This window comes from Labrus mixtus, chromosome 2, assembly GCF_963584025.1.
Source record: "Labrus mixtus chromosome 2, fLabMix1.1, whole genome shotgun sequence".
NCBI lineage: Eukaryota > Metazoa > Chordata > Actinopteri > Labriformes > Labridae > Labrus > Labrus mixtus.
Genome location: NC_083613.1, coordinates 21,462,576 through 21,606,754, shown reverse-complemented (window position 1 = coordinate 21,606,754; position 144,179 = coordinate 21,462,576). Strand labels below are relative to the sequence as shown.

Genomic DNA, 144,179 nt, shown 5'->3' with positions numbered 1-144,179 from the left:
GGAAGTAAATACATGTGCAGTAGACAGACGATGAATATGACCATACTTTTCTCCAGATATTTATTTTTAGAGATTAAAAAAAGAAATGTTCACAAAAAGAAAACCTGCCTCTTTAGCTCTCCACACAGACTGTTTTCATTCATACAGTGATTGGCTGCTAAAAAAAAGTGGAAGACACTTCGCAGACAACAAATGTGAACCAGAACTCTTCTGACTCCAAATATCCAGTTTCTTGCTTACAGACTCAATATCCACATGCAGAAACTGTTTAAAAATACGAGTCAATAATGAAAATCCAATAGTATACTGACTTACTTTAATATGACTGCAACTCTTCATATAGCCGAAGATAAAACATGAATGCAGGAATTGATTTGTAATGATGAATTGGTGAAATTTTGTTTAGAGATCTAAACAATTCTTGCATCACTCAAGGTGAAATGTGCTGCAATTTGTTTGGTGCTTTAACATAACTGTATGTTCAATATCCGTGTCTGAGGATGGGGTGCTGGTTTGATAGAGCAGGCGCTCCAAAGTCCTCGACCCATTGCTCCCAACCTTTGCCCTTAAATGAATGTTTACCCCAACCCTTTCCTTTCCACATTTTCGTTCTCTCTTTAGCTGTCCTATGTTGAAAGATCAGAAAGAGTTATGCAATTGTTGAATTTGTTTTTACCATATATGTTCTTTTTCTTTTATCGTCATTTAATTATTTTATCATTTAATTCATATGTCATATAGTCATAACTACTTTTTTGTTGCTTTTACATCATCACCTGTCAATCATGCACACATCCGCAGCGCCTATGCACCTGTGAGGTCAGGATAAGTGTGCCATACTTTGAGCAAAACCACAGACAAGCTCGTGGGTGTATAGCGTTTCTGCAAATCTGCCTGGTTCACAGTCTTCAAGCTTAAACCACACATGAACTTGGTATCACCTGTGGATGTATCACGTTTCTGCGAATCTGCATTGTTGAGGTTTTACTGAATCTTGGGGGAAAAAAGAGACAGTTTGGCTATAAAAATGCTGTGGAAAAGCTGATTAGGGCTCTTTTTTACTTTTTCTAAAGGGCTCCATGTCACTCTGACTGTTAAATCCCCGTTTTGGGACTTAGTCTCTGAGACCGAGATCTTTTAAAACCTCAAGTGTCTACTCGCTCGGGTTTAAACTTTTGAATTTGTATTTTACTTTTTACATTTTTATATTTTTACTTTTACTGTTTTGTATTTAAATTTTGAATATCTTTTGACGTTTTTTCAATAAATTTTCTGAAACTTTTTGGAACCATATTTCTGTCATTCACACCACAAAGACCTGAGCCTCTCTTAAGGACGCCGCGTGAACCTCGGGAGGTAAGCATGAGCAGTCACACCACGGCACACTTCTACTGACTTTTACTTCACACCTCATACACACCTAGCATCCGAGTGAGGAGAGTTGCAGTTAATCCCTCTCCGGGGGTGAGAGCCTCCGGGGGCTAATCTAGGGTCCTGAATCAAGGATTATACTTGAATCTAATTATTCTAGAAATTAATGTTAGGCAGATAATCCTAGGCCTATGCGGTTATATAAGTCTTCTTTTCTCGACAGGGTGTTAGCGGAGTAATTTTACATAGCTCCAGGTACTAGGAAAGAGTAGACTAGCGGCTGGTAGGGAGCAAGGCCTCACATCAACCCGGTATCATGCCAAAGCGTGTAATAGACACGTTGGTCCACTAGAGGATGCGTGTCAGTATCACGCATTGCCTGTCCTCAGCGTCAAATATACACGCCTGTGATCTGTGCCATACCAGCAGGGGGCGATAATTTACTCAATGCCAACATCCATCGCGGACAAAAGAGAAGCGTTTCAGTGTATTCCAAACCTTTTGAGGCATTTGCATGGACAACTTTCATGTTCATCAGCTGCGGTTACGGCGAAGAGCACGGCCGCATTAGGCTGTAAGCCATCAGATGACACGGTCACTGGTCAAACCGTAACACCGCCAGTTAACACGATCACTGTTTACACAGAAACAGGTCCAAATACTGATCTATCTAGTACTGGGGGGTATACTGCTTCAACCTTAGCTAGATATAATATTAGCCCAAGTTTATCAGGTTTAATTTGAGAAAACTTTAATGTAGAGATAGTCTTTAAACTAACTGGGCAGCTAAATGCTATTGCTAAATGCATTTGCATTACGTTACTACTTCAATTTCCTCTCATGTTAATAACCTTGGCTCTCTACCACCAAACGACATGTATTTAGCATGAAAAACAGTCATAAGCAACCTCAAATATTTCAAACTTAGGTTAATAATAAGTTAATAATAAATATTAATCCCGTGTAATTACTCTTACCTGACAGGAAGGAGGTTTGGAATACACTGAAACGCTTCTCTTTTGTCCGCGATGGATGTTGGCATTGAGTAAATTATCGCCCCCTGCTGGTATGGCACAGATCACAGGCGTGTACATTTGACGCTGAAGACAGGCAATGCGTGATACTGACACGCATCCTCTAGTGGACCAACGTGTCTATTACACGCTTTGGCATGATACCGGGTTGCTCGCATAGTTCTAGGAAAGAGTAGACTAGTTAACTAATGGGTGGTGAGCTTCCGTTAGCTATAGTAAAGTTATTCACCCCTTTATGCATGTCCAGGACATGTAACACTTATCAATACATATAAATAGGCTGAAAATATATTCTTTAAAAAAAAAAGGGCTGAGTATGCAAAATGTATTTCAGTTTGAACTGACTATAAAGCTGTGTTGTATTGGTTGCTCATCTTATCCTAGGATGCTGCTTTGTTGTTTATAGTACCAGGTGTGTTTTTTAAATGAACTGAGTTAGTGACACTACTTAGAGCTGATTAAAGAACTAGAGCTAACACACATTTTTTACTGTTAAACTCAAAGCCTTGTTGTTGTCCAGTAAGGTAAGGTATAATAATGGCTAAAGTCCCTGACAGTTCATACCATTGAAAACCGAAGGCGACTTATGATTGTACAGTCGCTGTTAACTCATCCTCTCCATCCCAGGCAGCAGTGCGTGCTTTTTACTGTAGCTCCTGATTCCTGCCCTTGTCCCCTCTGGTTCATGTTGCACTTCACACTGTGACAGTTGTAACGACCACTTATCCTACCCAATGTCAGAGTTGCCATGAGTCAGCAGACCAATGACACTGTGGAGTAGCTGGTGACTGAAAACAAGAGTATGCTAGCTGGTTCTTTTTTTGTTTTTTTTAAGCATGATGGTCTCTGCAAGGGCACGCTGCAGGGCCACTAAACTGTAAGGTAAGCATGTCAATATTTGTCTCATGTGCATGGCCGTGTTTGGTCCTGCTGACATTGACTGTTTTGCGTCCTTCGTTTTTTTTACCTGGCCATCCAAGGACATCAGTGTCAGTAGAATTGAACGTGATTCAAATATGTCACAATCTTTTTTTGCATTTGTCCCACATTATTTGCAATAATTCTTGGGAACAAAGAAAAAATGGGAACAATTTCCAACAAGACCCTCTCAGAATCTCAGCTCCTTTTTCTGTATGTATTCCATGGAACATAAAGCAGCACGATTTATCACATAAATGAATAATTTGCTCTCATTTCCTAGCTGTGTTTCAGAGTCACTTGTGCCAAATAAACTGGCTAATGTATTCAAACAAATTCTAGGCACAAGATATCTCGTTGCTCCAGGGTTCTGGCACAGGACTTGGTATGGATCTACTACTGACAGGATGCACTTGTGTTTAAGTGTGTGTGTGTGTTTGGTTGTGTGTGTGTGTGTGTGTGTGTGTGTGTGTGTGTGTGTGTGTGTGTGTGTGTGTGTGTGTGTGTGTGTGTGTGTGTGTGGGCATGCATGTGCATATAATGGGCCAGAGTGAAACACTGAACAGATAAAAACTTGGCTTTCATTTTGTACCCTGGTGTGTGGGACTCAGAGGTCTTTGAAGAGCTTTTATCTCGACAGATCAAAGAGAGATGAAGCTATAGTTTCCCCCACTGTCAAGGACACTTGTAAATACCATTTGCACCAATTGCATACTTAGCTTCACGTGGATAAAGATATAACTGCAAAAGTAGTATTTCCTTGAGACAATAAACAGCAGCGATTTTGAGGAAGAACTTAAGGTAAAGTGTGAGGAACAGAGCCCGGCACAGGTTCCCCAGTGAGGAAAAACTCAGGATAGGGTTCTCACAATACCAGACCTTTAAACTTCGACAGAGTTCTAGAAAAAAAACAAATGATATTGATACAGTACCTGTGTCGATACCAAGGAAACAAATGTTTTGCAACCAATATTGGGTAATTCCATACTTTTAATTACCCAATATTGGGAGGAACCTTTTTGCACAATGTCTAAATTAGTGAAATTTACACAGAACTCTCTCTTCTGCTTGTGGCAGCTTTTCGTTAAACATCTGACTGAAAATCAGATTTTTTTTTTTTTTTTTAAAGCTTTGGTACTTTTTGACACCATCAAACATTCAAATAACAGAGATTGTATCATTTTAATTCATGTTCTTTCCAAATTATCAAAGTAACAAACATTTTGACAACCTTAGATAGCAATATGTAGAGTAAGTCTGTAAACACCTTCTTTAGAATGTAAGTTTTCCAAATACACTGCAGTATGAAGTTAATGTGAAGTGAATTAATACGAAAAAGTACAACTTTCAACCACTATTTGTATCTAAAATTTAAAAAGTCAATCAACATTTCTCTGAACCGCAACGCTGACTATCAGAAACACAGCTGGCACCTGATGCAAAAAAAATATGAAACTTATTTTCCAAAACTCTGGTTACAGACAAACATATGCAAATGCTTTATTTCCTTCTTGTGTGTACCCAATCTGTTGTGTTTTATAAATATCAATCATTGTCAAACTGGGCAAAAATGCACAAGCTTCATTTCCATTCTCTCAGTCTTCACTGAAAAGGATGTATACATGCTTGTAATCGCTGCTTTGCAGTGTTTGTTTCTGCCTTTCCACTAATTACCTACTCCAACAACTGCAAAGAAGATGTATACTGAAAGTGTTTCATGGGAGAGGGTCTCCATCAAACAGGGAACATTGGCTGTCATTATGTGTGGTTGTGGCTATTGACAGCATCTGATGTATTGATATAATTTACCTCAAACATATAGAGACTCAAAACAGCCTAATGACATTTGAATAGATGGGTTATACTCCATGGGGGGAAATGGCATTGGTCTAGCAGCAATTCATTTCAAATCACAAGATAAGCAGATCATTCATACAACACTGAAGAGTCACATATACATAAAGAATTTTAATCATAGATCTAATAACAGATTTACAAAAACTACTATAGTCTTAATGCTTTATGTAGCAGCTAAATAAGGAGGTAATTTAATGTATTTCAACTAAAGGAGACTTTTCAACACTGAACTTAAATGAAATAACAGAATAATGCATGAAAAATATAATGCATGTAAAAAGTCGCTTTTGTTAATTCACACATCACAGATACAACCTTGGACAGTAAAGCTGGCTCAGTAATCCATATTCATGCATCATGTTGTGCAGGGTGCACATGTTCAACAGTGTGATAAAAATAGTGCTATGATTCTTTCAAGCAGTCTAGTAGGACTCTGAAATGAAGTCCTCTATTTTGTATGTGGCCCAGCTCTGAAACACACACAATGATTCAGACACTTTTCAAAAGGATGTAGAAGAAAAGTGGATCTCTGCAGGTGACCCAAGATACAGTGGATCTAGCATTTAAAGCAATACTTTATCTAAAATGTATGCTTTTAGCTCCTTAGGCCTGAAGGTTTAAAGTTGGTAGTTCTTCACTTCACATAGAGCAGCTGCTACAGTGAGCCTGAATTTATGTCGGACCCAAAGCTAACAAGTTTTTACAGCAAAAAGAAAGAGGCTGAAAAATGGTCAAAGAAACTTGTCAGACCATACCTGCAGCAAATTCCATCTCATAGCTGCCCTTATAGACGCCTTGTGTGGGCTCAACATGCACTTTCACACATACATATTCATGAATGTAAAACGTCTCTGTTCCTAAAGCAGAACCGTCTGGTGCTAGGGTTGGGAATGGCAGGCAAAGTGATAAAATACGATACAATATTTTACGATACGATATGGTACAATATGATTAAATAAATGATATCCTTCATTCGTGTAGTCTCAGGTTTGTAGGTATTTGAAATAATTGGCTGCAGGAATATTATTCACAGCTTTGTGCAAATGAGGCAACTTTTATTTATTTATATTTTTTTTACAGAGGAATCCTTCTGTCGCTAACCATGAAGGCCATGAGTCTGTGAATGACGAGGGGCCACCATGCTTTCCACCATGCACGAATAGATGGTGAGCAGCCCTATAATAGATTTTAAATTTTTTTAAAGTAAAACCCCCTGGTCTGGTGGCCCCCTCCCCTCTCACAAGTCCCCTCCTGAGGGTCTGGGTTCTGCTGTTGCAGGTCCCGACCAAAGAAAAACAATAGCATCACCCTCTCCCTCCATCCTATACTCAAATCAACAGCAGTGGACCTTCAACCCCCAAAACCCAGACTGCAGTCCATTACCCCATAACATAAACATTAGACAGTCTCTCACCTTTCACACCACAACATTAACACACACATCAGCATATTTAACACATACCATACTTCCTTCTTAATTCTCTCACTGGGGTCAATTTGACCCCATTCAATGGTTAATGTCTCTAAATAAATGACTGACATCATTTTTGAATTTTCCAAATTTAATGGGGACAACTGGGTAAACAACAAAATCAGCATGATGATATGTTTTCAATGTCCTGTACACATGTTGTACACATCTGTGTTCTTTAGGGTCAATTTGACCCCAGGCTGTTTTAGCTGTATAACCGCTATGTGGTGTTCGGTCTAGGTTTTTTGTAAATAAAGAACTGTTATGTGTTCCTTATTGATGTTCTGATGATGATGATGTTCTGTTTTAACATCAAACATCAAAATCCTTCTAAATCTTTGAAATTGTGATCTTTTTTCCCGGGGTCAAATTGACCCTGAACATAATACATGTTATTATTCTTGATAACAGAAATTATGGGGGGTTGTTATATCTAAAAGGGTATTTAGGTAGACAACAAACATGACACATAAACTTGGGTAACACTTTAAATTAAATTTAAATTAATTTCCTGAGCGTTTTAATTGCTGGGGTCAACCCCAACAAAACCTTAGGAAAATACCTTCAAATTCAAATAAACAGTTACAAAAAATACTGGGTCATTTACTTCTACTGGAGAAGTGTTTCTCCTGTTTTTCGCTGCATGTTTCTTGATGATACCACAGCTCTGTCTGAGTCAAACTTCGATGTAAGAGACCAGACAGAATACTTTTACACGATAAACAGTGGATCTGTTGGAAGCGGACAAGTTGGAGTAGTCTGCAGAAACCATAAAACAGACACCCATATATTCAAAAAACTCTTGGCATCGCCTTTCATATGATAGATGTTTCCCAGGCTGTTTTTGTCCAGAGGTGTGGAGAGATTTTAATCGTAGAGGAAGATTTAACAGCAGAGGCCGTGCAGGTGCATGGCTAGATGTCAAGCGTGAAGTCGTTTCTGTGAAGCTGCAAAACTTAAGTCAAGCCATCTAAAAAAAAACAACATCATTCAGGCATTATGGTTAGATATGACCTAACACTTTTGAAGATTACACATTAATTCCAGTTACAAAATGCCCAAAACACATGTCTCATTCCTAATAGTCATACTACTGATTGACAGTTGTGGTGGTAAAAATGTCACTCTCAACACACACACACACACACACACACACACACACACACACACACACACATGATGCACATCCACCACAGACACATAAAAATCCTGACACCTAATTCGATCTTTGATGTATGTAACACTAAAAGCAGAGTAGTAATACATTGACACTCTCATAACTCTTAATAATTAGTCAGGGAACAGATATCAGAGCAAGTACAGGTCTCAGGTGCTGAATTAAAGGAGACCGAGGAGGTGACTGTCAGTACCACGGGGTGATTTTCAGATGAACAGGTGTTCATTTACATTTGAAAAATTAGAGCTTATAGAGGCAGAATGAAAGGAGGCATGTGTCAGGTTAAAGGACAAAGAGGCTCACAGAATACATACAGTCTTGTTTATTGCACTGTGATGTGCATACAACTATTTAATTATTGCCCTTACATATTCATGAAAAACAACTGATTAAGGTGTTTACGCATACATTAGAATGACCATGTTGTATACATGTTCGATATGTAAGTGCTTTTCAACATTATTTTCTAAATTGCTGCTTTGTATGTTTTAGACACTTAGAAGATGATTTGTTTTGGTGTCTTTAGCTCATTTGTTTATTGGTAAAAAAAAAAAACAGCTACCAGGGATTCATTTTTTCAGAACACATCTGTTTTGATTATATCAAGGCTGGCAGTTGTGCATAAATTTTCATAATTTTGGGCCACGCTATGCTGAGTGACAGGTGGTCCCCTTGTAGCCGTTTGCCAGGAGGTGTAAGGTCCGCCTCAGCTTCCTGAGAGTTCAGGGAGTGACCACCAATTGTTCAGCTTTCAAACAATGTGCAGGTGACGTCACTGGGACTACATCCGTGTTGTATGCAGTATGGTGAAAACTCTCTGAAAGAAAAAACTACCCTATCCTTTAGGCTGCAACAGCATTAAAAAAAATAAATATCCTCATTTGTCTACATCATTACCGCCCCTGTAGGTAACACCACGTACAACACAGACATATCAGAGCATGACCATTCTAACCATATGTTGTGTGTTTTATCAGCCCACTATCCTGAAGGCAACATATTTGTGATGATTCAGCAGCACACAACTAATGACTAATGCCAATACTCAGTGCCAGTGCAGGAAGTATCTTTATGCAGTGAGGTGGAAAGTGAGGGCATTGAGGTCCGGGCAGCAGAATGTCCAAATGTCTGGTAAACTCACATCACACCGAGAGTTCTTTGCTGATTTTGTGTGATATCCTGTCTCACATCATTTTGTATTTGTTCTGTCATCTTAGAGAACTTTGGAGTTGTTCTTATCTTTGTTTAGTCCAGATTTGCAAAGGGACTGCAGAGGAAAATGGCCTTTAGCTATCTTTTGTTTGTAATCGTGGACCCTCAATATTATTTCATGTTGCACTTGTTCAATAATGCATAGTTCTGCTACAGTAAACATAGCAATTACACACTGTTCCTTTACTTGCATTGGCTTCAGTTTTCAGCCTGTAAACCAGACAAAATGTTAGGCAGTGTCTGGAAGCAGAAGCATTTTCCCTTAAAAAAAAAAAAAACCCTCCCAACAAGATTCAGGTCAGGCCCATCACTGACTAAGTGCTGTTGGGGCATTTTCAGGCTACAACAAAGATGACTGCCACTGATCTTAGAAGGACATCAATATAGCCTACTCATCTTACTCTTTACAATTATTCTTATTTCCAAAAACCATGAATGATCCCTTTTACCAAACTGTAGTCTACATGTGTTTTATTATATTGCAGAAACAAACAATTAGGAAAACACTAGCTCAAAAATATTCAAGCATGTTGTCATTACACATTTTTAATTCATCTGAACAGCCTTCTGTCTGGTGAGCGGGTTGGTAAGTCTTGTGCAGAACACCACATATTTCAGAACTGGTTATGTAATGGTACCAGCACAACTTACTGGGGCTTTCCATTAGCGAATATAGTGAATATACTTTTCTTGCTGAAGACTGTTTTTTTTTGTTGCCCTGTTGTTCTTATGTTGTGCATCAAAGTAGAGAAAAGTTTCATCTTCGATGCTTAACAAAGAGTGAGTGAAATTACTTGTGCACCTGTGTTGAAGACTGAAACAGATTATTGCCTCACTGCCAGTTTGACAGCAATGTCAATTATCAGTGTGTTTAAACGAAGCAACATTAATAATCACTAGAACACGTTTTATCATTGGATTGGGTCTATTCTGATAATAGATGTGGTTATTCTGTAGATAATTGTGTTTTCCTGCTTCAACCAACTCCATCATCTCTTTGTACGTAGAAAACTGCAATTACCGACTATAATCAGAGTTCATATTCACAGCCTCATAAGCTCTACGATGTAATTTCATCAATTGAATGATAATATAATAACAAGGCTGATTAAAGCTTACTGCTCTGCCTCTGCACAATTCTCACTATATTCTTCCAATCACGCGCTCACAATACATGGACCGGGTAGATTATTTAAAAGCGTTGGTCCATGCCGTCTGCTGCTCTAAAATGTGCTTCTTTGTGACTGCATGATATGAGAGTGCCAACACCTCGGATGTGACCCGCTTGGTTCTGCTGTTTAGTACTGCTGCAGTATTATCATACATCTCCTCATGTGCCATGATCATACCTTTGCATACAGAAAGTAAAGCATATCAATTTACAGATTTTATCAAAGTCAATTGTAAATTGATTTAAATTAGCATACATGGTCTGAAAGGTTGTAAACCCAAAAGAAGAAGTGTTTAGCTATTTGTGAAACCTCTAAGATCCTCATCCTCATTTTCATACGAGCACCTGCTGCTCTTCTGATACACTGTAAGACTAAAATAACAACTTTATTCTCGTAATTGTATTACTTTAATCTCAAAATCTCAGATTCCCCCCATCATCTTGACATGGTGCACTCAGCCTCAGTGCTTAAAAGGCCAGTGCTGGGTTCAGCAGAGGCGAGGCCTTTGGAGTTGGGACTGCTGTGTCTCTCTGTCAGGGATTGTGTGTTGTCGTGTTTAGTTACATTACTTTTTGTGTTGATCTTTGTTTAATCATTTAGTTTGTTAAATATAATAAATCCCTTGTTTTTTTCTTTGGTAATGTGTACAATGTGTTTTATTGGGTGAATTTGTGGATTGTTGTTATTCCCATAGGGCCGCCCTCATGCAGGGACATAACATGTATTAAATAGAACGTGCTTTTCTGTTTTCTGAGTGTTTTTTAACTTTAGAGTAGTGGTCGAGGCAGACGTATAATTGACTGGGAAATCGCTAGGAATGTCCCTTACACCAACAAGCGTGTAGACTTCTGTTTCTGATCTCACACACACAAATGAAGTGAATTGCAGTGAATAAAGCAGACACTGCCTAACATAAATGTTCTTTCTAATGAAATTACTGTTCTCTTTGAAACAGCAAATTACTAAAGCAGAGCATCATTTGATTTTCAGCAGTATAATTTGGTGGGACAAGAGGAAAAGTTTAATTCAATAAACTATGACCTCTGAGAAAATTGTGGTACGGCAACCAACTACATCTGAATATGACGTGTTTAAACCACAGCCAAAGAATATTGGTTTTATATTTCCTTTATGTGTTGCCATGCAGACGGACGTTAACTGATTAACCCTGTAATCCAATTTAATGAATCCAATGATTTCAAATATTCTGAGATATAAATAATGCTTTTACTGCTTGTAAATGTTTAAATGTTTTGTTTGGACCTGTCTTATGAGTTTTGAGTTTTACTGAAAAGTAATAAAACCTAAGACAATAGTATAACTGCATGAAAAGAATGACTTCTGGAATAAGATAGCAAAACACACATTCATTTTGTGGGAAAACATTGTTTTACTTTGAATTTTTGAAAGCCGTAGCCCTCTGTGTGGAATGTTATAGAAGCCCTAAGCAGACATGAATCCATACATTTATTTATTTAAATTTTCCAGTCATAACGGGTTCATTTATAGTTGTTTTCAGTTGTCAAGATCTCGACTTATCCTGTTGTCTTAAGGTAACAATGCGGCATTGCCATTTTAACTGATTAATTTATCTCATTTTTGAAGATAACAAAGCTTGTTTTGTTGCGACAAGGAATAATTTTTCAGCAATCTTACAAAAAAAAACTAAAGGCTTGTCATTGTGAAAGACCAGACCATAACATGTCCTGAAGCAATTGCCTTAAGATATTTTTTTCTGTTTATTTTGTGCTTTTAGAACTCTGGGCATATAAGATATAGGCTTACAAGTTGAGATCTTAAGAAAAAAACAGTAAATGACTCATACTCGCAAGAAAACTAAGGGAATTAAATGTATGGATGCATGTCCACTTAGGGCCTCTGTGGATTGCTGTCGTAATGAATTGTATTGTGTCTTACATTCTTTGCACATCAATAATGTAAGGACATGCCTCCCTGTTTCTGGGCCTGTCATTTTGAAACTCTTTGATAACTCTACATGGACTTAAAGTAAAGGTTTTAAAATGACACAAGAAGATAAACATTGAGAGTTCATAACGTTCAGCAGTAGATCAGATCTCATCATGAAAGGAGCCAAAAACATGTAATGCCCCGCAAAGGCTTTCTCACAGCTTGATTTAATTACCAACAGGTAAGCGCATTAGAGCATCCTGAATGTGTAAAATGCAAATGACAGGTGTGAAAATGTGTCCCTGATGCCCCCTATGGTGTTTGAGGCGACACAGAGTTTACTGCTTTACACACAGGAGCATGAAAGTGGTGCCAGTTTTCATCAGGATCAAATGAGGGGGGGAAATGGAGTACAAAATAATGTGGTGTTTGTTGATGTTTCTTTGTCCAGATATGACTATCCTCATGCTGTGTAAGCTCCAAAAAAATGCAGAATTTTTCCAAAAATGTTATTATAAAAATGTTATTTGAAAGCAGCTGGACACTCTGTTGGAATGGTAAGACGGTAGATCAAAGTGCTATTGTAGGAGCCATGGCTTGGTGATGATGACGCCAAGCAGCGCTGGTCTGATTAAAATATTTGACAATCAGAAGAACTAAAATGTGACATTGCTCGTGCTCCATGTTAAAGATCTTAGCGCTGACAAGTGGTTGTCTGAAAAAATATATAGTTCATTGTCCATGTGAATACCATGACGTATGAGGTCATCGTTTCGTCTTCTACATGTGAGCCTTGGGGTCTGAACACTAATGCTTCTGGTTGAATTCCAGCTGTCTAAACATGATGTCACATGTCTCTGCTCTACACTGAGGCACCGTCCCCAAACGGATACCTCCCCACCAACCATTATAATTAGTATTTCTCTGTTTTAAGTGAAACTTGCAAGCATGCAGCAAAGCATTCAGGTTTGAAATGGAAACGGAGCCACTGCTGTGTATTCTCTGCCTCATAGTTGGTGCTTTATGAGCTGTAACAGCTTGCTGGATATAATTTATGAATCTGATAAAGGGGGGGAAAGAGAGACACCTGATCAAACAAAACATGCATGGCAGGATTGAAATAAGGGGTGTTTTTAATTAAACCTATTCTTTTTTTACTTCTTCATTACTTGGGGATTGTATTCATTGTGTGACTTGAGTGACATGAAAATAATTCATAGATTTTTTTGGAACAGTGAGGGAGATGAGAATTTTTTTGGATTCTTTATTAATAAGAACTTTTAAACAAAGTGAAGATCACTCCACATTCATGCTGCAATTATGAATCTGAACAAGGACAGAATTGATGAGAGTGCACCCAACATGACTGAAGATAGGCAGAGCCTGGATGGGTGGTGGGTGTAGCTCTTACATATAAGTCACACTGGTGACTGAGGGCTCATATAAGCCACACGGCTGGAACAGGACTATCACTTAAAGAAGCCAGGATTTCCCATAACCTCCCTTGATGTAATACAGCTCAGATTGTTATGTTGTAATGTTTCAAACTGTGAAGCATCTTTCTTGACTCTGACCTGGTTGTTTTTTTTAAACCTCTGCATGGTTGTCTCTTTTGGATTAAGAAGCTCAAGTTGCCACCTATAGGTCATAGTTCTGTTAGATTAAGGGATACAGTTGTTGTGATTTATTGATTGATTGATTTCATTTTCGACAAATCCCACAACATACAAAATTGGAAGTGCATCTCTCAATCTCTCTCTCATTCCCTTTGAAAATGTAAAAGTCCTTAAAATAAGTCACTATTGTGCTACAGCTACAGGGCCTTAAAGACTGTCACGTTCAAGCTCAAAAATCTGATTTCATCCTGAGCCATAGGCGCCGATTCCGTGCGGTGCTTGAGGGTCCCCACGGAGCACCCACGGAACGAGCCGAGCATATTAATCACTCATTGGCTCTCCCTCACCATAAGTATGCGGTTGTGATGCCAGGTTTACGGCCAAAAGGGCTTGATGGCAAGTGGGAATCTCGTTAACCTTTACATTGTCTTAGAAATACAGAAATCAGATTGGATAAAATTGTGATTAAAAAAACAAAATCATCGAGCAGTGTTACAGTTTCCTCCAGTGCAAATGCTTCCAATGAGTCAGCTAACACAAGTGAGGAAAACTGCAGCGGCAACAGCGAAGATTGACATAGAAGAAGGGAGCGGACGTTTCAAGCTATCTGGAAAGTAAAATTCCCATGGATAACCTTAAATGTTTATGCATCATGCGTGGTTGAGTGTATTGGAACATCGGGGGGAAAGTATTTTAAGAGATGCACAGCAGATTTAGCTCTACAGTTTGCAGTGACAATAAAGGAATTATATAGTATTCTATATTATTCACAGTTTTTATTCTTTTATATTCTGCTGTATTTTTTATAGCAAAACCCACATTGTAAACCGCAAGAAATTGACCCCGTTATCATGAGAAAATAAGCTTTGTCATCTCAAAATCATGAAGGAAAAAAAAGTAGGAATCTCAAGAAAACAACCAGAAATGATTCAGTATCATGGGAATATGGAGTGAATGAAATGTATGGATGCATGTTTGATTAGGGCTTTTCTTAATCATAGCTGGTTTGGGACAGCTCTAATTATGACAAACATTAATGTATGGGTGAATAATGAGACCTGAAATTGGACTGAGCAGCAGAAAGTCAATTACAGTATAGAAGTCTACTGCGGTCTCTCAAACAAACACACACAGGATTGGTCTAATTGTGTTTCCTCCCCGAGCACCTGTTAACAGCGGGAACAGCGTGTGTGCCAAACAAAAAAGTTTCATATTCATGTGTTGTGCAAGCTAGGAGGAGCGTGACATATGCAGATGTTATGATTTCCGTTGCAGAGACACAGAGTGAGTGGAATCGGTAATACGCTCATTAGAAAACGGGTGGCAGAAATCTCATTAGTTTTGACCATTTCATAATTAGACAGGGGATTTATTATTAATCTGACCATTAAGCATGGGAAGGCTCAGTCTTGTCCCGTGCCCCCTTCCCACTCTCCATCCCCCAGCCCCTGTTCGCATGGGCTTGATTGACATTGCAAGGGGTGTGACTGTATGAAAATGAGACCTCAGCTGCTCGACCTTGGCATAGGCGGAATACTAAAAGGACAAAATGCGTGCGTGGAAAATCTAGCGTACCTTCCAATGACAAAGGAAGGATTTGCTTACAGTCACTAAATGAAGTCTACCTGGAGGTTATACCTGCTTGTTGTAGCGTCAGCAAGCTGTCATCTCAATCATCTTTGACATACTTTTAACACTCGTTCAAGGACACATAAGCCAGCAGCTTTTCAGCATGCTGCCATCTTTACTCTGCTTTTGGTCTTTACCCAGAAGCCCATGCTGTTATCCAGTTACACCACATTATGAATTAATCCTCCTCAGCTGTCTGACCCAGAAACTTCCCCGCGCTCTTCCAATGTGCACACTGCTTCCTGACCGCTGTCATTTGTTTTATCAGTGACCCTCATTAGCCTCCAGTGGCCTTATAAGTACAGGGCTGTGAGAAAACTCACTCATTTAAAAAAAATAAAATAAACATCCGTCAACTGTAAATGTGCCACACTCCCGCACCTAGTATATGTACTCATGTTAGCACATACAATTACAAATATTCTTTCACCGTTTAACCTTCTCTTCCCCTTCAAAACAAAGTCTTTATTTTTACTTTAATTATATTTAAAAGAAAAACAGAAAATATATTTAGCAAGGTTTTTAGAGAGATGTCTAAAAGAACATTCTTCTGCCCTGTGAGCTCTCACTGTGACGTTTCTGCTGTTTTGCTTCCAGCTTTTCTCAGCTTGAGTTATTCCTGTGACTTTTGCTAATTCCAGTTGATATGTTTGATTTTTTATTCAGTTTCATTTTTGTCTTACTGTTGTTGTTTTTGCAGTTTTCTTTCCTCCTTTTCTTTTCTTCCTTTTGCTTGTTTTAACAAAAAACGTTTTTAAATGCTCTTGTAATGTTTTTTTTTCCCATTGTCATTATATTTCGATGTCTTGTATGAAGTACATTGACATGCATGAATTGACGGTTGGAAAAGAACAAAAACATTGTTCAGGTAAAATGCAAACTTCTTTATGGGTTTTCTTTCTCTGAGGATGTACAGCATGTACAACTTGAAAGCTCCTTCCTGATTTGTCAGTAATCCGATGCGTCTTCAGATTCATTCATAAGATAATGTCTCATTGAAAATGTATTGGAAACGTGTAAGTGTGTTGGGACAAAATGGACGTGTGCCTTTACAGTGAATTAATCTTTGTTTAGTATTTATTATCTGGTATGAGACAGTTACAGAATAAATGATCTTTCTTTTATTCTACTATGTTATACTTTAGTTTAACACAATATAAACAGTCACTGTGTAGTGTATGTTTTTAGAGGCAAGAATTTGCACTTATCAGCCATTCATTAAGGGATCTTTATTTTCAGAACAAGAAATCCCAAACAAATCTGAAATCTGAACCGTCTGTCTTCTATGATTGAAAATGTTTCACTTGTAGTAGCTGGTGAAAATGTAGTAGAAAATCAGATATACAAAAGACGCTTCATAAAAACTGTATTTTGTAAGTCCTATCTGCAGCCTTACAGTACACACTTTCAGGATTAATCAACATGTCATTTGCATTTCCTTTCTCCATTTATTTCATTTCCCTGTTGGATATAATATCCAGAAGCATTTCCTGAACTCTGCTCATCACAACAGGATATTGTTTCCTGTAGAAACTTTTAGAACCAGCATGTTGTAAGGAGAACACAGCAGTTTGTTGAGGGGGGGGGGGGGGGGGGGGGGGGGGTTAAGCCCAGATGAATATTATTTTAGAATCATCTGCAGATCTGAGAAAGATGTTGACGTTTTTGGTAAAAGTTGTTAGTTTTGAATCAAATTTTACAAGTCTTCACCTGTTTCTTCAGTGAGATCTGTATTAGCTACCTGTTTGATCAATATACTGTACGCCCACTGCTCAAACATATTAATGGAACATTTACATCACACCTCAGAATCAACGAATAATTCAAGTTGAAAATCTTTACATTGTGTAATTTATTGACAACAAAATGATATCACAGTGGTGAATGGAAACCAAAATCATCAAGCCATTGATGATTCACTCTGAAAATCTGATTTAAAAATTGTCATCACAGGCTGATCTAACTTTTTTTTTTTTTTATCAAAGCAACTCATAATATATTAGGCAGTAGTGTGTGTGGCCCGCTCATGCTTGTATGCCCTCCGGACAACTTCTAGGCATGCTGATGAGGCTGCGGATGGTGTCCTAGTGGGTTCTCCCAGACCTTGATCAGGGCATCATTGAGCTCCTGGACAGTCTGTGTTGGTACATGGCAGCGTCGAATGCAATGATACATAATGTCCCATAAAGGTGCTCCATTGGATTAAGGTTGACGCAACGAGAGGGCCAATCAATGGCGTCAATACTTTCGTCACCACTTCCTACACACTCTGGGAACATGAGGCTGGGCATTGTCCTGCAATAGAAGGAACCTAGTGCCCACTGCACCAGCCTAAGGTCTCACAATAGCTGTGAAGATTTAATCCTAGTAACAACAGTCAGGGTTTAGCGTTGGCTATAAACAATTGAAGGTTATTGCTACCCAGACTATAACTGACCGACCGCCAAACAGGTCATGCTAGTTGATGTTACATAACAGCATTACTTTCAACAAAGTATCTCAAGACTCTTCACCCCTGTCACATGTTCTGAGTGTGAACCTACTCGCATCTGTGAAGAGAACGGGGCTCCAGTGGTGGACCTTCCAATTCTGGTGTTCTCTAGCGAATGCAAAACATGCTGCATGGTACTGGGCTCGAGCACAGGTCCCACTAGAGAATGCAAGACCCTCATGCCACCCTTATGGGGTTTGTTTCTGACAGTTTGGTCGGTAACATGCTCACCAGTAGCCTGCTAGAGGTAATTTTGTAGGACTGTGGAAGTGCTCCTCCTGTTCCCCCTTGCACAAAGCAAGGAGCAGATACTAACCCTGCTTCTGCAGTGCTCCAGGTTTCATCGTGTAACTACTAGTCTCCCAGTGTCTCCTCCACGCTCTTTAGACTGTGCCATGAGACAGCAGCAAACCATCATGCAACCGCCCGTATGGATGTACCATTCTGGAAGAGCTGGACTAGAATGGACTTGAGTGGACTGGGCTTAATAAGCTCATCAACCTTTATTGTTACAAATACCTCCCCTTGTGTATTTTTGTCACTTGTATTTTGAGGTATACCTTTTGATCGTTGTGTTTTTGTACATCTCAATCCTGGGACAGTATATGTGTTTTTTTTATTTGATCTCCTGACATCATTTGTAATTTTCAAGGTAACAAAACATTTTTGTTAGCACCAGTCCTTAAGTTATCTGACTTTTGCTTTTTGTTCAGTCATGTTCTCTCCACACTTGGGCTCACTTCATGAATTGCAAAGTAACTTTTTTAATTTGTTTAGTTAAGCGAGGGTGACATTTGCTTCTCATTACAGGAAGAGCTCATGTTCATGGATTTCTACATAAGGGAAATTTGGAATCCTGAAATTAGGTATAACTAAATAAGATGAAGAGGAATAAATGGTTGAGCCCACTCATCACTTGATTGAGTAAACATAATCAAGGTTAGCATTCCATGGGCCATCTTCCTCCTACACACACGCACTCACACACTTGTATAATAGACCACACACCCCCCCACTACCCTGAGCTGTCTGACGAGGATTAGTGATTGAAAGGCCGAGGCGTGGGAACCACTTTTTCTGTCGGTGTCTTCATGCTGAAATCAGGTCTCCTGAGGGAAATGACATCAGTGCAGTTCAAAGAATGATTGGTTTTTAAACAATGGAGGTGCAGCTCAGGGATCTGCAGCAGGCCGTTCTCTAAGCTAGCGCGGGCTGGAGGTGCACAGGTCTTAGCTGATGAGTGCAATGAGACCTATAGAGTTTCAAATGTGTGTGTCCTTGTGTGCATTTGTAAGACTTCTGATCAATGACAAAGTTTTTTAAACAATCTGACTGAGCAGTTGAAGCCAGTTCAAGTCCAAGTTAGTCTGGAGATTTTTAAGGAAGATGAGGAAAAGTTCAAAACATTAAATAGAATTGTCTAGGGGAAAAAAATCAATGACCTTTAAATGTGTGCAGATACATAAGGAAAACAACAAACAGAATCCTGAACCATGAAAATGCAATAATGATAAATAAATTGAACAAGACTTAGCAGTCATGCTAGAAACTCTGAGTTACTCAATACAATTGTATTGCTAGATGCTAACGTAAGTTTGATGTCTTTCTTACTAATTACTAAATTTGTCTAAATGGGAAATGGTCTATGAAGCAAGATTGAAGTGTAATTTTTCCAACAAATTTTCCTCGTCTTGCTATGCTCTGTAAGCATGGCAACATTTGCGGTATCGACATACATTACATGTTAACATCACTCAAGATATTTTGATTAATTGAGGAAAAACCAACAGAATACGGTAATTTTTCGGTGCCAAATAATGATTTTTGAATTGAATTTGTTTTTAACTTCTCTTTTAAACCTAACCCTAGCATGCTTGCACGCTCATTTAAGATGAGTGTACTTGGACATTAAAGCTGGATAATTTCAACATATCAGCATTGTTTCTAAATACATGTTAACATGCTGATACTGAGAGAACAGTGTTTTGTAAAAAAAAAAAAAAATACCAAAAACAATTAAATTCTTCATTATACGTCTAGTATTAGCTGTCCTTCTGCGGCTGCTGACTATCTAACCTCCACTGGCTTACTTCTAGACTCCATCCATAGACCATTTCTGGAGGTAGGGGTCTGAAATATTTTGTAAATGTTGGAAACAGGGCCTTCAAAACACAGTTGAGAGTTATATGCGCTATTTGAAATCACAGCATCATCACTTTATGTTAAATGCTGTCACATTCAGGGGAAAAACAAGGAACTGGACCCACATGCAGAATTAACCAAATATATTTAATAAACAAAAAGGCCAAAGGCAAACAAAAACTTACTTCAAAAGCCAAAAACTACAGGAAAAATACTTGAAACACTGGCATAGGACATGGGAAACGACATGCAACACTGACAAACGACATACAATGAACTGACACAGAAGGGAAGAAACACAGAGGCCCTTTTTCAAACCAACCCCTACACCCCCCCAACCCCTACACCCCCCTCCTCCCTCTGTTAGAAGTCACACTCGCAGCTGAATGAAGTCCCCTTCATCAAGGTGTAGGGTAGAAATACAGCGGCAGGCTTTGGGAAAAACTTCCCTCTCTCAGGCGGAAACAGGAACTGTATGTTACCATGGTTACTCAGTGGTATCTTGTGGGAAACAGCTTTTTTTTGTAGCTAATGCATTCTGTAAAAAATATTTATGTAGCCTAGATTATTCTTATTCTTCTTTCGTAAGTTATATTAGTGTAGACTTAAAACAAAACTATTAGATTGAGCCTACATTGTTTATTGTAATTTATAATTTATTGTAATTTCATAGAACAGGGTGTCCTAAATTAATGCAAAGACAAGGATAATCAGAGCAGCGAAAAGTTGTCTGCAACATGATTTAATATTCTTTTGTTTTTGCAACAGTCCCTGTAAACATAAAACACTTAAAATAAATAAACATATATTTGATCCTCTGTACAATACACATTTGAAGTTGTTAATGTCTGTATCAGTGTTGCCAGATCCTGAACGGATCCTGGAAAAGGACAAACTATCGCGACTGTGTTTCGCTGTATTGTGGAGACTTGGGAGTGAATCAGTAAGGGTTCATACAGGGAGCAAAGCAAGCCCAAACAAGCAACTGCAGTTTAGAAAACAAGCCCAAATACCTGCAACCCGCGACTGACGATCTTTGCAAGCGACTTTACAGAAAAACAAGCCCAAAGTTGCTTATAAACAAGCGGACCTGGCAACACTGGTCTGTATGACGATATTAAATGTCTATCTTAGTTGGAGCAGTGTTTGTTCAGGCACTTGCACGGAACTCACAGGTTGCTTCATCCATGACGACCGGATACAATAGGCGTTGCACGTGACCCGAAAGTCAGCATCGGTGCACACTCGCTGGTGGAGGGTTTTACAACCCACTACCACTCCCCGCTAATTGGTTTGGGATGGATTGAATATGGTGGATCCTCCACGAGGACGTGCAAACGGAGGGGTAGGGATAGGGTGTAGTGGCTGGTTTGAAAAAGACCTAGAGACTAAATAGACACAGGGGGTAATCAAACACAGGTGAGACTAATAACACAGGTGAAGACAATGAGGGCAATCAACATGGAGGGAAACACACAGAGGCAGGAATACAATACAAGAAACACAGAGGACAACTACAAACTAAATCATGAAACACTAAAGACACACAGAACTCAAGATTCTAACAAAACACACTGGAACACAGAGATACACAAGGATAATAAATGACAAAATAAAATAGAAAACACTGAAGACAAAACTAGGAAACCATCAATACTAGGAAACATTAACACACAAGAGAAACAAGCAACACTGGGATAAAACGGGAAACTCAAATACAAAATACAAAACCAAATCATGACAAATGCTACTGACCCACGTGGGGAAAAAACTCCCAGATTACAATGTGGATATTTTGAGTCACTCTTGCAGACACCCCAAGGAAGTTTTAACCATTTTATAACAGAACTAAGATCACAATTACATTGCAACGCACTGAAAAGACTTTGCCCAGGTGAAAGTTGTCGAACAGGAAGTATCCCAGCAATGGTTGCTATGACAGAGGGTTCTTTGACCAGTCAGAGAGCCAACAAAGGGTAAAATAGAAGCAATCATGAAAGACTCTTTGTGTTTAAGGGCACTTCCATTATGGAGCTATTTCTTGGAAGAACAACTGTTGTGCAGAGCATAAAAAAGCAGGTTACCAAGTTTGTCGTAACTCTACAATCAAAAATGCTCTATCTATTCTGTGACATATTGCTTAACAATGGGGCATGTCCTGCATCTATGTCAGTACTGAATGGGTGCACAGAGAGGTAAATGATATTGACCCTAAACAAGAGTGAGGCGCTGTTGACCAACAAGTGTTTTTCTCAAACTGCCAGAATTTTCCTGGAAGCTTGCAATCGAAGCACAAAGTTCCAAGAAGCTGAGAGAAACAGTCAAATTAAACTAATCTATGACCCCTCTGGTCTCTTTCACCTCCTCATCAGTTACCAAACAAACCTGCCATTCTCAAAGCCAATCCTCTGCTTTGAAACACGAGAAAATGATTATTATATAGATCCCTCCTTGTCACACTTTACTGGTTTCTCTTTCTCCTGAGGATTCTGTGACCTACTTTAAGACTGAGTTGTCCAGGCTGCTTTGAACATCTTGTCTCTGCTAAAAACCACTTACTAGCTTCTCTTTTAACCCGCCTGACTCTGTCTTAACGCGCCATTCAGTCGCCATGATAAAAAACCTTTTTGCTAATTTTTCCCAGCATGGTTTCTGTGCGCTCCTCAGATGCTTGTGAATCTCCCACTGTTCCCCTCGTGCTGCCAAACGCAGCAATCCAACATGGCAAGCACAAACTGTTATACATCTTCCCACACAGTGTCAGCAAGAAAACACATTAAAAACAATATTCCTCAAGTCCTTTCCAAATGTACTGTTTAATATTTTTTGTGGGTTATGTTACAATCTGCCACTATTTGTCCAAATCTATCTTCAGGTCACCCCAGCTTTGATAAATTTTGGTGTTTTTTTTTTTTTTCTCGAAATAATGTGTTTCAGATACCCTAATTAAAGACCGTTTTTTAGCATGTACACTCATGATGTCAAAATTTCCTGGAGGGACTGGTTGTTATCAAGCAGCAACATCCTATCTTGATAAATAATGCCAATGAGGAAGTGCAGTTCCTCAAGTGTCCACTGGAGGCTGGCTCCAAAAGCCAAGGCAACAACGTTAGGTCTCACATTAAAATACAAAATTTGACAGCCAAACTAAATGTCTACAGCCTGGTTTAAAAAGACGTTTAATGTTTGTTGTCACTAGCAGGTGAATAATTGTTATTTGCCAGGAGGTTAAAGGGCGGCCACAGCTCCGTCTCTTTGCCTGTTGCTAAGTTCAGAACTAATGGGTGGTGTCACTGTGAACACGTCCATGTTTTATACAGCCAATGGTTGCTACTGTCTCGCTCACCAAATAACTTAAGCTTAGTGGAGCAGTTTATGTTGTAGCAGTAAAGGATTGAGTTTGCTGGTTAGGGTCAGGGTGGCCCTGAGTCTGAATCCACAACTTAATTTGATGAACCAAGTAAGTGGAGAAGTGGCGCTCAGGCGTAGAAGAAGAGAATATTGGAGATGATAATGTGATATATGAATGTGACCATTTATGGAATCTGAAAGTTGTCATTTCTCATGTTTTATCATGTTTTTAACAGACTAAACTGAAGAACTGTTGGCTTATCGCTAATTTCAAAAACTTTATAGAAGTTACTTTTCCAGCTGTCTAAGAATTGTACCTTATTTTAGCGACTGCAGCCATCTCTCCTTTCTTTCTCATCACGCGTAAAAGGATAAAAAGACAACTTTTTAATCAAGCTGGCAAAGAGCACACAATTTCAAAACAGCACTGCTGCAAATTGTAAATACGAGACGCATAAGCTGCTTGGACCCACAAACAGTTCAGTGATGTCATCAATGAACAAGCCAATGACGCAGCTCTAATCACAGACTGGGATTGAGGAGGACTAACTGTAATCATATCAAACTGCAGAAAGGATCCCCTTTGATTGATGTTGATCTGTTTACTGTGGGACAATGAGAAAGAGGACCAAAACAGCAAAGAAAAGATGTTGATAGACGCAAAAGCTGTGAGCTATGACAGAGAAATCTATAAAGCTGAAGATGGCACTGGCAGTACATATAATTGATCATTGTAATGGGATATGGTGGTGTTTAAAAAAAAAATGATGAATGAGAAAAAAAATTAAACTGCCTCTGACAATGACAAGAAAGAATATAGTAATTCATGTGCAGCACTGATTCGTGTGGACCTATGGACGTAGCTGTAACTGTAAATTCCAATAGACTATTTGTTTACCAGAGGATATCTAAAACTTTTAAATCAATAACAATATTTCCAAGTCAATATTTAGTGTGAAAATTATTGATTTCTGAAGTAATAACCATTTACTAAGCTGGATAATGTACAGTGAGCGGGTTGGAACCCCTTCAGGGTGAGACAAGATCCCTTTCTGGGGCCGCTCCTGCTGACCCTGTTAGGGTTCCATTCCACTTTTAATAACTCGCTTACTCCATTATGCCTTAAATATGTATCTACTGCACTAGGACCATTTTCCTGTTCAATTGTCACGACTGCCATCGAGGCATCATTTAATTTGTCTTTAATAGTCATGTTTTATTTTGTAGGTCACATAGAAACAAGGATATTAATTTGAGTCTGTTTGTGTTTATTAGGTTATAAGCATTGTGAATGATTTGATTCTTGCTCTTAAGAGGGTTTTGGTGCCACATATGAAATCTTGTTTTGAATCCTAAACCAGCACTGCTGATCTCAGACAAGTAATATCCTTAATCAATAGCAACCACCAATGCAGTTCTCTGGTCTGGTCTCCCTCTTCTCCTGCATTGAGATCGATGATGATGGTGCTGTCTTTCAATAACTCACACTGGCTCTTATTTGCTTCTGAAAAGTTATTCAAATAAAGAAAAAACAGAGCAGCTTCAAGATAATGCTCATAAGCTCCGTTCAATCTTGGCTTGTCACCAAGAAACAAGCTAAAGAAGGAAGTGCGAGGAAAAAAAAACAGGCAGGAGGAAGGAAAGTGGAAACTGGTACAGGGACACAAGAGAAGACGGATCAAGACAGATATGCCACTAAAAAGATAAATCTGTTAGTGCCAGCAGAGGATATTTGTCTGTTTTGAGTCAATCTGCCAGTGGGATGCAGACAGCAAGAAAACAGGGAAAGCCTCTTGAAAGTGTAACCTATTGATTCTGCTCTTGGTGCGTCCTGGGGAGGAGCTTAGATGACCAGTTTAGGCAGAGAGGAGGAGCATTTATGAATGACAGACAAAGGGTCAGTCGGGAAGAGGTGAAAAATGGCGATGACTTGCAGTTACATTGATAATCAACCAGAGGAGTCCGGAGCTTTAAAGCATTTGCAGAGGCTGAGTGTGTGTCCTCTGGTCCACAGGCAGACATTTACAGGATGTACTGGCAGACAGAAAGGTGTGAATCTGTGCTCCTATAGTGATAAATGTATATATTTTAGATGTATTGATTGCCTTAATCTTGATAGCAAAAGTTAACATGTTTCATCTTCATAGCACTGAATGCTTATTGTCTGGGAGTAGCACAAATGTGTTAGTGATGGATGTGGCCCTTAAAACAATGATAACTGATGATTTATATCTGCAATCTCCAACTACATTCATTAGAAAATACATTTAAATACTGATAGTAGGATTCATTTGTGTTTTGTATAATCACAGTAAATGAATTAGAAGTGAAATAGAAGTTAAAAAGATGTCAGTCTGTGGCTGTTTAACCTGGGGCCTATGGGTCGGCACTGGACACCATCTAATAATAATTTTGACAACACAATATCCTCAAATTCATGATACAATACATACAAATTACTGAGAATCACAAACACAGCTTATTAACTCCCATCCCAGCGCTTTTCATAAGACTGTTAAGTAGCCTATTACCAGTTGTTATTTCTATCATTACAATCCTGGAATGCTAGGGAAAATCTATCCATATAAATATAGTATCATTAGCAGTTTCATTACGTTACACCGGTTGCGAGAAAAGGAGAAAAAATACCAGGTTAGATCAGGGCAAAAAAATCATCTGTTTGTGTTCACTGATCCAATTCCCCCCCCCCCCCCCCCCGATCGAAATCGAAAGAATTATTCATTCAAACTTTGTGTAATCAATGATTTTTAGATCACTGCCTGCAGATAATCATCAGATAATTGCAGGTCAAACCAAAAACACATCTTTATCTTCTTCCAATAATAGCTTTATTATTGGTGGTTCATCTGCAGGTCTAATATGGAAGCTACAAACTGGTGGGAAATTTAGATCATGGCAAAATTGTGTGTATTATGTGTGTTAAGAGCATGCAGTTATCTATATAGATTTAAAATCTGGGGTTGCAAAATTACCTTTTGTGTTCGGATAATTTTGAGCTCTTTGTTTGGTATCAATATATGCCATATATGTGAGAATATTCATTCATCTGTATTAATATATTTAGTTGAAACATAATTTAAGATGTGTCAAAATACACACTTTAGTCCAAAGACTCTGATATATTGTCCTGAGGTTGGAATAAAACGTAATCATATCCAGCCAAAGAACACCTAATCCACTACATGTGTTTATTGATATTACTGTTTGTATTTTACAGCATCTCCTATGAGACATCATTCATGTGTTCAAGGTTTCAAAGCACTGGAAACAATTCTATGGAACCAGTTCCTCAGCACTATCATGTGAAGCTGTATGTAATAACCCATGAAATGTGAACATGAACATCTTGAGTACATCTTATGATCCATCACATCGCTGTGTTGTCCGCTGTACAAGTGAAAAGGTAAAGAGATGAGTGGGTGGAAGTTGAGCTTAAGGGCCAGTGTATTACCCTCTTAATAACCTGTGTAGACTCTGCTGTCATGTCATTATCCTCTTTTACTGACTCATATAGAAACCCAATGAATGTAACCTGTTTGCATTTGACATCCCGTTAGTGTGAAATGTAGATTGTGTTTGCAATTGTGGAGTCATCCCACAACCAGGGGAGGAAGAGTAAGAGGAGATCACATGACCTACTCCCTGTTTCCCAAAAGCGTCTTTAGCCTAAGACGATCTAAGACTAAAAGGCAAAGATCTTCTGAGCCAGAAGAAGCTTTGGGAGGGAAGGGTGGTCTGCGCATGAAAGGGTGTCAGAGTAAGACAAGGTGACTGATAGGGCTGATCCAGACTATAAAGGCTAAGCAGAGCATAACCATCCACTTCGAAACCCAAATCCACAATAGCCTTCTTACAACCGACAGTAAAAAAGGATAGATGACATGACAGCTCCTCAAAAGTTAAGCCCAAACATCTGGAGCACCCCCTTGTAAATGGCTGCAGCAGAGGTGATTAATATGTGTGTCATTCATCCTTTAATACTCAATTGAGAATCCAAAATTCAGAAATTAAAAAATAAATAAAAAAATTGTATGTTGTTATCTGTTATTATTTGGATACAAAAAAAATTAATGTTTTTTTTTAAATTTTTTTTAGTATTTTCTATCTTTAGATTGGATGAAAAAAAGGACAAACAGGCCATGGGCCCCAATTATACCACCTACCCAAGCTTTCTTCTTCATCTACATAAAACTTATTTTCTTTTATCCGTCCTCTTAATTTTCATTTCCCACTTGAGATGAGACTTGTAGGCCGTAATTGGTGGGAGGCGCAGCTTAACCTGTCGTCTCTCTCCACCTACAACTGACTTTGAAGCCTCTAATGATTACTTCCATTGCCATTGTAAAAGCTAGTGGGGAAATAGTTCATGTTTAACAATCACACCTGGCATTCTAAAGAAGACAAACGCACTCCACATTAGAATGTGTGGTAGTGAACCAAATGCATTTTCTAGATTTAAAAATACCACATGTAAATCCCTTTTCTCTATCTTTGCCACCTGAATCCGGTGCTGGATCATACAAGTGTATGCACCCTGCAAAACCTGGGATTCCTGCTTTCTGCACTGTAGTAAGCTATTATTTTCCAAGTAGTTTGCCAACATCTGTCCAAAATCAGACCTTCTACATTCAGGAGGGATATAGTCTGAAAGTGACATAAAGTTAAAGACTCTTTCTCCATGGGCATAACGATTCCCACGGCTCTACAACAAGCTCTTGGTACAACTTGCCTATCCTACACTATTCTTAATAATAGTAACTATTCTTTATAATCTGAATAGAAACATGCCTTAAGGACGTTAGGACCTGGATGACCAGAAATTTTTTGCTACTTAACTCAGACAAGACTGAAGTTATTGTGCTAGGCCCTAAGAACCTCAGAGAGACTTTTTCTAGTGATGTGACTGTCCTTAATGACATCAGCCTGGCATCTAGCACCACTGTTAGGAATCTAGGAGTTATTTTTGATCAAGATATGTCTTTTAGCTCTCACATCAGTCAAGTTTCAAGAACAGCCTACTTTCACCTTCGTAATATATCCAAGATCAGGAATATCCTGTCGCAAAGTGATGCAGAAAAACTAGTTCATGCATTTGTTACCTCCAGACTGGATTATTGTAACTCTCTTTTGTCAGGGTGCTCTGGCAAATCTCTAAAGACTCTTCAACGGGTCCAGAATGCTGCAGCTCGTGTACTGACCAGAACCAGGAAATGGGACCACATTACTCCTGTCCTGGCTTCTCTGCACTGGCTCCCTATACAGTCTAGAATAGAATTCAAGATCCTTCTTCTCACCTACAAAGCTCTAAATGGCCAGGCACCATCTTATCTTAAGGAGCTACTAGTGCCGTACTGTCCCTTGAGAGCGTTGCGGTCCCGGAGTGCAGGCCTGCTGGTGGTACCTACAGTCCCCAAGTGTACTATGGGGGGTAAAGCCTTCAGTTATCGGGCTCCTCTCCTCTGGAACCGCCTTCCAGCCGGGGTCCGGGAGGCAGACACAGTCTGTATTTTTAAGATTAGACTTAAAACTTTCCTTTTTGATAAATCTTATAGTTAGGGCTGGTGCTGGTGTAGACCAGCTCTTAGTTATGCTGCTATAGGCTTAGACTACCGGGGGAACTGGCACCTTGAGCTCCTCTCTCTCTCTCTCTCTCTCTCTCTCTCTGCATATACAGTACATCATATTACTGCATGTATCTATCTATAAATCTCAGTCACTAACCACCTACTTTCCTGGGAGCTCTTGAGCTCCCCTAGGCTCCTCAAGATCGTCGGTTGACGGCTTGCCAGAACAACCCCCACCCCACCACTACCCCCTCCCCACCGGATCGTGGGTTGGCGGCCTGCCAGAACAACCCCCCACACCCCCTCCCCTCCCCACCGGATTGCTGATGGACGGTCTACCTCCCCCCACCCCCTTGCTCTCTATCCCTCTTCCTGCATCTTATCCCATCTCTCCCCCTATCCCTTTCCAAGCCCGGCGCAGTCTAGGCCTGTGAAGACTGTTTCGTCATGAGCCGGGGATCCGGCCGAAGATTTCTGCCTTTTAATAAGGCAGTTTTTTCTTACCACTGTAACTTTTGCTGCTTTGCTAAAGTGCTCATGATGGATAGGCCGGATCTTTGTAACATAGCAATAAGTAAGGTCCTTTACCTGCTTTTTGTAACATAACAATGAGTAAGGTCTTTTTACCTGCTCTTTTGTAATGTTAACAGACAATGAGTAAGGTATTTTACCTGCTTCTTGTAAAGTGTCTCGAGATAACATTTGTTATGAGTTGACGCTATACAAATAAAAGTTGATTGATTGATTGATTGATAATAACCTCCAAACAAATCTAAGTATATCTGGAGCACTTTTTTGTAGGGAACTCTATTTAGCCCTGGGGCCCAAGAACCCTCTGCTAGCCTTACTACCGCCTAAACATCCTTCCACCTTGTTAGCCTAATATCCATTGCAAACTCTAACTCTCCTAGTGGTGGTAAATCAGGAGGAAGGCCTTTTCTCAATTATTGCCTGGAACTGAATTTATTTTTTTTTCTACCTCTCACTTTGATACTTTGAGTTATCCTCATTTTTCTTGGCTAAACATTCCTTTCACAAACTTAAATCCCTGTTAACTGTCTCCCATTCTTTCCTTTCATTTGCAGTAGGCCATTTAGCTCTGGCTTTTTGCTCACAGTTTCTGTCTAGCTAACAGACTGGACTCAGTATCATCTACATCCCTTTCTACCATGCTATCCCCCTCCTCCTCAGTGACAGGGTTACTGGTATTTAGCAAACTGGGGTTTTCTACCTGTCACTGGACTTCAGCTGGTAACTCTACATTCCTTTCACTAAACACTTCATCTTTCCTTAATGCGTTCTAAGGCCGTTGATCGATGTTACTTTCTGCCAGCTACAAGGACAAACCTGTAGCTTCCTGTCCTCTGTCATTCTACCCCCATTCTCCACTATTGCATTCACCCTACTCATAGTGCTGTTCTCAATCCTTCTATCCCTGGAAGATAGGTCTGTGCCCCTGTCATCCACTCAATCGCTCAACCAGAGCATATTCATGTCCGATCCATTGTCTGTTATACCTGCCACCCCTGCTCTCGGATTCTCTGGGGGTAATTTCCCTGTTTTGGTATTGGATTATCAGTCGCCATGACTGACATAGGGTTAGGGGGACCTTCACCAGTGTTTCATCCAATTAAGAAACAGCTGAATTCACGCAACCGACGAAGAAGGTAATTAAAAGTGGCTAATTCTAACAAAACACAAGAAGTAATTCACCAAAAGTAGGCTGGTGAAGGTAAGACTGAACTCACGTCCGCTTTCGCTGATTTACAGATTGGTGCTAGCACAGTAGCACGGGTTGTCTTTCTTCAGATGCAATGGAGCGGGACATGACAAGGTGCAAATGGTTTTCAATTTGGTGTGACAAGTGTGATGGACTCAAGTGATTCTGTCCAGTTGGATATTTGTTTTGATGGAGTTTGATGACTTTGCCACCAATGAAGAGTTTTTGATTAAAAAAAAATAAAGTTCAATTATTATTATTCAATTATTATTATTCATGAACTAAAACTATCGAAGAAAGACATGGCTGACAGCAGGGAGATGCAGCCAAGACGCAGCCAACACACACCCGTGTCAATACCATGACTGTCTGAGCCAGAACCGTCACCAATGCAGCTGTCATACAGCCAACACACAGCCAGTCAGAAGTGATCCTTAAGCTTAATAACAGTTTCAACAGACTTGTTACACAATTACCTACATCCTCATTTGTTATAAATCGTGTATGTCTAAGCTACTCCGAACTGTGGGCCAAGGTTGAACCAAAAATTATTTAAACAGTGATTTGGGTTGGGTTGAGCTAGAAAAAAAAAATTAAAAGCTATGTATGAGATCATTAATTACTTACTAGCCCACTGTTGAGTGGATTTGCCACTGCCATTTGAGTTTATTTTTTGTACAATTTTCTTCCAATAGTTCCATGACCTAATCCCTTCATGTGAAGGAAAATCTACTCTCAAGGACATTTTTGGGGCTTATGGCACTATGTGAAGCCTATGTCGTACTATATGTCTCTTAAACTTGATGATTTGAAAATGTTTCTAAAGTTCCTCAAATTAAAGAGATTAAAACAAAATAATATCCACACACACTTCAGTGTCAGATTATTTGGAAGCCAATACGTAATTTGTTCGGTAAGCGCTGGAGAACTGGAGGACCAATCAGTTGTGTTGCTAATTTTAGGCTCTTGAAAGTATCACTTCATCAAAGCTCACAGATCAAAGCAACCAGCTGTCCAATTCACCTTTTGGAATACACTGCTTCTACATGAACACATCTGTTTGCTCAGTTTGGCTTTAGTTCAGTCTGTAAAACTTTGTATTAATGTTGTGGTGTGTTCTCAGTATGGTAGGAATGGTTGACCTTGAGGCACTCTGACTGACTGACTGACTGACTGTGGAGATGTGTATCATATATGGATTTCTATGAGGCCCTGCAGTGTTATTGGACTGAGATCATCCTTGCTTAAGAGCGTCTGCCTCTTCATAACTCTAGGCTTGAGTTCTCATGCGGCAAATCAGATATGAGATCATGGATCCAACCCTGAAGTGATCAATGTGAAGTCACGTGACAACAGCCTGTGTCTCACGTCTTCTGGATACTGCTCAAAAAACCAACACATGTACACATGATTACACACTCTCAACCCAAATTAAAATGAAGGATTGTACTCGTCCACTTTAACATGTAACAGAGAGTAAGGTATTTTAACTACTCGTTTGTAAAATGTCTTGAGATAACATTTGTTATGAATTGGCTCTATACAAATAAAGATCAACTGATAGATTTTTTTATGCTCTGTGTCAAGGTCGTCTTTCACTGAAAATCAATAGCAGCTCTGGGAAATTTTTATTGTGGGAGCAATCTAGGGGCTGTGTTATTTAAAACAAGTGTTTGTGATTTTTGACAAAACTATAAATAACAAATATTCCGCAAACATAAAAACACAATCCGTGGATTCCTAAAAAACTGACCAAAAAACATTATAACAACAATACTTAGTACTTGCTAGTGTACATGAGTCTAATACTTAACTCCTGCTAGCTAGTTAGCAACTCTCTGCTAGTTCTAGCTAACATTACTACAAGATACAAGTTGACAGAAGTAGCCTAAGGATACTTATCACTCTTAAACATAATATAGGCTATATACTATATAAAACTCCTTTTTATCTTCTTTTACACTCTTACAGAAAATCACAACTATGGCGTGTATAGTGTGTGCAATGGGTTCATTTCTTTTGCTAACACATTTATGCAATACTGTCTTATGATAAGCAGAGGTCAGGTAATAAGGTATTAAGAATATGGATATAATCTGCTCTTCTCTAATTTACACATAACCAGAGATGATACTGAAGAACTGAAACTGTTTCAGTACAATGTGTCAAAGCTTGTATCAAAGGAAGAATGTCCCATGAGTGGTGATATCCGAAGCTTTAATCACAATGGTGCTATTATAGAAAGTGCGTCAATTTGACACTTTGGAAAGTTTTACAGCTAAACTGTGTGATTGGAATATTTATGTGATAAGAGTTAGGCTTAACTAATGACTTAAATCTCATCCAAAAGGTTTTTAAACAAAAGCATACTAATTGCTTTATTGCTCACACATGAAATAAACTATTCATGTCAAAATGGTATTGTTCATTTTCAGGCTTGAAGGGCTGCTATAAGTTTATCAAACCACCAGATGTCACTGTGTTTGAGTTTAAAGCCTGCAGCTATGTCTTTGAGAAGAGGAACAAAGTCCTTAGAAAGCTTTATAAGGGCCTCATCTGCCCACCACTTCACATCAAACAACATCACTTTCAGCACATTTTCTTTTTGCTATAACTTCCCTTTGTTATTGTCACATAATTCCCTTACAGTAGTTTTGCTTGTGTTGGCCATGTGTTACAGTTCATACAAAAACACTAGTCATTTGAAGGAAACACAGCCACAGGTATGGAAGGTTCAGTTAACTTAAATCGCAGTTTTAAACAACACAATTGTGTGTTAATCTGTTCAAGCTTACCTTGTTGTGTGTTTCTGGGTATAGACCAGGGGTGGGCAAACTTTTTGACTCGCGGGCCACAATGGGTTCTAAAATTTGACAGAGGGGCCGGGCCAGGAACAGATGGATGGAGTGTTTGTGTGAACTAATATAAATGACATGTAAAAGCCATTACACGAAAGGATTTGGCCTTTAACAGCTAGCAAAGCATGAATATGCAAGGCTCATTGTACAAATTGATTTCCAAATGCATTCATTTAATTAAATTAAATTTTAATAAACACAGTAGACAAACTCACGTTCCGTTTCAGTGGGAACAGTGTTGTTGATCTCCCTTTTTTGCCAGTGCATTAAAGTCTGCAGTTAGTTTTGTAGTGGCAATTCTCAGGATAGATCCGAGGTGTTGGTCAGTTAACTTGGATCTGTGAGGGGCTTTGTTGATGTTCATGACGCTGAATGTCTGCTCACATACGTAGGTCGAGCCAAACAAAGTCAGCATCTTCTGTGCCGTCCTCCGGAGGTTTGGAAACGTGTTTTCGTTAAGTGAAGTATAAAAGTCATTCAGTTTAAGAGAGTTGAACTTCTCCTTTAAGACGGAGTCAGACTGAAGATCGATCAGTTCCAATTGCAGCTCCTGTGGTGCTGTTTCAGGGTCTTCTGACAGGGGACAGGACACCAGCTGAAGTGACTTTTCAATGTTTTCAAAATCAGAAAACCGACGGCAGAATTCTCCGTGCAGGTCGTCAAGGGATTTGCTGTATTTCTTTGCGTTTCACGTCGCCTCTTTCTGCATGGCAAGTGTGGGGAAATGAGCGAAAGATTTGTTTGCAATTTGTCTGGAGAATAAAGTTAGCTTGGATTTGAAGGCTCTAACATTTTTGTACATGTCATGCACAAACTGATCTTTCCCCTGTAGTTTCACATTCAGCTCATTCATGTGTGAAAATATGTCCACAGCAAATGCAAAGTCACAAAGCCAGTTCTTGTCGCTTAGCTCAGGAAATTCGTCAGATTTCCCCATTAACTCCAAAAATGCGCTGATCTCCTCTTTCAGCTCCCACACTCGTTGAAACACTTTGCCCAAACTTAACCAGCGGACACGAGAGTGGTACAGTAAATCCTGATGATCCGCATCAGTTTCCTCCAGGAACGTAATAAACTGACGATGCTGAAGTCCCCTTGCTCGTATAAAGTTAACAAGTTTTACAACTGGATTCACAACATGGTTAAGCTGCAATACAGACTTACACAGAGATTCCTGATGGATGATGCAGTGAAGGAAAATAACATCCTGGTCAAGGTTTTTCTCTTTCACTTTATCCTGGATTCTTTTCAGCAGCCCAACATGTTTTCCAGTTAAATTTGGCGATCCATCCGTTGTGACATTGGCAAGTTTACTCCAAGGTAGCTTCATTCTCTCGATGACAGCAGACACCTGGTTATACAAGTCCTCTCCTCGTGTTTTTCCTTTCAGGGACTCCATGGTCAAAAACTTCTCTGTTATCTCAAAACTGTCATTAATCCCTCAGATAAAAATTAGGAGCTGAGCAGTGTCTTTTACGTCATTACTTTCATCCAGCGCTAGTGAATATAACTTAAAGGACTCAGCCTTTTTGTTTAATTCGCTGGCTATATCTTCGTCAATCAGTTCCACTCGGCGAGTCACAGTCCTGCGTGATAAACTGATTTTTTCAAACTGGCCTTGGCTCTCCGGACACAAGAGACCTGCTGTCTCTACCATGCATTCTTTTAAAAACTCGCCTTCGGAGAAAGGCTTGCTAGCCTTTGCTAATTTGAATGCCAGCAAAAAACTTGCCTTGGTAGTTGACTCTTGAATTGCAGTTTGTTGGTGAAAAAAATGTTGCTCAGTCTGTAAATTAGCCTTCAACCTCTGAGCCGTAGCCACGCCATCTATTGGGGAAACGCGGGCATTACAGGGGAAAACGAATGAGGTTTAATTATAATAAAATGTAATTTAATAATAATATAATTTGGACAAGTTCGGCGGTCTGGATTAAAAAGCCCAACGGGCCGTAGTTTGCCCATGCCTGGTATAGACCCATCGAGGCCTTCTGCTAGGGGAAGGAGCCGGTGCAGAATTTCCTGATTTTAAAGTTCTAAATGATGCCATTGATGACATCACTGGGTTATTCCAAAAATCAGGTGTTTTTATTTTCTGTACAGTGTTTCTTTTTGCTTGTTTCATGCATCTTGAAGAAATTTGTTAAAATGGTTTACCTTTTTTTTTTTAGCCCTTTCATAAAGTAAAGGAACTTGTCAGGATATAAGTATATCATTTGATTCCCTTGTATAAATGATAATGTAGAATTCAACCTTTTGGGTTATGGTACAGGCTGCAGGAAATTGAGTTGTTAATTGAACTGAATTGAATTGTAAAGACAGACAGGTAGCTCACACTCCAGCATAGTAGGTGGCGGTAATGCAGTTGCCACCCGTCATTAAACAAAAAGAAGACAGACAGGTAAGGACATGCAATTTATGTTCCATTTGAGTGAATTATTTTCAGATAAGCCAAGGCATTTTTATGGACTTAGTTAATTGTGTTGTTCTGTTTTTTGTATTCTGATGTAAAGTGTCCTTGCGTTTGAATTTTTCTTGTGAAGCGAAGTTACACAAAGTTCACTGTAAGTACTCACCAGTCAGAAAAACAGGAGCCTACCACATACCTTGTTACGGTTAGTACAAATTCTGGACCCAAAAGCACGACTCAGATAGGCAGGATCAAGTGATAACAAAAAGGTTTATTCCAAAAAGTGACTCAAAAGGTGCAAGGAGGAGGGGTAGTGCGAGGTTCCCAGTGGCAGTGTCCGTGATCCCAGAGTGGTGTCCAAAAAAGCACAGGTGAGGTGAAGCAAAAAACACGAACAGCGATCTGGCGCAAGGCAGAGAAGAAAAATGGGGTTAGCTACACAAGCTATCACAATGAGCACTAGAATCCAGAGAAGCCAAGAGAGTACAATTCCACACGAGCAGGTGAAACAATCTGGCACCGAGGTGAAGCAGAAGGAAGTCTTTGTAGTCGAGATCCTGATGACCAACTACTATAACTGCACCTGGTGCCGCCTGAGAACATGTGCCCCCCCCCCACCAAACTCACACAGACAGGGGAGAGACACATGAGGATTAAACAGACAGGGAATGACAAACAACACAACAAAAGGGGAAGGAAGGGCTGCCATGATGTGAATCATGGCAGCCCTTGACACTTGAGCGAGACTTTTGGACATGGACAAACAAACAAAGGGCTTGGACTGAACCACTTTTCAAGTTTTCACTCAAACTGTATATTTGTGAAACCAAGATTACTTAATACACGTTTCATAAGAATCTTAACCAATTCAACTTACTCATCTCAAACCATTATCTTTTTTTACACATTTTTTTTTTCTGAAAACTAATGAAAATAGATCTACCTTGTTTCCTGTCTTGTTAAACATTAGCTATTTGTGAGTTCTGTCTTCTGATTCCTGAAAAATAGAGGTTATTAACAAGTAAAAACTGAGACCACCAACAGCAACTTTTTTTTAAACTAAATTGCTTTAATGCTGGAATAACATTCAATGGCTTCAAATTGCACGGTATTACTGTCCTGAAACTGTTTTGGAAACGTTATCATGTGCTTAAATACTGTCAGGGGTACTGTGATTAAAGTACACTGATAATATGTTGAAGGTTTAACAATCTTGGGTGAGTTTGGGTATGTATTTGATCCACTGAATCAAAGACAAGTCCTTTGATGTGCATTTGTGTAGTGCGAATAGTACCAGCTGTGAGAGCATGATTTTCAGCTGTGAGGAGTAATCTGAGTGTGTACGTAAGTCTCCCCTGATGTTCGATTGGTGTCATGTTGAAACGTGCAAGCTTCCTGTGAGATCACAAGCTCTCTGACGTCAGAGGAGTCAGCAGGATAATCTGCGTTATTATGTTTGATGTAACATCTTTGCCTACTCTGCTGCTGTGAGCACAGTCTATGATTCAGCCAGGTGTGTGCGTATGCATGTGTGTTTGCATTTGATACATTCTGTGAAATTCAAAATTCAACCCACCTGCACATTCACGTCCTCAACTCCTCTGCAGTTGTTTTCTGATTCAAACATATATGCAATCAAAATTGTAATGTATACATAAAGAGACATCCAACAAAACGACAGCTGTTAAGCTTCTGCAACACCAGAACCCCGTTTAAAAGCAAACTTTGGGACAGCAATATAAAAATGCAGCTTGGTTGAGCTTCAATGTAAAAAACAATGATGAGCCCAGCTCTATATGCATGCTATGATATTATGACATCTATCATACTGTATCAGTTCTTGGTCTCAAGCCTTACAAACAACTTTAAAGCCGATCATATCTCTATATAACCAGACAATAACAATAATGGACAAAATACCTATAAGATGGCACCATTGCCACGTATTAGAGAAACACAATAGCTTTGAAAAGCTTCATTGGCTACTGCTATCTCAAATTAATGTTAAAATGTCTGCATGGTCTGGCACCTTCTCTGCGTGATGAATTTGTAACAAGACGTCAGGATTCTAGTCGAGTCAACACACTCGCTTCAGTAAGCGGTAACTGTTGCATTCCAATGCGCAAAACCTCATTTGAACAATCAGCCTTCTCTGTTGTAGGAGCTTATCTCTGGAATGGTCGACCTGCTGAACTGAAAATGCAACCCACTTTGAATGTTTTTAACAAATTCTATACCCTGGATTATTAGGTCTCATTTAAGTGTAATGTTTGACGCTTTAAATATCTTAAGCACCAGCTTTAAAACAACCCAGCCCCTCTTTGACTCCCCAAATCACACTTCTGTGTCACTGATGCTGTGTCATATCCTTAAAAAACTAAGAAAAATTACAACTGTTCAAATGCTCTCGAGGATTTAGATTTAATGTGAATATGATTATTAGGGTCAACAATTTTTCTACATTAATGATATTTTGTAAAGACAAAAGTAATGTGTAATATCATGGGAAGGTTGTTGTGTAGAAACAAAATGAGTAACACAAATCAATAAAATCTGATTAAGGAAAACCAGAGGCTTAATCTAAGAATGATGAAAAGTGTGTCTCTAATTGAGGAGAATAAAGAGATCATGTAATTAAATCAACAGAATAGTTTGTTTTTTTTACATAAAAGAGGCAATATGAGGTCAATATGGGGCCATATGGTGGTGATAAACAGTAAGGCAGAATAAGTTACTATATTTGCAGTGAATTTTTTACCTGAAAAGGAAGATAGCAGGCAGCTTGCTAGACGTGAGGGAGGAATGTTTACTACATGGGCCACAAATGCCCTTGGCAGCAAATTGCAGGATTGATTTCAAACTGCCTGGATTGTTTGCTGCAACCTTTCCTGTCACTATTTGCTATCAATTCCAAATAAAGGCATTAATGGCCCAAAATATAACATCGGCCCTGACAACCCTCTTTAATTTGACCTTATCCCTATAGGTCTTTTTCTTTGTCCTTTACACACTCTTGCTATTTTGTGATGTTTCTTCTCTGCTGTAAATGTTTCAGTCATGAGTAGCATGAGGGGTTTGAATTAATTCAATACAAGCTCTAGTTTATGGATGGCCACATCAAACTGAGCACAGCTTTAGAGCTAGGAAGAGGCAGGGAAAGGGGGAAGTTACAGGACAAGGCCTTGTTCTTCTTCATGGTGGCTAGCTGACTGGGGAATATAATTGCTCTGTTGAACTTAAAAGCATGTCTTAAAGGAAAATTGAGGAAAAAAAGTGCTTATTGTTTTATGTACACTATTTAATTTACAGTGGTTGCCAAATAGGTAACAGCAGCTATGAAGTTTTAAAACTGTATTTATACATAAAAAAAAATTAAAAAAACTTTGCTTTTATGTGCAGACCAACTCTTTGTTTTTGTTGACAATCACTGCACTGATCAGTGACATTTTAAGTTGGAGAAGTGAATTGTGGACATAAATTACTCAGTCAGTCTCAAACATGATGCATATATGATTACATTGCTTTATATATGTTGTGTTTAGAGGCATGTAAAACCTATTGGCTAACAAGTTTGCAAGGTCAACTTCAAAGATGACAGTATGTGTCTGCGTTTTGTTTTGCGACTGAATTGGTCATAAAACCATTTAACACTTGTTTTTGAAAGAGTATGAGAAAAAAAAAGGTGCCTTTTGGACATTGTTAAATTACATTTTGTGGCTTTTAAAGAGTCATTTGTGAGTCCACACATGGTGTCCCAGCACTAAAGTCAACATACTGGATTACTGTCTACATAACTGTATTTTATCACAGAAAATTTGTGACTCAATATACATTTTCCATTAGCCATTTATCACTGAGGTGGCTTTTGGCTCCACTGTTCTACATGTTGATCTGTTCCTGAAGGAGGCACTGCATGCTCCTGATTCACAGCCCAGGGGTATGGATGCACGGGAGACTAAAACTGTAAAGCAATTATGTCCTTAAGATGAAGAACCATTCATGAATGTGTGTGTAAATGCAAGAACAGTTATCAATAACAAGGTCTGAGAGCAAAGCTGTGAGCAGTTTACCAAGTTCATCAATGAAATCTTTTATTTCATTAAAACCTTTTAATAATACTGAATCACACTTTGTTCTTGACACTGTGGTAATTAAGGCAGTTTGACATTTCAGAAAATATTCTTCTCCTCCTTTCATTGCATAAAGTTTGACTAGAAGTTAGATTATACGCTCTCTAATGTTGGTTTTGGGCAAATAATAGTTTTCTAAAATATCCAAATATCTCCTCAATGTGTAACTTACTGATATTATTTTTTCTTATAATATCTTAAAAGGACGGCGAAAGCTTATTTCCACCTTGTCTTTTCCCTTTTATGGGAAGCTGATTGGGGCTTTGGCGAGCCTGACCAAGAAATGAAGATAGGCATGAGGTCAGAACAGGGTAATTGAAGTTTTAAATTTATTTAACTAGTGTATTGTTGCATGTGAAGATGTGCGGACAAAGAATTTTTCATCATCTTATCCCCGATAGAGGTATTTGCATTTGAGTAATATGAAATGGCACAAAAATATTACAGCTTGAGTCAAGCGGCATTAGTTGAGGTCACTCTGATTTTGTCCAAATAAGGTGAGGATGTGGAGAGCATAACAAACATTCATTAGTCTGCTTCAGTCCAAATAAACAGGGCACATTTGCTTTCCCTTCATGCACTGTTAGTATCTGGGTACAGATAGCAGCCCGAGGAAATATTCCATGACAGTTTATGTTGTCCGGGCATTCGTTAAATTCAAACCTGGCAAAACATTGTTTCCCAATCTTACCCTAAAGGTGGCACCAAAAGTCTCATTGGTGGGGGGTACGAGGCTTTGTCTGCAAACCGAATTAGGCTATTAACGGAAATCATGATTACACACTTACTGGTTGTCTTATGAGAAGTGTTGGGATTTTTTTTCCATGAAAACGATTAAAATTGTTGTTCATTTTTAACAGCAATGTTCCTTTTTTAATGTGGGCCAAAATTTTTCTCAGATGCCAGTAGGTGGGGCTCCAATGAAAAAGGTTGGGAATCACTGTTGTAATCTTTCCTTACCTATATTATTTCAAATAGAGTGACACAGAATGGATACAGTGAATTAGTTACATCGCAAAAAGCACAGAACAAGGTCCACCACAACCCAAAACCCAAAATGAACTACCTCAGACGTTAAACTCAATCCTTGTTATTTACGTATATAGAGCCAAATCCCAAAAGTTTTCTCATGACACATTTCATAAAAAGCAGGTTGAGACCGTATAGGTCTACTCGTTATTCTATATCTACTCCTGAGGAACTGCATGTGGCTCTTTTGCACCTCTCCTCTCCCCTGTGGCTTTGCCAAAAAAAAAGAGGGACAATCTTCTTTTTTTTTTTTTTTTTTTTTACTTTTTAACTGAACTTTTATTTATAATTGTTGTTTCAAAGTGTTTTACATTCACTAACTGTATAAAGTGTGCAGCCTTTTAAGTCATTAAGCTGCTGATCATTTTAAATATTTTGTCAATGTAAATTTGCAACTTATCCTGCCTCAGTGGTGTTGTGCGAATCTGCACCTTTTTAGTCTTACTGGTATTGCTCACAATAACAACAACATTATACCTTACTTGTATACCCAACATTCACCAAAGGGCAAGCACTTGGCAGCAGTGTTGAGAAAAATCTTCCTTCCAACAGGAAGAAACTTTGAACAGAACCACACTGATTGGTGAACATTCATATGACATGACTGGATGGGACAAAAATAAGGATAGAGGGAGAGACAGATAAAGACAAAGAGAGAGACAGAGAAACATGGAGACAGGAAGAAAGACAGACAGACAGGTAGGGAGATAGACAGACAGACAGTCAGACAGACAGACTAACAACTGGAAGACAACAGACAGGGAGGTAGAAAGACGGCTGAGAGGCAAACAGACGAAAGGAAAGGAAAGCTGATAGACAGTGAGAAAGACACAGAGGCAGGGAGACTGACAAACAACCAGATAGACAAACAGACATAGAGATTAAAATATGGACAGGCATAGACAGTGAGACAGAAAGATAGGCATACAGACAGACTGAATGATTGACAGACAAAGAGACAGGAAGACAGACACACAGCAACAAAAAGTAACACTATAGTCTCTTTTTTTAGACAAAATAACTATAATAGTAAGTATGACTTATAAAAGCAGTAGCAGTTTGAGTCAAGCAAGTCTTACATCAGAATTAACAGCCAGATGATGAGCTAAACATGGCTCATAATAATAAAAATAATAATAATAATTGTAGCAGTTTGACTCAAGCAGATCCCCCCGGCAACCAGACAGCGCCGATCCAAAGGAGCCTGCAAACTAGTGAGTTAAGAAAGCAGGAAGATATATAATATAAAGTTGGTGACATGCGTTAAAAGGACATGGATACAGAGACAGAAAAAATCATGCTTGAGGTGAAGGAGTCTAATTCTCGTCATTGTAATTCATAATTTGTGATTTAAAAAAACTAAAACAAAAAAAATTCCTAGGCAAAAGAAATCAAAGTTTTAATATCCATTTTTGGGGGACTTTACAGCTTTGGGACATGAGTGTGTCGAAGAGATCAGAAGTGTTATTTTCTCAGTGATTCCAGAACATTCACTTAAAAGGCCCTCACCATACAGTGTATGGAGCTGGAGATGTGAAGGATTCAGTCCTGCTTTGACCTTGATGAGGCTTCAACCTTGGCCCTCTTGTGCGTGTCAGGCCCAGCTAATCATTATGCCACTTTGCTTCTCTTCACACACTCCTCTGCTCTCAAATGGTAATCATATACTGCTCTCTCTCCAGTTCTGGACACTTTTGGATGCTATCCATTCAGCATGCCGTCCATCTGTTTTTTTTTTTTCACTCCTCCTTTGTCCCCCGGTGGGAACCCCGGGGGGCATGTGGAGGAGCCGGTCATGGTGAGCGTGATAAGGTACAGACTCTGAGAAGCTTGTAAAACCCCTCACTTTCTTTCTGCTCGTCCTTTTCTCTCTTTCACTACAGAAGGGAAAACTTGCAGAGAGGTCACTTATCAGAAGTGCCTCTGCCTTTGTCCTTTTCTGTATTCAACCTGAATGAATACATTCACATTCACAAATGTAGCACATTTGAAGCATCGCCAATAAAATATGGTCTGAATCTTAGAGCTACAACTATTAATAAAGCATTACATCTATTATCATTAATGTTAATATTCAAGTGAGTCTTAGAGCTGCTTAACTTCAACCTCTATAATTAACACAATCAGTCAGCCCTGTTTCATCAACTTCACAGCCACTAATGTTAATATTAGACAAGTCAGTCTATTATTGTACTTAGCTGTTACTGCTAATACTACACTACTCTTACCATTATTACTGACATTGTGTGTATACATCTATCTTAATCATTGTTGTTGTTGATGCTCTTATTGTCTCTAGCCTTCTCCTTCTTCTTGCATCTCCCTCTATCCTACTCCCCAAGCCAGACATAGTGACAGCAGATCGATGTTCAACATGAGCCTGGTTCTGTTCGAGGTTTCTGTCTGTTAAAAGGACGTTTTTTTCTTGCCACTGTAACTTTGCTAAATGTTGCTTAACTGTTCTCATGATGGATTAATGTTGGGTCTTTGTAAATAATAAAACAAAGTGTAAGGTCTTTCACCTGATATACGTAGGTATGTCTTTTGAGATTTTGCTTAGTGTCCATTCTAAAAAAATATTCTGTATACATAGGCCTACAAGCTTTGTATCCTTGTTATCGTCTTTGTTATCTTTTAATCAGCCAGAGAGGGAAATTAGTTTCCTGATATGAAGTAGTGTTTTTCTTTTAACACTGAGCTCCAAGAACATCCCTGTGTGTAAATACTTTATCAATAAACCTGATGGAGGTACATGTTAAATTTAAAGCAAATTTTTGGACCTAGCTTGTTCCAGCTTGTCTCACAAGCTAGCTGGAAACATTACGAAGTAAGCCCCGGACTGAGTTTTCAGCCAATTAGGCAGATAATGTCCACTGGACTCCACACAGTGTTTTTTAAATAGCAGTGTTAGCTTTAGCTAATAAAATCATGAATGTATTAATAAGATTTAGATACCGTGACATAACGTTAAGCTTACTACTAGCCCATTAAGAATGGTTTGCATGTTTTTTGAAAGTTCTCACTTCAGTCTTTACATTTTAATGTCTTGGTGGATTAAAAATGAGATTTATCAGCTTGACAACAGTTTTGCAAATAAAAGCCCTGTATGTTATAATTATTTTAAACTGTTTGTTAACCTTCCGTCAAAGATCCTTGAACTGCAGACATCTCTTATGAAATATTCATATTTGATACGTAATTATTTGCTGCAATACCACGAGTGGCCACTGGAAAAATCTGAAGAAAGGCGGAGCAACAACTTAATTATCCTAACATTGCACACATCCTTATATTATAACATTGAACATTACAGCTCTGCAAGCAGCAGTTGGGATTGAAGTGTAAGGTGACCCTTAATTCAGGAACAAGAAACACAATAAATGAATTCCAAGTGCCTATAAAATGGTTAGAAAATGTAGTCAGTGTCCATAAAACTCCAGATTTTCTTAAAAATCCCACTGTGACATCATAATAGGTAATCTGATAAATATTTGAGTGTTTTTGAAGGATGAGGAAGAGAAAGTAAAAAGCCAGTTACTTAAAATTCATTGTACAAAGTCTCTCCGTCTCTCTTTGGACTTCTCATCAGTTGCTTCATCAAATTGTTTTGACCCCAATCCAACACCTTTGTTTACCCGCAGCTGCTTCTAATTGAATCTTAATACAAAGCATGTCCAGAAACTCTTCTGATTAATGAGGACTGAATATGGAGGGATTCTTTTGGAGTCAAGGTACTAGAGGGACTAAGCACTTATATATTGAGCTGTGGCTGCTTTTTAAGTTATACCCCAATATAGTCAAATTGGAGCCATGACCTATATTTCAAACAATTTAGCTGTGAGATTAAGTATTGGTGTACTTCAAAGGAAGTGAAGCGCATGCGTTGCCTTGGTGCCTTGAGCAACGCACACCTCAAAGTTGGTGCCTAACAGGCGCACATGTTTCTGAATGAACAGTAAAGATAGAGTGTGGATGGGTTTATTTGAACACAAGAATCCCTCCACTGCTAAGGCTGATAGTTGTGGTAGAAAGATTATTTGGTTTGTTTGATCATTTGTTCTCCTGGGTCTACTTTCAATTTGTACTTCCTTTAGGGTTCAGCCCAAGAACTTTCACTTGGACACATGTTTTAGGCCCTGTCTACACCTTGTGGTAAATTGTGTTCTGAATGATCACATAGACAGAGTTAAGTACAGTTGTAAACCCACAATTGACACTTTAAGTTCTGATCACTTAAGCCCCGCTTCCACCAAGCGGTCTGGTTCTGTTCGGTATGGTACCCATTTATTGGCGTTTCCACCGTCAAAAGTTGGGAATGGTACTTTTTTGGTAGCCTTCTTTTGGGGTGCCATGGGTACCGATCTGACCCTAAAGGGTCCCTTGTTTACTGTGTCCCTGTTCTTCCTGAACGTTGAACTTAATTACTACGCTGTGTTGGGCTGCTATGATGTCACACTATTACGTAGCTGACGCGGCTATCTCCACCTGGCTTACACTCCATTTACCAAATAAGGGTACGGTTGGCTGTGGAAACGCAAGCAAGTTTGGGGTTTATCTTTCCAAACTGAACCAAATTGTATTGAACCAAACTGGACTGCTTGGTGTAAACGGGGCTTAAGGGTCACATTTGGCAGAGGGGGGATTATTGTCAAGTAGTGTGTATGTTTGAGGGAGCGTCACTTAATCCTACAACAAACTTATTTATCATTTAGTTAAATATTTGGTTGTTGTTTAATTAATTAGGGCTTTTAACTAATGATTGGATCCACTTCTGCTGATTAATGCATGTGATTTATTAAGTCTGTGTAGGTTCTCAGTTATCAAGGTCATGGTAAATCTAAGCTGATTCAAAGGCAGTGCTGCCACTGTCACCTGGCAACCTCCGTGGTTGCACCAGAACTAGCTAACATAACCAACATCACATACATTTACCTATTACTTCAAAGATAATTTGAAGTTTCAAGGACCCCTTTCTTTTTTGAACATTAGCATTGGTAGCTATTTGACTGAGTTATAACCAATTATTTTTAAAGTGTGATACTCTGCAGCTTGAGAGGACGCCAGCTCATTTGAATGGGCATGCCTTGAATCTTTGGATTTGTGAGGAGGAAAGGATGAAGCATTTTACTGTGAATTTAAAGAAGCCTTCAAAATAGGACAGCCTTCAACCCGTCACTGTGACCTGATCAATCTTCAAATGCTCCCTCTGAAGGATGCAACCCCTAAATTGGGACATATCATTTGTTTTTCTCTGAGGTCAACCTCCTGGTTGAGGATGGAGCTCTCTTGAACTTGCGCACATGAATTCCTCATGCTTCACCAGGTGTAGTCAATCTTGTATACTAAGTTGGACTCTGGGATATGGGGGATTATAAATGTTGTTTTTTCGGTTTTGTTTGGAACCAGCACAAGAATCTGGTTGGATTATTACTTAAAGAGTAAACGCCCAAAATCAGTTGATCACCAGAGCAGGGAGATGTTGGAAGTGGTAGAGAGGGAGTGGCTAAGTTGAATGAAGAAAATTGAATGAATGTGTGAGAGAATATAACCTGTCTTCCTGCTTGAACTTAAACTGAGCTCCATGTGTAAGCAATTACATTTTGGGCTGCCCATTGGTTTATAGATCACAAGGACGCATGTTTACAACTGGTGTGAACCACCATATTTTGATCTATCCATTAGTGATCTATCCATTAGTGATCTATCCATTAGTGATCTCTCACACATGTCATCAGATGTGTATACAGATTTCTTCTTGCTTCCCTCTCAGCCACTTCCTGTTCACCTCTGCTTTCTGTCTTTCTTCTACAGTCTCCATACCTCCTCCCACATTGATCAATCCTGATCTGACTTAAAAGGGCATTCACTTGATGTTAAAGTAGACAAAATTGAGGCTGACAGACAGGAGAGGGTCTGGAAATGAGTGGGTGGTTTAACAGTAAGTGCATCTTTATTGTGTGTGTGTGTGTGTGTGTGTGTGTGTGTGTGTGTGTGTGTGTGTGTGTGTGTGTGTGTGTGTGCGCGCGTGTGCATGTGCGTGTGTGTGAGTGTGTGTGTGTGTGTGTGTGTGAGTGTGTGTGTGTGTGTGTGTGTGTGTGTGTGTGTGTGTGTGTGTGCATGTTTTTGAATGCATACATGTGTATGTGAAAGTGACTATATGCATTCAGTAGAGATAGCGGCATGTCATGACGCTCCACCTCGGTACTCGTTCAAATCCAGGGATGCTGTCACATCGTATCCTCTTCAACACTGCTCTGTGCGCTCTGTGGGTCGGTCAGGTCTACACGACATCACAGAGATGTAGATATAAATACTACACCACTCATGGCTACACCTTTTCCTCATGTCCCAAGGCTAAAGCAGCCTCAGGCTTCTCACATTGATATAAATGTGCCATTTAAAGAGGTTTCTACTATAGTATAGTACTAAGTGAACAACATCACTGATAATAAGGTTCAATGGCTGACATTGATGATGTTGTAATCTCATGGTAAAATACAAAACTCTTAAACATAATTATAAAAGAGAATTTCTCCAAATAATTCAGCAGTTCTTTTCTTGTAGAAGACAAGCTTTCCCTGAGATAAATTGTTTTAATCTAATTTTGCATTTGTCATTTCAAGAGCTTGAATTCGTCATTAAATGTCAAACTGACTATTTTGGTTTCTTTTAATGTAATGTGTTCACAATGAAAATCGACTAGTCACAAGACTTATGCATTTTTTTTGTCGGATGTGCAAAACTTGAAAACATTAAGTAGTAAGCCCCTGCAAACCCTTCAAAGAGCCTGAACTCTCATCACTGAAGAGCACTCCAGGAATTTAGAGAAAGTGACTCCATGTCTGCGGCGTCAAGAGGACGTGAGTTTTTGAGACAAGCAGACATTTGTAAACGAGAGGCACGATGTGATTTTTGTGTAATTTTAACTATCAACTGGATATTACATGTTTCTCCTTGCATGTTTCTTCTGTTAACTGGCCTTTTTTCAGAGGAATATTCCATGTTCATCATGTTTAATTTAAGTTACAGAACGCCGAAAATGTTCTTCTCACAGGCTGAAGAGTGTACACAGGCTAAATACAGTTGTCACTCACATCAGCATGAAGCTGCCGGGCATAAAGATTCTGCTGTGTGTGCTTCCATCCCCCTCACCCTCACCTACACACACACACACACACACACACACACACACACACACACACACACACACATACACACACACACACACACACACACACACACACACACACACACACACACACACACACACACACACACACACACACAGCTTACTCATATTAGTCACACATTTAGAACAGAATACACTGCTGCCTCTCTCTGGTCATCACTGAGTACTACACCTGATTTAAAAGCAGTTTGATGATGGTTATTTTACAGCTACTTACTTTCTAATATGTCAATACCTGATAGTGTGCTTACAACAAGTTGGGTTTTTTTTCTCTGCAGAGCCACAATAATTGTATTATCCTTTTAAACTTAATTTCAATATTAAGAGTTTATTTGTATTGTCATTTCGTGCTTTAGTCTGATTTCATTCAATTTCATCACAGAGTCCTGAGGGCGTGTGTGTGCCGTGCTGTCTCAGTGAAGCATTACTCGTTGTTTGTGTTGTGATTTCATAGCGTCTCATGTGTGTCTGCTGGAATGTGTGAATGGAGTGCAAAACAATATTGCCTACATTTCAGCACAAGAAAAGCAACAGTGTTTGGCATTGTGCTAGGTGGGTTACATCTTGATAATCATTTCACTTCAAAATTGTTGTAGCAACTTTTGTTGAAGCTCCCTCTTTTGTAACAGTTCTAACCATTTTTGCCTAATAATTGATAAACATTGAGCATTGCAAAACACAATTGCCAAGGCCCCAGTATTTTCCCTTGCAAAGTTGTTAACTTGGTTTTCTTACATTTAAGAGGTCTAAACATCAGGAAATGCACCAACAGGTCCAACAAATGAGTAAAGATGAGTTTAACTGCCAAAGCTGAAAACAGTTTTCAAAATCACCTTTTACACATCATGAGGAGAAAAGGGGAAATTAAAAGTGTTTTGTTTTGTTTCATGAGCTCTTGACTACTTTTCACTTAGAAACACAAAATACTTAGTTTTGACAATTTTCTTTTTTAAAATCTGATTTGTAAGTGTACAACCTTGCTCCAGAAACATTCTGTCAACTGGTAAACGAACAGAACAGTGAAATCAGAACAAGGGCTACATCAGGTGGAAACTGTACCAGTACTGTACTGAGTGCCAAAGTGCAGAAGTACATTTGGTCAGTCATCCTTCTCAGTAAGAGGAACACAACTGTGGAACACATTGCCACCTGAACTTTAAAACAGTTGATGAAATCTATCTCAGTGGAAACACAAAGCAGAGATTACATCAACATCTTTGAAATAAACATTTTACAGCCATATGCTTGTTTTTCTTTTCTCTTTTTTCTCTTAATCATCTTGTGAACCCTCAGACCCCTTGAAGGGTCCTGAACCCCAGGTTGGGACGGCTGCTTTAGGAGTTAATTTCTGTATTTTTGAATCTAAGACTGCAATAAGACTTGAACTGCAGCTATTGTTAGGCCTAAATGTGCTCCAATAAGAAACTGGAAATAATCTATAAATCAGCTATTTATATGATAAGCATTGTCATCATAGAGCAGTACAATTGAAACAGCAGCATGAAGCGTAGATTTCAAATGTCCTTTGCATGTCATTGCAATGGTATTAAATAGAGAACATAAATTCAATACAGTTAAATAAAACCACCAGGCCCAGTAGAGCTGACACATATTTAGCAGACTATACAGTACTGAGCATCCTGAACTTTTTTAAACTGAAGTCCTTTTTGATACTGAAAAAAACCCATGGTGAGTTAAAAGGAAAAGTATCCTGCGGGAATATACAGTATATATAAACAGTATGTGGATTTTCAAGTAAAACAGCAAATAATTACTCATATTAATAAAAATGATGGCTCACAAAAATGTACAAAATACGTTGAATTATACCACAAAGTCCGATTCTTCACAAATAAAAATATCATAACCGATAAAAAAATGAGATAGATCTTAATCTGATCTCAGATTAAAAAATTCTCCCTGCTTGGTTTTAGAGCTCAGGCACCTCAACTCTTTTCAGCCATTGGTTAGAGACATGCTTATTCATTCAAATAATAGCATTAAGTGACAGCATGCAATTCATCATCAATCATCTCATTCTGGTGAAGGACATTGGCCCCTGAAGGTACAGCAGCTAAATAATCCTGTGACATAATGGATGAGGTCATTTGTAACTGTGTCATGCTATGATTACTGCTTTGTTTCAATGGATTCTTCTGACCTGGATATGATTCAGACAGTGAAGAGCTACATTCATTATATCCATTAACCTGAATGTTTTCTCATTGAAGTTCCGGTCCACATTGTAATGAGAGGTCAGGGGTATACTGCAAATTTTTTTTTTACAAACAAATATTGAAAAACTTTTTTTAAAAAAACATTGAATTTCAAACGTAGTGCTATTCCTCCTGTGAGAACAGTTGAATAATGTTGTTTGTTGCCTCATTAAAGCTCCGTTTCAATATCCCACTTCCCCTCATTCATTTCCCCTCAGCTCCAGTGTTATGTAACGACACTTGTCGCACGGAGGCTACTTAAAGAGCGGAGTAGAAGTGGGCGGGGAATGAGTGGTGGATTTAATGGAATGCACTTGCCTCTGTTGATCCTCAGTCACGATGTATCGTTGGTTGCGTCCCTGTTATTTGACTTGCAAATACCTGACGACAACTACTGATGCCTGTCGACATGACAAAACAGATACGTGGATCTTGATGCAAACATGTTGTTTGTTCGTTACAATCAAAAAACATCAGTTTGGAATACATTTAATCAGAGGCTGGTCGTACTGAGAGCAAAAATTACAAGAAACTGTGTTGTGTAATGGATGACAGCCCGTGATTATCAACCATCACTGACTCACTCGCCCTTAAAAGGTCGATCTTGCAAAGTTCACTTGATTTTTTCCAGAGAAATAGAATGACACTTGTCAAAGCGGCAGGGATTCCCCTAGAGGGCAAGTGTAGAGGGGAGGTCAACAAGGTCTTGTTGAAGGACTCTCGATAAGAAGGTCAAGTCTGAGAAAAATAACCCTGATGATGTCATTGTGATGTCACGAGGGTGATCCCTGGTTGAGTTTGTCCACAGCTTGCGCCTGACTCGTTCACGTGAACGTGTGTGGAGGAGAGTTGGAGGTGGGTCGCTGGAGGAGAGCGGAGGCTTCAGAATAGCGGCGGTGTCGCCAAACAGCAGTTTGTTTTGGTTTATTGCTGGTGCTCAAGGGCAACATCTACTGGATTAAAAAGTCACATTCTTCCTTCAAACGTTTTTTACCAGAACGTTGGTGTAACTTTTTTTTTTGTCATTTTTTAGTCCCGCATTAAGGGTAAAATGAAAATCAGGATCTAGTATTTTTCATGTTTTACCCAGTCTTAGTCAATACCATGTGGCAACCGGTGTTGAAAAATGAAGCAAATGCACAAAATATAGCAAAAGAGCTATTCATTATAAGGGCGTGGCGTGGGTGGGGAAATAGAGTTTGAAAATTACCAATTGAAGATATCTTTGGACAGTTAATGTTTGTGCTAAAAACAGTTTGCGGGAAACAAAAATGGCACACAGCTGATGATGGACAGAGAAAGTTTATTGCCTCATACAGCTTTTTGTCTAAAACTAACAATGATATGAATAGAACACTTTATTTTCATAAGGCTTACTTTTTGTAATTACGATGTCAAAGATGATGAGAAATTTCTAAAACCCAAACATAGCGGTCACTACTCTCCCTGACCTCTCCAAGGTTATTTAGAAAACATTACATTGCCTGGGACAAACATTGAATAAGAGAAAAATAAAGGAAAAAGCTCCTTGTTTTATAAAGTTTGGGGTTTCCTCTTTTCCAGCTTGATCCAGATGCCATTCTCTGGTCGCAGGATGAGCTCTCCTACCGGTTGCAGCTCCTCACGTGTCTGACAGGCTTCAATGTTAAAGTTACGTAGAATGGATGACAAGATCACCTTTTCTTCCATCAGTGCAAAACGCTGACCTGAGTAGCATTAGAACATTGGTCAATGCAAAAACACAGATTTAAAAGTCTCAATGAAATTTGGAATATGTGCACTTAGACAGATCCAGTTAACTACAAATTGAACCTGTCCTGTTTTTACTGATACAGTTCTTACCGATACAGTTGCGGAGTCCAGCAGAGAAGGGGATGTAAGCATAAGGAGGTCTTCCCACTGAATTCTCAGGCAGGAAGCGTTCAGGTCTGAACTCCTCGGGCTCAGGGAAGTACCGCGGGTCACGATGGAGGGCGTAGGGGATGATGATGGCATTGGCACCTTTTGGCACCTTAAAACCATCTACAGGAAGAAAAAATGTCCTGCTAATTGTGGGAAATATGTTCCTTTAATAATCCTCTAATATATGCAGATGACTTTAGATCACAAAAACTGAGTTTATGACCACTGGTGCAGAGTTGAATTTATTATTCATGCCTCAACATCCCAGAACTGTTGCTTACAGTTGCATGACACAAATACTTGTTGGGATTAAGGCTTAAAGATTGTCCACTTTTCATATATCCATTTAGGACTGAATTGACAGAACACACTTGAAATGGGTTCAGACAGACTGAAACGTTTTTTTCTAATAAATTGGTGACACCACACTGTGTTAATTTACATAATGTTACGTCACGTCACCTCAGGTCATGGAAGGCAACTTTATGTTATTCTAGGTGATTTCACATTGTCCTACAATCCTTAGTGGTAACATTTACATTTTACTTACCTTATGTTACATTGATTTGTGTTACGTTATGATACAAAACTGCCAGCAAATGTAATTTGCGTGTAATTGTGTCCTTGTCTGTGGACCACAACAAAGGCCCTATTTAATTTAGCATTGTTTAACTTTAAAGGTGCACTATGGAGTTTTGGTGGTGAAATTTGACAGTTGAAGAAGTGAAACAATTCTATGCTATGTTTTCTGAACTGAATACACAAACTTTAGTCAACGAAAAAATGGTTCCCTGGAACACTGTTTGGAGCTAAAAAGCTACCAGGAGAGTTACAGTTTCACTGTTGCCAGCCCCCAACCATAACTTCTCACGTATCATTTTATCTTGTTCCAGGGACCAAAATTTACTCTGAAGACAGTTTGTGTATAATTATGAACATATACCACAGAATCTGTACACTTCTTCATATTTTAAATTTCTCTTCCAAACTACATAGTGCACCTTTAAATTTCAAATGCTACTTAAAGTTCTGTGTAAAGAAGAAGTGATCATTCACAGATATACATGAGGCCAATGTCCATTCTGAAGAACATAAGGATATTATCCATAATGACTTACTGCAATCCATTGGTGCCCTTAATTTACAAATTGTAAAAATCTGCTGAAACATTACCAGGCAATAAATCTTATTTGACAAGGAAAACTATTTTCAATTGAAAAATAACAGAGGAAGCCTGGCGTCCCTTGGCCTCTCATTTTTTTTTTAAACATCGCCTTGGGGGGATTTACACACAACAAATGAATGTTTCATTCAGTTGACGTCACCCATCTGTAACTCACTGATATGGCAGTCTTCACGGATGTAGCGGGCAAAGAAAGGCACAGAGGGGAACAGCCGCAGTGCCTCCTTGATGACACAATCCAGGTATTTCAGTTTCTTCAGGTCCTCTGCTGTGGCAGGCCGCTCAGACGTACCTTTGCACACAAAAAGAGATTAATTTTGTGCCCCAGACTCCTGCTGTTGCACTTTCTCCTACATGTATGCTTTAATATCTGTGACATATTCTCAACTTATAAGTTGATAAGAGTTTATTAGTACTGTATGGTTTAAATTACACACTCCATAGATATGTCATGATATTCAATAAGACACAAGTTCAGAGTTCCCATGCAATCATTTTTACAGTATGGGCATTTGAGGATAAATAAACATAATAAATCAACAATTATTAACAGAACAAATTACTGTTAAATGCTTGGAAGGACAAGTTCAGGTCCTCCTCTCGCACTGACTTAGCATCTGTTATTGCAACAAGAGCAGCCAGCTTACGTCATGGAAAAAATGCATCCAGGAATGAAGTTATATACACACACGCAGTGACATGAAATTCAATTATTCTCCATGTATTTTGGCACGGATTTCCACAGCTTTTATCCATGTGTAAGCTCCCCTTGACTTGAAATGAACAAATGAGTCTGAGCAGAGATTAGTCAAAAGGCCTTCAGGCAGGAAAATATATGATGTCATGAAAGTGAGAAGGTGTGCAGTGACCAGGGCGAGAGCATATTACCGAACACCTCATCAAGCTCTTGTTGAACTTTGCGGTGCGCCTCAGGGTGAGAGCCCAGCAGATGTACGGCCCAGTTCATAGAGGCCGCTGTAGTGTCATGTCCCTATAAAAAGACAGAACTTAAATACAAAAAACAAACAATGACTTAACATCTTTAAAAGCTGCACTGGTTATTTATAATTTCTTAGTTTCGGCTACCTGAGGCAGCGGTGAAAAAAGCGGCAACTTGAACTGAAATGAGACGTTTAAGTGATAACTGTGTAGACACACAGAGAAACAGCTCTGGGAAAATGTTGGATGTATGACTAAAGAAAATAAGTCACAATGTCGATTCTGTTTTAGGTTTCGACCAACTCCCGAGGGAAACACCAGGCTGAGCTACACATAAGGTTCACAGGCTTATCTTACAGCTAATCATACAAAGTGTACATCGTGTATCTATTTTTATTATCAGTATTATTTTCATTATATCCTTCTCCTTGTATTTAATCACTGTGTTGTCTTTACACTTTGTGTTACATATTGCCGACTACCTTTGCCCTCTATAGTAAACTGCTGTAACAACCTAATTTCATCAATGAAATAAAGTATTTATTATCTTATCATATACGGTGGCTGTAAGGGTAAAAAAAAACTGTATTTCTCACAACATTTCACAAAACATAATACTTCAAAAAATAAACACGGCAATTCTCAAAACATTTTGTGAAATGTGTTTTTTTAAGTCCTTTTGAATTGAAATGTTGACTTTTTAGTGTTTTGTGAAATATTGTAACATTTTTGTTGCTGAGTTCTCTGAAATGTTGACGTGTTTTTTTTAAACGTGCTTGGTGAAAGGTAGTTTGGTTTGATGGAGCTTTTCTTCTGTTTTTTTCTGAAATATTTTCTGGGACTTATAAAATGTTGTTGTCTTTTTTAAATGTTGCGTTTTGACCTTCAGGACCACCATATATTAGTGAAAGTTTGCCCAGATATGTCACACATTTGAGGCTTATATCAGCTGCCTACTTCTGTTAAAATAAGAAATGGATAGAAAAAATGAGAATTAACCAGTGGAGATGGAGGAAACTGCAGTATCAGCTCATAGTTTTCACTTTGTTTCTCACTATGCGCACCTGTTTTTCAGTTCAAACTTTCATTTGATCCATTGTTGAAACAGAACATAAAATGATTCATCTTTAAGTCATTATCACTCGTAGTTTTTTTAACCACTAACCTCGAACATAAAGGTGTCCACCTCCTCCTGAATGTCCTGGTGGCTCATCCCGTTGCCCTCTTCATCTGTGGTCTTCAGGAGCATGTCCAGAAAGGCTCGTCTTTTCTTTGTGCTGCTGTCAGAGTCGCTGTCTGATTCACTGTTGGAAACGTTCTCTACTCTTTCATTTATCACCTGAGACGAAAATGAGGATTCAATGCCGACAGTTACTTTTACAGCAGGGACAATGGCAATGCACCTTTAACAATAATTATACTTTTTTATTCTTGCACTCACTTTGTAAGTAAAAGAGTGTAGGATCTTGAGTATCCGGTTATGCTCCTTGCCCTCACCAAAGTAGTAGTACACTAAGTCAGACCAGAACCATGGTTTCCTCTGTCTGCGGCTGATGATGTCACTCATTCTGTTAGGCGCGTTAGGAAGAAAACCAAAGCATGAAATAATTGTTAATTCAATAAACTGTATCTCTATGTGTAAGATAGCAAATGAAGAGAACTCACTTGTAAACGCTCTTCACATACTCAGAATCAGAATTACTCTGAGCGTAAATTTTCTTTCCCATTGCGGTCTCTGAGAAAAAAACATTTTTAACGAGTAAAGTCATATTTTTGTACTCAAAATGATCCATTCGACTGAACAATAAGCATTCAAATGAAAATGTTTAGTGCTTACCACAGATGATGTCCAATGCACACAGGGTTATGTGACTGAAACAGTTGAAGGAACCCTTGCCCACCTTCTTGTCGAGCTTCTCCACCAGGACCTCCGCCTGCTCGTTCATAACCTCCAAGAAGTCCGCCAGGATGGAGAAGTGGAAGGTGGGAGTCAACATCTTTCTCCGCTGACGCCACTTACTCCCAGTGCTGATCAGATAACAAGACATCAAAGGTTGTAAAATGCTGAGAGAACACATAAAAACCCGTATACAGTACAGATTCTATAGGATGGAGAATTATGAAAAGAAGACATTAATCAAGAGTTTCAATTTTTTAATCAATTTTTACATTTCAGTTTACATTTGGCTTATCAAATCTCAGATCTCTCTCAAATCACATCATTTTCAATCACAAATTTCTAACAAATGGCTGCCTTATATTGAATTTAAAACAACCTTCGGGATATTAACCAAATGTTTTGAACAGCCAAACAAATACAGCTAATTTTCATTGCTTCTTAAAAGGCTCAGTTCCCCAAATGAATGTATGAAAGGAACAAGCTAGGGAAAAGACTCTAACAACTAGGCAGCAGGATGGAGTTCTGATATCTGCAGCCAGAGGTCAGGTTAGGTTAAATCACTTGAAAAGTTGTAGGCTATCCCCTGAGTCTTAAAGTCCTGGGGACCGTTAGTAGAACGGCAACTGTTGTTTCCCTTTCACAGAACCAGGGCTGTGTTCAAACATCTACCAGACATAATGTATTATTTATTTACTGAATTTGACAAAAAGACTTCTGTCAGAATCACACCCCACTTTGCACCATATTAAATGTAATGACTCATGACCCTTTTCCTACCTCAGGCACAAAACTATATCTCAAATATTAAAACAATTAAATAATAGACTACTGTATACTTTCTATACTTATTCCTAGGGAGTTTAAATTACAAAACATTTTTTTTCTGCCTGCTTGATTTTGCAATGCATTTTTTAAAATATGTGTGATCATACAAAAACACTCAATTCCAAGGTTAGACCTAGTCAACAGTATGCATATTGGACATAGAGTTGGTCTTATTATTTCCATTGGTTTATGTCGATATCGTTTTGGAAGAGTTGTTTGTTAGATTGGACCTTTTTTTTTTTTTACTTTTCTTTATTCATGAAAGATTCTTGATCATCACTGTCAGGCTTACAATATAACGAGAAAGGTGAACCCGAGTGTACAAACCTGGTAAGAAGACCGGTGCCCAGCCAAGGGTGCAGGAAGTTGTATACAACAGCTTTTTCCATGTGAACAGGGTTAGTCACAATGGGCTGCAGAAAACAAAACAAAACATTTGAAGAAAGAGTTGTAAAGTTGTCAGTCAACACATTTTTTTGAGTGTAGATGTTGTATGTTGATGAAATCCCAAACAGACTGTGTTGACACTGTGTTGACATTAGCAGAGGCAAGGTCAAGGCCAACTCTAGTTGTCATGCAGAATAGCTTGGACCTGGGTTTAACTTTTTATTACCACTTATCACTTTGTGTCAGTGAGATAACTTGTTGCATGACAAACATATCTTCAATAAAGAGCATGGAAATATTTACCAATGACAGCTGTTTGCAGACTTGTTGAAATGTAAATTTGGAGTCTTACCTCAACAGTTTCAGCATGAAACAGAATCACGAAAGGTACTGGTCCAATCCATAATTTGAGCAGCGGTGCATGAGCAAACTCTCGGGTATAATCTTCGATTTGACGAAAGAATTCTGAAACCAACCAAAAAATATTCATGCAATAAAAGATATTTAAGTGGGCAACATCAAATAAGATCCCTTTTCACATGAAATGTAGTGTTTTCCTCCTCCTGCAGCAGCATGTTGGATTACTTTCTTACCTCCTGCATTGTTTTTAAACTGCAGCGCGTTTCCAATGAAGGGATATGTCCCTTCCACCTGAGGGATTGGCTTCATCTCAAACCATTTGCGGAGGTAATCGCTGAGCAGCGTGTAGGTGATGTAGATGAGAGCAGCAATGAAGACGCTGACTCCAAGGAAAGGAATCGTGTAACTGCCTAGTAAAACTGCCATCTTTGTTCTACTGTGTCCATGTGCAGTTTGTGTGTGTGATTAAACACCACTACCAGGCTGGCCTTGTGTGCTTTTACCTTAACGTGTGGCGTGTTTCCTCTGCTTTAGAACCTCCCTTTTCTCTGCTGTCAATCAGTTTACTGGGTCATAGGGGCCCACACTGTGTTTGTTGTCTTTTATTGTTCTTGAGCTTGTCAGAGGAAGATATAGTATGAAATAAGAAACAAGCTTTATTAGGGGTGTGAGAAAGATAAACATTAACATAAAGTTCAGCAAACACAGACTGAGTTGTAAATATGTACACAAATTATATAATATGAATGTTAATTATTTACCTGATGAAAGTTGACTGGCCCTGACTGAAGGCCATGTTCTCTCCTTGTCTGGTATTTGTCAGCGCACTGCCAGATCACATCCACCTTGATTGGTCAATGAATAACATGTTTATCTGTATGCAGCTTATTGTATGAATGCAACAGGTTTTAACTATTAAGAGTATAATATTAGGGGGATTTACTAGTTAGATTTGATATTTGTATTTATTAAAGGCTTCAGTTGTGAGTACTTTTTTTTTTACTTCTTATGAACTCAAATTGAATTGTCCTTCATTAATGAAAATACAAAATGTAAAAACTCTCGACTATAAGTGTTTCAGTCAGATTGGACAAGGTCTTCAGTAAGCACAACTATTACATTTGTAACCCTGATAAGTTTTATTTAGAGGGCGAATATAATGTGTCTTGTGTCTAAATGCTGCCGATCAACATCTCTCTAACAAACACCAATCATCATTTTTAAACAATTATTTTTGATTTTGACTTCTTAGACAAATAAAATAGTAAAACAACTCTTTCATTCCTCCTCAATATTTCTTACACTGTGAAGAAGAAAATGTAATTTCCACCAACATGTGGGGGAATAAAATAGCTAAAGGTATAACTAGATACCAAACAAATACCTACCTTATTTGGTAGGATTTGTTATTAAAAAAAACTATTTTATGCTCATATAATAAAGATATTTATGCTTTTATGCTCTTATTAAGAATATGCGATTTTTCACACTTAAATGAAGCAGAAATCAAGTATATCCTCTGAAAATAACTCTGAGTCATGACTATCTACAATGAGTGTGACACCCGAGTCCTGCTGTCTGTGATGCTTTCCGAGCTTTCCTAGCCCTACACCTAGCATCTACACTTTGTTTACATTGCCAGGACTGTCGGCCGGCTCATCACCTTGCCTATAAAAATGTTACTTATGAGTAAATATCATATTCACTGTAGTAAGTGGAGAAGCAGCGAATCCTCCTTTGACTGGTTCATAAATGATTTCAAATATTTTTTCTTATCTCTGAAAAAAATGAAATCTGGCAGGATTGCTAGAAAGATTAGATTTCTGGCCCTCATCGAATGTTTTTGTCCTTGCTCCAGACTGTTGTCTGTTTACATTTGCCTGATGTATACTTTTGGAAAAGTTTGAATTGTATTTATTTATTTTTATATATAATCCCCCCTAGTCTTGATTTATGTTTGAATTAACTTGTTCCTGTGTATTTAGTATTTTTGCTGTTGTATGTTTAGATTTTGTATAAATATTTTTTGTATGTTCTGAATTTGTCAATAAAGACGGGAAAAAAACAAAACAAAACAAAAACCTTGCGTATAAAAGTTGTTTAATTGAGGGATTAGAGAAAAGAAGAATGACATACTGTACTCACTGCTTATTTGAATCTCACGTAAGCGTTTTTAGATCACGGTCATTTCGTGTAAATTTACATGCAGTGTTTAGAGTCTATGGAAGATACGAGCAAACTAAAGAGACATCCGTTGAAGTGTCTGACTAATAACTATTGAAATAGTCCATTAGGTGACAGTTTCTATTAAGAAAATACAACATTTCTCACCATATTGAATACATAATGCTGTTTTAATGTGCGCACAGTCTGATCAATAATAGAGTATTTGTTTGCAGTTTATTACCTAGTTTTACTTGTTTTAAGGGTTGCAGGTAAAAATCAACAAGCATTCAAAAGATCAATTTCTTTTTTATCAAACCGCTAAACTTTTTTTACTTGTAGAATTAAAAAAATAGTAAAGATAAAAACCGTTTACCTGCCACTTTAACTTAACCTATCCCTTACCCATGGATCATTTTCTTTATTTCTTTACTCACGTAGAATATGTCCTGTTATGTTAATGCAAAGTGATAAAGCAAACATAATAAACGTTTAATATTGAAGATCTTTATCATGATTGCATGATTTTATTTTTTAAAGCATTATCAGACCTGTCCATAGCAAAGTCCCAGTGCTATTAAAGCTCTGTTTAAAAAAGGTGTAGTTTCTTACTGTAACCACGAGATGTCGCTGGATGACACAGTATGCATACATGTGAAAAGATTATATTTCTGCTCTTACAGAAAATAAAGGTTGTTTTGCTCGATTTATCACAACAAAATTTAGGTGATTTTTCAAAAATGTACAAAAAAAAACAAAACACCACAGTACTTTTTCAGTAAAAGTATTGTTTTCAAAGTAACGGTCTTCCACCAACACTGAGATATATCACTTTCAAAAAGTTCTTCGAGTAATTTACCGTTTATTACAGGGTCAGTGTTCCTAAGGGCAACCACATTGAGCAAAGATGGCGTTGCTGATGGTTGACTCAGTTCTCAGTCTTGTACTTCTGATTCTTTGATTAAAAAACAAAAACAAATATGTAACTACTAAAACTGAGTATGTGTTTTTTTCTTTAGGTATTTTATAATTGTTGTAGACGCGCATTACTCATCAGTGTGACCTATACACTAAATCTGATCCTTGGCCCTGGCCATCCTTGAAGGTGCGCAGGTCACTGGCTGAGTCTTATTTATACAGCTCTTCTTGGTTTGGATCCGTCTTACTTATGTTCATACCTTGAAAGAACCAGAAGCCACTATGCCTTGTGTTCCTGTGATGTTTTTAAACTGTCTAAAGAGTGCTTAGTTTTGCTGCTTCCTCTGCATGGAACTTTATCCAAAATGACTTGAAACTGGCAGATCTCATTTCACTTGAAGCCTTTGGCTTGATCTGAAAAGACAAAAAACGTGAGACAATTGGACAGTGCCTGTCTTTCTGAATTGTAAGCTGTCATCAATACTCTGCACTTTATATGCAAAACAATTTGTACATTGTAATTGTTGTTTTTTCTTCACTTATTGTTCGTAAACTGTTTCTTAATCATGCTGTATTTAGTATGACGTGTGCTGCTGCCCTATTGGCCAGGTCACCCTTGTGAAAGAGATCTTGATCTCAATGGGTTATTACCTGGTTAAATGAAGGTTAAATAAATAAAATACTGCATATTAAATATACAATAACAGAATCAATAAGGCCGGTCAAACAACTTTAGTTGAACTTTATTTAAAAACATGAGTTGTACGCCTCAAATGTGTAACAGTCTCTTTAACTGAATCCCCATAAACAATCTATTGGAAATATTTTATATTTTTATAGATTTTCTTGCTTTATAAAGCTACATATAAAAGGTAATCCCAGTGTCTACAACCTAAATTTTTCCTGAAGTAAAGATGATGACCTTCTTAAAGTCTTGAGGCTACATCAAACGAACTGTAGGACGACGGAGGACAAAACAAACCACGATTAAAAAATCTGACAATAAACTTTAAGAATTGTTATTGCAAAGAGAATTTTCCAATTGTTCTAAATAGGATACAGTCACTCTTGCAATCGATTAGTCATGCCTAATGCTATGAGGAGCTTCTGGTGAAAGGCCGGCACCCTCTCCTTATGGACCGGCCAGTCCAGGACACAGCATGGACGCAACATTCCCCTGCGGAGGAAGAGCGAGCGAGATAACTTGTAGTCGTGGACATCCTGCAGGAAGACCAGAACCACAGAGTCCCTGCTGTCTTCAATGACCTGATGGAGTGCTTGTTGGGCTATAAATCTAGGAAAGGAAAGGACAAGGGGGGTAGGAGGGCAGAGAGACAAGTTTGAGATTTCACATATTTGGAATGTATGTACAGCACAAGCAGTTATATAACAAAGACAGTATATACTACACATCATCAGAACTGCACATGGATTTGATCATGTTCTGGATTCTGATTGGATGAAGGATGTCGATTCATTCCTGACAACTGGGACTCCTATGAAGCAGTTCTGGTTAAACTTTGTACCAAAGCAACAGGAACGCACTCATCTTCTATTTAATCAAATCGGTTCATAAGCTAACATCTAGGTACAACAGTGAGGAACTCCAATATTTCTTTCAATCTGTTTGGAGAATCTGGTGACTTTAATAGCTGTGATGCAGCTGAAGAGCCAAATAAGGAGAGGTGAAGAGGGAGAAACTATTCACAGGTTTCTGCCTGTTAAAAGGCTGTTACTACTATCACTTTGTTAAATGTTGTTTGGTGGTGTTAAATGGTGTGTGCTCATGATGGATTAATGTTGGGTCTTTGTAAATAAAACAAAGAGTAAGTTCTAAACCTGCTCTTCTGGTTAAGTGCCTTGAGATAACATTTGTTATAAACTGGTTCTTTAGAGCCTCCTCCCTTATAGAGCACGAGATGGCACTAGGTACACACCAGCTGCTAAAAGGACACTTCCCCTGTTATCTTAGTGTGGCTGTTTGTTTTTCAACTTGCTATCAGAATCAGAATCAGAATGTGAGGCTGCATCAAACTGTAAACATGGTCAATATCACAAAATAACTATGCTGGTTAAATAGCTAGTTTTGTTCTAAAACATACTTTCTAATAATATTTATCTCATGTGAACTGTATGCCTTAATAATCAAATGTCCTGGGAATGTAATTCATTAATTAATTAATGTAATTATAACAAGGGATTGTGTTTTTTTGGTTTTTGTTATAGCTTTTTTACTTTGTATCGGAGCTTCTCTCAACTGTGGTTGTTTTTAGATGTGCTGAAAACATTTATTTACCTTACTTACTACTTGACTAAAGTTTGAATCTTGCTGGCATACTGATGTCTTTGTCATAGACAAATGGAAGCACCTAAGGTCCTGCAGTGCAGACTGGCACTACCTTCCCTTGCTAGGTCATAATTGAGAGCCCTCCTTTTTCCCTGGAGTAGTTGAAAATGTTTCCATTAATAAACAAACAAGAGTTTTGGCTTGTTTAAATCTTCAGTTTTTAAATTGCAAAAAGCCTGAGAACAAACATAATGGTCTTGTTTTTTTTTTTGTGGGGAGTTCATTCTAGAGGAATAATATATTTTGAGCTGGAATTTATGGACTCTGTGGAAGCAGCCGTTGTTTTGCTGCATGTTTGATGGTTCTGGTCTCCACCTAGTCCAAAAACTCCTGATAATGGTCCCTTCACTAGGCATTATTCCCTAACTTAATCTACAATGTATAAATAACGCAGTGTGTGTTTGATTTACCTGCGACACCAGGGATCGTTGAGCAGCCTTTCAGTGACAACAAACAAGATCTTCCTAGAATTCCTCATATTATCCACAATGGACTCCAGCTGCGACACTCCAGGTATTGAATCACGATGCTGCAAACAAAACACACAATTGTCGTTCTCCAATGGGACCATCCTTCTCTCCACCCAGCTGCGGTCTTCCTCTGAATGTATGACATAGGCATCGTATTCAAAGTCCCTTCCCTCTTCGACTGAGGCGTCGCTAAATCCTAACGTGCGATTGATCAATATGTTCCAATAAAACTGAATCCTCCAGCCGTGGAAGCGAACCAGAAGTGCAGTTACCATCAGCATGAGGACAGCCGTGCTGCTCAGTATGTACAGCGCCTGAAATGGGGTCATATCTTTGCATGACGGCACATCAAATTTCAAGATGGATTGGTTAAAGTAAGCCACCGGTGTGTTGCACATGTACTGCTCCTTTTGGCCAAGCACACTGCTCATGTTCGTGTGATTTAACCAATTCACAAACCACAGGATGCTCTCACAGGTGCAGTCGAATGGGTTTTTCTCCATGTTGAGCAGGCTGATGTTGCTCAAAGGAGTTTTAAACACTTCAGGCCTCACAGTTGTGATCAAATTCTTCTGCAAATGTAAAACTCGCAGTGCGGTCAGACCATCAAAAATGGAGTTCTTGAGACTGTTGAGGAGATTGTTAGCGAGGCTCAGTTCACCAAGGTTGCCCAGCCCTCTCAGAGCCTTTGCTGGAATCTCGTCCAGGCCGTTATTGTCCAGCAGAAGGGTGGTCAAGCTCTGTAACCCTTTGAGAAACAACACTGGCCCACCTAGGTTGGCACTCTTCCACACACGAGCCAAGTTATTGTGCTGGAGCTTTAGCACCTTCAGGTTCACGAGGCCCTGGAAAGTGCTTTCTTTGATTTTAGCGGCATTGTTGTTGCTAAGATCCAGGAAGGTCAGGTTGGACAGGTGATTGAACGGAGACGGTTCCAAGTTTGAGGCTGTCCAGTTGAGACTTTTTCCCAGAGTCAGGACCCGAAGATTTGGCACATAAAAAAAGGACGTTGCGCTTAGAATGACTTTTTGGTGGTTGTTGTACATGTGGATCTCTTGGATTTGATCCAGTCCTTCAAACTCTTTGCCGGTGAGAGTTTGCTTAATGTAGTTAAAATCCAGGAGAAGAACAGTGAGGTTCTTTAACATGGAAAAGCTCCCAGGATTAATATGACTCAAAGCTGTCACAGACAGATTGAGTTTGAGGAGAGGTGATCCTTCTAGTGACGCTAAGGTCTTGTTGTTGATGTTTTTGAGAGATGTACAACTACTCCAGCTCAAATCGAGCTCTTTAAGACTCGTCAAGCCTGTAAATGTGTGCTCAGTGATTTCCCGTATCGCAGTGTGGTTCAATATCAAACTCTCCACGTTGCTTAATGTTTGGAAGGAGAAATCGTCAATGATCGGGGTGGAGGAAGTATGACCTTTCACTAGAGCTTTTGTCATCTGGAGTTTTTTCAAGCTTTTAAGCCCTTGAAATGTTCCCTTGGTCACGTGTTTGATGTTGTTCTCCGCCAAAATAAGAGTCTGAAGCCTGGAGAGCCAATGAAATGAGCCTCCTTCTATTTTACCCATGCCATTACGAGAGAGATCGAGCAAAGTAAGATTGGTTTTCTGCAGCCCTTTAAAGGTAGTGTTTGTAAGTGTGACTAGCTTCATCATACGAAGCGACAGGGCATCAATAGCTGTTCCAGACAGCTCGGAGCAGAGTTTAGAGATCACCAGAGTACCTGTGTTGCTTCCATCCATGATTAAAACACGCAGGCCTGAAATGGGCTTAAAGCAACCAGACTCCAACTGCAAGAAAAAAAAATAACAGAGATATTTTAGTGAGACCAAAAAGGGAAACAAAACAGACCACTGAGAGTGCGTTGCTTCCATGATTGCCTGCCTTGTGATTCCAACTTAACACACTTTCATTTCCCCCTTTTAAAGGTAAGTGTCTTACTTTTTTAAGAGACACAGACGACAGGTTGAGGAGCTTTAAAAAGGACGAGTTGTTAAGGTAGATAAAGTCATCAGCCTTCAGAGTGGTGAAGCCGTTGAAGGCCAGATTGAGCTTCTGCAGGCTGGGCAGCTGAGGCTGAGAGCCCAGCTTGGCTGACTGCAGTTTGTTTGAGGAAATGTCGAGATACTTCAGGCTCTGTGAAGGAATGAAAAAAATAGTTATCTAATGCAGTAGTGAATGGTCATGAAGAACAATGAAACAACAAGAAATGAAACATTTTTGTACTTTTGTTGTGTTCACATCGTAATGCTGCGTATTGTAGACCTTACCTTTTTAAAATTAAGCATTAAAGTGAAAGTTAAAATTATGCATATTAGAATATTACGGACTATATTATGTAATCGTTTAATTATGACTGATTCACTAACATGTAAGCATCATTTTAACAGTGTAATCTACCAGCTTCAAGCTGAATTTCTTCAATATAGCAGAGAGGAAGTGAAAAGTAGTATGAAATAGCAAGACTCATCAAAATCAAAAATACTCAAAAATTGTGCTTTGATACTTGAGTAACACTTGAATTCTTGAGCAAAAGCATCTACTTCATTCCAAATAAGACGCAAATAGTATGACAATCTCATATCTTGTAAGCAAGACACACTTTTTTTTATAAACTCTGAAAATAAGAACATTTTCAACAATAAAAATTCCTCATAATTTCACAGTAGTATTTCTCTCATTGCATCATAATAGCACCATAGATCTTAAGATTTTTTTTAAAGTTTCTCTACTGTTATTACTGATACATATCATCAATTTGTTCCCTGTACCTGTAGTGTAGAGAATGGCTCTCCTTGTAGCTTGAGCCTGTTACTAGCCAAATTCAACCCTGTCAGATTGCTGCAATGGCTCAGATCCTCTTTCTTCAGCAAATGCAATTCATTATGTCCCATGTTGAGTGTTTCCAGCAGAGGCAGCGTCCGGCACAAACCCTCATCCAGCTTTGTGACACTGTTGTAACTGACATCAAGGTGCAGCAGGCCTCTATAGCGTGTTAGGGACTCAGGGGGGATCTTTGACATTCTGTTGTGAGACATATCCAGGCTGCTGATGTCCCTGGGAAGGTCCGGAGGGATCACACCGAGGCTGAGATGGCTGCAGTCAGCTCTGCCATCTTCCACTTGGCAGGAGGTCTTCTTCTGGGAAGCCACGCTGTTGTGCGGTCCCGTCATCAAATAACACGTGATAATGATGATCGCCAGGAGGAGATGGGAACCAGTAGAGGCACACATTGTTTGAAAAAAACCTGTTTACACAAAAGATATCAAATTGTTACTTACTAGTCATCAACCTATATAAATTGACCTGTTTCACCATTCAGGGGCTGCTAACAGTTACCTGCTTACTGATGAGACACAAACTAAGCAACCATCTGAAAGGTTTTGTCTAGTTTCTGGCAAATGTCTAATTTAGCTTTCTGTTTTCGTGTGGACTGATTCTCTAACCAGCTAAAAGCCACACTCATCAACTAGCTGCTGATGACTTGACTGCTCTTGGTTATGGCCAGTAAGCATGAAGCAGATGTTTTAAAGAGTAGAAATATAAAAATAAATAAATTAAAAAAGCTTGGAAGGAGGTTAATAAGAGAAGAGAGAGTCACTCAAAACAGAGAAGATGTAAAAACAAAACATTGGATTAAAGATGCTTACATTTCTCAGACAGTTAGATGATACAAAGTCACTTGTTTTATGGTTAATATAAAATATTGATACGAGTAGCTCTGATAGGATAGGATTAGGATTGCATAAACAACAAAACAAAACTTTGTTGGCAGCAATCCCGTACAGCAGAAAGACAGAGTTGTGTGCTGCTTCAATGTTTTCTTTCTTAGTGACAAGCAAGTTATCATTCGTGTCTCTCTCTCTGACATTACAACTTACAGTATGAATTAGAAAAGTTGAGCAAAGAAAAAAAAAATACGTCACACTTATAATTGCCACATACGCATTAGGCCTACTGGTAGCCTATTATGCTATTTGAAAATAGGACGAAAGCAATGTCAGCTAAAGCAGTGTAAGGATGGACTCACATTAGCGAAGTTGTCCCGTAGCCTGCTTTTGCGATAAGAAGAGCTGATAAGTTGCATACAAAATGTGCAGAGATCTTACCAGATGTTGTCTCGGTTGGGTGTTGACCGTTTCTATAAATGTTTCTATAAACTTCGTAAGACTTCACACATTGACTTCCTGCAGCGCCACGGTTAGAAAAAAGACTCTAAAGAAGGAGAGATGCGCTGTGGAAACCTACAAACAAAGCAGGAAAATACGGAAATGAGACATTCGCAGCTGCGGTTTCACTACTGCACAGTCTGAAGCCACTGGCAAATTAACTATGTCATGCAGGAGGAATAGTTTGAGGGGTTGTAATATACGACCGCCCAACAAATAGCCTAGAAACAACCTTGTAATTCCGGTGAGGTGAGGTGAAGTCGAGTGAGATAACCTGCGTCTTACCTGAAGGAAGGCACTGTAGTCTACCGTAATATATCTAACACCCATGTGTTTACATCTCAATATGTATGGTTACACCCATAGACTGTATCAGTCTATTACACTCTATTACAAATGCGTTTTCGTGAAATTCTGTGTTTGTCTGACTGACTCAAAGGGAGAGCACCACGTTGATACATTTGTAAACAGTCACTGTCTAATGTTAGAGATACCAAAACGTTCACTAGAAGAAACTCCACCGTAATACCGTAAATCTACGAATAGACTATATCCTAAATCGTTGTTCATATTGTGAATTTGTAGGCTATTTCAATTCAGGAATAGTTTATTCTGAAAGTTTCTTATTCTCAATTGTTTTACTTCTGAGTTAGCTATAATGTTTTCGTTTTTCTACAAGAATGAACTTGTCTTGTCTGCTCAGAAATGCCTGGAGATTCAATCTAGTTTTTTTTTTATAGGCCTATATATTTGCACATATCATCTTGCAATGTACTTTGCACTGATAGCTGAAACACATCTGCTAATAAATTGTACTAAATATTTTGGTCTGTATTAATAATGACATATTTCTGAGCAGAGCTACCCTTTTTCAGGAGGGGAAATAAAGCCGATACAGTTCTGGCATCACTTTTTTCATGTTCTCTTGAGTTTTTATAATAAAATTGGCACAAAGGTTTTGGTCACACTTCTGAATGTTCATGATGTGTTGCATGTAACCATCCAAAATAGCTTAGCATTTTCTTACTATGGTAGATGGAAGTGAGAATTTCACTCACTTGTACATGGTTCCCTAAAGTGCTCCGATTAGTAACATATTCGTAGGGGTTTTGTGACAGTAGCTAACTTAATTCATAACATGCATATTTAAAAATATAATAGATAGATCTAGAGAAAAGAAAATCTGCTTTATTGAATTATTTAAAACCTTTATACACCACACCCAGGTATGCTGACAATGAATACTTTTATTCTGACAGTCACATGTGTAGATACACGAATGGGGGGAAAATCTGAGATATTCCCAGGGACATCAAACTTCAAAGTCCTTTCTTTGTAATTTCTCAAGTGCACTTCAGAAGTCCTGAGTCAGGATTGGTTTTCATACACTGGCCTACTCCTTGGGGCAAAGTTGAATACATCTTTCAAGTCACAAGATCATGTTCAATTCTTTATCGTTTTATCAAATCACATAACTTGTCACGGCCTAATGAAGTACACAAGACAAGGGAAACTGGAGCAAGCTAAACTGTTATTTAATAATAACCACTAGAGGGCAGTAAAGTGTTATTATTGAGCCAGTTAAGGGCTGAGCAAAAATCACTCTGGGATGCAGTTTATCTCTTACTTTTAAACATGTGCTCTTCATAAGCACAATGCAGTTCATTTGTAACAAATTCTGTTCCAAAAAAAATCAAAAGTTTATCTGTATCTTATTTTGAAAACTATATCTATTTATTTATTCACATAAAAATTTAAATGAAGAAAAAAAATTAATTACATGAGAATGTGAGTGAGAATTATCCACAAAATCACCAGGGGTATCTGGTATATATAAATAAATAGCTACAGGTAAGAATGCGTAATTAATACGTAATAGTTATATTTCTACCAATATTTTAGACATTAAAAACAATGTGTAAAAACAAGACAAAATCAGGACATTACCTTGCAGCAGGGCATCCTTAAAAATCCATCTACTGAACAAGTCTATTGATCATGTACAAGAGTCACAAATGATACAAAGAAAAACCTCTTGAAGGACAAGCAAGTGTTATAGGGATGATTAGGGATCTCAGAAATTAACTTGATATGACTCAATCTTACATAAAAGGCATGTCTCCTTAGATATAGTACACTGTAGAAGCTAATTTATCTAAAGGTGTATCACTTTACAGCTCTCGGCTATAAATAAAGCACATTTCTGAGACACTTCATACACCAATAAAACTAATGATAATCATACGGCCAAACCCATTAAATAGGTCAGCAGTAATGTAAAAGCAGAAATGAACTTGCTGCTGGGGCTAAAGTAGTTATTAATTGGAACTACAGTCGATCAAACCCATCATTTCTGAAAGCAGAAAGGAACCCAATGTGGTGTAATGATCATGGGTAATGATTTGTCATTTTATTATTGTTATCATCAAGTATTTTACCCACTGTCCATTTCACTTCAAACGATTTGAAGTACTTTTTTTCTTGCTTTAAAAGTCCTGTTGACAGTTCACTCACTTGGCATCTTTCTCACTTTGAAATCCTTGGTGTCAAATCAAAACTTTCATCATATCAAACTGACGACCACTTTGAGCCACAGCGTGTTAATGAGCCTGACATCAGCTGTCACATAGCAGAGCCCAACAAGTATCCAGTACCCGATGATATCTGTGGTTCAAAGGGACATAACTTGACAACTGACCGACAGATTTGCATGAAATCTGCCAGACAGATATTCAAGGTTCAAAGAAATAGTGCATCCTCTGATTTCCCTTTGGTGTCACCATGAGTTGATATGTTTATTTTTGTTTTTTGTAGTCCGGAAATATTTGGTGCCATGCAATATACTTGTTTACTAAGAGGATGACTTCTTCTGGTGCCCTGAACTTTTATTCAGTGTCATCAAGAGGCCAAAATTACATTTTAGTTTTTGACCACCAATACCTGAAAATCCAATAACATTTCCATACTCAGTTGTGCATTTGTATGAGTGCTAAATGTTTGCAAATGTTAGCGCGCCAACAGTAAGTATAGGCCAAAGTATATTAACATACTGTAGGCCTGCCCATTTAACATAAGCGTGTTTTTAGGGAGAAAAGCCACTAGACAACATTCAGGCATGTCTCATTTAGTGACAAGGATTAAGTTAAAGGCCTTTAATGATGATCACTGCATATCTCTTAATACATTTTTTTGCCCGGCCGGTTTCAATCTGGGTGAGTTGAGGTCCACTTACATCATTAAGTGGCCTAGCTGGAGTCAAGTGGTGATATAAGATGACCTCACCTTTCCCTTGGTCTTGACACGCATTTTTCCTATTTGTTTCTGGGTTGTTTATAAGATACAAGCTCTGATTGATTAAGGCCTTTTTAACGGTATCTTTGTCTCAAAGCAAGTATCCCTGAAGATAGCCTAGTGGCTTCCCTCCGTTAAAAATATAATCTTCAAGAGCACCTGTCTTTTACCTGGAGCTTTCCATACTGAAACTGTGACCACCATTCCTTCCTTTGTATTGCAAAAGCATGTCTGTGTTCACGTAAGCATGTAAGCATGCTGCTATTAGCATCAACTAGCATGTATGTTTACTCTTATTCTTGTTTTATACATGACCACAGTCAAATAAGCCTGTATGCAAATACTGTTTTCTTGATTATGGGTCATTTTGTGTAATAGAATCATGGTAACAACCTAACAACCATATATGACAATTTTCATCCCTCTCTCTTTACCGTAATATTGATCACGTGGAGATTTATAGAAGTAGGACCCTGTCTCTGTGACCTTGCATGTTGGTGATTCTTCAATATTCTAATCAGGAAACAACACCCAATTCTCATTAGTCATACCAACACAGCCAGACACCTTTTATTTGTCCCTCTGTTCTGTTTGTCCCTCCTTCAGATTATTGCAGCAGGTCATTCCTTCAATAGTCCACCTGATTGGTTTAGCTCAGTAGTAAGCTGATGCAGCTTATCAGGCTTTGTGCCAATGGCTACATTACTGAAGACCTATGTGGAGAAAGCTAACATAGTATATATGCTGTAGATGGGATCAGGTCAAAAATGTGACAAAGATACGATTTAGGATCTTTCTGAAGGACACACAGCTATAAAATAATCAGAGGGCAAAAGTGCATGGGTACAGGAAGAGTCTGAGTAAATGGTGCAGGAGGGAATTGCAGCTCTGCTTTATTATTGGTTAAATTATGCAGTGCACTGTCAACAGAAAGAGGAAAACAGATTCATGAAAGCTAAAAGGAACGAGGTGCAAATCAGATGCTCCTAGGGGAATACAACTTGACACTGGTGTGAGGGGATTAAAAGTAGGTAGAAACACCCCTACTGTGCTGTGGACTGAGTGCCAGGCATCCCTGAACATGTTTCCCTAAGCCTGAGTGTGGCTAGTGAATGTCATGCATACATGTGATAGAATTCCCTCATGCAAAAGGGATAACTGCAAAGGGGGGCAGCAGCCCCATTAATGACAGTGTGTGCGCTAACTTTCTGTATCATTACGCCTGTGATAAATAATCTGCTCTCCCTCATTTGGAAATTGAATCTGTGCAGCGTTGGAATGACTCGAAATGAAAGGTGAGTTCTGCCTCTTTGCTCTTCTCTGCAATACATAGTGGATGGTAACCTACAGTATGTTGTGTAATCCTGTACATTCCCTCACACCGTACCTTCATTATTAATGTTTTGAGACACTCAGTACACTCCGATTTTCAACAGAAAACTATGATTAAATTTTGAATATGTTTAAAGGTAAATGAAGAGCAGAGGTTATGAGGTAGTTTTTGCCACACTTCTCCCCCCTCCCGTAAGTGAGAGAGGACCATTCCAGCTGTCATGTAAGATGCAACGACGTGTGAGAAATGTATGGCATGTGATGAAGCGTGGCGCCCAATGAGATTGAAAAGAGTTAAAGGTTGGAGAAAAGAATGAATATATACATTATCCCAGAAATCATTCTCAGTATCAGAACAGTATACTTTAGATTTTTTCTACAAGTATAAAGAACACATTTGTTTTTAAATGCCAGTCTGTTATCCATATAGAGTACAAAGTATTTGTTACATTTTACAGTTTTGATTTCAGGAACATGCTGAGTTTGGATGTTTGCAGGAGTCTAGATACTTTTTGTTGACCAACAGAATAGCATACATTTAGTTTTGCCAGAATTTAATGCTTATCTTTTTTTTTAAGAGAGATCTGCAGCGTATCAAACCCAGACTGTGTTGTGTCAATGACATTGTCAGGAGAAAAGCTATAGCAGTAGAAATTATATCATCTGGATTAAAAGTTACATCACAGTTTAAGGTGGCAAAGACAACATTGTGTTCATGTATCTTGCGCTGTATCTGTCCATGTATTTATTCCCCTTTAAGTAGCTAATGGAGTTATTCATTGAGTAAAGTGTTTGTCCCACAGCAGTGCATTATCTGGGCATCTGCTATGAAAAAGTGCAGCTTAATTTAGCGAAACAAAGACTGGAGTAATTATGCCTAAAAGCAGGCAGTAGACGTAAATTGAGTTTTTGTTAGCTTGACTTTGCACTGACATTTTGGCGGGGCTAATCCCCTTGTTTCATCTTTACATAAGGCTTGTGAAGATGAAATTGGGTAAATACAGTGATTAAGAGATTTTAGTAATGAAAAAGGGGGAAATGACGTACATACAAGGAGTGCTGCAGGCAGGCAGGCAGCAGCAGCCGTGCAGTAGCATGTTCTCTCCGCCCTCTGCAGAAAAAAAGACACTGCAGTATATCTCCCCCTCCCCATATTGCTGACCAATGATGTTTGGAGGTCAGACGCCCAGCCTTGCTACTGGTGTCAGCTTTGACACACAGCTCGCGCTTAGCTCACACAAGTTATTACACCTTAGCTTGAAGGAGCAGGGAGGAGGGGAATATTGCTTTCAATCACGTGCCAGAGAGAACACAGAACAGAAAATGAAAGAAAATAACATGGATGTATCAGATTTTCTTCTTTTATGAGAACATGAACACATATTTCCAAGATGACAACACAATTTTTCTAACTGCACAGACGGTGACAGTTGTTTTAGGTGCGGCACAATAAGCTGTCACTGTTATTTTGCTGTAGCAAGATGTAGCTCCCAAAGAATATGTGACACTTTTTGTCCTGATTGTGATAAATAAATTAAAAAAAATACTCAATTCTGAAAATAATGGAATTCCTCTTCTTATCCCCAGTGAAAACATGCACTGTCAGCTGCAACTGTTGTGTAATTATCGACATAACCATTGTAACTTTTTTTTTATTTGAGTATAAACTGATGGTATGAGTGTTTCATCACTGGCTAGTGCTCAGTAAGTGCTGACTCAGGTCTCTTCTCACTATAAGTGGTCCCCAGGGGTGACAGGACATCAATACTGACCTGGACTCAGCAAAATGAATCTACTACTGTAGTGATAACTCTCTGCTGTGTAGCTTAAATAAGATGCAAGGAGAGACAATTCATTGTGTGACCAGTTACAGCTGGAAATGAGGCAGATGCAGTTAAAACCTTTATAAGGACTATAACTTTAAAGGCTTTATATGCGATTTTTCACACTTAAATGTATTAGAAATCAAGTATATCCTCTGAAAATAACTCTGAGTCATAACTGTCTACAATGGGTGTGACACCGGAGTCCCACTATCTGTGATGCTTTCCAAGTTTTCCGAGTCCTATCTTACAATATTACAATTCACTTAGCAGACGCTTTTATCCAAAGCGACGTACATCAGAGATTAAGTACAACAGTAATCCATTCATACACCGCCAACAAAGCAGCGGGAGTAATGCAGGGTTAAGTGTCATGTCCAAGGACACATCGGACATGTTGCTCAACTGGGGATCAAACCCTCGACCTACTGGTCGAGAGGTGACGACTCTACCAACTGAGCTGACACAACAGTTTGTTTATATCGCCCGGACAGCCGGCCGGCTCATCCCCTCGCTTATAAAAGTTGTTTAATTGAGGGACTAGAGAAAAGAAGAATAACATACTGTACTCACTCCTTAACTGTGTTTCTAGATCACGGTCATTTCGGGTAAATTTACATGCAGTGTGAAGATACGAGCATAATAAAGATCGCTAGCATTAGCATGCTAACACAACAATGCACCGCGAGTTGTTTTGGTTTCATGCTGGTGCTCAAGGGCGACATCTGCTGGATCAAAAAATCGCATATAAAGCCTTTAAATCAGCAACACAACAAGCTGTTAACACAACATTGACATTGAATCCCTTCAAAAGGTCATATGACTGAAATGTTATAGAGCAGTTTTTTTGTTTTTTTCTCACTGAGAAGCAGACTATTAGCATTCATTTTAGTCATTAGCCTACTGTCCACCTGGCAAATTTAAGTTAAAGATTCCCCTCAGTAATTTTGTGATAAAAACAAAAAATGTAAGCATAATAACTGTAACGTATACAGCAATGGTTCTCATCTGGTGGATTAGGACCCAAAAGTGGGTTTGAGCTCAATATTCACGAGTCGTGAATGTGGGCCTTTAGCAAAAAATTGTGTCAAAAAGTCTATGAGGTGCTTTTAAAGCATGTTGGTTTTGTTCTGTCTCTTATACTGTCAGATATTTTATACCATCTGACATCCAAACTGCAATTTTTTTCATTAAATAAATCTGGTTGGTCAAGAATTCAAAATCAAAAATCACAAATTTGTGATGCACATTGTCATTATTGTGTTGATGGTGGGTCCTGAGGATACACCGGTTGAAAACCACAATTGAGAAATCAATAATGTTATTTGTATGTATCAAAGCATTATATAATCTTATTATTAATTTCTTTAATGATGTTCCATTGATGTCAGTGAAGAAGTATAAGCTGATAGTTTTGATGGGTTGGTTCACTAAAAACATAAATAAATGTTACTCATTAAGTTCTTTTAATCCAGGTGTAATTATGAATTTAATTTTAATATTTGACTTACATGTCATCACATTACATTACATTTTGCCCACAGCTGGTTATAGACTATTACTTTTGTTATCAATAAGGAATAATGGAGTTGGCTGACAACAACACAGACTGCTAATTTTAGCAATGGGAATGCTCAGAAACATGGCGGGGACCTTTTGTTGCCACAAACAGTGAATAATAAAAAACAATGAGCTATTATGATAAAGAGTACTGTCTGAACAAGCTGCATTAATACAATAAGCTAGCGGCACAAGCTGAAAGTTAGCTTCTTCTGTTATATGCTCTTCAATCTACCGTTAACTTACAGCTGACAGGCAGCTGCTAGCTAAGTGTACTGTATTGCTGTTTCTGAAGCCCTTGATTAAAAGGCTTCAGTAATATTATTGGACTCTGCCGTTCTAGACTAATTTCTGTTTACAGCTGAAGTACTTTGGAAAACCAGAGCTTTTTAATGCAATACTTTTTGTATGCTTTGTTTTTTTAATGGTGATGCACAAAGTTAACTGTGCTTGTGTTGTATACCCAAGAATACAGCTGGAGTTGTGTTCCTGCAGTTAACACATTAGAGCTTTGTGCCCCCTTTTTGCATGGACATTTTGTATGAAGAGAAAAAAGGACAGTGGCGGGCTTTGACCATGTGCTAAAAGCTGTGAGACAAGTGGCCTTTTCAGGGGGAGATTACACCTTTCTAACAGTGCACTGAGAGCATGGGAGGCAAGCAAAGCTGCGTGCCAGCACCTTAATCTGTGGCTATAACCGTCTGGCAGTGCCAACAACCCGGCTTGTCAATGATGGTTAACAGTTGGAGCTTAATGCCTTCTTGATTTAAAAAAAAACATATGGTTTGATGGAATGTTTGAGATGTATTGCAATTTTCAATATACAAATAAGGTATGAAAAACTTTACACCAGGGGAATTTCATTGGAGTTAAGTAGGAGGATTCACAGTCTCCCATCACCCTTGTTTTGAAGCATCACAATTTTGCAGATGAACAAACATTTTACTTTAATTACTTCAGACTTTTTTTTCACATGTGAAAAAAATCACTATTATGCGAGGGCAGAGAAAAATCTAAATAACGCACCAAAAAGAAAGGACAAGTGAGTGGGACATAAGAAAATAAACCAAGAGGGTCCACTTTATTTTGGTTTGGATCAAGCAGATTTGATATGCAGGCTTTAGCTAAAAATAAATAAACAAACACTCAAGACATATTTCCTCAGTTCACCCCACACTGTTACAAGTTCATCCTCTCTTTGGCTAAACACACAAATATTTCTCTTGGTCATGTGGTCAAAACTGATTTAGTGATTTAGGTCTCTTTTGATGTTGCGGAGCAGAGCTGTTACCAAAGAAGGAAGAGGGAGATTCAGGGGTCAAATTCCTCCTCCTGAAATATTCTCAGGCTGAAAAGATTGTTTTGAGGCTTGAAAAGCAATTTGCTACTGCGCATACTCATTGTAGTCATTTCCTGTGAAAAGTGTCTGCTAAAAAAGTACTGGCTGCAAGTCCACATTCTGGAATTTAGAAATGTAAAGGGGTATGCTAGCAAAAAGAAAAAGACTCATGCTGTGTATTATGCATGTATTATGAAGAATGAAGTAGAGCAGTTTTCTTTTTTTATCTCTCAGTGAAACATCTCTTTCTGCTCGTCACACTGTGTAGTAATGGAGTGGTTTTGGCGAGACAGAGGAGCAATGAGAAGTTTCCTGTACTGTATGACATCATAAAGGGTTTCTTGAAAACATTTGGAGTTTTAGGCAGCGCCCCTCCTGAAAGTGGGTTCCTTAGGAGACTGCTTATATTGCCTATGCATTGACCCGGTCCTGACTTTAGCATCTGCAGGTGATGAGTTTGCCATGGTGTCATATGTAGAGAGTGTCTGCTCACACACCAGATGTGAAAGGTTGCACATAATGGGAATGAATAACATTCAACTCATAATGATAATGCAAAATAAAAAAAGATCGGGCATTAGTCCCAAACTTTGAGTCTGAATCAAGTCTCAAGTCACATTTGTGTGCAACTTACTCAAGTCCAAGTCTGAAACTTGAGTCCCTATCTCTGATATTGGATGCCATTACCAATATCTGGTGCAGATACAGATAAAGGATGCCAATACCGCGATCAGTTGGCAATCTCTGTAATATCTGATCACAAATATCTTGGCTTTTAAGGTACTCTTGTGATCCATTGTTCCCAACAGAGACTCAAGAGAGTTGTTACAGATTTGTTTAAATGACTTTATTTACATTTCAGGCCTGGTGTAACTATTGTGTTCCACTACAATAACTGTACTGTGTGTTAGGTCTGCATTAATCTCCTCCTGTTGGCTCCAAATAAATGCCCCTGCTCTACCCCTCCAGCAATGCAGGTTTGATAGGATTAATTGAGCCATTACTTAATTACAAGCCTGAGAAGAAGCTGGAAATCTATGAAGAGGATTTACAGCTTTGCTAATAAATCATGGACAGAATTCTGAAGCTTTTTTTTTTTCATAAGTACTTTCCACTAACAGGCTCATTAGGAAGTAAATGATTGAAAGTGTTTGTAATGCAGGTCACTCTGCCAACTCTGTATGAGCAATCCCAGCTGGTTCCTCTCCTCCTGACATGGAACATCACACTACAAACCTTGTGACTGTAAAGAGCATGAATGTCAACATTTAGTCCCACCAGGGTTTTTGACTTACATTTTAATTTTCAAAACATCAGTGTACAATTCAGCAAAAAATTAAATGGCTATTTTCATGGCAGATAATTCAAAAGATTATACGACTAATTGTAGGAATAAATGTGTGTTTTGTCCTAAAATATCCCATAAGTCTTTCTACAAATAAGAGAACACATAAATAAAGCAAATAAACAGGTGAGACCCAAACTTCAATAAACATAAATATCAATAAAAAACCTGGTAATGAAGAACACAACAATACCAAAGGTTAGGAAAAAGCCAGCCAATAAAAGTGAGTTTACACTGAGTTTGCCTGCCTGACATATCCAGCCAGGGAGTTCCACAGCTAAAACTATAAAGGCTCAGTCACCTTTTGTGACCAGTCAAGTTTTAGGAACCGCTAGTTGGGCCCTGCAAGAGGATCTCAGGCAGAAGTCCATGCTCACAGCAAGGGTCAATTAAGGCTTAAAAAACAATTAATAAAATCAGTTTAAAAACTTTCAGGTAGCCAGTAAAGGGAAGCAAGGACAGGTGTAATGTGAAAAGTGTGTATATGTCCTCACAGTACACCTAACATATTGAACCTGAGAAGTTCAAAGACCATTTGAGTACATAGATTATCTTGGTGATGCTTATACTTTCAATAATGTCACTGTCTTTGTTCCCTGCATACTGTTTGTATGTACCACACTCACATTTCACTTCTTCATCGTCTTACTCATTGTTTTCTTTTCAAAGTGTTTTCTTTTACTCAATGTAACTCGTCTTTTATGCTTTAGTTGACTCTCATCTTCCCTCCTTGCCCTTTGTGAGCATTCAGACTGACACCACATCAGCATCCAGCTACAACACATTTAATCAGCCACAGAACCTCTTATCAATTCACTTAGCAGTCACACAGGAGAGGCCTGGCTAACTAACATTGGTGAAGGGAACTGAGATGGATGAAGTGCAGAGTAATCTTACAAATGTCTATCAGTAATTGTGAAGACATGGGAAATATGAAGAGGTTCATTGCATAACCAGCGTAAGCTACTCTGCAGTCTTTCCATGCCCAGATAAGGAAAGGCAGATAGGTGGATAAGGTTATGAGCTGCAAGAGTGATATTAGTTTTTTTAATATCAGGGTGGGTGGATGGATCATACTGTGGCTATACAAGGTGTAGGGATAACCCTAACCCTTACTAACCCTAACTAGCTATCATAGTGATCCCAGTACTTTTTGGCAACATTGACACACAAATGTAATTAGTACAATGACAACAAGACCAAGAGGTTAGCAGCTAGCAGCTCTGTCAGGCTGTAATTAGCATGGAGTGGCTTAAGCTCATTCTTATGTATCTATTCTTACATGTCAACTATAACAATGGTTACCCTTTGATGTTTGATGTTTGGTAGTTATAATGTTTACTGTACCAAGGCCATCATCTTAGTTGAGCACGTTAGCATGCTAATATTAGGTAATCAGCTCTAAACACAAACTAGTTCTGACAATAATGCAATGTCAAGTATCAAGTGTCATACGCCAAATTACTAACATTTATTAAAATTGTTCTCCTCCTGTTTATCAAAGTAATTACATGTGATCCTGAGCTAAGCAGCCAGGAATGGCTCTACCAAATTTCACTGCAATCAATTCAATAACTGTTTAGACATTTGACACCAAACCTCATGGTCACACTAGAGTGAAACTCAGGAGATATCAAAGTCAGCTCAGATCATCCTTTATAGGAACCATAAGCATCTTTGGAAAATTTGGTGCCAAGCCATCAAATAGACATTAAGATAGTTCAAGGAATACCTTATTTCAGTCAGAGGATTACCTGTCTCCAAATTCATTACAATTCATCCTTTAGGGGAGCCGGAAAGCCTAGTGGTTATGCTGAGCACCCCATGTACAGATGCTATATTTTTCATCATTTAAGTAATTCAATTATTTAAATTAGCTGAAATGTCCTAACAAGTAATCGTTCCATTTTTTCTCTAACTTAACCTGACTAACCGAAAAATGTATCTCCAATTTCAATATTTTCCAAAGCTGAAATGATGTTAAAGTTATATCTGGCTGACATTATCACATTTGCCCTTTGTGTTAAAAAGGTATTGTTGTGTAGTGTAGCTTTACATTGCAGGGAATTGCTTGAGGAAGAAGCACTCCAGTTGCCTTAAAGCATCCTTATGTTCTGCAATTGTAACAAGAATTGGTGTCTGTTGGTGTCTAATACTGTGCCACGCAAATCCACTGAACATGAAGGAATTCCAAGGGAACTCGCACTGTCAGCTATACAACTAAAAATGTACAGTCTACTCAGTATATGGGAAACTGAATTAGATAATAAGAAATTCAGATTCTTAACTTAATCTGTTTCACAATAATTAATGTGTTAGTTACACCGAGTGTTCATAATACATATATTACTGATTGCTGGACACTTGAGAGCCAAAAAAGTTTGAAACTATAAACAAGTAATTTAAAGCAATATCATACTGTAAATATTCTCACAAGGTCATTGTGTCTGGACAGGTTGACAAAGGATGATGTCAGCTTGTAGAATGTAGCCTGTGACTCTTATTCATCTTGAATCTTTGTTCCTCCATGTCCTTCACTGTTAATTCCTTATTGTGTTATCCTTCATCTTCATTTTTCTCCTTTCTGTACGTCAGCTCTTCTCGGACATCAATCATGACACCGCAGTGTCAGCTTTTATTTACAAAATGAAGACAGATGATGCTGCAATTTCCACTAGGCAAGGCTAACTCTTTTTGATTAATATTGAACCCTAAGCAGAGGCCTGGGTAAGATAGCGTGTAATTTGTGGTTGGTGATTGAATGATACCTGGTTGACAGAACAGCAATAAATGGAGCAAAAGTAAGAAAATCTAACAACATTATTAACATGAAATACTAGCCAATACAACTGGAGTGAAAGGTTGAACTTGCACTTTTCCTGGCAGTGACATTAGCACTCTTATCCTCTCACATATTTGCTGAGACGTTTTACCTGGTCAGCTCCCAGACATCAAAGCAAGTCTGGAGAGTAAGTGAAAGTGGCATGATGTCATTACCAGACAATGTCCTCATGCACTCATAACACCAGCCACTCATCCAGCACCAGCCTGCTACTTTAACACAGGCCAGACGAGTGGACCTCGGTATCAGCTGTTCCAAATGTGGATCTCTTTGGAGAGCAGGAAAGATGTGAGACAGCAGCCCTCAGATAAAAGAGTTATTTTCCTGTCTGCTCTCCCTTATTGCGGGTTATTCTAAGAGAGGCCACAGGGGTGTGATAGAAGTATAGGTTAAAGCTTGAATATTAAATAAATGCAGACATGATGAGGGTGGGGAATGAAGTTACAGCAATAAAAGCATGACACAGGGTTGATGATGTCAAACCCTCTGAGATAAGGCTGGTATTGCCATCCTTAAAGGGAAATCAAGGGACCCATTATTAAAGATTTGCACTTGGATGGAGGTCTGGCAATATTCCCAGTACTTCATGATATGAATGTAGTTTTTTTTTTTTTATCAGTGTTTGGCTTTCAGCCCATCTGAGGCCAGCGTCTGGATTACACTCATGTCAACACTCCAGATGAATGTGGCTCAGTTGTGGCACCTCCACTACCTCAGCCTAAAGCCCATTCTTGGCTCTTGGAGGGGGTTGGTAAGGATTCCTATGTCTATATGTAGTGACACACTCCAGGAGGCCGAGCTATCTTTATTGTCCATGTGCCCACTCTAGCTGTATGTTCTGTGTTTGGAAATGTAAGTCTGTTGGTTGCTCTGCTGGTGGTTCAACTCTTTGCTCTTGATTGAAATGTCCAACTATTTTGCGTGATCATGATTTGTTCATGATTTGTGATACCCTGAATGCTTCTCTTTATTTTACCATGTAGAGATGGATTGCCTTTTCATTTAGTACAGACAATAGTGTCCCCCTTAATACCAGTGTACAAAATAAAGGGTCATCCATTGCCCAAAATGTGATTTTTTGTTTTGTTTTAATAGTATATAATCATCTTAATGTACAGTAAGACTTTTTTTTGTTACCTCAGAAGAGCCCTTTATATCTGCAGCAAAATATAAGGCCTGATTTCTAGGGGTCAAACCATGTTACACTGTTGTTTCTACAGTAGCCCAGAGGGGACAAATTCAAACATTTGCTTTAACTTTCTCATTTAGCAATTTTCGCAGACAACTTTGGTTCTACCACACCCTAAAAAGAAGAGATATCAGTTAGACTCGATGGACAACCTCTGCACTACATTTTGCACAAAAATGTGAGAGGGTAGTTTTGAAATGTAAATATTAAGCTTTGGATCATGGTTAGGCACTACAGCGCCAGAAAAATGGGAGCTGTACTTCATCGAAAATGGACTGATCTGTTCCATCAGACGTGTGAGAGACTAACCGCTAATAAACTAATCTGAAAAGCTTCATATGCAAACATAATGGTATTGTTAATGTGCTGCAGTGTCAAAGCTTCACCCTTTACCGTAGTTTGTTTGCATCTGTATCACCAGAGGACCACTGCAGTGCACACCGGGCATAATGTATTGTCATCATCCGGCCTGGCCCTGTCACAATGGATTGTTAAGAGCATGTCTGTGGATAACATACCATCTATAAAAAGGCACCTACTTGACAACAGTAAGAGTCAGTAGGGCTGCCCGTACTGCACATGAGAGCTGGTGATAAAAGACCAAACACATGCATCCATGACATGCACACTCCCACAGATGTGGTGTCAGTGACACTTCACAAAGGTCAACTATCAATAACAGTCTAAAATTGTACACCTTTAATGTTGACAGAAGAAAGGGCACTTTATGTCTGTGATAACAACAAAATAACACAGCGGCTTTACAACAGGTGAATAGTTATAATTTATTTGTTGAAAATGTGAATTTAGTTATTCTATTTATTTTGAATGACATGTTGATTATCCACAACCAAAGACATTTCTTATCACTTGCAGCTTCCAACATTGAAAAGTATTCCCTATACTGTATCAACATCAACACAATAGAACATATGCAAATCAATCTCAATTTTTAGATGATAGATTTTGGCCTACTTAATAAACATGTAATCAATATGCTAGATTAAATCAGTGCATTTTTTTTAGATGAATTATCAAAAAGGTTGTTTATCATTTCAATTAAATGCATGTGGTTTTAAAACTTGCAGTCCAAGAAGCGCTGCTGCTGATGTTACAGCTTTGTGTAGGCTATTTAGAAAGCTAATGTCAATGCCATAGAGCTGAAAAGGTGACATAGAGTTGACACATCATTTAATATCATAAGGGGTTGTATTTGGCTGATATTTACAAAAGAATGGACACATTCCTGGAGTAGTATTTTAACAAGGTGAAAGAGTCACATCTTTGCTTTGTGACTGAATCCATATCAATTCACTGGACCATCTCTAACAGCCCTCTAAAGGCTTTAAGAATTCATAAGCAATAGGGCTTTTGTTTTCCCTTTCCCCGCTCCCAGGCAGCAGATCTATCTCTGTGATGTTGCACTGAGACCTCACATTTATAAGACAACACCTCCATAGATATAATTTCTTTCTAGTCTTCGTGTTTATCTGTTATACAAGCACAGCAGAAATGAAAACACAAGACAGATCATGCCTCCTTTCCTCTGAAATAAAGGCTAAACAATGTGACATTGTGTAAAGGCCATGTGTTTTGCCATTGTCACAGGATAGCAAGGGCTATCCTCCCAGTATGTTAATAATTTAGAGAGAGAGAGAGAGAGAGAGAGAGAACTTGTAGAGGTTCAGTTTATTTTGCTTCAGAGGTAACTGGTTAAGCTTTGTTGCAGGGAACACGTAAAAAAATAACAAAATCATGTTTTGTTTTGCTATAGGCGTTAAAACTTCAACTGACGAAGACCCCACAGCAAAAATGTCAGCTTAATGAAAAATGTTATATTTAACATCAACACCAACATCATGCCAATGGCAATTTTAACACCACCTGGTCATTACAGGATTTAGATGCCAAAGAAATATGTCAGCTCTTTGTCTACACACCATAAGGGTTAATCCTTAGTGGTGGATCTACACAGCAATAGTCCTTCTACCAATATTGGTAGAAGAAAAAAATGAACTTTGGCATAACACCTTAATACATTATTGGTGCTATAGCTAAAATGCATCTTCTTAAATTTTCACACCATGGCATAACTAATAATTCACATTTGTAATATTTATAAGTGGAGTTCACTTGCATACAGAACTCTTCATGTCCCAAAAAGTGATTTTTATTTATTTAGTTTGTGCTCACGCACTATTATCATGTGTGCACAATATTTTTCTTGTGCATATTAGTTATTATCTTATCACACATTCTAACTGGTGCACAAGATGATAACTATAAGTACAAGTTATTATTTAGTTCCCACAGCAGCCTAATTATGTGTGCACAAGATGATTACTTGTTCCCATAAGATAATATTTTACAATTTGGGACTTCAGGGGCTGTGTTGTCCCATAAAGCCAATAAATAAACTCTATTAGTAGCCTATATATGCTTGTTTAACCTACATACCTGGCATGCTTAGTCAGCATACCTTGCACTTCTTTGTGGGCATAATGAAAATTTGCCTAGTTTGACCTATAATTCAGGTTTACTTGAGGTTTCTTTTTTTCTGTTCCCTTTTTAGAACTGTTAATCTTAATGGTGGCTAACCCAAAACACAAACAAGGTCTCCAAAACTTACTTGTCAATTATAGCAGAACATTTCCCTTGAAATTGTTTGATGACAAGATATGCTGCTAGGGAAGCACTTATAGACTAGATACACATTTTGGCAACACAGCTGTAGCTTATTCCTGGCATGGCCCTGTGAATCACTCTCTAAGCCTGCCTGTATTATTATCATGTTCTAACCATTAACACACAGCCTGTAGCCATACTGTCAGCTGCTCATTTCTGAGGTCAGTCTTTTGTGCACACTGTAAATAAATAGGTAAAGTGTCACTGGCACTTCCTTGTCAGCAGTGAACAGCACCAGACTCGCCGTGCGTGTCCTTTGCGTGCACTGATTGAACCACCAACGTTGCCATGGCTACACGCAGACCCAATGAGAAGCTCGCGGTCGACTGTTGCTGAATGAAAACACACAGAGGCCATTTTGCGCACGAAGCCGCGGCATCATTCAATAATGACAAAAACGGAAACGAGAGGCAGGTTCAGCCCATTTGTGGATGGAGACGTGTGTTTAAGAGCCGGCGGAGTGGTGCTAGTGTTGTCCGACTGGCGCTTGTACTAGAAAAATGCGGTAACAATTTGTGTCTCTGTCGCGTCGCCTCTGCCTTGGAGGTTTATTGTCGTGAGGAAAAAACAGGACAGGACAGCTTCACCGCATTGCTATTCGAGCCCCAGTGACCCCCCGAGAGAGGGAGTTGCCTTCAGTTAGCTGACGGACACCGGCTACATCCATGCGAGTTGAAAAACAGGTGTACGGTTTCATCACACGGACGCAGTGCTAGCTTGAGATCCGCCGCAGCTCGCCAATTCTGCTCGAGTGAGCACTTCAGTCATTTCTCGTGGAAGAGGCCGTTCACCTGACGACATGTTGCGGAATTAGTCCAGGAAAACAGCATTAGTCTTAAGGTAGGTGGGCTACACAACACTGTTATCACTATCATCTGCAGCGTTTCTGTGACCTGGAGCTAATTGTCGTGCTGTTTGAGGAGGTAAACAATTACAATGCTATTTTAAAGTGCCGTGCAAGAGATAATAAACTACAGGTGCAATAAGCGCGACCAGGGGCAAATGAATCAGCTCATCCGGGATGCGGTAATATATCACTAAAGTGCAAACCAGTGGCTTGATGTTCCCAGTGTATTGAAGGAAAGATGTGGTCAGGGCATGGAGCATGTTAAAGACTCAGACCGCAAGCTGTGTGAATAAAATAAATGTTGTTTAACATTGGTAGCAGACTGAGCTGTGTCAGCATTACACTAATAAATAACACAGACATGCTGCTTGGTAGTAGCCTGTTAAGCAGGACTTTTGATATCCATGTTTAACCTACATCCTAAATACTGAGGATAATCCCTATTGTTTGTTTTAAATTCAGTTCTGTACAGTTAAAAAAAAAGGATGTAACGCTTGGTTTGTTCGGCTTTTATGAAATTGTATTTCTCCCAGTTTGTTACCAGTAAGACACAGTCAGACAATGTTGTGTATTTTGACCTGCGTAGTTATTTATTTCATGATTCAAATACTAATAATATCACAGTACACTGAGGTTCATTTAACCCTATTAATTCTTCATTTTCGTTGCTTTCACCCGCAAATAAAGGTTTAAAACAGTCAGTTTATCACTGAGAGGGCTTAGATTAAAATCTTTGTAGCTCTCATTCCTGAATGCAACAGCAATAGTGCATTCTATATAATGTAAAGCTTGATCTGTTGATATTTTACAGATGTTGTCCTGCATGTGACCAGGAGTAGTGAGGAATAGGAAGCTGCTAGATAGGTGATGTAATGAGGAAAAAAAGCCAGCAGTGATGGATGATATCAGTAAGGGCCATTTGAATTCTGGGTGAACTGGAAGTGTGGGGAGTGTCCAAGATGCACAAAGGGTAACATTATCACTCCGGGAACCTCATACCACTCCCACAGTGACCTACCTGGCCTGTGTGTTTGAGTATGTTTAGTTTTATTGGATGGTGTATTTGATCTAGTATTTAATTTATGGTATTTATCAGGGGACAGTGTGCAATTTCATTTATCAATTATAGAATAAAAAGAAAAGATGGTTGCACGATGCACCAGATTTAGCATACTCTAATTTCCATCTGTAGTCCCACATAGTGGTGATAAAAGAATACAATAAAACCCCATTAAATTAAAAACACACCTGACAACACAAATAACATAAAATAAATCATAAAATGCTATAAATACTATATAAAATAATATTTGCTCAGCACAAAATATAACTATATAAATATACAATTTATCTGACTGCATACTTGTGTCTGGGGGAGGATGCGAAACAGAAGGATGCAATATGACGAGCAACAGATGGTCACTATCTGACTCATGAGAGGCTGCTACACTTGTGCTGTCATGATACCAAAATTGGTCTTTGATGTTTAGTATCACACTTGATACTGAAACATTATTTAAAACTGAAATGGTACTGGTTTGATACTTGATACCTAATGGATCAGAAATAGGACGTCCACAAGGGTTGGTCACATTTTGGAACTTAGTAATAACATTCTCAAGTAAACTTGTACTAAAGTTGAAGTTTTAGTCATTTAATAATAATTTCATGTATCTATCAGGGCAATTTGTGAATCTATATTCATATTCAGAGTAGTGGTGTATATTTATTTTGTCAAAATCAGTGTGCTTTCACACCAATAAACAACCTCTCACAGAGGCTTAAATACACGTAGTTGCGATCATGGCATTTTGACTTGATTAATGGCCAACGAGGCAGAAAGAATGTCTCTGTTAGCGTTAACTTAGTTGCACTTGCCAGTTTAGAGTTACTGATAGAGACCGTGTGAGTGTGTATTTATGTCTCAGAGAGATAGGAAAGGGGATCAAGGCAGGCCATAGGGAATCGGAGAATGCGATCCATTTTTGCTTCTGAAAGTACAGAATGTTACAGGAGTTAATCTCATAGTTTGCTTGCCCCCATCACTTTTATTTGTCTTTTTGTACAAACACAATGCTCTTTTAATTTGACTGTGTTTTTGTGCCCTCTTAGTTTCCCTCTGTGTTTCCCGTCTTTGTCTTCCTCTCACTGCCCTTTTTCAGAGTCTGATGTCATGGCTCAAGTGGTGTGTGCCCAACTCATAGTCTCACTGATAATAGAGACTGCCTGCAGCTTGCCCCCAGGGTTTTTTCAATGATCCAGCTTTTTAATGCTGACTTTTTACTGCTGAGCCATTTGCTCTATAGAAGAGCGACTGGCTCAGAGGAGATTTGATTGTGATCAGTGATTTAGGGTCTATTTTAGCTGGGTATAGCTCAAAATACCCCAGAATACTTTGTCCTTATAATGAGTTATAATTTAAGTGATTTTAAGTTGAATTTAGTGAGTTTAAAACAGTCGATATTTCGGCAAAATAAAAAAGTCAAGGATCCCCTCAGACATACTTTAAATCCCTTAGTGACATAAAACAGAGGATTTAAGTAGTATGCCAAGTAATCTGGGATAAAGTGTAGGAAGACCATGAGTATACCAATAAGTCAGTCTGTTGGGCTTTATGGTTTTCGTCAAAAGTTTGCTGCCTACTGCTTGCAGATCGTGGTTTATTGAGAAATAATTTAACGTGAGTTTTGTGGAATCCAAACCATTAAACTATAAGCCTTTTCAGACAATATTAGCTGATTCTAAATGTATTATAAATTACTTTAATTATTAAATCACAACCAAAATTGTAGTAACTGATGTCAAACATGAATCACATTGAGTTAGTACTTTTTATTTTTATGCTTTGTCGTTCCAAGGCAGAAACACTTTGGCATGGTCTATCTACTGTACTGTATGTGGAATGATAATTTGTGATTACTTTCATTTTTTGATTTGTTATAAGGTTAAAGTGTTCTCCAGTAAGTGACACTCACTAATGTGTTCATGCACAGCTCTTCTGCTTTTTATAACCCGTCACTTACTTAACTGGGAATGGCAGGGCCTTGCAGAAACTGATAATGAATTAGGTGTTGAAACTGTACGGGTGAGACCATGTCTACGCAGCCACTGTAGTCCAGAGTGGCTCATAGGTCAAAGTGTCTGTGTGCTTGAGTGTGAGTGTGTGTCAGTTGCTATAAAAATAGTTTGCTTTGGTACTTTAATGAGATCGTTCCTAAGCTGATGCTGTGTCATGTTGGTTTAATTTCTTTTTTTTATAAATCCTGCATTTGCATGCAAAAAGTGAAAGGAGATGCTTGTCAGAGATTTCTTACATGAGGACTTTGATCCAAAACAGGGGGAGTTCGTTCAGATACTGAAGCAGATCCCCTGTAAAGCCTCTTGTAGGTTATAGGATTAAGTCGAAGTAAATAGATAACAATCACAGAGAACAAAACTCAAGTGCTTTGGCCCTTTCCTCTTTTATTGGTCTCCTGATACTCATATAATTCTGGTCAAGAGGTTACATCATTAGCACCTGTCAGTGTTTAGCTTTTCACCATACCATCATGATCCTTGGCACGTGGCCAGACATTTTTGAGGCCCAGCTGCTGTTTGATCAAGTCTGCTGACACACCAGTCATTATAATGGGACTATTAAAAGTTAAGCGCTTGCCTTGGGTTTTAAGGGGGTACAATTGGTTACATGCTACTTATTACTAGGGCCAAATCTATTCATCTGTAGTGAGGATTGAATGTGTTCAAACATTACTGCGTCATGTTCAAAATTTGTTTAAAGTTGTTTTATTGAAAAAGTGACAGTCCTAAGCAGTGAATTTCAACATGCTGTGCTAAATGTGGTTATGTATTGCGCCAGTTCATAGGCCAGACAACCCTGATCCTACAACATGCTATCTGTTCACTGTGATTGTTTACATCCGAGCTGGAGAGCCGCAAGTGATGGCCAATTAACTGGGGCTAACACCAGTCTGAACCAGTGGCTAGTGGCGAGTGGCTGCATTACAGTTTGCACAGAAAAACATTTAGGGCCAAAATATAAAAATATTAATTATTTATTTTTAGTAACTTCTAATTCAGGTGTCGACTAGTTAGAGTGACTACTTTTAACTGTTTAGTTGGTAATCGCATACGTCCCTAGTGGATATATTTAAATACTTTGTGTTGACTTTGTGAATAATTATATTACCGTTAAGGCTGCATACATTGATTTAACCAAACCATCACTGTAAAGATCATGAGTTGTTTTGCATTTTGTGAGGAAATTCTCTGCACCTTTGTTTAGAATGTGTGTGTCACTTTACACAGAGCAATGTAAGTGAAATGTGATGGCAGCTATTGTATTGACTTTACAGACCAAGATGACATTGTAGAATTCTTCCTTCATATAGTATTTTTTGAGAGTTACATTTTTAATGATACACCTTTTGAATAAAGCACTTTTGTGTGGAAACTAGGTAAGTTGGGGGCTACAAGCTGATCTACTGCAAGCTTGTCTCTAGGGCCCCAGCTTGTTTTTAGTTTAGGATTCCTGGAGTGTTCATCCTTCAAACAATTTACCCAGATCAAAATTGTCCAAAGAAATTAACTCTTCTCTAAAATTAATATACAGTAAACTAAACTTGCATATCATTGAACTAGTTTGATGCATAACCACATTAAACACGTGCTTAAATCACAAGGAAGAACCAGCAGAGACAGGCAACAGGCAGTCTCTATCATTTGCTAACCCTGTTAGCACACTTCGTTGTGATGATACCAGAGCGAAGAAGATAAGCCTTATGTCCAGATGAGCTAGTAACGAAATAACAAAAACGCTGACAGGAAATATGCAACCATAAAGTTTGTGAAAGGAGAAGGATTCCATGAGTGGATGGCGTTTGTAGAGCCAAGTACAAGTCACCATTATGGCTAACAACAGCTACGAGAGTTGATAATATATAGGAGGAAAGAGTAGCACAATTGTGCAGAACAGCAAAGTAACAGTTATACAGACTGGTGGACAGCTCTCACCATGGAGTTCTATGTTACCGTCACTTGTCATTTCATTCAGAACTGGAATGTGAGGAACGCTGTCCTACATACTGATAAGCAACACTCTGCAGAAAACATTGTGGACCAAGTGTCTGGCATTTTTATTTTACAGTAAACAAATATATAATGGGGGAAAAAAATATTTTAGGGTATTTAAATGACTGTAAATGTCCACCCTTTGTTTCTTCCTCTGATTGAATTAATCTCTGGTTTTGAATAATCTTAAGAGACCTGTTGGCATGAAATGTTACATACTTGGCTGACAGCTGACATTTTTCAAAACCTCTTATAATTGTAATTCTTACAGACTATCAAATAAGTTGAATTGATGTGGTAAAAATAATTAAAGAGTATATCAACATCTTGTGATTCCACTTCCAAACTTCAGTCTGGTTCAGAGTCAGACTTAAATAACAAAAAAAAAACATATCAATATAACCCTATATGTAAGTTGTGATCTTTTGGGTGTATGAAATTAGACTGTTGTTTTTGTAAGAAAAATAAGTCACTTCTCAGAAATCTTATCAGCACTCAGTTGCAGTAAATGGAGCCACATTACCTTACATTAATGGATTTCCTTTGTAGTGGCTGCTGAACTCTCCCTGAACCTCAGTACGCATTCATTTGTTAGTTGCAGATTTTTGTGCCTGTTTTGTTTATTGACAAGTAAGGGTGTGAATGTAGGAGGTGGAAGTGGCCCAAATAGCATATTGCACAGTAGCTGCCTGGTTGGTTTTAGGTATCCAGGCTTTAAATACGAGATGCTAATAGCAGTAGTTACATCATCATTCTGGGAATAGCAGGGAGTCTGGGGTCTAGAGGTGCTTCGAACTGACCCCAATACTGTGTATTCAGCCTGTAGAGGGTGTGTGTGGTCATTTCCAAATATATATTCCCATATGGATTACACAGCAGTAAGAATATTAATGAATCATGTGAGTGGACACAAATTTAGTCTGTATTTACGATCCTAACCACACATGGTTTATTTGTGATAAAAAGAGAAATGTTGCTTGGTTTCTTCCCAACATAAATGTGTGTAAACATCTCTGAGCCAGGCTTCTTCACAGGCAATCAATGTGTCAGCAACACAGAGTGAGAGAAAATGTCATGTGAGAACAATTTGACACTCCTGTCAGTTTCTGTGTGGAGGGGTCCACTTTACATAGCCTTGCACTGACGACATGGGTCTCTGTGTGACTTTAAAGCCTGGGAGGTTAGACAGATATCTTGCATAACATATCAGAGGTGTACCTACCTGAAGCATTTTAAACAATACGATAATAATGTGTATGTGTCTGTGTTCACTATTAAACAGTATTCAAATGTGTTAAGATTGAGTCTACATATGCGTGCATATGTGTAAATACTGTGTGTTATGCATGCATGCAAACATGTGTGCGTGTGGTAAAATAGAGATAGCCAGTCCTGTCACTTAGCCCCCACCCATACACACTGGGGGGTAACTTTCCAGTCTCATAGAAGAGCATGCCTTAGTCTGAAAATAGCCGTATCTGATCACTGCTTCACCCAAACAGGGAACTCTCTTTCCCTGTTTGTCACTCCCTCTCTCAGGCTCAGTAACTTTCTCCTCATTCTGTTGTCTCTGTGCATCTTTGGCATTGAACCGGGTAAGATCTGGGAATAAAAGCTTAACCTGGAGGGGAGACTAAATCTGAGTGGGGGAAGAGAAAAACAAAACAATTCACATCATAAGAGGAACAAGAGGAAGGGCTGGCAGCTCTATACCTCATAGGAAGTCTTCAGTCTGTTGGTTTTATGACGGTAAGAGTGGATTTTCTCTGCTTGATGGACTGTTGCACCTGCGCTCTGCTGGCTGAGGGGTCACGCTTTAAGGGTTAAATGTCATTTGTTAAAAATTGGCTTGTTTGCCAAAAAAACAGATAACTTTTTTTATTTCAGTGTTTTAAAGTTAATTGAAGATTAGGGGTTATGGACTGACAAGTACAACCCCCCTAATCTTTATGGTATTTCGAAATGATTGTCATGCATTTTAGTTTTAAGAATGTGTTGCCATGGATATATTGGTGCGTTAAAAGGAATGCATATTAAAAGATCCAAATAGATTTTACAAGGAAAACACCAAAAGTGAATTGTATTTATTTGTTCTGCCAAAACCCACAATTATAGACCAATGTAGAATGTTTGTCTTTTGTGACAGTAGACATAGGAAATAGTGTCAAATTAAACTATGGGTGCTACCACGGTCACCTCTGAAATAGCATCAGAGAATAACTTGTGGGTTGAACAACCTTAACATGCATCTATTTTTCAAGATCAATTGAGGCATCAGGGAAAAAAAAGTTTGTGATGTCATAACTTAAATAGGGAAACGTTAAATTAAATTTTACATCAGAAATGTATCTTTCAGTATTTTAACAAACCAAACATGGATAACAGTTAAATTTTATCTAAAAAAATATCCTTTCACCTCTTACCTTCCCTAAAATTTGACCCAGAATCTCATTTTTCTCCCTCCATGCCTTTTGCATACTTCCATCTCCAGTTACACACCTTTTTTATGGTCTCCTGTTTCTTCCTCAACAAAAGCCATGCACCAATCCTTCCATTAGGCCAGTCTCAAAGGTGTTGTGGAATGTCACCTTGACCCCCTGGGTGCACACAGTGAGGGGTGGTTCTCAGCCATAGCACGGGTTACTTTTCCGTGGTTATTGTAACCGTCATTATAGAAATCAAGAATTTAGTCCAGCCAAACTGAAATGTTTTTCTTTAGAACTCTACTGTGCTTCGAAGAAATATGTGGTAAGAGGAAAGCTAGGATACTTTAAAGAGATGCCTTGTATGCTCTGTGTTGCTAGTAAATATTGTTTGAAAGGAATCAAAATAATTAATGTTTAAAGTCTTACATGAAAACATGAACATTGGGCAAATCCTGAATTGTTATCAGGGCTGTACAGAAAACAGTAATTTTTTACCTACTTTCAGCTGCTTATAAACTTTAAAGCTCTTGTTATTATGACACTGTTTGCCTTCCTCTTCCTTATTCCTTCCCGATACTATGTATTTGTTCAACAGGACAAAAGGACAGATAGATGAAATAGTTTATTTTACAGAAACAGTTCCAACACACAGGGCTCTCACTTCACACTTTTGCAATCACAAAAAATAGGTATAATCTTACTTCCTTTCTAAAATTGTAGTATTACTTGTTAAAATCAAAATTATAAAGCTCTGGTATAATGAGTTGTTTTGGTGGCTGATTGCAGTATTATTTAATGGGAAACCATAGAAATAAAAACATGACACCACAAGCCAAAATGCATTAAACATAGGGTGGTCTCTACTATTTATCTGAAATATCTACAAAAAGTCACAAAATGAGTATATCAAGACCAACTGAAATGTTTACTTAGCAATAGCAACCTTTCATGACTTAAAAACTGATAGCATACGTTCACGTCTCTCTGAAATATCACATGTTGCGTACCTAGGAGTGATGGTGAAGTTAAACCACCTTGTGAATTTTGTAATCCAAAAATGTTAAAATGACATAAATTTATGACGTCTTTTAACGACAGAACATAAAAATTCTACAGATGGATTTTCCTGATGATCTGGATCACCTTAGAGGGTAAAAGGTTCTGTCTAATGGCTGTAAATATAGCACCCCTGCTAATCAAGCTCCTCTTATCTTCATGCTTGCCACTTAACACCGGTACCTGGGGAATCCAGACTATGTTTAGGGAATGTAATCTTAGCCACAGCTATAGTCATTCTGCTTGAGTACATCTCTTGCTTCAAAAGACTGACTATTTAGACTTTTTTCAATTTTTTGTTTTGTTTTTGTCATTAGATTTTTAGAACGTTATGTAAAAAAACATACTTAAATTTACTAGATCAACTAGGGTGCAGCTATTTTCCCTCCAATGTAATGCTGGACTAACTGATATTAAAGTGCAATCAAATCAGCATTTGTAAATCATGATATTCTTTTTCAAAGGTATAAACATGATCTGGAAAAGTCCTATTTTATGGCAGACATGTGTTCAGTATTATTTAGAGCCTCTATACTGAATGACTATGACATCTACAGCTTGTATCCTTCTCCTCTTTGGTATTTGCTGGTAGTGGTGGTATTAACCTGCCATAGATTCCTGCAGTTAAGAGGGGGAAGTGCTCACAAAGATCACCATCCCACCAAGTGTCTTTAAGAAATGACATAGCTTTGTTGAATTGATAGAGCCTATATGCTCAATATTTTGTGTTTGAGGAATTGCATGTCATGGGTCAGTTTATCTTCAGCTGACATCAGTTGAACAGTTAAACTGAATTTGTTTTAGATGCTGAGGTGACTTACACTTGCTCTCCCTTCACTCAACCTTTAAAGAGCTGAAACCATAACTGGGGCGCGGCTATAACACTAAAACTAAATGTCGAGTCAGGAAAAGCTCAGGCTCCATCTTCTAAATTGCCTTTTTATTAAACACCAGTGTTTCCCCTACTATTATATTAGGGGGGCGGCTTGCCCCCCCAAAATTATTATTTTGTTAAAGATTTATTTTTGGGCTTTTTGTGCCTTTATTGTAGGGATAGGTAGTGCATAGAGTCGGAAATCAGGGAAAGAAGTCATTTAAGGATACCTTTCCGATAGAAAAGGACAGCTGTCATTAAAAGTAACCCATGAACACCAAGATTCCTTCAAGTGTTTGTGTCGGCGTGTCGGCATGTCGGCTTGTCCCCACCCCCCCAGCGCTGTAAACCTAGGGGACTGAACACCAAGAAAAATCTTCCTTCTACGATCCCTTATCATTTTATTGTTACTCTGCTTATAGCTTCTCGCGATTGTCTCAGGTTGTTGCCCAGATTGTATGATGTTGTTTACCTCGCATGTGTAGGCATCGTTTCAGCAGATGAAATGAAACTGCAGCCCCTCTAGAGGTGTTGTTTACTGGTGATGCTTGGCCCCAGCACGGCCTTAGCGAGACAGCTTACATAACACTTCATGCAAATATTTTTGGTGATTTAGTTTGTGTATCAATGTCTCTTTTTCTCTACAATCATCTTTTTCTGTTTGTCTGTATTTAATTTTCCTCTGTCCTCTTCTATCATATATTTTAGATACCTCTCTTCCCCTTTGTGGACATCAGTATAGTGAATGCATCCCCAGTTCTGTATAGTAATAGTAAGATAACAAACAACGAGTTGTCACATTCAATTTATCTGTCTTAGCCCATAGCCCAGACTCACAGCGCCGTGGTTTGTGTTGCATAATTGCATTAGTGCTCTCAGGCCAATGGATCTGCTCGTTAGCGGGCTTCTGATGCAATCTGCAGAACACACAGGCCTCTGTTGTTTGCAGTATGGGCAGTGAGTGGGCACGCAGGGTTACTGTATTGACCTCCTCCTTCCATTCATACAGCCAGAGGGGGATCTGCTAATGAGTGGCAAGGTTGAACATACAAGGCTGATAACAGAGACTTTGTTGGAAGTGGTTGTTGTTCAACTAGTGGCAGTAAATCGGTGGCAAGGGGCTGATGAAATATTCCTCATAAAAAGGCCTGAATTCACCAACAAATAGCTTGGTTTTTGTGTGAAAGAGTGCAGATTGTTTTCATTGAGACCCTTTAGTTCAGTTTCTTGTCAGAGATTTTCAAATTTTTCCAAGTAAAATATAAAAGTCCAGGTTTTGTTCCAAAGTTTTGATTGAAAAGTTGCCATGCTTTTTGACTGGCTGGAGAGTGTTGTAAAATATGGGGAATGTTCCTGTTCAATATTTTTTGGAAAGTAACCAAGGTATAAGTAGGATAATCACCCTAATGCATGCATTATAGGATTTTAACACTGACGTTAAGAAGTAGCCTCATAAGGATATTGACATAAGGCTCTGTGTTATGCATTTAAGTCTTTAAGTAAAAACGTCCTGAAGTGGATTAAAACTTAATGTTACATTCTCAAATTCATTTTGATTTCAGAATTGCTACTGGATGATGAAACCATAATGGTGGAAAGCTTGTTTTTCCAGGGAATAAACCACTGTGCCTTTATCAGGCTGTCCTGCCCATTCTGTATCACCTTAAACACGACACAGAAAAGAACTGTTTACTTTCTTACCTTCTCAAGATGGAAAAGCAAATCCCACACTTCCAGCAGGTCCGTTAGTATGCTGACATTTGCCCCAACCTACTACAATCTGGAAAAATCATAATGGCGGCATTATTTATGAATGTATAATCATGTAATTGGTCCTCTGTACTAAATAGCTACCCTCTAGTAGGCTGGTGATACTATTCTTGTATTTACTTTTTCAAGAAGGAGGTTTGGGAACCGGAGACAGTCGGGATTGATTTGTCTTTGGAGAAGCTGATGAAACACTCGACTGTTAAAGTCATACAATTTCTCCAGCTTGTCTTAGCTTAAAGAAAAACATTTGTTGAGACTGTTAGTGTTTGATGATTTCCTTTGATTCAAGCTATGGCAAAAGGACGCTTTGTACGTGCAACTATTTTATTTTAGGTTTCCTGTTGAAATTGAAACTTCTTAAGTCAAGATGATAGTAATCATTCTCATGTTTATTATTTGAACAGATCTCTAACATATGAAATACTAGAAATACTTGAAGCTGGAAAGTAAAGGCAGCGTTTACTTAAAGCACAATGGTATTTCCTTATAGCTACTCTCAAATTGATTCCTTTCTTTTTTTCTTACCACAACCCTGCACTCCCCACATTTTTACCACAAAAATGCACCACTCAAATAACTTGGCCGCAATTCAGTAATTAAGGGAAAAAAATATTCTAAATTCTGCCTTTTTTGGAGGGGTGACTCTCCCAGTCAGTCTGATTTCAGAATAGGCCGTCTCGACTGGGATTTATGTCGGCTCTCCAGGGAAATTCTGTTGACTTGTTTAAAAAGGGATTTGTCCTCTCTGATACCGTCACTACGATTAATGCTTTATTTCATCCCCTTCGAACTCACCCAACCCAGGCTTATAACTAATGTTTATTGCAGATTATCATTGCAGATATTTCAGTGTTTTTTTATGAATGTACACTGAATATTGCACCCAGTGCTCCAAAATGTGTCTAGAGTTTATCCTTTTGATATCATTTAGTGTTAACATCTGTATACAGAACAGTTGAGAAAAATGTCTGTCTGATGACTTAAAAGTTGGGTCTTAAAATAGATTTGCTAAGGAGCTTAATCTGTTGACATCCTGTGAGTTTGTCTCAGTCTGAGTGACTACTACAGGGTCAGGACCCCTGAGACTGTAGTCAGCTTATCTCCAATAACTGGTCACTCTCTCCTGCTGTCTTCTGCACCAACTCACAAAGAAGGACCTTTAAATGCTGCGTTAAAAATATAATCTGAAATAATATAAATTATATAAAAACATGGCATTTAAAAAAAACAACAAATAGCTATGATTGAAAAAATATGAATTTCAATAAGACTTTTATACTCAAAGTTATACCACATCCTTATTGGTTGAATTTATGGTGGGGGTTGTCGAGATAACCACAGTATCAAAACATATCAATATCAAATATCACGCTATTCGCAGGTATGACAAACAACTGACATTTTCTGAAGGAGAACATTAGACAAGGCAATATGCAAATCTGCAGGGAAAGGTCCCCAGAAAACTGGAAAATATATTAATTTGAGGGCTCACCTTTCGCTTCCCGTTTTTTTGAAACACAACTGCCTGGGTCTACGATCATTACTCAGCAGGGATGACAGTTCAAGTGACTAAATCTTTTGGACTAGATGCCAAATTTACAGCCGAGAATGTAACAGCATACATTCGAACCAGCAGCTGCATGGCAACATATGGTGTAGGAGATGGTTCCATTTAGCTTATTTACATATTAACATAAGGACAGAAAACTTCACCCAGACAGTCTATGCTATTGACTTTCTCTTGGGTAAGTTTGGGTAGTAGCATCAACTTTAAATACTTTATGAGTCCATTATGTTTTCCAGGATCCAATTGTTGTATTGAAAGAACAATATTTGAATGGACAGTTCAGTCATTGGTCCTTCTTTCATTGTTGTCATATTTCTCTTGGAACAAACGATGGTGACCAACCAATTTGTTTTTGGGCCTACTTTTCTCTATTACCTGGCAGACTGCCAGTGAGTGACAGCATCCCAGTGATCGCTCTTTGAGGAAGTTTGTGTTTTTCTTTCCCACCTTTTGTGTTTCTGGTATGCTGACAGGGTTACAACTTTTACATTTTTATTTTTACAGGAGTTTTTTGTTTTCAAGTTTAGTAGTGTTTTTGATAATTGAGGGGAAAAGTAGCATTTCATGGCATTTTATGAATTTAACTTAATCTTTAAGTAGTATTTCTTATGTTCATCTGTGCCATATTAATGCTTTAACGAAATCACTTTGAGAGATTATTTTTGTGTTAAAGAGTTTTATCAAGGTCAACAATATTTTACTCTTCTGGTGTTGAAAGTTACCATATGATCATCATGGGGAGAGCTTCCGGGGATCAGCTCAATCAATGTTAATGTTCTCCTCATAAAGAAACTGATGAATATGAGCTTCCTACCATAATTACTTCAGTGTCTTGTGTTTCAAAAGGACTCACAGCTCAGACCCTGTGAGTCCACTCATATGAACCGAATGTGTCCCAGCGGGTCACTCAGCAGACTAATGAGACTTGATGGGCTTGTGGTGTTGGACATCACGGCTTTCTGCGGCTTAAAGCTCTGACTTGTGTATTTGCAGTCCCAAAGCTATTACCCTAAGTAATTATATACACACCAGTCCCATGAGTGACCCACCAATGCCTAAATTACAGCCGATGGATAAACCACGGCAGAGTAAGAAAATAAAATGACTAAGAAATGTTACATACCAAATGCCTTGGCCAGCAAAACTAGGACACAAATCTCACTCAACTCTTTGGAAAAGGCGTTCTCTTGGTTTGTTTATATAAATGTAGGCTATGTAGACTTTATTCTGTGCAGATATGGTAGGATTTTTAAGTTATGCATGGATAAAAAGCCTTTAATCCATAAATATATATTCCAGCTCTTCTTATTGTAAGTATTACATTAAACATTACATTTCCGAGTCCCTCTTACCGAATATTAATGGTCAAATTTGGATTCCTTCCAGTACAAAATGTGATATTCATGCTGAAATGCATGAGCTGCTCATGATCCCTTACCAGCCTTTGAGAGAGCTAGACATTTTATATTTTTATAGCTTTAAAAGGTCTATCAGGGCAAATAGTCTGAGCTGTTCAGAGGTGTAGAGCCTCGCAAATTTTCTCCCATCATCCAGCCATAACATTACACCATGGCCACAGCTGCTGTGTCGCCGCTGATCTGTCCCCAAGAAACATGATCCTGTTTATAATCTGACCATCATTTGGGCGCAGACTGCCTGTGACGCCAGACCCCATGATTTACCCTAGTGTGCACGTCTGTGTGTGTGTGTGTGTGTGTGTGTGTGTGTGTGTGTGTGTGTGTGTGTGTCTCACACAGATAGATTTACGATGAGGGTGTACTGTGTGAGGGTTAGGTCTTGAGGGACTGAAAGTATCCCACAATACATGTCTTGAAGTCCTGCAAGTACCAGTATTTCCTCCATTCCAGCAACATGTGTAGGAAACCTTCATATTGGTGCAACAAATATGTTTTTTTTTATGTCTGTAAATAAGGTTGTATTAGAAAAAGCAGGTTAAAAATGTCTTGTCTCTTAAGAGCTTGTGTAAAGGTAGTTGAAAGACCTTGCAGGTTGAACTCAGTATGAAGTGTTTTGCTGTGGAGTAAAAGTCCCAAAGGCACCTTTTATTCTAAGTGTTTCTTGGAAATGCATTCTGATGCAAACACAGTTATTAGTTTGTGTTTCCCATTTGGGAAAAGAAGGCAGGCAATTAAAACTGAATAACTTTTATTGAACGCCTGACTTGCAACAGTTTTTGTTTTATGATCTTTCTCAGTTTAAATCTCAAAGTGAAATATTCAGTGACAGTAATTTACAAATGGACAGATGCATATAAATGCACCCCATAGCCCAATGCAGTGTTTTTTTTAAATGATATTAAACACAGAATAGATTAACTGAGGTGTCCCATAAATTGTTTTTTTATATATCATATAATCACAAGATTAACAACATTGAATTTGCTTAGTTTTTCATTTCTTCTCTAATATATTTTGCAGTTTGATAATGTCAGCCGTTTTATTGGTCCAGGTCAAGTTTTAACGCTACTGAGAAATCTTGGGGTGCTTCACTTGTGATGCGGCCACAGTAAAACACAGGCTTTTCTTGAGCATTTAATTCTAATTAAAACATTTTCTTGTAAAAACTTCAACAGGATAGGTTGTTGAAGACAATTTGTAATCAAAAGGAAACTAGAGAAAACTTCCTTTCAACACAAGTGCTGTTGCCACTTGTCCATGTGGGGTTTAAGTTTTACAGTTATTCGACGTGTTAAGACCATACATGGATCAACTTCCTTTTCTCCTTTCTGTTACAACTCCTTTTATAAAGACATTTAGAGTATACTGAAAGTCTGTTTGCTTCAGAGTAATTGTGCAGCTATTTAAACTAAAATGTCATGAATACTCCAGCTACCGTGCATCACATTCTCCAAAATTCACAACAGTATCTCCATGTGTGTAATGCAATGTTAGTGATGTATCATAGTTATTTACATAGCAGACATTTATGATCCCCCACTGCAGCCGCTGTGTGCTGTCACTTACAGTATCTGTCATACACGTTAAGACCCATGATGACACATGTTCATGCAAACTCAGAGCCCTGCAGCAGTCACTTTTGTGTTCATGGCTTTTGATGTGTGAGCAATTCATATCAATCATGCACCCTACTGCAACAGTTCCAAGAATACGTCTCCATGCTGTTCTGATTCAATGGCTTTAAGCTTCGGCTTAAACATATTTTTGAAAACACAGGCAGTACGTGTAGATTTTATTTAAATATCTTTGCACAGTTGTATGTACTGCAGCTGCACTTTTTAAATAAAAAGAGGGCTCAGGTTTATCTACCTGCTTTATTATTTTTATGAATTGTATTATTATTAGTGTTATTTGTATTTATTGTATGTAGGCTACATGTTACTGGTTTACCTTAAACACTAGGTTGCATCTTGTATTTGCAATAAGCAGGGCTCCAGAGTGCGACCAATTTTAAGAGCGAGCGACCTGAGTGCCAGAGTAGCCTCACTGAAACGGAAAAAGAAAGTAAACGCAACAAAACGAGGGAAAATGAAGAGAGGTAGTAACATTGAAAGTTTTTTCATTAAGAAAACTAAGCCTACTGTTACAACCAGCCCTACTACTGTCATTCCATCCATCCCGACTACTGAGAGTCCATCCAGCCAAGACACGGAGCCCTCGGCCCTCACATCCAGACTAAGTGTAGGTTGCGGACACCGGTGTTGAGCCTGATGATAGACTTATATTACCCCTGGTTATAGTAAAAACAGTAAATTAGAATTAATAATAACTGATTTTAATTACAGATGGTTCATTTTTAGGTCACCCAGACGTGAACGTGTTGTGTTGATCACCTAAAAGTTTCAGCGAGACATCACTTCTAAATGCAGTAGCCTGCTGTTGAGCCTTTATCACCGGCTTTCATCAGACCGTAAAAATATAACTATTACTGAACATTTCATTCTTATCCAAAACCGATATCACGCACATGCTGTCCAATCATACAGAGGTCCGCTGGTTTAACCATGGAGCAGCGCTAAAATGCTTCCTCGAATTGCGCACGGAGATGGCACAGATTCATGGCGCATAAAAAGTCAGTGACAGAGTTAGATTACAATATGATGCTCTACACCTTATTCTTGTTTAAAAATCATTCACATTATATGAAAGTTATGGAGAGCGATAAAAAGGTGATCTTATGGCGTTAAAGGCGACACAATGAAAAACTTGGGTGCACCTAAATTTTGTGCTGGTGCGCCTAAAAAAAGTTAGTCTGGAGCCCTGATAAGCAATCATTTTTGTGCCATCTCAGGAAGATACATGTTTGTATGTAAATCACTTGAAAACACATCTTTGGTTCTGTTTTAGAGCAAAGGTCTGGTGTTGAGGTAAACCTTTTTGTGGAAAACAATTACTTAGTTTTGTCTAAAATACTGCCTTTTCTATTTTCAGGAAAGTGGGTCCTCCTGCAACAGATCAGTAAGAAGTGCAGCTCAATATGAATACAGGTATTCACACAAAGACACACATGGATGTACACATACACACAAACCACATGTTGTATAGTGTGTACCTTTGATCCTTTATGATTAAATGTCAATATGATTACAAATAAGACCAGCAAGCTATTACAACTCTGCTATACAGACCAGTTTTTAACTGAATATACTTGATAAAAAAAAACAATACACAGGGCTATAACTTCTCTCGCCCTGGCTTCAGCTTTATTCAACACACACACATGTGTTCAGTGAGCTAAATTACAGCAACAACCACTGCTTTTCAGCAGGTAAGGTTATTCCCATGGGTCACATTACTCAAAAACATTAACGGTGAGGGCATACAACTAACAGAACAGTCTGTTACACATTCACCATGTCAGCCGTGACCAGTAGAAGTAATGTCTGGAAGTACTCTGACAAAAAAAGCTAACAACAAATTGTAGTGTGTAATGTTGCATATCATCATAGTTTGATGCTTAAAGGGATGGTTCTGTATTTTTTAAGTAGGGTTTTATGGGGTACTTGTCAATGGGCCCATTTAAGGAGAGTGCAGGCATTAAGGAGAGAGTGCAGACATGGAAGCTAGGCTATACGGCTTTACTGCCGGGGTTGTTGTCTGCCTGAAGGCGCACTGATCAGCCGTTTTATTCTGCATGTACTGTTCAGGAATTGACGGCAGTGGCTGAATAAAGTTTTTCCTGTCATTTTCATACTTCAGAGCTCTGTGTTGTTTTATTCTCTATATTTATAAAGTTTATGCCCAACTAATAAACCTTGGTCACATTATCATCAGTTGTCATTTCATTCAGATAGTGGGATTTAAAGACAGCTGTCCTACAGACACACAGTTCTTATGAGCACATATTTTTTTTATGTTGAAAATATATAACTAGTGAGTAAACGAGTCCTCGTTGATAAGGTAATGAGAGTATTCAAATAATAAAGTGTAATCAGGGTTCCCACCCGTCCTCGAAAACCTGGAAAACAGTTGACTAATTTTCGAGTACTGGAAAAAACCTGAAAAATCTGAGAAAAAGTCAAATGTCCTGGAAAATCACGTGTTGTCCTGGAAAATTATTCCAACACTCTCCTACAGGGTTGGACATTTTCACCGCCACGCGTTAATAAAAGTAGCTATTTGTTACATAATCCACAACGCAGATTGAATGGAAGTTTATAGATAATGTAATGGCTCTGCCTCCCCCTCGTGTCAAAAGCTGATATTTATTTACAATTTAGTTGAGAGGATGGAGGTAGACTTGTGTTTTCTCCTTGGTTTGAGGTCAGCACATTAACAGTAGTTACTTAACATTATTGATGACGTGCTAGCTTGCACTGAATCTTCCTCTCCAGATGTTTTTTCTTACTAACCTAGCTGCTGTCTCACTTCCAGGCCTATGACTTTGTGCCTGACAAAAGTGATAGTGAAATACAACTATTTCATACGTTTGATATATGCCAATTGGCAATGTTTATAAACTGCAGATTGGAAAAGATAACCGCGTCACATGTGAAAAAATGCATTCATATGCACAATGAATAGGTACCCAACTGTGTGAGTCAAACATGGGCTGAATACTGGCTAACCTTTTACTTTGCTTGCATTGTCTCTTCAAATGCAAAACTGCGTTGTTAAGGGTAAAAATGGACCATAACATGATATTAAATGTTTAACCTTCGAAGCGGTAGCTCACAGTGGATGTGATTAGCCTTGTTAAAGACTACACTTAATATTGGTGTGGCACAATCACGGACTGTCATACCAGCTCGATCATCACTGAAAATGTGCTGGAAAAGTCCTGGAAAATGATCTCTGGAAAAGAGTGGGAACTCTAGTAATGCCAACCCTTCACACCTACTAGGGCTGTCATTTTTATTCAATTTTTTTAAAAAAGTGACAGCACTAATTCCTACCCTGTTTCACCATATTGATGTCAGTCCTTTTCAGCTTCGGTTATTGTGACTGAAAGCAACACTAGTACAGTAAAAGCCTTTATGCTTTTAACAACAGTGACGTATTCCTCTGGAATACATGTTCAAAGCTGACTCAGACTTGGCAGTGATCCCGAGCTAAAATGCCTATTACGGCTGGAAAATCAATGATGAGTTATCCGTCTTTGGACCTTCTCCATACACCAACAGTCGGTGTCAGTCAATGGTAGCCTAACTCATCTTGGTTGTTTGCCTGTATTTACAATGTGCAACATGGAAGACAACATAGAAATAGATGTGCCACGTGCTGCAGATAGTACAGACAGAGTTAGGTTTGTATTTGTAGCTTCATGGCTCATCCAATGTAAAAGGATCTTCTTTTTAAGTATACTGTATCTGACAGAAATGTTTAGGCTAGTGAAGCTAATGCAATACAATCCTCAATATAAAGCATTTTTGGATGAAACCTTAAAAGCATGTGCTTTGCCTCAAATTATTTTTGTTTTGCTTCTGCTGGATGCATTTTTGTGTGCATGTGTATTCATCTCTTTTTTTGTATATACATGTGCATGTGTGCTGCTGCTGCTGCCTCTATGATCACCTGCCTGGCTTGGATTTCTCAGATAGCGGAGGAACCGCTCGCCATAGCGTGGCCTTGTCACTCGTTCTCTCTCCCATGAAGAGAGTCCAGAGCTCACCAAATCTAGGAACAGGTACTAACACTCACAAAAACTACAAATTAACGCTTGTTGAAATAGGAGGAGTTATATACACAGTAACTAAAAATCGAGGCCATGCTAAGTATTAACTAGACTAACATCAAATTTTGAGGTAAGTCTTTAACCAAGTGGCTTTTATTGATTTCCAGAATCATGTTTGGGTTTTATCGTCCTGATATGGCTTGAGCATATTTGAAAAAAAATCAAATATTTAGGCTGTGGCTTCATCAGTATGCTTTAGCAATCTTTGGAATGTGGGATGCTATATATATTTTGTTATGCTTTTAGTTCCTTCCTTTCCTTCCTTGTGTGTGTCTCAGGCTTGCTTGTGCTTCTTAACTCAGTCATGATTCATTCAATCCAACATGTTGTTGATGTTATTTTCCTGTCCTTTGACAGCTTGAATATGCCATACTCACACACTCCTCCACTTCATGTCTCCTCTTTGTGGGTTGTTTATTCCACCTTTCCTGTTGCCTTAAGTGTTTTAATCACTGTTCCTTCCACCTCTTGTTACTCTTTCGTCTTTGACAAAGTAGTTTGGTTGGACATGGCACAACTCCAGTTCACATATAGCTCTTAGATAATGCTGAAATATTCTTGATGGGCCTTTGTTTAAATTGAAACTACAGCATTCTGCCTAACTCTTCCTTAGTTTCATGTACACAGTATTAAAGTAGATCTTCTATCTGTATGCCTTTTTATGCTTAAGTTGTCAACTTCTTCTCATCACACATAACTTGACAAGCTAAGTAAAACTGTAGAATTGAAGAGCTTTTAACATAGCTTCCAGAGGATACAGCTGGTCCTCTGCTGAAAGAGCAGTGTTTGTGTCTGAAGCTTGACAGCATCCAAGATAACAGCTGCAGCCATGTAGGCATTCCAGCTCTGTCAGCTTCCTTTTAACCATAGTTAGTCACTGAGATAGAAGGTTTATGCGCATGGTGAAACTGATCAAAGCATCCTTCAGAGGGCTTTGGGCACTCTGCTTGGCCATGAGAGCATATTTGCGAAGGAGAACAACAGACATCATGAGAGGATGGAGTGGGACGCAGTCAGCACTAGTAGCTCTTTACGGTTCACTGACCATTGCTAATGAGTCAATTGCTTTACTTGTAGTTTGTTCTCAGTTTTTTTTTTCTGTTTTCTGAGCCATCCCAGCTTGAAGTATCTTCACAGGTGACACTAGAAATATTTAATTAAATGAAAATAGCTTAGCAGACGTGCCAAAAAATGCATGAAAATAAATCTGTAAAGATTACCTTTGGTGCCCATTATGGAAGAATTCCACTCAAAGCTGATTAAATCGAGGCGATGGCCTAGCTGTCAGGTCGCGTCCCTTGTACAGAGGCCATAGTCTCTTCTGCATGTCATTCCCCACTTTCTCTCTCCCAGTTTTCTACTCTATCCATAGTCCTGAAAAGCCATAAAATAAATCTTTTAATGAAAAAAATATTTATTCTTTTGTGCTTTGTAGTCGCCACTAGGGATTCAAGGAAATGAGAATGAGGCTTCTACACCTTTCCAAATAACAACAGCATACAGAAATAATTTCAATTGCTGGTTTAGTTCATGGAGCAGGTGCCCCATGTACAGAGGCCAAAATCCTCATTGAACTGGTTTTAGGTTCAACTCCCAGTCCTGACCTTTTTGCTGCATGTCATCCCCTGCTCTCCTCAAATTTCCTGTCTATCTTCAGCTGTCCTATCAAATAAAGGTTAAATTGAATTAATTGAGTTTATATGCCTTCAAAAAGTTGGCAGGAAAACTTTATTGATTGGAATTATTGGGAAGTGGGAAATCTATAAACTACTGGAGACAATGAGGTCATTATTAGCGTAACTGTACCAAACTTCTAGTTTGGAGCACTAGGTTCAGAGTGATAAAGTAAACATTTTAGTACAAAAGGTGATATTGTGTATCACATAATAAGTCAAGCAGTCGTTAATAAAGAACTGTTCTGTGCTTTTGCCCATTCAGTTTGTCTTTTCAAACCAGTGTCTACACCGTCCATCCCCAAGTCCCTGTGTTTCTCATTAACATTCTCCCAAGTTTTTTGGGAGACAACAACTACTGTAGATCATATCTTTGGTAGTATTAACACTAGTGCTGCTGGGATACAATTACTCTTTCAGTCATGTTACTTATTACTACTGTTTCTCCTCTGTTCCTCAGGGAGTGATTCTCACTCATCAGATTTGGGTAAGTCTCTGTTCCTTTTATGATTTCAGATGAAATACCCAACACAGCACATAAAAAATAATGAAGCTATGAAATGTTATAAAATGATCAATGAGTGATGTTAAGTTTATTAACTTCATCTTCAGATTCTTGGCGGTCACGCAGTGTAACAGATGGCCTGAAGAATGGAGATGCTGGCAGCTCATCTCTTGCTGCTAAAGGCTTCCGCAGTGTCAGACCCAACCTACAGGAAAAAAAGGCAACAACACAGGTAAGATTTATCTTAAAACAACTCTCCCAGATGTTCTGCTTTACTGGTACGTTAAGTAAAAAAAAAAGTATTTGTCTGTGTAAAAATGATATCATTAAAGACATCACAAACCATTATTATTATGGGTAATAACACAGAACCATACTACATTTCTAAGCTCATATGGAAACAACCTGATGATTTGTGTTAAGCTTTGCTCTGATTTTTGTTGTTCTTGTCGCTTGAACTTGTGTTGGCTGTTGCTTTCATTTGGCCATTAAGGATATGAATCACGTGCCATTACCACCCCCAAGGAGAGAGAGTTTCCACTTCTCACCCACTGGCGCTAATCCTCTAGACTACGACTCCCTCGTTTCCCTGGCTAAAGATCTTAGTCCTGGAATGCTAACATTCACACAGAATGAGAAGGCAATTTTAAAAGAGTCCTACACTGTTAGCAGCACAGCTTCTTACTCTTACTCAGAGACCAGTTCAAACACAGTCCAAGAGGAACACCAGTCCACTGTTTCAAATGATACCAGCAGCTGTAGTGCATCTGCTTCTGCTAACACACAGGCCCAGGAACGTAAGGTCTCTTCCCTCAAATTAACTCCTGTAACCATCCCTGACCCCCCGGCTCACCTCAACTCTGACAACAACCCACAAACTAAGACCACTTGTTCCCCACCAACCACTTCCCCACCTCCACAAAAGGGTCCTACCTTGTCTCCACCTCAAACACAGACAGCCTCACTTTCTGTCAGTTTGGGCCTTGAGAATCTGAAACATCCAGAAACTCAGCCTTCAAGCAACACAATGGAACCCAAGGTCCAAGATCAAGCCCCAAATCGGATCCCTGGTACAGCTCCATCCCATTCCAAGGTGGAAATGACGAAGGCTCCTCCTGCAGTTCCACCAAGGCCCTCTGCTGCAGAACTGTTGGTACATAACTGACAACATACTAGAACTAGGAGATACTACCGACATAAAAGAGATAAATGTTTTTGGTGTTTTGAGGCAACTAAAGTGTGCAAAATCAGACATGTGTTCATTAAGCCAAGGGTGTGTAGCCTGAAAAAAAAGAAAGAAATGGATACAAAGGTGTTATTTGTTATAAGGTCCTGTGTGTGTTGCAGTGTGAGTTGTGTTTGCTTTGGTGCTGCCATCCAACCAACCAAACTTGTGATTCTACATTATGTGTGATCTCCTTCTGTATGTGTGATAACCAACCATTTAATTTATTTTATGTATACCATGTCACTGTCTGTGTACTGTATATGCTGCCTTTGAACTAACAGAGCCTCTTAATTCACAGCATTAATCATTTTTCAGATGATGATGATTCTGCAGCCTCATGAAACATAGAGCAGCATTTCTTCTTCAGTTAAGCTCACGTGTTGCACATCCTTTAAGACAACATTGCTATTGAGTGATGTCACTGAGCACTCTTCCTCCTTTTTTTTTCAATCAACTCCCTCTCCTTTCAACACCAGGGGCCACCCTCCCCTGATCCCATGGCACGACACTCCCAATTTCGCTGCCACAGCTCAGAATCACTCGACTACCCATCAAGCTTAATGCCCAAGGCTCTGTCACCCACCCCGTACGTTCCTAGCGGAGCCAGCAGCACAGCCGGCACGGTGAGCGGGCCAAGCTTTACCACAGCCAGCACTGGTGGCTTCGTGTCACCCTCTGCCTCACCTGTCACCGTGTCAGCTCTCAGCCACTACTCGTCATCCACGGTGGGTCTGCTGGACGAGTTGCAGATCTGTAGCCTGGACTCACCTGGCGCCTCACCCACACCATCGCCCACCCTCAGCCACATCTCCACCTACACATCCACTGCTGGCCCTGATGATGTGCTAACAACCTCTGTGGCCTCCAACACTGCGGCAGCAGCCACTGTCACTAATGTAATTATCCCAACAAGTCACTGCTGTAACACTTTTTATTAACAAAAACAAAAGGTGACCTTCTGCTCCCACTTATTCTGATGGCTGAATCAAACCTTCAAAAACTGTGTTTTATGTCCAATTTTTACCTTTCACTAACATCTACAATAACCTTTTAAATACCCAAATTACACTAAATCCCCTTTGTTTCTGTATAATGTCAATGTGTCTATACTCATCAGAACTTTGTCTTTATGTATCTGTCTTTGTTTCTCTTTGTTTTCCCTTCTGGCATCCAGTTAAATTAGTGCATTTATACTGTCTTTTAAAGGCCAGTTCATATCAGAATTCATGATGATGTAAAACCATATTTTGAGAAGTTATGGGGGTTGTTGATGATATTGGAAGTTCTCCAGCAGCAGGTGGAGTGATTTTATAATTGAACATGCAACAGACTGCAGTTATGTTTCATTTCGCTCATTACATCGCCACAAGCACCAGTGTCCCCTGTTACAAAGAGTTTGAAATTGAAAATAAATTATACTCACATTGTCTATTCTATTCTATTAGTCTGACCTTGGCTTCTCATTAGTAAAGCCATTAGCTTGTTCTCCATCATGTCAATCAAAGTTACTTTATCTCTGTTCACTCCAGAACTTGTGGCTCAATAAGTGCAACCGATTGGAAACTCACTACATGGTCTTATTCTATCAGAGAAGCAGTGATCAACCTTAGTGCCATTTACAGAACTGTTGATTGGTCTGCCTGTCTAACAAAGAAAATATTCTTTCATATACCAAACTTTAGAAACACTAAACAAATTTAAGATCACAGATCGAGGACTCTGTTATATTTTGTTTGTGGTGGTTAACTGTGTCCTTAACATCACAGTAGCAGCAGCAGTAATCTGACTATTTTTTGTCTACACAGGATGCGTGTTGGTAGCCGGTGTTGTGGCAGCCCTCAGAGCCCAACATAGAAGGACTTTAATTATGCTTTTAAACAGAAAAAAAGACTTTATGCGGGCAGTGTAGATGACCAGATTGTTCAAAATAGAAGCAACAAAAGCTTCCTGGGCTGTAAAATGAGGCCAATGCAGAAATGCTTTTAAGTTCAACCCAGAGGTAAACTGGACATGATGGACGTTCTGAAAGACGTTTTGCATCTCATCTGAAAGGCTCTTTATGTTTTTATCATGACAGGGATGACGGGAAAACCTCAGGGATTAAATGCCCATTAAAAAAAAAAGAAAATTCAGTACTTCAAATGTCAACTTCAGGCTTGCTCCACAAGCGAGTAATCACCCTTAAACCCCCAAATTATATTGTCCAAAATAAAAGGACATAAACATGTTTACATCCTGGTACAAAGAATGTTTATCCATTGTAGATTTCTCTTTAATGTCCACATTTACAGTCTATAGTTACATCAGACAAGCGTGAGACAAGACAGCTTAAAACAAGGCTCAAATGTCTCCTGTGAAGACATGAAATAAGAGCCGTCAAGAGGATATTAATGTGTTCTTTTACTCTGAGTTGATCACAGTTAAGAGTTAGCTTGCTAAGTAGTGAATTATTTTAGAACAAGCATCACCACCGTGAGCCTTGATCTGAGTCTTTGAAATCAATTTACTGTCTTTATCCTTTGTCAGATGAAATCCCTTGTTCCTGTTTCATGTTGAATGGGAGAGCATTCTTCAGAACAGCCTCCCATCATAACTGTATCATGTCTTAAATGTCACAACTAATTTATAATGAACTGTATGTGAATCTAAAAGAGTTGTTTGTTTCCTGTCACTGACCTAATCTTCTGTCTGTTTTGAAGTTAAGTGATTGAATAATGCCCCTCCCACTCACTAACTGTTTCTACATTGTACAGTTAGTCCCCTGGTCAGCCCCAATGTCTGTCTGTACCTACATTCACTTCCACTCTATGTTGTTCTGCCCCTTTATTTGTTAGGTTTTATGGTGATATGGTGACTAATGACAGATTTATTTATTTTACATTTTTCAATTCAACAACATTCTCCAACATAGAAAATGGAAACGTGTTCTCTTTGCTGTACAATTCGGTTTGTTGAGACCAATTATCTGAGTTTCTGACTTGTGGATCTCCTGCAGGGCCAGGTCCTCTCTCACGCGATGAATGGGAGTACGAGCCATCCACAGAGGCCTCTCTCCCCGCCGTCCTACCCTCCTCCTCCCACCTCACTTCACAGGGGGCATCTGAGACAGAGCAGGAGTTCAGGTGAGTCGCATCATGTCTTTTTCCCTTTTATTTCTACAATTCTACAATTCACTTTCAGTGGAAAAAAAAGTTTGAAATTAATTATTTGAAAGAAATCTGAAAATGCAACAATCATTTTAATTAGTGAAGTCATTACATTTCAGGTACTTGTCCAATGCTACTAAATACTTATACTATTTAAATGATTAGAACATAGAAACACTTCAATCATAAATAATAGTCTAAAACATTTATGCACCAATAAAGTGATCTTTTTTACTTTATCTATTCGTAACAATTAAATAATGAACAGTCCTTTAGTAATCGTTTTTTCATTCATTCAATACCAGGATATGAGATGTTTCACTATACCTCTAAGTACGAGGCAGAACAATTTATCCTGTGTGAACATAAATCGTCTTAGTGATCTGCTTGTGTCACAAGATTGGTCACACATACTAACGACGATTTCCAATTTGTATCCCATATAATCCTGCTAAATTGATTGAACTATGAAGTCGTGCACCACAGTCACCAACAAACAAATGAATGAGTCCAACTCGATTCAATCTCACAACTGCCCGCATGTAAATCTCGATCACAACCTTCAGCCGTCAATTACTTATAAACCAGCCCTTCCGTCAGTTATCAATCCAATGTGTCAGCACCCAGGGGTCGTTCATCATCGTAGTCAGAGCTGCACAGCATACGTACCAGCACATGTTTTTCTTCTTCTGTGCGGAAATGTTTGAAACTGTAGTCCTTGTTAACATCAAAGAGACAATAAAGTACTGCATTTATCGTTTTTGTATGTTGAATAAAGAGTGTAGACAGGATTTCACCCACCACTGAAATGATTTCAGGGAACTGCAGCTACAATCATCATTTCTGTCCTCCTTTTAGCCTTGTAACAGTATTTCAGCTGGTGGGAAAAAAGAGGGTCTTGGATGGACTGACCGTTTAACACCTTCTTTTACAAATCAGATACAAAAACAGATACAAATCACTGTTAAAATCACAGAATTAAATCAAAGTTGATGCTCTCTTTGGAACACAATCACAAAATAAACCAGTAAATGTTATAAATTATATAATTAGTGCTTTTTCAGCTATTTATGATGTTTGAGTTTAGATGTGTTTTTTGTATTTGTAAATACATCTTAAAAGTTTCTTCTTTTCTTTCCTCGCCTCTTCCTCGTTGTTTCTAGAGGGCAGCGAGACGGTTACCAGAGAGTCTGTAGTGTCGGGCCGCACAAGTGTGTGCAGCACCGTGCCAATCGCCTGCTTCTCAGAAGAAGAGAAAAAGGTGTCTGTCATCAAAGCTCCTCATTATGAAGGGATCGGTCCTGTGGACGAGTCCGGCATCCCTATCGCCATCCGCACGGTGAGCTGAAATGAACACACGGAGCTGAACACGTTCATTTCTTGCAGACTGACTCGGTTAGGTACTGTTGTGTTGCACAAGAGTGTCTTTTGGTCCATTTCTGTTGTCTTGATATGTGATCAGGCTCACGAGAGGGGATTACTTTCAGCTGTCAGCAGCCTCATAAAAATGGCTATCACTATTTGCAGTATCTCTTTTTCTCTACCTCTGTGTTCTTATAGAGATGGGCTCAGTCAAGGTCTTTCTTTAGTACAACAAAGTCCTCCCAGTTTACTTTTCCCAACAGATCTCTCTGTGTGTTATTTCTGTTGAGGCTCTTTGTGTATTAACAAATCACTCAGTTATCCATTTCTTGAAGAGCAGCTTTTAAAAGCCAACATATTAAACTACAGAATTAGCAAGCAAGTGGAAGTTACAGGGTGATTGAGAGACAGGCCGAGAGAAAAGGTGAAAAGAAAAAAAAGTAGAGAGAAGAGAAACAGATGCTCCTTGTTGAGAGCAGACAAACATTTTTGTGGGCACTTTATTTGGTAACCGTGGAGAGGGATGTGGTAATTGGCCCGTCTTCTGGCCGTGTCAATGCTACATGCTCAGTCACATACACTCCTTCACTGTGGAGCCGAACCGCCTCTTCTCAGACCAGATTCCAGACACAGTGTTTAGTGCTACGGAATAAAGAGAGGATTAAGTCTCTCTGCCATTTGATAGCTCTTTTTTCAAGTGGCTGTTAGATCTGTACAGTATAAACAAAGACACAAACAAGTTTCTCCATCCAGAGCAGCAGGAGCTTCCGCTCTGATTTTGTATCAACATCTCTTCCCAGTCATCCCAATGTTTTCACTAAACATCCTCAAACCTAAAAGCATTATAAAATATGGCTATATAATTGTATATACTGTATTTGTTTTTACTCTGAGGATTTAAAGCTGAAATGTTGAATTTACAAACTTCCATGTGTTTTAAACGATTGAACGCATGCTTTAGTTTTTCATTTCTTTGTTGCTAAGTTGTGAAAATGACAGTAACTGGCCTAAGAAGCATGTTAATTATATTTTTGTATACATGCACTAACACTTATAATATAAAAAATGGTTGCATTGTTTGAATAAATTCACAGAAAAGAAAAGTTAAAACATTTGTATACTCCCTGAAAGTGACCTAGATCCATGAAAATCAGGATATATGATGCGAAGTGTTTTTTCAATGTGTTTCCATGTGTGATACAAAAATGAAACCTGACACGTAATATGCATAGATAGATGAGATTAATGGGCCTTCAGCACAGTGACACAAGATACTCTAAAAGTAATAATAATGATTATTATTTCAGCAGACATGTTATTGTGAGAGTGATAATCATGCAATCCATGAATTAATTAAACCTATTCTTATCAGCGTTAACTGATCAATAGATGAAATATTCTGTTAAGAGCAATGAATAGACCCTAGCCTGGAATAGAGAGCATGTTGATTCTTGAGAAGATTCTTTATTGCTGGGAAAGAAAGGGGAAGTTAAGCGATCCCATTTTTCACTGAACAACCTCAAACCTTAAAGCATGATAAACAAATGTCTTCAGATATGTCAGCAGAAGTTACATTCTCTGTGAGTGAAAATAGTTCCTTGGAAAGGCTGAGAATGTGTTTTTCTGCAAACAGTTATGTCCTGTAAAACAGATGGAGCCATTTCTATTTTCTTACCACAGCTATCCAGTTAATGTTGCATTTCACGCCACATAAATTTTTATGTTTATTTCTCCCCACAGACAGTGGATAGACCAAAGGATTGGTACAAGACTATGTTCAAACAGATCCACAAGGTTCACAAAGCAGGTAAGGTATAGTTCTGTTTCATACTGAACCAAAGAAATGTCCCTTCATCTGATGTGATTTGATCGTATGACGTCATGAGCGGAATTCGGCATGCATGCATGCGTCTGTGTATCTTTGTGTGTCTGTTCGTGCCAGTTCTTGTTTAAGCGTAAGGTCCAAAGAGCCTCAGAGCCAGAACTCATTAGATGAGAGCAAGAGAGTTTGGAGAGCAGGCAGAACAGAGAGAGACCTCTAACAGACTCAGAGCTGTCCTGGGAAATCTGCTCTCATTTAGAGGGCTCCACAGAATCACACAGTCTGCACAAGGCTTGTTTGTTCATAACTGCTCAGGCTTCTGCTGCTGCAACCTTCACTTACACAAACACCCGCGCACAAGCAGACACACACACACACACACACACACACACACACACACACACACACACACACACACACACACACACAGACACACATGGGCAATCGCTGTTTTGTGACTTTATTTTCCTAAAATTCGTCATTTTGATGGCTTCTGGAGTATTCCCATGGCTTTTTAAATGTTCACACATTCACAGTGAAATCACTTTATCTGATGAGTCCAAAAATTGTTTATTGAAAAACATTTGTTTGAAACACGCTGAGTTTGTAGATGAACAGAGAGGAATTGGTTTATTTATGCTGCTTGGCTGGTTTCGATGTTTCTCTATGCTGCACAAAAGTCACTATTGGAAATGACTTTGTAACTGCCAGAACTAAGCTGACTAAAGAGGCTGATATCACTGGAGAGGAAAATACAACTTGTATTCTCTGTGCCAAGCAGTTCTGACATGTCAACATTAACTCTTTACTCCCGTTTTTATTTCTTCTTCCAGATGATGACTATTCTGACACATACAATGCCACATATGCTGTCATCAACAATGGTAAGACATTATAAATATATAAATAGATGTCTTTCATACAATAAGTTATTCTATGAACCTCTACCTGTCTGTCTCCTGTCTCCTCTCCTGAACAGATGACTACAATCTGTCATCCAGCACCGCCATGGCCCACCCTGCACCCAGGACACACACATACAGGCCGCTCGCCAAAAGTCCCTCAGACAACGGAGGGCATCTAGGACCTCGAGAGCCTTCCCCATCCCCCATACCCCCACCTCCTCCACCCATGCCATCTCTCCTCCAACTGAGAGCAAGGGACAGCGACCGCGACAAAGATTCACCCGACTCGTAAGAGGAGCTTCCCCTTTTATTTGAGGATCAATAACACAATAAACTGACACTCAATTAATATTGTCCAAAAAAAAGCACTTAACCGGATGAATTATGAAATGATTGAAAATGTGTCTCTTTGTCTTTCATCAGGAATGAGTGGGGACCGCCTAACAGGAAAGTGGACACACGAAAGTACCGTGCAGAGCCCAAGAGTATTTTTGAGTATGAGCCTGGAAAGTCCTCGATTTTGGAGCATGAAAGACCAGTAAGTATATGAAAATTTTATTTCATTTTAATCTGATGAATTGTGACTTTTTCCTTTCTTTCATGTTTGATCAACCTTTGAGGAGGTGCTGATCTAGAACCTGCTCAGGCCGTAATTATTATTCTTTACGTCATTTATTGGCCCTGATAGCTGCTTTTCTAGCTGTATTAAAACCAGCTTCTCTGGGAGAATATTTCTATTACTGTGAATGTGGAGTGACTAATTCTGCTATTGGTGTATTTACACTTGATAAAGATTAGCTTTAATGCTGTTCGTCTTCAATTTGGTGCTTATTAAAGGACAACTTCTGAAGAGGTAAACAGGTGAAGGTTAAGAAATAAGAGTGCAGAGAAGGACTTGGATTGCATTAAAGTAATGAGATGCATGCATGGAGAAAAGTGCTACAAACACATTAAGCTTTCTTATCTGCTCGTCTTAGTAGACACTGTTTTGTGATAGAGTCTCACTTTGTGGGCTTTTGCTTGGACTCCTTTTCATCAGACAGTGTGGGCGTTAAAAAAGCGAAGGTTTCCAGCGCTGCATCCTCTAGTGACGGTGCCGGCTATTCGCTCTGTGTGGGGTGAATGACATGGTGGATAGCAGCAGAGATAATTAACATGTAGACAGAAGGAAAAAATAGACATGAGGCATAAGAGGTACTGACAAGATAATGGATAAAAGATAATGGATGAGGAGTCCATTTTAGAGGACTAGATTTAGTTTAAAAGGTTTTTTGTGAAGGTTTTTCAGATGTTTAATGTGATGACTGCAGCATGCTCTCCCTTGGCAATAATGCATGAGTCAATTCCTGATAAGGCAATAAAGGAGAGAGCTGTAGAGAGTAGATGTAAAGCTGCACTGGCTCATCTGCTGTTCTTAAAGCATTCTGTTTTCTATGCAGTCGTTTTTTTAGTTTTGTCTTCAAGGTAAGACATGGCATCTGTTTAGTGGAGAAGTGTCTGTTCACTCACAAGCCATAGCAACAAAACTGTATTTCTGGCACTCTGTTTCTTAAGTTTCTTTTGTGTGTGTTTGTGTGTGCGTGCACACAGTATTCGTGATGAACTGTCTCTGCTGTAGGCTTCACCTTTTTTTTCACAGGCTGACTCATTTGTCTCAGAGCTGAATTCTCTTTTTAGCAGAAGAGTTGAAATCACAGCAACACCTACCAAACATTTCCTGGCAATGTTCTCACTTGGCGTGAAAACTCCAGCTCCATGTGGAAATAGGGTTGGAAAGAGCAGACAGAGTAGTAAAACAGTCTGCCGTGAAAAGCGCTAAAACTCTTAGAAAATTACTATGGCTGTTGACTGTAGTGCACCCTGAAGTAAGCAAATTGAAACAAATAGAGAAAGCTGTACTCGTTAGAGATTTGACATTAAAGCAGGAATAAAGGGTAAATTATTAACTTTCTGCATAGCTGTCGTCATTGTTTGGGATTTCCTCGCTGAATGTAAATACATCTGCCACAGGTTATTGAAGGTCAATTTGATATGGAATATTATCTTCTGTCATACAAAGACAGAACTGAGTGGTAGAATCCATCATGTGACAGCAGCAGAGATACACTCTTGCTCCATTTCAGCAATTTCACTGATCAGCATGACATGCGAGCAAAATAGTGGAGGATACACAGCATTTATTTTAAGTCAGTAACATTCAGCATATGATAAGAACATAACAGACTGTTGGTGAAAAGCCTCAATACAAAATATATCTCTCAGTTCTACATTCTAAATCGAGTATTTTTCAGATTGTAAAAGCTTTGTTTGATGGCAAGAAATGTTTGGTTGTGAAGTAAATTTGATCCAAAGTGAAATTCATAATGCAATAGAGAACATGTGGTTTATTTCTTAGTTTAACCTGTTTTATTATTCAGGTAATTTATTAACTACTCCATCGCTCATAAAAACAGTCAGTGTGGTGTCACAGAATATTGACTTTTAAGGTGATCTTCAGTTGCAGTATGGCAGAATGTGGTACTTGTGTCAGTGATAATATAATGCTTACGATAATATTACAGTGACTTTGACTGTGAATAACCCTGTTTTGGTTTCAGAATGGTTATAAACATGAGCTCCTCTCTCTTCTTTTTAATATAATGAGTTCATATATGGTGAGAATTTAGTATGTCTTTAATCGAGGCTGCACAAAGGTGCAGTTTATGATATGTAAAGCTTACATTAACAAGCTGATTGTCATTATCTATCAAAATGAATCTGTCATTTCAATTTGCAGCCATTACATTGTATTCATATAAGATTAATAAATATCAGTTCAAAAGGTTTATTTCTGTCTGATGTTACAGCTCTATTCTGTGTAACTCTCAAACCAGTTAAACTAATACAACAAAAGCTTCTCTTAAAAAAAAGGTTTAGCATCCCTCTTTTCATACCCATGAGCCAGTCTATATCTTCATCCTGGTTCGTCCTGTGCTCATCTCCCTGTGCTACATGAGCCCTTTCCTAACCATGAGCTCCATGTCTCTCTGTGTGTGTGTGTGTGTGTGTGTGACTTCTCTCCACACTTCCTGCCTTCTGTCTTTCTTCTACCTCCTCTTTCTTTCACTGTCATGCTTTCCCAGACCTATGATGACATAGATTTAGAGAACGAGCCTTGGTATAAGTTCTTTTCCGAGCTGGAGTTTGGGCGGCCGGTAAGTCAGGGCCATTATATATAGCTGCACCCTCAACCACAACCCCGCTGTAGGCATACACCCACTTTATCCACCCCACCCATGACTTTCTTTTTTACTGTCTCTACCAATAGCCTGGGTGGGGCTAGTTGTTTGGGCATGTGGTACTTGTTGGGTGCTGTGACCCCTCCCCCCACCGCTGTGACAGGCTGTGTTATGTTGTTGTGATGGTGTTTTTGTTTTTTTAATGGTGTGGTGGCTAGCTGGCGGTGATATTTTCACAAACAAAAATAGGACTTTTATTGCATCTTGCAAGACAGAAGGTAAAAAGGCAGGATGTTATTGATGAACAGTATATCAATTCTAACTTTGATCAAAATAAAGTACATGCTTAAAAAAAAGTTTATTTTCTGTATAATACAATCTGAATCTTTGCAGGTTCTTTAGTATCACATGCTAACACATGTATTAAAAAGACAGCCTTTAATAAATTACATATTTGAATTTGCTCATTTATTAATTTCTGTTATTTTTTGTTTATTTGTACTTATGTTTGAGGATCTATCTCAAAGCTGAATTTGTGTATTTGAGGAGTCCTCAAAGCTAAATTCATCAGCGCCACCTGCTGGATGTTGGTGTTTATAACACCCTAGAGGCTCAGAGATGAGATTGCCCCTAGCCACAGATCTGGGATCACATAACCCCAAACCTAATTGATTTACATAGAGTCATTAGGTCATGCCTCTGAGCATGACAGAGCATGAGGTTTTTTTTGGGTTGGCTTATTCAAAATGTTCAGGTGAAAATGTCACATCTGGAGCTTGCATGACTTTTAGAGTCATGTAAGGCTGTGTGTTGAGATTCCAACCTGCAATATTTCAAATGTTTCACTACACTGAATAAGCCGAAACTGAATTAGAGTGTAGATGGTTTGTGTAAATGCACTGACTGGTCCAGTTGGGAAAGAAGAAGCTCACAGTGTGTTCAGTGTTTGAATGTTACATAGTGTTTGGAGCAACTGAGTGAACACTAGTTTTGAAACCAGCACTAAATCACAGCATTTGAGAGTGCACTGTGAAACACACTATACTCTCAAATACACACACTCTCTGGCTTGTGCTTCACTTGGCTTTATTTGCTTCACAGCTTGCTTTCTCACTCTGCATGTGTGTGTGTTTGTGTGTGTGTGTGTGTGTGTGTGTGTGTGTGTGTGTGTGTGTGTGTGTGTGTGTGTGTGTGTGTGTGTGTGTGTGTGTGTGTGTGTGTGTGTGTGTGTGTGTGTGTGTTTGTCTAGTATCAAGATAGATGTAGTAGGCCTTATGTATTTAAGAATTGACATAATGTTGTTTAAATCTTAACATAAAGGCGTAACATAATATAAAGCATCATTATTTAACTTTGTGCTTTTGAATGATTGTGTTTTATGTGTGTGAGTGTGTGTGTTTGTCAGTTAGAGACTGTCAGTGTGTAGAGTGTGTGCACATGCAATGCACATGTGCAACGTTTGTGATCTAGTCCATCTCTGGTAACTCGGATTCTCTAACGAGTGTCACTCTCTCCACCTTTGTTCTTGTTTGTCGGTTTCTCCCCATGACGTCCCCACTTCCTCTCCTCCTCCTTCACCTCATTCTCACCTTCCTTCTCTTCCTCCTTCTCCTCATCCTGCTCACTGCTGCTGCTTTGGGCTCAAGCCTCCTAAAAAACGACTGGATTATAATCCAGACATCTCCGCTCGCCAGCGCATTGAGGTAATCTCACATACATGAGTGTTCCAGTTGTGTTGTTAATCTCACAGTTTTTTTTTAACCATTGATCAAAATCAAAACATAGCATTATGAATATAGAGGATGTGATTGGTTTAAATGAGTATAAATGTATTAAACACCAGTTTGAGGAAGTCTTCTGGCAACATGTCTGCCATCCACTGCTGAGTTTATGGTGTTGCTTTTTGAAGTCTGTCGGACATATAGATTTTAAAATCTGATGGTTGTATCATATACATTGAATTTTTCATATTCACTGACTGCTGACCAAATTTTTTATCAATGAATCATAGGAATCTGCAGGCTTTTTTTCAGGGTGAAATATATATTTTTTTTGTTGTCCATATTGTTTTTTGAAAGCATTTGATAGTACCCTTCAGGAGAGAAACTTTTTTTAAGTGCATCCAAGTCAATTTTACCACTAGGACCCATTCCAGCTGATCCATGCCAGGTTTTGTAGGGCAACATTTTCCCCCTGAGCTCACAACATCCTTGTTGTGCTATGTCACCCATCACCTTGTTCTTCAGAGCAGCCGAAGAGAGAGCAGAAATTTATCCTGACTGTTTGCACCAGTGTGCCTCCTCTCAGTCAGGTGTGCCATGTGGAACCAGCATCCATTGCACCTTACGCTGGGGGAGGGATTTGAGTGTGGCACAGCTACAAGCGCATGCAAGCTGTGCATTGTGAGTAGCTCTGCGTCAAGTCTTTGTTCTTGCGGATCTCACTTTTCCCTTTCGTTGTCTGCCCTATTTCAGACTTCCCTGCACATCGCTCCTGCTGACAAGGCTCCGGAGAGACCTGCGAGGTAACCTCTGTTTCTTTTATTTTCCTCTGCACCACCCCCGTCCTTTCAGCATCAGCAGTCCTTGTTGTGATTCAGCACGGAATCAGAGCTGCTCTTTCTTGTCCGGCCTCTGGTGCAAATAGCCTCTGTGTCTGCTTTTAATGATAACTTACAAGGATTAGTGTTGGTCTTTATTTTCTTTTGTCACTGAAGGCAGGGATCTTTGCCTCTCCCTTAATCTAACTGAGCCAGAATAAATTACCCAGCAACCTATTGATTCTGCCCTTCACCTCCTATCCCTCACTCAACCCCCCTCTTCCTTCCCTCGTCCCAGGCCCTTTCACCAATGGCCTGCTTATTCAGTCGCATTTTCTTTGGTGAAAAGAGAGGGCAGAAATGGGATGTGATGAATAGGCCAAGTCATTCATGTCAGTGACATTAAGTGGGTTACTTTTCCATAGAAAGCCAGTTGGTTTTAGTAGATCATAGAAAGAACAACTCCAAGGCACTCTCTTCTAACAATTAAATTAAAATAAAATAAAGGTATTTTAATTGTTGAAAAGCGTGCCTTTGAGTTTTCTTTGACTGCTTGCATTCCCTCTACAAAGAGCTCCTTAAAACCAACACTTTTTTGAGTCCAGCTAGCGCTCCTTTCTACATTTTCTGGTTTTAGTAGATATTTTAGAAAAAAAGAGAAGTTACTGCAACTCTGTTGTCTCATCTTAGTTGTTATTCTTTGAAGGATACTCTTGGATATACCTAACTTAACTTTACATTTTAAAAACCTTATATGTCTCAAGGGGAAATTCAGCTTTATACTTAATTTTGAGACATACTGCTCACATTCATATTCTGTACCTTAAATGCACAAACAGGACCTTTAGACGTGCATTAGTGAAGAGATGTCAGACATAGGGACACTCAGCTGTTTTGGGTTTAGTGCCTTGCTCAAGGACACCTCTTCAGTACTCAGGAAGTGAATTAGCACCTCACAAGCAACCAAACCAAATTCCATTCTTTGGTCTAAACCTGAACTTGAGCCAGCTTGCCGCAGGTTGCCCAACCCAAGTCCCTATACGGACTGAGCTACTAACACCCCCACACCCTGCCCCTAACAATTCACTAATATTACCAAGACTTTTAATATTTTCTCAATACATAAATAACCATGGAAACCACAGTCTAAGTCTGACAAGAAAATCCTGCAACACGAACAGACATCTTTGTATTGTTTATTTGCTACATCAGAAAGGAAGCAGGTAAGAAAAGACTAAGAAAGTTGCTGTAGCTGATAGGAAATACAATATTTCACTTTTATTTGATATACTTTGAACTATACTTACACAGGGAACCTAGTAATACAAGGTTGTCATAAGATGTTTCCGGTACAAAATCTTCTGTAAAATTCCTCAAACTACACTATCCAAAAATGAATACATATAACATATACTTTTAGTACCTATTGGTGGGGCCAAAAAATAAATAGTATATGGTTGTATTTGTTCAAAGAAGACAAAATACATCAAGCGTCTCAATTCTCAATGTGTTTGCATTCTGCAAACGTCATCTTACTTTTCAAAATCAAACTTTCACGGTAGATCACATGTATTCCCTTGTTTTTTTAAGTAGTATAGCATTCTGAAAACACTTATTGAAGTTGAACTGTGTTGCAGTGCCGCCAGCGATTACAGGAAGAGAAGGAAGTCAGAGCCGTCCAGTTCTCAAGTGAATGCTCAATCTCAGAGCAGAGCTACAACTTCCCCTAAACCTGTGGATGCTTACAGACCCAGCAGCAGCCTGAAGAAACCTGTGGTTCGTTCCTCACCATCCTCACCATCCAGAGCCAAAGGTAAACACACATGTATACGAACATCTCCTTTTCACTTGATATATTTTTTTTCTTTTTGTGTCTTCGTATTTCTCTTTTCACTTCTTTTCAGAGAAACAAAGAAGATTTTTTTTCATTTGTTGTGTTTATCACAATGTGATGTCTGTCTGGTATGGTCATAAGTTTCACAAGGTTCTCTTGATTATGCTGAAGTCTGAGCAAAAATCATCAAATCATCTTTTTTCCCTGCCCTCTTTTCTCTTCTATTTGTTCTTCCAATACCCTTCTCTTCCATCTTTGGTCTTGATATTTCTGCTTAAACAAGCTTTCTTCCTTCTCTTTCACCACGCTGCTCTTTATTGGACATCTGAAAGGTGGGGACGCATGCAACATGTATTCGAACAGTTTGACCTCACCAGGTCCTTGTCAGCCTCCCTGTCCTCCCCCTCTCCCCTCTGGCCTTGCTCATTCCCATGAAGATACCAGCCAGGAAGGCAGTTCTTCCTCCAAGCAGTCTGTCTGTTTCCAAAACAGTTGGCAGACAAAAAGCCAGGATCCAGAGACATGGAGCAGCGTGGAGGAGGTACAGCCCTCCCCTCGCAAACTCAAGTCACGTAGCTGTGATGACTTACTAAATGATGGCCATTCTGGCTCAGATGGGCGCAAAGCCAACCGCTCGGAAAGTGCTGGATCACTGGTTTGTGATGGGAGTCCCTCAGGTTCAACTGGATCCAACTCCAACAGCTCATTGCCCCGCCCCCAGCGGCGACGGGCGCATGATTCACCAGGCTTTCTCCAGCTCTATCGGAAAATGCACCAGATCGACCGTGCGCAGATCATCCCATCTGATGTAATTCGCTCTGTCCGTGCTCGCATCCTGGAACTGGAGCGCCAACCTCACCGGCATCGCTTCTCTCCTTGGACACTATCTTGGGGCGTTGAGGTGCCACGTGATACGGTGCCAAACCGCATTTCTGAATATGAGCGCCTTATTAAGAAGTCCAAATCCATGCCAAACTTGGGTGACAGTGAGATGCCTTCAGGCACCACCACGCCAGGTGGCTCATCATCTCGAGCCAGCAGTGGTGGTGGTGGTGGAACACCTAGTTTTCCCAAACGTCGCTTTTCCATAGAATCTTTATTAGAGGAAGATAACAATTGCAATGGTGGAACAGGGCCTCACACCATGGATCACTTGCATCGGCCTCGCAGCCCACCTGAGGGCCAGCCTCGTGTTGGGCCAGAGCCTGGCTGTGGGCGGTCCTTTCCTGCTCCCCCTGTTCCTCGAGGCCCACAGGCAAACCCTGACTACTCTGACAGCGAACAAGATGCTGTTGCCTCAGACCTCAGTGACTTCATACAGGTGGAGGGTTCCTCATTTTGCAGCGAGAGTGACTTTGACCACTGCTCCCTAACCTCCTCCGAAAGCTTGTACGGCTCCTCCACCCTCCAACACCATCACCACCTCCGTCATCACCACCACCACCATCACCACCCTGGTCACCAAAGTCTAGGCCAGGGCCAGGGTTACCAACACCGCCACCTCATTAGCACCTGCAAAGGCCGCTGCCCAGCCTCTTATACCCGTTTTACCACCATGCTTCGTCATGAGAGAGAACGAGCACGCCAGGATAACCAGAGACCTTCACATCAGAGCCGCAGCAGCCATTCACAAATCCAGAGCTCACAGTCCCAGCAAGCAATGTCAAAGCTGGCTTTCCTGGTCAGCCCAGTGCCTTTCCGTAGGAAAAAGGGCTCACCACCTACCTCAAGAAGAAGCAGTGGTGGCGGAGATCGAGGTAGCCGACCCAAGTCCAAACAGGCCATTTATGAAGCACTAGATGCAGCCTTGAGAGACATTTATGAGCACATCCAAACAGAGAGAGGCCACAGAGGGGCCAGGGCACCTGATGGTAGCATCCTGAAGAGAATACTGGCCGAATTGCTCCCAAATGTGCCTGAACGGAGCTCCTCCTTGCGTGGGAGGAGGGGGTGTTGGCATGGCGGTCACTCCTCTACATCTTTGTACCCAGATGGCAGCCCCACTGGGTACGCCTCGCATAGAGGGGATCCCTCCACACCTCAGCTACAGTCACCACGGCTACAGTCACCAATCAGTGCCTGTTATGGACGTCACGAAGACACCTCAAACAATAATGAATATGGAGAGGAGCAGGGCAATGGGAATGGTCTCTGTTATTCAGGTGGAGATAATACACATAACACACTTCACATGCACATGTGCACTTTGTCATGAAGCAAGTTCTGCCTACAGAGGTTTCTTTTCTACATAATACACATGTAAACATACAGTATACATACTCATAAGAATCCATATACTGTACACTTATCTCAAAGTTAGTGCTTGTTGCCCTATTCCCTTCATTTGCCTGTTAAGACATCAATTACCGTTTTGTTTTTTTGTTTAAAACAACAGAATGCTTTTAATTTAAAACATTGCATAAGCAGCACCTTAATCCTGATCAAAGCAGTTAAAAGTGATAAAATTTACAAAATAAATGACATGGCCTGGTAGAATTATTTGCGGGTTCACAGTATAAAACTCTGGTAAGAGAAAATAAATGTGTGTTTTTCCTTTGTTTTTCATTTGTTTGGCTTGTATCATTTGTCTGTTTTGTAGAATTTATTTCCGAAGTCATTTAAATATTCCACAATCATCTTTTCCCTTACGCCATTTGCTTGTGTGTTGACTGGTTTTGATAAGTTCTATCATATTGGACTGTATTCCTCCTAGTTTCATTTATGTTACAGCTTGTTTCACAGGTTTGCATGTGTCATATTGTGGGAGTCCCGAAAACCTTGTTTTTTTTTATGTGATGTTGAAATAAAACACCAATTTTTGACCCAAGTTTTCATTCCCTCATTTACCTGTTGGAATGGCATTATCACTTTACCATTCTTCATTGTCCCAGCGATCATTTATGTATTTTGAGCATGCATGTGAAAGAAAATTGTGTTTACTATTGTGACTATTTTTATGTGTCTCTGCTAATCATAGACCAGGATGTGTCCAGGAGCTATTCCACTATGGATGGGCGCCACACCCCACAGAGTAGAAGGCCTACTCCTGACAGAGAGGTACAACATAAAAGCAGCAGTAAATAATGCTAATAGCTCATCGTTTATCCTTAAATAAATTAAATTTAACACTCTTTTTCATAGCATACATTAAAGTGCATCTATAAAAAAAAGTCTGGCATTGGTTGGCACTGTAAATATGTTTCCACTTGAACAGATACAATAACACCACTGCACAGCTGATTTTTAAAAAGTTGTTTTGAAGTTTTGCCTGATAATGCTTGCTGGCATTTTTTCTTTTTCTTCTCTTCACTCTCATCTCCCAGGTCTCCCATAAACAGATGACACAACTTATTCTGTTCTCTCTCCTCCATCAGAAACAGCCTGCGAGAGCCATTTATGATTTTAAGGCACAAACAGATAAGTGAGTACAGTAAATGCACCGTGCACGCACAGGGAGGCCAAGCATGACATGTCTAACTGCGTTTGAACACATCTCGACTCATTGCATTCTGTGTCATGTTTCCAGAGTCTAAGATATCTCTAAATCAAGTCTGTTGGTAACTTCACTGTCACATCTCACCACTGCACAGCTCTAACTGATTAATGTCATGGATTCTGGATAAATGCATGAATAAAGCTGATCTACGTTGGGCTTGATCTTATTTCATCTCGCTTCAGTGGCTGTCGTTCTTTAGCTGACGCTGTTTACATCCAATGTGCTCTGCTGGCTGAAGTGGTCTCTTCATATCTTCCTCACACCATATTGCATGCACTTTGATTGCATAAATGTTTTGCAGGGAGCTGACATTCAAGAAGGGTGATGCAGTGAACATCATCCGCCAGATAGACAACAACTGGTACGAAGGAGAGCACCGTGGACGGGTTGGGATTTTCCCCATGTCATATGTGGAAGTAAGTTGTGCAACTCATGATCCGTGTGTATGTGAGTGCAGTAAATATTTGAGCATTTGATGTACAGTATGTAATTTCTCTCTCTGATTTCTCTGCCTGTTCAACACATATTTACTCTGATGCACATAAACAGAAGATGCCGTCCACAGAGAAGCAGCAGCCGATTCGTCCTCCTCCGCCAGCACATGTCAGAGAGATCGGAGAAGGGGTAGCTCGCTACAACTTCAATGCTGACACTAATGTGGAGCTGTCTCTCAGAAAGGTAGCCTGTATGTAGGTTTATAATATTGTGATGACAATTACATTTCTTGTGGAGACTTTGGACCTGAATATTTTTTTAAGTATTGAACCAACACAAAGATGCAGTGTTATCTTACATGTAAGAAAAAAAGAAGTTATCATTCAGAAGTAAATAAAAATCACCTGTAACTACGTTCCAAAGATTTAAGATGTTTAGACTTAAACCATTGGATGAATTTGTTATTTTGTAATCATAATTAAAAGGGGTTGAGTTCTGTTCAGTACAACACTCTTTATAGCATTTTATAATAATGTGTATACTTTGGGTGTCTGTAGGGGGAGAGAGTAATAGTGTTAAGGCAGGTGGATCAGAACTGGTATGAAGGCAAGATTCCGGACACAACCAAACAGGGCATCTTTCCTGTCTCGTACGTGGACATCGTCAAGCGCTCCCCTTGCAAGAGCTCCACCCACCACATTGACCCACGTGGTTATTCTGGCAACAGGACACCGAGCTCTACACCTATCAAGGTAACGGAATTATTAAAGCATTGCAGCAACAGAATACAACAAACCGTTAAAAAATAAATACAAATTTATACCCAAAAGTTTTGAAAAAGCTTTGAAAGAATTGATCTATAAATATTTGTGGGGTCATTTCTCCATTGGTGGAGAGTAATGTTGGGACATTTAAATTCCTCAGTCACATTTATAGGAAAAGATTTTAGTTCAATTGAATTATAAGTGACATGTGAATTTACTTTTATAAATAAGTACATCATCAGTGTAAGGGTGTACACAGCTTTTACACTGTTTAACTCTCTGTTCCAGTTTTATAAATCACACTCTGCCTTCTTTTTCACTTAACTTCCTGGAGCCTTTCTACCATCCACCTCCATCCTCCACTACTCGTGACCTCCTCTCTCCTCAGCCCTCAGTGAGAAGGCATGACTTAAAAGCTGTCACCAATGAGTGGCTGTCCCTTACAATGGAACCTTCGACGTCCACTCCAACTCACTCGCTCCCGAGCACCCCCCTACCGCCCACACCACCCCCACTCCCCGTAGACCTGGCACCTTTCCTAAAGACTCAGGAGCCCAAGTCACCCTCACCTGCTCCGTTGCAAAGAGGCTTTGCCCTCTTGACCCAGATGTTTTCCAAGACTCCTCCTTTTAGAGAAGGGAGACCTGGTTTAGGTCACACTTCTGCTGCCTCGCTGATTTCTCAACCAACACTCCCATTTCCTCCTCCTCCTCCACCTCCTCCTCTTCCTCCCCCCCTTCCCCTTCCTCGTTCCTCATTTATCTCTCCACTGCCTGACTCTTCACTAAAATACAACAGCGGAAAAGGAATAGACCAATCAGTGCACACTTCTAAGCCAGAGGTTTTTTCCTGCACAGTGCCAGAACCATTCAAATCCACCACACAGGCTCCTCCGAGGTCCAGTTTAAAATTGCAAGAAAATCAAAGCAGCAAAATCCTTGATTCTAATCTGCAAGTAAAAGACCCATATGATGATCTCTTGTTGATGATTCTTGATGACTTTACCAGCACAGATAATACTGACAATTCAAGATTATCTGCTGTAGTTTCCCCTTCATCTTCACTAAACAGTAAATCACAGAGCAAGTTTAAGCTAAAAACAGAAGAGCCCGATCAGCCAGCAGTGAAACCCCCAGCAGACACTACAGCAACTGATTCAGCAGGCAGCATTCGATTAGAGGCGCAGTTTCCCAAGCCTGTTACAATGGAGCCGCTTTCCCTCAGCTTGGAACATCAGTTAAAAACTCTAAACGAAAGAGCAGGCGAGTCGCAAAGACCATCATCGGTGAAAGGAAGGGGATTTACTGAGTTGTTCATTGAGGAAGACGATGAAACTAGAGAGGACAAAGAGGAGGACATTAATGAGAGACTCAGTCCACAGGTAGAGCATGGTGTGAGCTGCATCTGTTGACTTTACAGACCCTATGGGGCCCTGGAAGGGAGATGGAGGGACACTGTTTACATTTTTATCAAAGTTTGATTACCATACAACTGTCACACAGGCTAAAAAGTACACTAGAAATTGACTTAACCGAGTCACTACTTCTTGACTCCTCCTTTGTTGCGCATATGACATGAATGAGGGTAACGATGAGAGCAACTCATTGGCCCAAGAGGAAGTTGACAGGGGCATAATGTTGGACAGCTGAAAAAAGAAGTTAAAGAGTGAATCTGACACCAAATTACAGTGGGGAAAAAAAAACATGAATGCTGCACGTAACCATTTTAGAGGCATTATCTTGGTGTATCGTTAGGTGGTTATACACATCAGTTTCATCATAGGATTGTCTTGCAATATATTGTAGAATTGCTGCATTGTGAAATAGTTATTGTGGGTCACATATCATGTATCGTAGGGTCTTGTGAGTGAATCTGCCATTCACACCCCTCGTCTGAGTATAACTGCTGCTCTGCCAGAAGCAGGCTGATGTTAGGATGTGTGGTCATTACAGTTTTGAGTACAATGTAGAGAAATAAATCATCACTGTACCTCCTGATGATAATCTGGCACTCGCACTTTCCTTTGTTTCATTCATTTATTTTTATGGATCCATGCAAAATGTCTCATAGTTCCTACTGCTCAAGCACAAGCAAACTATTTCTTTTTAGACTCAAAAGTAGTTTTTTTTTTTTCTTCTTCCATGTTTAATGTATTCCTCCACGTCCTCCCAGGGCTCTGTAAAACAGCACATTTTTGCCATCAGAAAGATTCCTTTCTTAGCATGTAGCCTCTGATTGATTTAGCATCATAATTGTTTGTATGCCATTTCCTCCATAGGCTGATGTTTCTTCTTCTTCTTTGACACCACTTCCTGACCCAAGCCTCCCCTCAACATCCACACCACCTCCTCCTCCAACTTCATTACCTCCCCCTCCTACTTCTTCTTCTTCATCTTTTGCTGTCGCTCCTTTTTCTTCTTCTGCTGTCACTCCTTTTTCTTCTGCTGTCACTCCATTTTCTTCTTCTGCTGTCACTCCTTCTGCTGTCACTCCATTTTCTTCTTTTTCTGCTGTCACTCCTTTTTCTTCTTCTGCTCTCACTCCTTTTTCTTCTTCTGCTGTCACTCCTTTTTCTTCTGCTGTCACTCCTTCAGCTCTCACTCCTTCTTCAGCTCTCACTCCTTCTTCTTCAGCTGTCACTCCTTCTTCTGCTGTCACTCATTTTTCTTCTTCTTCCTCCCATTCACAAGGACAGGAGCGTACCACCGTCCCTCCCTCTCCCCCTGTCTCCCCTCGACCCTCCCTCCCTCGCCTAATGACATCACCACTACCTCCAGTCTCTCCCTCTCCACCCGTCTCACCACCTCCCATCCACTCCTCTCTGCCCTCTCCAAATGTTCCCTCACAGCGCTCTGTTTCGAGATCTCCCTGTCCTTCTCATCCCATCACATCCTACCCTGACTCAGATTCACCTATTCCCTTCCCCGCCCTGCCTCCCCCTAAACCTCCCTCTCCTCCTCTTACCACCCCACGCTCTCCCCCAACTCCTCCCACTGTACCCTATCATGGACGTAGGTCTCCCAAGGTGAAGGTAAAGCTGGAATGTGAAGATAATGGCTTTGAGTTAGATTAGGTGTGTGGTGCCAAGGATTATAGCAAGAACTCATCTGAAAATAACCTTCTCTCCTTTCTGTCACTGATAAACTGGGACAATGTTTGAACTGATAACAGACAATAGCATTAATCCTTTGTGTTATTTGTGTTGGCAAAATGCCATGACAGTTGAATTATTGTATTAATCAAAGTTAATGGACTAGATGTTAGCTTGTTTTTTGGACTAACAAGAGTTTGAAGAAGTAAGGGGCTCAAATAAATAATGTTTGGCTTTTTTCGTCATTATATCAACTTTGTACAGTGTTGATACCAGTTTGTAAATAAGAAGTTGGAGTTCTTGCTGAGACTACTTTCGCTTTGTTTCTTCACTAACATGCATTGCACTATATCCAGTAAGTGCTCTGTGGATTTATAGCAGAGATTTATATTTTCATCCTGACCGTTGTGATCCAATTATCAAATTTCAACAAACATATTTTCCTGCCAATTTTAACTGGCTGCATAGCTGCTTCATGACTCCTCATGGTGACGCTTATGACATGACGGAGAGTTGTGAAAGAAAAAAGTGTCCCGGAGATATAAGAAGAAGGAGACAGCAGGATGTTGTTGGACAGCAGTGGCAAGAAGAAGCTAATTCACCAAATTGCAGTGATTAAATACATGAGTCCTTAACTAACCTTTCTTGGGAGCATTTTCTGTTCTTCACCTAATCAGATATTATGATTGACTTGCAATATGTCAGTTATCCTAGAATCACCGATTTTGATTTCATCATTATCGTGGGCTGATTATTGTATATAATATTCTAATATGAGTGACCTGCTGTGATTCCCACCTCTAGTTGCTCTTGTTGGATGTTTGAGGTGTGCTGAGGAGGGTTTTTCTTGGCATGTTGAAGGATGGTGTTTTACAGCATGTCGTTGTAAGCCTTTGTGCTCATGTGTGTTCAGCTCATGTTAGGCTGCTGATTCAGTCACAGTTGAAGATTATCGCTGTGTTGCCTCTGGTCTTTCTGCCTGTTAAGCAGGATCCAGTTGTTGGTGGTAAACCTCCTCGTAGCCCCATCTTGTCCCGGAGGTCCTACATGTCCCACATTAGAGGTCGAAGGGTAGGAGGGCATGTCAACTACACCATTTATGATCTGATCAACACATTCAGAAGTATCATATCTTTCAGAAACAGAGTCATTTTCTTTTAAGGAAAGGATGAATCGTAGCATTTTGCTGAATCTCTGAACTTTAGCTTGGTTTAGTCTCCTTTTTGTTGTCAAAGTAATTTAAAACCAACAGGGTAAGATAAATGTTTTCATTCGTTAAAGAGAAGCCTCATGAGTACAACATACTGACTTTTTGTCTGTCTGTTTTTGTTTTCTCTTTCTCACAGCGATTAGTACAGGATGCACTCCAAGGTGGAGGAGATCCGTAAGTGAAGTGTTATTATTTACTTTTTCTATTTGCCTTGATTTTGAGTTATTCAACAAAAGAATAAAAGCTTTAATAAACAGAAGGATGACCAATGTATAGAATGTCTGCAGAAACTGTAATCAACAAAAACATGCAATCAAATAATTGAGAATATTCTGAATAAATTCTGAGAAGCAGTCATATGAGACAATAACTATCATGACAGTAAATGTTTCTTTTAAATTTTGGAGAGGTGTAGGATGACCTTTTTTTTTTTCCTACACAGGTACCAGGCCGTGTACAACTACTCGCCTCGCAACGAGGATGAGCTGGAGCTGAGGGAGGGCGACATCGTGGACGTGATGGAGAAGTGTGATGATGGCTGGTTTGTTGGTAAGATGAAGTCTTTAATACATGGTGATCATCATCTTTAAGAAAATATAGTGAACATGCTGGTTTCAGTGTTTTCTTTTTAGACATTGGCACACAAAATGTAAATGACGCAACGAAAGGATTGACAGAAAATTGATGAAAGTTACTCTTAACTGTCTTCACATCTATGCTGAAAACTTCAGAAATATAAGAACCAGACGTACTGGTCAATAATGCTCAAACATACAAATCCTTTGTAGAACTTGAGAAGCTTGAATTATCAATGCCAAGAACAAAAGTACAGTAACTAACTTTTTATGGTAATAATAATATACTTAGTTTAAGGGAGCATTTCAGGACACTCAATGTCTCCACACAGATACAATAACAATCAAAACAGCTCACTATATGCTGTTAAAACTAGGAGAAAGGGGCATGGTCACAATGATTAAACTGTTCTAAAAAGGTGAGGTTTGAGAGTAGAGAGAGTCAGTGTCAGGTATCTCTTTAGGGAATGAGTTCCAGAGATGGGGAGCTGCACGGCACAAAAGCACAAAACCTGATATATGTTAAGTAGTGAGAGAGGTTTAGAGGTTACGGAGAGACTTGTAGGACTTGCAGTTTCTCAAGGGCCGCTTGAGGCTGGCTCCAGGAGCCCCGGAAGTTACATAGGTGGGCGCGATGTATCGGTTTGTCATTAGGCTTAAAACCCGCACTCAGCTCTCAACCTGTCGTTGGGTTGACTGAAAGTCAGGCGGAGAGAGGATTTCCAGCATGGTGGCTGCTGCTGATGAGCCTCTGGATCCCCCTGCCGTAACAGAAGGGTGAAGTCACTGCAGGCTTCATCCATTTATTTTTACAGTCTATGATTATTTGACTTGGAGCCAATGAAATCATAAAGCTAAACAACCATCAGCTACCTCATTCAAGTAGTCTACTTAAGTCTTCTCATTTCAAGCTTCATTTACACACTAAGGTGCCACGTGATCATTTAAGTGAAACTAATGCAATATAATAAAACAGTCCTGCAATAAAACTTATTTTCTTTAGGGTTTAATGTTCAGCTTTTAAAAGAGTGTTGACTTTGTTTGTCTCTTATTTAGCCTCTGTTCCTTTAATGGGATGGAAGTATTAATAGAAACACTTCTCTGTGCAATGCAGTAATTGAGTTCTTCTTTACACCATGTGATGTGTCTATTAAACAAACAAGTATAGAATGGAAGAAGCAATTATCTTAACCCAACAATGTTCACTCTGCACTAATGATTTAAATAGTTTGTACTGTTTTTAAAGGTTTCATGGTCTGGTTGGCATGATTGTGTGCTTCTTTTCAAGTATCAACAAACTGAACCACTAGATGGAGCTGTGGTCTCAACACATCTGTCTAACATGCCTGTTAAAGAAGCCAACATTATCCTACACTGAGCACAATTTAAACCTGTTTCCCATTTTAATCTTCAGTGTCTAGGTTTTACATTCTCTTGTGAAATCGTTTGCCCCCTTACGATGTTTTCTTGTGCTTTAGTTTGATATAACTCCAGCCCTGCAGTAATATTAGTTACAGCTAATACTGATGCCAAGTTTGAGAATTACAAACAATAACCTTTTTTTTTATTATTTGATTGCTCTTTGTTTTTAAAGGGACCTCCCGGAGGAGCAAGTTGTTTGGAACCTTCCCAGGAAACTACGTGAAGCAGCTATAATGACAATTCCAGACTCCCCCTCCTGCCCCCCGCCCCACTCTGTGACACTTCACCATCTGCACAGCACCCGCAGGACACCACCTCCCAACACTGAGCCCCCGAGGCCCGTCACACGTTTGTGTGTTTGCGTGTATGTGTGGCTATTCAGCTTCACACAGACAGAACATTTAGCTCTAACTAGCCATCTTTAATGGAAGACTTGTATGGAATAATACTGTTTTTTTTAACCGTATCTTCTAGTCCTTATTTTTCTATCAAGGAGAATCCAAACTTTGTGCTCCAGTGAGTGACCTTTAACTTCTGACAGTTATGGAAAGAAATCAAAGCAACTTTGCAAACACTCACTGACAGAAAAAAGGGCACCACAGCAACGCTTTTTCCTTTTTTTTTTTTTTAAAGGGCAGTAACCATGATCTTTTTTTGTTCCTGCACATTCAAAATCACTTGTTACATTTCATTCAGTGTTCAATCATAAATATCCCCAAAGACATTCAGTGCAGAGTGATGCAAAAACAGTATTCTGTCAGCAGGCCTGTTATACATGAACTGTATTGAAGAGATTTTAGGTACAAGGATGATAGTTACATGTGGAAAAGATGCTAATGCATCAATTTGATGTGTTAATCAAGGTATTAATATGTTGAATTTGGGGATAGAGTTCATACATCTATTATTATGAAGCAATTATTTTAAACATTACAAACGAGTTAGTGGGAAAAACATCACTGACACTCTGTTGATCATGTTCAAACCCACACATTAGATTAGAAACATTTAAGATTACAAAAAAGCATATTTTTGAAATTGTTGGTTCTTCATCTTCACTCTAAGAATGATGCACTTTAACTTTAACACAGTTTTGTGTTTGATTGATCTCAGATTACACAACAGTTCCATGTGGCTTTGAGGGTTTAGAGGTTCGGTCATGTTTGAAAAGTGTATGCAACAATATTGCCAACCTTTTAGGTATTATATTTATTAGGGGACAAATGCAGGTCGAAATGAAGATTTAAGAAAGGATGGAACAAACCTTTTTTTTTTTTTTTTTTTTTTTTTTTTTTACTTCTTTTAACAGCAGCAGAATAACATTGGAAGGATTGTTATTTTATTAATCATCATTGTCCAGACAAGTAAGATGTTTCATGGGTCATATTTATGCCAGGTGTCATGATGTTTTATAAGTCAGGTGTAGGATGAAACAGCTTTTTATCAAACATTTTTTTCTTTTTTTGCGGACTTTGAAGGCATCTTATAACCATGTTGTCAGAGAGTGTGTCACTGTTTCATGTAGTTATATACTCTTAGGACTTATTGACTATTTCCATGTTCTCTTGTCATGTTCAGTCAATATTTGAATGAATTTGCGTTTTATATGTTCTCATTTGACATGTTTCACATAGGATGGACACTGACAACAAAAACTATTGTTGAAGCACCTTAAGATATAATTTGATTTCTCATTCACGCATCATTCGTCACACCCTGTCATCCACTGTTTGAGCTGAAGTGTGAACACTGTGTGTGCTTGTGCGTGTGTGTGTGTGTGTGTGTGTGTTTTGTAAGTCTTTTGTATGAGAGCTGTAAAATGGCAAACATCCACTTTGCTTTATAAAATCAGCTTTTTTCTCACCCACCATCACATTTTGGTTTCCTTTCTTTCTTAACATTCTTCACCGGTGGTGCTACTTTCCACAACTTTTAGCTGTAGCCCGGCATGTAGGCCTTCTCTTCTCCAGTTTGTTTGTTGTTTTTAAGAGCCAGTGACGTATTCAAACTGGTGTTACTGTAGGTAGAGTGAGTCGGGTTATGGATCGCTGCCTTACATCCAACTCACAAAGTTTATAGCCATGTATATGTAAACCTCTTTTGTGATTTCCAAAAAATAATTTATGCATAAATAGAGTAGAAAACATCAGGAAGGTGTGCACAGAAATGATCACAGACAACGTCGAGACAAACTTTGATACAACTTTAAGGGCAGATTTGGATTGGAGACATGAATTTAGATCCTGATATGTTTATACATGTAATGAAAATGTTAACCTTTATGTTATTCATGTTAATATCAAATTCAATGCACACTCTCGGACCTTAGTATTTCTACAATATCTTAGCATTTGTTGGACGGTTTTATGGGGCTGTATTGCTAATAAAATCCAGTTGGTAGATTAATTAGTCAACATTATTTGTTCCTGAATACGAAAAAAAACTCAAATATAATTCATGATGTTTAAATTTACACTGCAGAGTTTGTGACATTTTCCTACCATGATGTTTTTCTGTATGGAGGTGAGCAGACACATTGATGTCCTTGCAATTTCACACACTTCCACATGTGGACAGATGATGGCGGTATAAAGCACTTCAGGGAGGTAATGTGCCGATTCAAAAAAGGGGAAACATAGAGAAAGGCTCTGAAGGTGTAAGATGAATTGTACTTGCAGGCTGAAATTCTTGGAAACAAAGACGTCTCATTTATGAATATGTAACATACAGGCATGCATCCTTCCATTTTATTTACTCTTTATTTTCCCCAAGATAACGAGTCATTTATTTGTGTTTTCTAATTTCTAGACCTACTTATGTTGTTATCTCAACATGGTTTTCCTGCGATAAGTTAATTTGAGTTGTTTCCTCAAGATCTAAACCCAACAAAGATTGTTTTCTCGTGATAACTTTCTAGAAAACAAATCAATAACACTGGTCACTGATAGGCCAGCTTAGACGTGATGCTGTCAATGCCCGCATTATTGAGGTAAGTTAAGCCTATTTCTGTTTGTTTTGTGCTTTTGCAATTCGGGGAAAACAAGATAAATAAGCCGAGATCACCAGAAAACGACCGGATAACGCTCATCATTAGAGAAAATGGAGCAAAAATATATGGAGGCATGTTCGCTTATGGCTTCCGTAGTAACAGCAGTGAATCAGCTGTAGGGCTTGTTGATGCTGACCTTCAATAATCCAAAAGAAAAGATGGTGAAACATTTTCTTTTTCTTTATTGCCTACACAACCCATGTACAGTCCAAAATCAACTGTTCATTTTTCAATTTCTGTTGCTGCTTGGTCTTTCGCACTGGGCTCCCAGCCCCTACTGAAACAAATGAAAGGTTTACACAGAGGTAGGACAGTGGATAGAGCTCGGAATCAGGGAGAGAGAGTCGGGAATGACATGCGTGAAAGGAGCCACAGGTGGGATGCAAACCTGGGCCACCCGCTTGGAGGACTACAGCCTCCATACATGGGGCGCGCGTGCACTAACCACTGTGCCACCAGCGCCCCACATTTTCTTTTTTAAGATCAGATACAATATGTAGTTCTTAGTTTTATTGACATGAAGCAAGTGTTAACTGCGGGAACCTATCCCTAACAAAAACATGTCTTATTGACGTGTTTGTAATAGTTCATCAACAGCAAGGGATGTCCGTGGCAGAGAGGTTAAAGGGCAACGTGCAGGTTCAACTTTATACTAGGCCTATATTAATTGTAATACCTGTCAGAAAATGGCTTTTGACAAGGGGCTAGAACATGATTTTATATGTTTGAGAAAAACATCAGGGCACAAATTTAGCAGAAAACACAAGATTCAGAAACTCTTTGATACATTCAACATCATTTCATTTAAACGGTGTCATAGAAGTTGTTTCTATTGTACATGTATTTATTGAATTAAGAGATTGCAGATTGTATGTTTTCTGTGTTTAATAGATCTGCCACATTTATGTTAGTATACCGGAATTAGCTCAAACGCTAAATTTCATCCTTTAGTCTTAAGGCAGGTACTATCAAAAAGCTTCACAAACAAATTCACAATTACAGAACACCACACAGGACAGTCTACAGAACAGCACACAACTCACAGACAATATAACAAACTTCATGGACACGTATGCACAAAAGAAACAAAAGACACACATTTAAAATAAGCCAATTAAAAATGCAGGATGAGCCAGAAGCCCCCGGGAACAGGCACTACTGTACATCCATACTCTTACAGGTGTTCATTGAGCATAAACATAATTTGTCATGGATTTACATTGCCATGATAACTACAAAAAAAGACATTAACTTGAATTGTTTACAAGGAAAAACATTGTCAAAGCTTTCCTAAAATTATGGATTTTGTGTTCTGTTTCTTAATTTGCACACTTGGCAATTAGCTTTTTATTAACATTTCTTGAGCACAGTGAAAGTGCTAACATAGATTGGGATGCGTGACTTTCAGTCTGTTTATAAAGTTTTTGATGAAATCAAAGAAAGAAAATGATCCTCTTCAAATGGCTGGGATAAAACACAGTTTTATCAACAAAAAACGTGGTAAGGAAGTTCTTGTTGGCTGAGTCTGTCAGAGATTAAAAATAATTCCAAATCAAGCCCAGTTTGTGGTATAAACACAGAAATAAGTCGATGTGCTGAGCTGTATTGTTGACAAGTTCAGGGGTAAGTAAGAGTCCTGGGACCTATTCAGATCAATAGTAGCTGGAATGTTCCTGTGGGACTTGCAGAGCCTCCGAGAGGAGCTGCACCACCAGACCAAATAAGGAGAGGAGCAGCAGGACCCGTCAAGCAGAGCAAGATGAGGCCAGCCAGACCGTGAGCAGCTCGGGATGAGGAGCCATGAGGAGGGGGCTGGTTTATATCCTCACTCTGTCTACAAAAAGTCATAAGAGTACAAAAAGACTCTGAGCAACAGATGGATTCAAATGACTGAACACTTTGATACTTGTTCTTGAAAAGTAAAAATTGGCTTTTAGTTGGAGAGAGAAATTAAAAAATGTTCAACAGAAACTAGAGAACAAGTGCTGCTAGAAAAGTCAGTGTGCAGTTCCCAAAATTGGACCAATTGCTTCACTCCTGTGGGTGGTGTCTGTCTATTCTCCTCCCCCTGCTCCCGCCCACAAGGTTCAAATCCTCCATCACTTTGATATCACTTGCTCTTTAACTGTGCTCCTCATAGTATGCAGTTTACTTCGTGTGCTGTTGTAATCTAACAGCAGGGAGGGGAGACATTAAAGGGTCATGCCACTCAATGTCGTGCTGGACGGCCCGGCCCCCTGGGGGTTTCGGCTGACGGGAGGGAAGGACTTCAACCAGCCCCTGACCATCTCCAGGGTGAGTCAGAGATGAGAATTCTCTTTTAGAAGCATACACGAAAAGTAAAGAGTGTTATTAACTAGATCAAAACAAAGCCTTTCAACATATTTATAGTTTTACATCTAGTTTGATGATCTACAATTTGACAGTGTTTCTGCAGTTGTTATGGCAACTTTAAAAAAGAAAGTAGAAGTGAATGTGCCTCAGTCTGGTGAGAATTGAGTTCAACATCAGTTGAGTTTCCAGGAAAGCTTCATTCTCCAAAGACTCTGTCTGGACTCAGTGTGGTATGAGGTTTGCACCTGTGCCACAGCAAATGCAAGAGGCTTAGATACAAATAGCAGCTTACTTTGTACTCTGAAATGTGCTCACACACACACACACACGAACACAAATGTCTCGAGTGGATTTGTGGTGGTGGAATTTAGGAGCTGAGTGAAGATACCATTTTATTTCAAATAAAACCTGCAGGGTGTGTAAATACATTGTAGGAAAAATAAATAAACCATAGTACAAAAAGAAAAGGAATATACTGTACCTAACTTTATTTTTTACTTAAAGCTTCTCTGAGAAACTTTTGGTTTGTGTGGATTTTGGCGCCCCCTGTGGATAAAGCGGTATGCCACCTCTCTGTGCTGACTTTGCCCCAGGCATGTCTAAGTAGTGTCTTATTATGAAACTTTAATTCTGCTGTCTTTTAAAAGTAAACTATAACTTACTGTTAATCATCACATTAGACATTCGTAAACAGAGGCTATTTCTGCAGCGTACTGTTACTCACTTTGTCTGACATCTATCCCACTGTAGCAGTTTCAAGCCTAATTAATAACAAAATAAAAATCATCAGTTTTCTCGCAGACGGCCTAATTTGCTTTAATAAGTCATAAAGAAGCATCCATATTCCTTTCTGTCTGTTTCATGACCAGATAAAACTCCTCACAGGAGCTTTAATCCTTCAAATATTCAGGACATTCATGCTAACTGAGGCAACACAATGAGGATGAAGTCATCAACTATTGCAGAAGATGGTCGTAAGAGTTCCTGTGTAGGCTTCTATAATAACGTTTCAGCTGTTCAGAAGCTTGTAAATGTCAGCTGAAGGTCAGCGAGCAGCATCATGCAGCTCGTCATGTTTGCAGACTGACAGCACGGGCAGAGCTGGGAGATGACAGCTTACACATGTGACACATTCAAGGAATCTCTGAGCCACCAAACTAGAGATGCTTGGGCCTCGATCAATAATTTATTCCAGGATGATGGTCTCAAAGAAAGAGAAGTGCAAGACTTGAGACTTGAAACTCAGATTTTATAAATTAGGGTACATTTTTGTCTCTTGGTGAAAATGACCATTTCCTGGAGCTGATATGGTATTTCCTGTCTCTACAAAGTACAGCAAAACATCTTTATCACATTTAGTTGTGACATGGTGTTTTTTGAGATTATTTATAGAAGTTTAATGTCATTTTATGAGAGACTGTCACTTTAGGTAGCTGAGAGTTGGAAAAGCAAAGTCTGTTTTTGTACTGTATGTAGCTGGAGGTAGTGGCCAGTTAGCTTAGCATAAGATTAACACCAAAAATGGAGGTTAGGAGAGAAGGGTGTTGTTGCATTGTTGTGCTACCACTAACTTATCAAGTGTTTCAAGAGTTTTTAAATTTAAGTCCCAAAAGATAAAAAATGTCAAATTAATTGATTTACAAAATGCACCAAGTTTGACTCTATTTGAGGAACTTTTTAGCTGCCAGCTCTTGGATTCAACGACTCATTATCATTCACATGTGATATTTACCTTAACTGATCAGGTACTGGACGTGTTGTTTCAAATTTGTTGCAGATTGCTGGCGTCGGAATTTGTTTAATGGGACCTGGCAGGCAACATTTGCATTCAAAAATGAGTTGGGCTTTTGTGTCATTGGGATCTGTTCAGACTTGTTCATGATGTCAGAAAGGTCATAAATGTAAATATTTACATGATCTGGCACGAGCAGAACTGGTATCTGCCTCTTTATAGCCAGTTGCATCCAGCAATGTCATCATGTGGTGTTAAACGATGTTTGAGCACACAGGAGCTAACAACATCTCACCAACACATTAACATGTTTGATGAATGCTCTCAGATAGCAAACAATCAGCACAAAAAGTCAAAGTCAGAAAATAACATTTCAAAATCCATATAAACATACAGTATACACAACACATTGCAGGTACATCATCAAAGGCTTACATGATAACATATCTTCACACCTGCACAGGAAAGGTCTCATAAATGTTAAAGTATGAAAGGCAAATGTCTAAAATTCTTTGTTTTTACAGTTTGAAACATTTATTTTTTGAACCCCCTCTTTCAGCAAAGAGCTTTTCCGAACAGTGACGTCTTCACCAGCAGTCAGACTTTGTGTGCAGTATGCTTTGTGTCCCACAGGATCAACTGTGGAGAGACTCAGTGATCCTGCTCTGTCGTGTCTATATTTAGTGAGTGATGTCTGAGTAAGCCCACTGACTGAAGGCAATGCCCAAACCGCTGCTCTGCCCAATAACCTCACACCTGTTGTGTTAGAGGACACTCAGCGGTCCACATGAGAAGAGTGATGAGAGAGGACTGGATGGACGAGCTAGCAGAGGAATCAGCGAGGGTAAATTATGTATGAGCATTACAAAAGGAGAATGTAATCTCAGTACTGAGTTTGATTTGTAAAGTTAACTTAATACAGATACACTTTCTGTTATATAACAGGAAGTGTTACTGCTGAGAACCTTCAGGCTGTTTTGAAGTACAAGTGAATGCAGTGTCTCCCTCCACTGCCATTTTTGGTCAGGAACATCTTCCTGCTGGTGTCTCAGCTGCTCAAGGAAAGTAAACACAAGTGATTATCATCTGTGTCTTCAGCAGACAGCAGCCTTAAAGGAGCCCAGTGCCAAATGTACACATCAGGATCAGTTTACTTGATCTTAATGAGCTGAGAGCGACAGAGCTTGTGAAAAACAGCTGTGTACTGTTTTGTTTGGCTCTTGGGGAGGTTTTTCAGGTCGAAGAGCAAAACACTGATGATGTCATCGGGTTGTCTTAGGTTGAGTGTTAAATCTACACTTAAATAAAAACAAGCCTGCACTAATGCACTCATAGATACTGGCATTTAACAGGCAATAAAGGTCTAAAGGAACACCTCTGAGATGCATTATGGGGGGAGTGGCGGCAGTAGCTCATTGGGGGCAGTGAAGAAGGACGGCGATGACATATCACATCTCTGCAGTAAAGATCAGCTGTTGTTGGATCTGCATTCTTGACATCACATCCCTTCTACGAACCAAAACACACATCCAAAATTTGGATTAAACGTCAAAGATCCCTGAGGTCGGTACAGTCCACAGAAGAACAGATTTGTGTGTCGGTTTGAAGTTTGATGACTCTCC

The 144,179-nt window shown here is 39.1% G+C and overlaps 4 protein-coding genes across 19 annotated transcripts in view; 2 read left to right on the top strand and 2 right to left on the bottom strand.

The window, feature by feature from the left end:
* Positions 1 to 51,766: 51,766 nt before the first annotated feature.
* Positions 51,767 to 58,624, bottom strand: LOC132988854 (cytochrome P450 4V2). The gene is made up of 11 exons (XM_061056474.1): positions 58,213 to 58,624; positions 57,972 to 58,084; positions 57,560 to 57,645; positions 56,345 to 56,535; positions 56,173 to 56,242; positions 55,949 to 56,075; positions 55,673 to 55,846; positions 54,457 to 54,559; positions 53,726 to 53,860; positions 52,326 to 52,505; positions 51,767 to 52,189 (listed from the first exon to the last, which is right to left on the bottom strand). The coding sequence occupies exons 1-11, from the start codon at positions 58,403 to 58,405 to the stop codon at positions 52,017 to 52,019; spliced, it is 1,545 nt and encodes a 514-aa protein (XP_060912457.1). The 5' UTR covers positions 58,406 to 58,624; the 3' UTR covers positions 51,767 to 52,016.
* Positions 58,625 to 61,777: 3,153 nt separating this feature from the next.
* Positions 61,778 to 67,116, bottom strand: tlr3 (toll-like receptor 3). Its single transcript, XM_061056527.1, has 4 exons — positions 66,655 to 67,116; positions 65,825 to 66,019; positions 63,818 to 65,673; positions 61,778 to 62,354 (listed from the first exon to the last, which is right to left on the bottom strand). Exons 1-4 carry the CDS (start codon positions 67,114 to 67,116, stop codon positions 62,123 to 62,125), a joined length of 2,745 nt encoding a protein of 914 aa, XP_060912510.1. The 3' UTR covers positions 61,778 to 62,122.
* Positions 67,117 to 72,542: 5,426 nt separating this feature from the next.
* sorbs2a (sorbin and SH3 domain containing 2a) lies at positions 72,543 to 137,848 on the top strand. Of its 16 annotated transcripts, none has more exons than XM_061056352.1 (28): positions 85,826 to 86,298; positions 103,475 to 103,530; positions 106,080 to 106,169; positions 108,351 to 108,377; positions 108,503 to 108,627; positions 108,889 to 109,548; positions 112,619 to 112,745; positions 113,933 to 114,108; positions 115,872 to 115,938; positions 116,787 to 116,837; positions 116,933 to 117,146; positions 117,282 to 117,396; positions 119,981 to 120,052; positions 121,723 to 121,779; positions 122,551 to 122,600; positions 124,253 to 124,428; positions 124,782 to 126,611; positions 127,427 to 127,506; positions 127,773 to 127,870; positions 128,247 to 128,361; positions 128,495 to 128,623; positions 128,938 to 129,132; positions 129,479 to 130,525; positions 131,423 to 132,175; positions 133,223 to 133,306; positions 133,582 to 133,619; positions 133,888 to 133,994; positions 135,615 to 137,848. In XM_061056352.1, exons 2-28 carry the CDS (start codon positions 103,521 to 103,523, stop codon positions 135,674 to 135,676), a joined length of 6,555 nt encoding a protein of 2,184 aa, XP_060912335.1. In that variant the 5' UTR covers positions 85,826 to 86,298; positions 103,475 to 103,520; the 3' UTR covers positions 135,677 to 137,848. The 16 variants fall into 16 exon arrangements, with proteins under 16 accessions (XP_060912384.1, XP_060912335.1, XP_060912380.1 ...); XM_061056384.1 differs by lacking the exon at positions 85,826 to 86,298 and adding an exon at positions 92,870 to 93,121 and having other exon boundaries at positions 127,824 to 127,870; XM_061056375.1 differs by lacking the exon at positions 85,826 to 86,298 and adding an exon at positions 92,870 to 93,121 and having other exon boundaries at positions 131,423 to 132,169; positions 133,226 to 133,306.
* A 2,749-nt stretch (positions 137,849 to 140,597) lies between these two features.
* The window catches only part of LOC132988761 (PDZ and LIM domain protein 3-like), a 13,824-nt gene continuing 10,242 nt past the window's right edge, over positions 140,598 to 144,179 (top strand). The window contains exon 1 of the mRNA XM_061056335.1: positions 140,598 to 140,786. Coding sequence (XP_060912318.1) covers positions 140,694 to 140,786 — 93 coding nt within the window. The 5' untranslated portion in view covers positions 140,598 to 140,693. The remainder of the gene's footprint in view (positions 140,787 to 144,179) is intronic.

What these genes read in the sequence shown, in the direction of transcription:
- LOC132988854 (XM_061056474.1), bottom strand. Translation starts at nt 58,405, where the DNA reads ATGGCAGTTTTACTAGGCAGTTACACGATTCCTTTCCTTGGAGTCAGC. An exon ending in AGAGCTTGATGAGGTGTTCG is followed by an intron (nt 53,861 to 54,456) that starts GTAATATGCTCT and finishes TTGTGTGCAAAG; the next exon opens with GTACGTCTGAGCGGCCTGCC. An exon ending in CCGTGAAGACTGCCATATCA is followed by an intron (nt 52,506 to 53,725) that starts GTGAGTTACAGA and finishes TTCTTCCTGTAG; the next exon opens with ATGGTTTTAAGGTGCCAAAA.
- tlr3 (XM_061056527.1), bottom strand. Translation starts at nt 67,116, where the DNA reads ATGTGTGCCTCTACTGGTTCCCATCTCCTCCTGGCGATCATCATTATC. An exon ending in AGCCATTCTCTACACTACAG is followed by an intron (nt 66,020 to 66,654) that starts GTACAGGGAACA and finishes ATTCCTTCACAG; the next exon opens with AGCCTGAAGTATCTCGACAT. An exon ending in CGTCTGTGTCTCTTAAAAAA is followed by an intron (nt 65,674 to 65,824) that starts GTAAGACACTTA and finishes TTTTTCTTGCAG; the next exon opens with TTGGAGTCTGGTTGCTTTAA.
- sorbs2a (XM_061056352.1), top strand. An exon ending in CCACAAGGTTCACAAAGCAG is followed by an intron (nt 115,939 to 116,786) that starts GTAAGGTATAGT and finishes TTCTTCTTCCAG; the next exon opens with ATGATGACTATTCTGACACA. An exon ending in TCCCCATGTCATATGTGGAA is followed by an intron (nt 128,362 to 128,494) that starts GTAAGTTGTGCA and finishes GCACATAAACAG; the next exon opens with AAGATGCCGTCCACAGAGAA.